Consider the following 144,179-nt stretch of genomic DNA (forward strand, 5'->3'; position numbering starts at 1 on the left):
AGAAACGTCCGGAACAGAGAAACTGGACTTTATTATATTGAACAAGGAGCCGGTTTCTGAGCAAGGCAGTGATGTCCAGATTTGTGTTTCAGAAAAGAATTTTAGTATTAGGAAAGGAAAAAGGTTGGAAGCCAAGAATGGAGGAAGGAGTCCCTTGAAAAATGGTTCTATGGCTTGTTCATTTTGCGTGTCGGTCTATTTCCTCCTGGGTCCCTGGTTCTCGGATGGCAGTCCCCCACCCCCAACCTCCTTCCTCACGAGGGATCCAGGGCTGGTACTCAGCAGGCTCCACCACGGATTGGTCGGACTAATGAATGAAAGGGTGAAACTGTGCTCCTCGGACTCGCTGTAGACTGAAAAGGGTTGGGTAGCCCTTCTCATCAGTTTACAGATGAGAAACACTGCGCATCCGGAGGCCCAGGGACTCACCTACCGCCCCACAGGAAAAGGGGCTATGGGACCAGGAGAGAGAGGCTCTGCTCTCTGTGCCGGAGGCTAGCGCGTCAGCTGGACGTGCTTGACTTCCATTAGACACCTCAGATCAAGAACAGAAAACAGATATCCTGAAAAAAAAATCTTAGGGCCAACAGGGGAAATAATACTAAATTCATTAATTAATTTCAATTCTAACTAAAAACTTAAAGTTCTACTGATGCACAGTAGAGGGCAGCATCTTGCATCTTTAAAAATTTTTTTTTGTTGTTTTTTTCTTTCTTTCTAAGCTGTGCCACAGAGCCTGTGGGAACCCTAGTTCCCCAACCAGGGATGGAACCCATGCCCCCTGCACTGGAAGCGCAGAGTCGCAGCCACTGGACCACCAGGGTAGTCCGTTGCATCACTTTTGAGGGCAGTAATAGCAGCAGTCAGTCCCCTCCTTGGTGGGTCTATAGAGACTGCGCCCTAAGCCAGGGCTTGATTTTTATTATTTCATTTACGCCTCATGACCACTCAGTTCTGCAGATTAAAACAGCCTAGCAGAAAGGATCAAATTTAGAAGCCTGAGGCCGCCAGCCTTCCTCTCGCCAGAGTGGACGTGCACAGAGGTTCCATGTGACTGCCTTGCCTTGTCACTGAAGATGACCCCCAGGGAAGCCTTGATTTCTAGAAGCATCTGAATTAGGGTCCTGCCATGGTGAGAAGGGGCAGTAGGGACAGAGGCATCCCTGGGCCTTAAGAATGAGCCGGCAGCACCTCCAGGGACCTCCCTTACTGGCTCCCTGACTTCTGCTGAGCCAGGCCAGCGGAGGGCACACTAACGACAGCCCACACCTGCCAGTGCCCAAGGTGCCTCTTTCTAGGCCCCGTCTTTCAATGGCAAGTATTTATTGAGCACCTATTGTGCCTGCAATGCAGGAGACCCGGGGTCGATTCCTGAGTCGGGAAGATCCCCTGGAGAAGGAAATGGCAATCCACTCCAGCACTCTTGCCTGGAAAATCCCATGGATGGAGGAGCCTGATAGGCTACAGTTCATGGGGTCGCAAAGAGTCGGACACGACTGAGCAACTTCACTTCACTTTCCTTTATTGTGCACCAGCAACATGCTCCAAATACCAGTCCCCAAGCCCCACATGCCTTTGCCTCTGCACCATCCATACCAGCCACCCTCCTGCTCCTGACTCCTCGGGGTTTCTGCTTAGCTTCCACAAGCCCTCGGCTCATGGCCTAGTCTGTCTCCTCTCTTCCCCAGCCCAAAAGGAACTGTCCTGTTCCTAGGACTTGAGGGTATATCAGGGTGTCTGTGCCACACACGAGAGGGTAACTATTCTCTCTCCCCGGGTGACAGCACATTGGAATTTTCACAGATTTAGACCGTGGTAGGAATTAAATCTATTTGCAGGGCAGGAATAGAGATGCAGATGTACAGAATAGACAGGTGGACACAGAGGACAGGGAAGGGAGGGCAGGATGGACTAAGAGAATAGGACTGACATATATACATGACCATGTGTAAAACAGATAGCTAGTGGGAAGCTGCCGTACAGCACAGGGAGCTCAGCTCGGTGCTCTGTGATGACCTAGACGGGTGGGAAGAGGGAGGGGTGGGAGGGAGGTCCAAGAGGGAGGGGATATATGTATACATATAGCTGATTCACTTCATCGTAGAGCAGAAACTAACACAACATTGTAAAGCAATTATACTCCAATAAAAAACAATAATAAAGAATACTATAGGCTTTTAGAAGAGTAACTCCGGGAGCAGGTGGATGTTATGGCTTTAAATCACACCATAAGGCAGAGTCTTGTACCGGGATCGCCTTGGCCCTGGGCGTTGATTCTGTAAGCAACACAGTCCTGAAGCCATCTGGCACAGGAGTCTCTGCTGACCAAGCCTGCACTTGTTCATAAACACAAGCTAGAGACCACAGACACAAAGAACATCACAGCCACCAATGTTTATTATGTGCTTCACATGTGCTGACTCCTGTGAAACTCACATGACTCAGTGACAGATCTGCTCATTATCCCCACTGTTCAGATGAGAAAACTGAGACCAGGTATTTTATTTACTCAGGATCGAGAAGCTAGAAAATGGAGGGGCTGAGATTCAAACAAGAGCCTGGGCTCCTAACCTTACTCTTGCTCACTCATGTTTCCCTCAAACACCAATCCAACATCCAATGTGAATCCCATCTCTCTTTCTCTCTCTTTCTCTCTCTCTCACACACACATAGCCCTTCTACTGAAGGTAGACATCCCCAAATACCTCCTGGTTCATGCTGTCAGCTGGAGAGAATGAATCGAAGTTAGTTTCAAGCTGGGGAAAGGAGGCTCAGGAGTTGACCATGGCTTTGGATCACTGCGTTTGACTCGTGTGTGAGCCTATAGGTGTGTTCCTATAGTGATGCAGACAAGACCATGGGATTTTCTTGTGACGCCTGGATTTGACTTTCCCTCATACTCTCTTAGAAAAACACATTGATTTTTTTGTGGTTCCTACAATACTTACTATATATATCCACATCTGTTAAGGTCAACACCCGGAAGGTTCCTTGCATGCTGAGGACACTTGTTTACTTGAAGGGCCTCCAAGGAGCATAAGCTCCAGAATGGGGACCTCTATCATACTCAGATTCAATCTTCATGCTGGCTAGCATACAGGAGGCACTCAATAAATGAATCCTTGAGAGAGGAGAGGGTGGACTCAGGAAAGAAGGGGTCTCTTCTGAATTTCTGGACTGGCCACCCCTCTACCTGAAGGCTCCCTCGCTGGGCTTCCCTGGATGCCTGTCTTCCATCAAAGAACAAGGACAGGTGTGACACTGCAGAGCCAGAGCCAAAAGCCACGACAGGTCCAGTAACACGGGAGGAAGACAATGCGGCAACTACAGAAAAGGCCAGCGCAGCTTGGATGGTCAGCTTCCCCGAGATCTTGAGTAAGATGCAGGCCATTCGCGGAAATACAGTAAAGTCATCCTCTCCAACACAGCAAGTTGATGAGAGCCTCACGGTTGCAGGTTTGTGAAGAAAAACTCACCTGACTGGATAAGGTTTGATCAACCTTTAAAATATCCTAGGGACTTCCCTGGCAGTCCAGTGGTTAAGACTCTACACTTATCCAGTGCAGGGGGCACGGGTTTTATCCCTGGTTGGAGAACTAAGATCCCACATGCTGTGCAGCACAGCCAAAAGAAAGAAAGAAAAACCAATATAAATACCTTTTCTGTTTCACTGTGTGAGAAGGAGGAGGGGGTGTAGTTAACGAGTTGTACTGAGGATGAGGGAGGAGGGGACTTATTTTTATGAACAGTTTATCAGTATGAGTAAACAGCCTACATTCGGAATCATCCAAGTCTCAGATTATAGGTTAATGTCCTTGGCTAAAGAATAAAATGTGGAAAAGAAAGGGTAATTACATGCATTCAATCTTGTTCTCCTCATCCTTGCCTTTGATCTTTCTGACCTTGGCCACCTGATGTGAAGGGCTAGCTCATTGGAAAAGACCCTGATGCTGGGAAAGATTGAAGGCAGGAGAAGAAGGGGGTGACTGAGGATGAGATGGTTGGATAGCAATACCGACTCAATGGACATGAGTTTGAGCAAATTCCAGGAGATAGTGGAGGACAAAGGAGCCTGGTGTGCTACAGTCCATGGGGTCACAAAGAATTGAATACGACTTAGCAGCTGAACAACAACAACAGTAGCTCCTAATTGGCTAGATTCGCTGATGTGTCTTGCCCTGTGGATTCACTGTTACTGCCTAGTCTCCTGATTGTTTGGGGCTGGGTGGGGGCGCGGGGGGGCAGTGATCACAGCACACACCCCAGCTGTCACATTGTCTGATTCTTTGGATAACATTTGGCTCCTTGTTAGATTTTAAGCTCCCAAACAACAGAGACTGAACACGATTTTGTAGCCCGTCGCTGAGCATTGTGGTTAAAAACAAAGAACCTGGACGTGAAATGCATGCTTCCTTGGAACCCTGTTCGTTCCTAAGTACCCACTCCAGGCACATGGAGAAAGCTTGCTGTTTACTTGATATTAATCATGCCACCGCAAACTGCACAGCTCTTCAGGGTTCATGCTAGGAAGCAAATCTAAACTCACCCACAGCCTAACCTTCAGTATCTCAGGAAGTTCTTTGGAAATAAACAATGTCATTCATCACCTGGCAATGCTACAAACTGTTGTGCATGGTGGGGCTGAGGGTTTACTTGCTATGCCCTCTTTGCCACACTCCACTCTCTTATCGCTGATATTCAGAAGAACCTGGGTTTTCAAACTGTCCAGTCTTTTTATTTTTTTCAAGAGACAGTGAAGCAAAGAGGAAGATCAAGGATAAATAAGATGCGCATTTCATTTAAAACTTTACTTGAACGGTTCCTTTCCACTGCTTTCTCTCCGAGAACATTTATGAGAGCATCTGTGTAGCAATAAAACCACTTAATTTAGTGTATTTCTTTTCTTAATTTGCTCCTATAGGCCTTATCTTCTCGGTATTCATGTGGTCTTTTATTTAATTTAATGCTTGTTATTATTTGTTTCATCCCATGCAATGTCTTATGGCTGAACAAGATTATAAATACCCTAGGGCTGGAACTGGCTTGTTGCAAAATATCTTGTAAATGTCTTCAGTAAGTACTTTTAGTTGATCGATCTAGGGGCTTATCTTTGAGAAACACTGAAATCACTGTGGAAGGAGAGAGAAATGGGGATAACCAGCTCATCAAATTAAAGCCAATTTATGAGTTTTAGCCAGAAAATTGCCTTTGCTTATTTGAGTTTACACCGTGAATTTTCTCCTTGTGAAAGTCCTAGGTTGAATTCCAGCTCTAAAGAGGCTACATATGAACCCGATTCTGGTTCACAGTTCACTGTGTAAGATTTTTGCCCAGTGGTTCAGTAGATGTTTTGATCATGGTGACCCCTCTTTGTTGGTACCTGACTGACATAGATGTGATGGTTTTCTGAACTCTTTTGAACACGTAAATGACCATGGAGAAATGACCAAGATGGTATGCATGTGATCACATCTCCCACTTCAACAGTGAAGTCAGGACAATTGGCACTGGTGTCTATTTTCTCCAGCATGAATTCTCTTCTAAGCCAGCGTCCATTCCAAGGCCTATTAGCCCTTTGGAAAGGGCCAGCATTTCTCCATTTCTTGGCTAACTCCTCTTCTAAGCTGAAATCTTTTGTTAAAAAATTTATTTACTTTTTTATTGAAGTATAGTTGTTGTGAAAAAATGTGTTAATTTCAGGTATACAGCAAAGTGATTCAGTTACATGTATACATTTATATATTAATAGTCTTTTTTTCCTATACTTTTCCATTATAGTTTACTACAACTTATTTAATATACCTCCCTGTGTACTACAGTAAATCTTTGTCGTTTCTCTGTTTTATATATAGTAGTATGCATCCGGTAATCCAATATCACAATTCATCCCTCCCCCCATTCCCCTTTGGTAACCAGATATGTTTTCCATGGCTGTTCATCTGTGCTAAGCTTTAGATTCCATATGGCAGTGATATCCCCTAATATTTGTTCTTCTCTAACTTCACTTAGGATGACAATCTCTAGGTCCATCCATGTTGCTGCAAATGGTAGGATTTCATTCTTTTTTATGGCTGAATCTGAGTTTAAATTTTAAGCCTTCATCCAGAAGAAGCAGAAAAAAAAAAAAATAAAAGGATTAGTAATAGAATGAAATCTCCACCTGGAAGCAAGGGAGAAGGTGAACAGAACTTTCACCATCATCCAAAAGAGAAGATGTGCCAAGAAGACTGCGACTGGTCAACCTAAAGCTCCCAAGGCCCTGCGTGCAGAGGGTACCAGTAATTCATTACCAAGCTACATGTCCCCAAGTTCCCAGTCTCCTTGATCTCAGCCAACAAAAACAAACATGGGAAAAACCAATACTATAGCCGCACTACCTTAAATTCCAACAGCAGAGGAAACATGTAAAGAGCAGAGTTGTTTTTAGGCTGAAGCCCGCAACTGGACCGCTTACAAGGAGCCCCAGCTTAGGTTTCTGGTTCATCATTGTGAGACAGGCTGGGACCTGGCACCTAGGACCCTTTGCTACAATGCCTATACCTGGAAAAACATCTCAACAAAATACAAACTATCGAGGACTAAAAATAACTGCATGCACAGTTGGGGCAAGTTATGAAGAATAAGATATAAAAAGACAAAAAAGCCCGATTAGCACTTCTGAAGAGCCGGGAGCAAAAACAGGGTTCAGTTCAGTTCAGTTCAGTCGCTCAGTCGTGTCCGACTCTTTGCGACCTCATGAATCACAGCATGCCAGGCCTCCCTGTCCATCACTGACTCCCGGAGTTCACTCAGATTCACGTCCATCGAGTCAGTGATGCCAGCCAGCCATCTCATCCTCTGTCATCCCCTTCTCCTCCTGCCCTCAATCCCTCCAAGCATCAAAGTCTTTTCCAGTGAGTCAACTCTTCGCATGAGGTGGCCAAAGTACTGGAGTTGCAGCTTCAGCATCATTCCTTCCAAAGAAATCCCAGGGCGGATCTCCTTCAGAACGGACTGGTTGGATCTCCTTGCAGTCCAAGGGACTCTCAAGAGTCTTCTCCAACACCACAGTTCAAAAGCATCGATTCTTCGGCGCTCAGCCTTCTTCACAGTCCAACTTACATCCATATATGACCACAGGAAAAACCATAGCCTTGACTAGACGGACCTTAGCCGGCAAAGTAATGTCTTTGCTTTTCAACATGCTATCTAGGTTGGTCATAACTTTTTTTCCAAGGAGTAAGCGTCTTTTAATTTCATGCCTGCAAAAACAGGGTACTGGGAACAAAAGCAGAGGACTGCACATGCCCCCTGCACTCAACAACAACAATGCAGTGGGCAAGCCACCCAAGCCACCCCTCTGGCTGGCTCCCGGGCCTGCCTCTGCACTAACCCCATATGACGAACCAGCTCACCACCTCAATTCAGGAAGCGACCAAGGGCAACTAACTGTTCTGATTCTTGCTGCCCCCTGCTGCAGCAGCGGCCCAAATAAAGCCTTCCTGAGTTTCTTGTCTGGCCTCTGATCAATTTCTATTGATTAAGGAGGCCAAGAACCCTGGGGGTCAACAAAGAATTGAAACATTCCTCACTGCCATTCTGGAGTCAATGCTTCCCTTTATTCCTTCCCTGGACCCTCTTTTCCTGTGACTCTACTTCAATTACAGGTCTGTGTGCTTAAAATAATTGGATTCTTGAGTTTCTTAAAAGTCACTTTTACCTTGCTGGTGAAAACACTGAAATCATTCCATTGTAATTTTTTACCACATACTCTATGTGCAAATAATTATGAAATGAGTATTATATAGTTCTGAAGATAATTTTGTGTGAAACACTTTTTCAAGATTTTTCTTTGCTTCCTATGACCTTTTAAATACTGGTGACTCAAGAACACCTATTAACTGTGAAAAATTAGTAAAAATCTACACAAATTAAACTAGGAAGCCCCCCCTTTATTTCTAACCCAAATTCCTTTCCCTCCCTCAGTAGTAACCACCACTGAGATGGTAAATAAATGTCCTGTCTTATTTGTAAGCATTTATATAGATGTGTACTGTTGCCTGGAAAATCCCATGGACAGAGGAGCCTGGTAGGCTGCAGTCCATGGGGTCCCTAAGAGTCAGACATGACTGAGCGACTTCCCTTTCACTTTTCACTTTCATGCATTGGAGAAGGAAATGGCAACCTACTCCAGTATTCTTACCTAGAGAATCCCAGGGATGGGGGAGCCTGGTGGGCTGCCGTCTATGGGGTCGCATAGGGTCGGACACGACTGAAGCAACTTAGCAGCAGCAGCATGGATAATAGACTTTTTTCATGTAAATGGGATTATATGACACGTATTGTTCTGTAATTTACTTTTTTATGTAACAGTATAGCTTCAAAGTCTTATTTCTGTATAAGTAAATAAAATATTAATAGCTTTCCTGGTGGCTCAGATGGTGAAGAATCTGCCGGCAATGTGGGATACCCGGGTTCGGTCCCTGGGTTGAGAAGATCCCCTGGAGGAAGGCATGGCAAGCCACTCCAGTATGCTTGCCTGGAGAATCCCCATGGACAGAGGAACCTGGTGGGTTATAGTCCATGGCGTCACTAACAGTCGGACACAACTGAGTGACTAAGCACACACACATTATTTTAAAAGACATGCATTATGGTACATAATAGGGAGTAGGGATGTATTATACTTAATCTAGCAAACTACTGCAATACAGTTGGGTTGTTTCCTAGAGAAGTTATGAGAAATGCTCCATTATCTTTGAACAACAATCTTTGTGCAGATAAATACTTCCGAAGAACTCCTAGAAATCTAACTGTGCGTTCAAAGGATATGTGCATTTTAAAAAGCTTGACTGAGGTATAACTCACACACCATAAAAGTTACCCATTTTAAGAGAGTATTAGTATATTTATATTTATAGTTACTAGTATAGGTGAAGAGTTGTATGACTGTCACAATGTTAAATAATTTCTATCACCCCATCCCCAAAATCTCATGTCCATTTGCAATCATTTCCCATTCCTACCACTGGAACCACTATTTTGCTTTCTGCCCCTATAGTTTTATATACTCTGAACATTGCATACAGATGTAAGTGTACACTATGTCATCTTTTCTGTCAGCCACCTTTCACTTAGCAGAATGTTTCTGAGGTTTGTTCATGTTGAAGCAGAGAAGGCAATGGTAACCCACTCCAGTACTCTTGCCTGGAAAATCCCATGGATGGAGGAGCCTGGTAGGCTGCAGTCCATGGGGTTGCTGAGAGTCAGACACAACTGAGCGAATTCACTTTCACTTTTCACTTTCATGCACTGGAGAAGGAAATGGCAACCCACTCCAGTGCTCTTGCCTGGAGAATCCAGGGGACGGGGGAGCCTGGTGGGCTGCCGTCTATGGGGTCGCACAGAGTAGGACACGACTGAAGCGACTTAGCAGCAGCATGTTGAAGCAGGTATAAGTACTTTGTTCCTTTTCGTGGCTGAATAATATTTCATCACATAGATATACTACCTTTGCTTATCCATTCACCAGCTGATAGACACCTGGATTTGCTGGTCCACCCTGGAAATCATAGCACAAGAAGAGTGATCCTCAGCAGTGGTCACACACAATAACCAAGCAGAAAAGCAGCCATAAGCATAGAAACAACAAATTTAGAAGGACCCAGTAGTACATCCAAGACAATACCTAGGCAAATTTCTCAGAGGAAGCACCACTTGATGACTTTAGGTAGACAAAAATCTCAATATGATTCTACTAATTATACAAGATATTGGTAAGGCATACCAGACTCTGGCATTACCATCTTTCTGGGAGAGTGGCAAGATGTTCCAAAACACCTCCAATTAATAATCAGACTGCATTTTTTCATGAGAAGAAAAAAAAGGAGAAATTATAATTGTGAGACTGTGAAGCTATAAAGATTTTATTTACCCTAAGACCTTGGAATAAAACACTTCATTTTTCATTGTATCAGTAAATGTAAGCCTGGTAGTAGTATTCTAATCCTTTTTTTTTTTTAGCTGTACTATAACATTTTAAATCTTATCAAACATATTCACACATTATCGACCAGGGGAGTTTTACAGAAGCTAAAGCCTGAGGTGTTAATATGTCTCCAGTCAATACTGTGTTAACTGACCTCTGTCTTCTTTCAAATCTATGACTATACTGTAAGAACCACACAATGGTCTAATGAAATGGACCAACGGCCTCAAAACTGTCACCTTGGAAAACTGCCTAGTTATTCCAAGGATGTGGTTATTCCTCAAATTATTTTTGTAGCCCTTCTGCATTGGCCTTTGGAGCTCATGGTATATTACTAGACACAGAAAATCTTCACTGCCCAGAGTAGATATAATTTTTTAAAACAGTCCAAAGATATTGGAGTTGGGTGAATGAGCTGAGTAGTAACTTGGTAGTAATGAAAAATAAGGGCATAATTATAAAGAAATTTGACTTTCCAAGGCTATTACAACCAATAGTATAATGTAATCATGTGTACAGCTTCCCAAAGTGACTTGAGGATGAAATTAATTTAGCTGAAAAAGCAAAATAATTCCATGGTCATACTTATGCCATACGTGCTCACAAGCACTAAAACGTGGCCCTTCCAAAAATATATATCCCACTGTTCTACCAAGCTACTTAAAATGCAGAATACTCTGATCTGAAGAACTAACAGCTGCTGCTAAAATACCACATATTCTAAGTGTAACATAATATCTTAGCATGAATTTGCTTGACAGAATAAACTGCCAGCCTTAAATGACATAAGGCAAGAGGACATAACTGATTTGGAGGGGGAAGACCATCAGAGGGAAACCCCAGAACCACCTTCTAATCCTTGAATTGAACACAGCAACCCCCTCACATCAGTTCCAGATATCCACCTTAAACAGATCAGACAAACACAGCTGTATGGTCCAAGCATGTGGTGATTTTTATTAAGAATAACTTTGGTTCTAAGAATTCCACCCTCAATTCTGTAATACTTTCCATTAAAAACAATTATACAAGAGCAAATACAAAAAATATTAAATTATGAAAACAAATCCATTAAGGCTCCCTTTATATATATTATATACACTCAGACAAGTGAACATTTTTCAGAGTAGAAGAATAAAGTCAACTGTGGTAGCTTAGAAAGCAACACTACCTTCCTACTTGGAGATTAGAAAACAATGAGCTATTTTAAGAAAACCTTAGAGTGGAAAAATGGAGCCATTTTTGTCAAAAAGTGGCTCAAAGCCCAAAACTGCTCAGATGTCCGTGAGTCCTAGAGGTTTGGACTCTAGAGTATTGAAGTGTGGGGCAGCAGGGAGGGAGAGAATGATGCCTTTTTAAACTCAAGCTTATGAGCAGAACTGACCTGGCAACTTCAAAGAGCTTTTCTATCTGTACATTCCACTGTTTAGCGAGGAAACATCACTTGACACTATTTACAAGTCTTCTTTCAGCCAGACCTCGGACTACCAACCACTACTAATTGTGCAGATTTGTGAGTGAGATTGAGAGGGAAATGCTTTTGGGGAATTTAGCTTTTCCCAGTGAAGCATGAATTCTAGGTAAGTTCTAGGAACAGAATTGGTCCTTCTAAAGAAGCCTGTCTGGGCCCTTGAAAATTTTATCAAGTGGCAGAATTTTGCTTCAAGGATACAGGATCTAAAGATCTTGCATATCCAGCTGGATTAAAGGCTATGAGCTAGTCTTGAATCTTCATTTTATAAATCGCATCACTATTTCGCATACACAGAGAAAGAACTCTAGTCAATGTGCAATCAGAAATGTACTTTCAAGATGCTTAGTTAACACACTTTCTTCTCGCAAAAAGAAGAAGGATGGGAAAAAATAGTTATCCTTCCATCCTTCCAAAGCAAATTACTATACAGCAACATTTTATCCTAAGCTCCTCGTATTTTATTCATATAATACTTGCTGATGAAAGAAATAATCTGTTTCAGGTGTAGTCCACGTGTTCTCTGACTAGCAGTATATTATCTATGCATTTACTTTTGTCTTGCTCACATTAGGGACGAATAGAAGCCTCATGGCCCACCATGAAAACTGCAGAATTCCCAGAGAAAGCTAATTTCTACTAGGCTGATTAAGGATTCAAAAGCTTAGGATCCAGCTTTCTTTGATTCTTGAATTATAAGAAGAGCCTTCAACGCCGAAATTACTGGATGAATCGTTTCTACAGAGAACATACTGGATCCACACAGATTCTTCTAAACCACCCCAGATAGAAATGTTTCCCCTGCCCATGCTGGTGACAGAGAATGCATTCTGCATTAAGAATCTGCTGTAAAGTTGGTAACTCGGGGTTCATGTGGAGGATAGTATGCCAGTTGGAGAGCACAGACTGAGTGTGCCCCATTCCCTCAGCTGTTCCGGAGAGATCAACAGTGGTCACAACATCATCCTTACCAAGAGTACCACCATCACAAAGGTAGGGATGAGACAGTCTTCCTTCACAAGGGAAAAGGGCAAAGAGCTGGTGATCATTAGAGAATTTCAAAGCTTGCATTCAAATAATATTCAAAATGCATAAATGCTATAATTCTTCCAGAGACCAGTTCATATTCGTTTCACATCAAAAAGCCCAAAGAACTCTTCCTTCCCAAGCTTCCGGTGGGAGCTTTCCCCATGCTGTTCTCAGAAGAAAGCAAAAGGCTTGAACCCACTCCTTCGACACTGAAGTTGGGTGATTTGGACTAGTTTTTATTCCTCAAAGGGCTGGGAGATTATTTCACATAAAAGGACTAAATGAGTAAGAAATTAAAAACAAAAATGAAACAAAAGCCCTAACAGTTATCAAAGCAATACACAGATTTGTAGGACATACCTTCCCTGAAATAGAAGGTCACTGTGACGCCTCAGAAAACCAGCAGGAATGAAAATAAGATCAAGATGGACATTTACAGAGTTTTGTTTCTAAATTTTTGTTTCTGTATTTTTACACCTCCTCATCCTATTTCTGAATCTAAATGTCAACAAAGGTAAGAGCTGTGCTCAATATGAATATTAACATTCTCCAGTGTGAAGCCTAAAGTGGGTGAAAGGGTAAATGAGACAAGAAAACGGAATTTACAAACGGTGGATGTAACAGATTCAACGAGTTTCTGTGCAGTCTAAATTACTGGATAGATAAGAAAGGAAGAATGAAAGGTGTTTTCTTTAGGTTTTAAAAGAGAAAAGGCTCTGTGCCCCACTAAACTTGGCCTGGAAGAAAAACCAAGAAGTGCAACTCTCAAGAATTTATTCCAGTGTCCTCTTCGTTTCTTGTTGTTGTCTTTTAAGTCTTTGAACACAGGTCCACTATCCCACCTTAAGTGCTGGTCAACATCCTTTGTTTGGCGAATAGGAACTGCAACAGTCACAGGTGACTCACCCACCCGGATGAGAGAAAAACCAAAATCAAACCCTTTTGAAAGTAACAGATCCCTGCTGGCTGGGATTCGCTCCAGGGGCTTTGGCCCTGAGCTTAAGCGCTGGGGAGGCCCCGGCACAGGCCTTCTGTGTGCTGGGCTGGGTGCGTGGTCTCTGCAGCCTGGACCTACGACTCCTGGGCTTGCGCCACTTCCTGGCCTGTTCTTCTGAGATTGCCTTTAACCTTCACAAACTCTGGGGCATTTTCTTGCTCTTCTTGCAATTTCTGTTTCTCAAGTTCAAGCTAAACAGAATTCAGAAATAGGAGAATTATTTACAAAGTATTCACAAAGGGAGAGGCTTTCCAAAACACTGTTTTCTCTTCGCAAAGGCCCTAATGACTTCGATTCCCAACAGAAGAAAAGTTTCTCCTGTCTCCACTTTGAATATATTTATATTTTCAGATATGCGGTAGGATCTAGGTCCTGGAGTAAGAACTCTGTACAGAAGCAGCAGCCCACTGGTTGTTGCTGAAACCCTGGGGGGTGACGAGAACATGAAGATCAAGGCTAAGGATGAAAACAAGAGCTGAGGGAAACACACACATGCTCTCCAGCTGTGAGTGAAGCTGAACTTCACTCATGTGCTTGAGCTCCAGCACGGGGCTGTGAATTCAGCGGTAGCCCCTGGCTTTGGCTGTGCCTCCCTGATCTCTTCTAGACCCTCAACAGAATCCTTCTCTTGATCTTGAATGTCTTTTAGTCCACCTGCAGACATCTGTCTCAGCTTTTCCTTTCACTGTACATAAACACTTACATCCGATGTGTCTGGGAAATTCTGGACAAGGGAAGTCAGGGAAAGACAAGTACTGTATGATCTCTCTTATATGTGGAATCGAAAAACAGAGGGTAAAATGGGGACTAGCAGGGACTTAGGCTAGAGGAATAGGAAAGCTGCATTTAAGGGTACACACTTGCAACTTTCAGAAAACTAAGATCATGGCATCTGGTTCCATCACTTCGTGGGAAATAGATGGGGAAACAATGGAAACAGTGACAGACTTTATTTTGGGGGGCTCCAAAATCACTGCGGATGGTGATTGCAGCCATGAAATTAAAAGACACTTGCTCTTTGGAAGGAAAGTTATGACCAACCTAGACAGCATATTAAAAAGCAGAGACACTACTTTGCCAACAAAGGTCCATCTAGTCAAGGCTATGGTTTTTCTAGTGGTTGTGTATGGATGTGAGAGTTGGACTGTGAAGAAAGCTGAGTGCCAAAGAATTGATGCTTTTGAACTGTGGTGTTGGAGAATGGTGTTGGAGAAGACTCTTGAGAGTCCCTTGGACTGTAAGGAGATCCAACCAGTCCATCCTAAAGGAGATCAGTCCTGGGTGTTCATTGGAGGGACTGATGTTGAAGCTGAAACTCCAATACTTTGGCCACCTCATGTGGAGAGCTGACTCATTGGAAAAGATCCTGATGCTGGGAAAGATTGAGGGCAGGAGGAAAGAGAAGGGGACGACAGAGAATGAGATGGTTGGATGGCATCACCGACACAATGGACATGGGTTTGGGTGGACTCTGGGAGTTGGTGATGGACAGGGAGGCCTGGCGTGCTGTGATTCATGGGGTCGCAAAGAGTCAGACATGACTGAGCGAGCGACTGAATTGAACTGAACTCGCAAGTAGAAGATAAGTCCTGGAGACCTAACACATAGTCCAGGGATTACAGGGAGCAAAGTGATTATAAACATGAACATGAAGAAACTAGAACGCTCCCCACCACTAGCTGCTGCTGCTGCTGCTAAATCACTTCAGTTGTGTCTGACTCTGTGCGACCCCATAGACAGCACCCCACCAGGCTCCCCCGTCCCTGGGATTCTCCAGGCAAGAACACTGGAGTGGGTTGCCATTTCCTTCTCCAGTGCATGAAAGTGAAAAGTGAAAGTGAAGTCGCTTAGTCGTGTCCGACTCTTAGCGACCCATGGACTGCAGCCTACCAGGCTCCTCCGTCCATGGGACCTTCCAGGCAAGAGTACTGGAGTGGGTTGCCATTGCCTTCTCCACCCCACCCCTAGAAGAAAGGGTAATTATACGACAGAGGTGTGCGCTAACACTACAATGACAATTGTGATACAAATGTATCAAGTCAATGTATTTTCCCTCAAACAATATTTTAAGTCAAATATCTCAATAAAAACCCCCACCTTTATCCGCAATCACCCTTACCTGCTCCAACTTCTGCTGCCGTTTTAATAGTTCTATTTCCAGGTCAGATTTCTTCTTTTGTGCTTCTTCTTCCTTCTGCTTTATTACTTGATCTCGTTTTCTCTTTTCCATCACTTTCTGCAGTTCTGGTTTATTCTGAGGGGCAAGACCCCTGCAAAAAAAGCATTAACAAATCACTTTGCTGAACACCTCAAACTAATGCAATACTGGACCTCAAAAAAAAATTTTTCAGTTGAAAAAAGTAAAAAAAAATTAAATCGAAAAAATTTTAAAGCATTAACAAAATTTAAAAGTTGTAATCTAACAGACGCATCTTTCATGATCAGAAATTTAGGCATCAACCACAGAAGGGTCTAGTAACTTAGCATGACTGTGACGCCTACTACCAGCTAACAGTCAGCACTGAGGAGCCTCAGAAATTCACAAGCATGAGAGAAAAGGGCAAGAACATCTTTTTAAGCGTAAGCAAAACCTGCCGCTCAATAAAATCTCTACTGCATGCCAGATACTAGGCCATGCAAGGGAGGCTGGTGTCTGTGGTCTGTGGGGGAAGTTGAGGAATAGCTCACTCATTCAGAGTGCGTGATGGTCACCTATACTGGAGAGGAAGTTGCCTCCACCCAGAATTCCCGGGGAAGTTTCCCAAGATGGAGCCCCTGACCCCAAGTATTAAATGCAGCCTGGAGAGAAGCTAGAAGAAAGCTCAACAACAAAATGGCTTGGAAACCTCCTCCAACCCTCCCTGTTTCAGACTTGGGAGAGGATTCTCACACATCCCAAGGCACACCCAAGGCTCCATCACTGCTGGGGTCATGGCCACAGAAAACCCAGATCCCGACTCCCAGCCCAACGCTCTGGAACCATTTCAGACACACAGTTCAACTGCTGACGACGCTTGGAAGTCAGGCTTCAGGCAGCGATGGATCAGGCTGCCAGCTCTTCAAATGGGGCAAAACAAAACCCAAACTCAGGCCATTCCCCGGCAACTCTCATCTGAAAGGTTTGAGCCAGGTCAGGGGAAGGACATTCACGGACACTTTCGTAGAAGGGATTTCTATGCTAAAGTCAGCTGGGATTTGCCCAGTCTCCATTTCTTCAGACAGGGCTGTTGGCCAGGTTGCTCCTCATGGTTTCTCCAGTCTGGACTCCCCCTCGTGCCCCGACCCTCGTGCTAGCTTAGCTGCCCACCTCCTCTTCACTGTCCTCCCTCCCTTGAGCCAGTCTCCACTGCCCCCTAAAGTATCTCAACTCAGTATTCACACTGATGACAAAAACACAGCAAGTTACAGAACAGGAAGAGCGTTATCAAGGTCAGACAGCCAAGGGTGTAAGGGACAGAGCTATCACACTCGCGCCCACGAGCACACACACAGCCACAACAGGAACTCGTGCTTTTCTGGAAACCAGCTCTGCTGGATCAGCCCAGGACCAAGGAGGCCTATGTGCCTCCCAACACACCGGCCGGCCTCAATGATGATGCCCGGGAGTCTGTGCACCAGGCCCATCAATCTCCGTGGCTGTTCTCCAAACTACTCCAATCAGCTAAGGCGACTAATCAACTAGGAGTCCTCTGAATAACTTAAAGAATTTCCAAAACATGTTCTGGTTTTAAGAATCTCAACAACACCCTTGCTTCAATCTCTTTCAAGTTCACTCTATCATATTTTGCAAACTAATCACACTTGCAAACATCACACTTCCTCATCTATCGGAATTTTTAAAATTCTGGCATCTCTGCTCTCTACCTACGTTTTAAATAAATGATTTTTTCAAAGCTGCTTTTTATAAAGTAAAGATGAGTATAATTCATCACTGAATATAAAGGACATAGACCTCAAAATAACATGTATGTCTTCCCTTTCCCCATTTTCATTAGCAGAACCCTTGGTTTAAAAAAAAAAGAAAAGAAAATATTAAATTCAGCCATATTTCCAGTGAAATAAAAGAGGCTATTTTGTGATTTAATTAACAGTTTGTTTCCTAGTTGTTCACATTGTATGAGGAGGAGAGAAGTATAGACAGACTAGTCCAGAAACCAAATCTTTACTCAGTGCAATAAATAAGTTGCTTACAGTACTCTTCTCCTATAGACTTAGGTGTCACTGAGCACTGGAAAATCTGTTTGTAAATAATCTGAGAAAGACCCACTGAGCTTCATGACTATTAAAAACTCTCACTATAACACTTACAGAGTTAAGGGATTTAAATTATAGAATTAAGAATTTAGCTACCTGCACAATTTAAATTTCAAACTATAATTCACTGGAGAAATTAACCTCAACTGTTATTAAGTGCTTCTGGATTATGCAAAAGCTGTTCAACAAACTGATGTATGATGCATTAAGCTGGCACTCTACAGAAACATGTGAATGGGTTTAACTAATACACGTACTCATTTTCTGTTCAAAGATTTTACCCAATAGTGCAGTAAGATAAAATATTTAGTAACACAAAACTCAGGAAAATGGCGCTAATATGATAAATGTCCTGCACTTATAATAGTCAAGAAGTCATACAAATTTAATTAATATTTTATTAAGCAGCTCACTTAACTTTGTGCCAAATGGAAAAAGGCAATCACTATCTGATTCTCTGAGTCTAAAACAGTATAAGCCTCTGTATGACAACATTGATTATCTTTAATCCATTCTAACATATACAATTAACAAGAACTTTCAATCACTTGATGACTGACAACTTGGCCTGGGGGCCATGGTACCACTCAAGACCAACAGTTATTCCTGAATTGCTTGCTGCTGCTGCTGCTAAGTCACTTCAGTCGTGTCCGACTCTGTGAGACCCCATAGACGGCAGCCCACCAGGCTCCCCCGTCCCTGGGACTCTCCAGGCAAGAACACTGGAGTGGGTTGCCATTTCCTTCTCCAGTGCATGAAAGTAAAACGTGAAAGTGAAGTCGCTCAGTCATGTCCAACTTTGCGACTCCTTGGACTGCAGCCTACCAGGCTCCTCCACCCATGGGATTTTCCAGGCAAGAGTACTGGAGTGGGTTGCCATTGCCTTCTCCGCCTGAATTGCTTACTGTGACTTTTATAGTGGACCAAATTGATTTTTCAAATTAGTAAGTCCTCTTTGAAAAAAAACAATGTTTTATAGGGCTTCCCTGGTGGCTCAGATGGTAAAGAATCTGCCTGCAATGTAGGAGACCTGGGTTCGATTCCTGGGTTGGGAAGACCCTCTGGAGAAGGAAATGGCAACCCACTCCAGTAATCTTGCCTGCAAATCCCACGAACAGAGGCTACAGTCCATGCGGTCACAAGGAGTTGGACATGACTTAGCGACTGACACTTTGAAAAAAGTTAGGTGACTTATACATATTAGCAAGACAAAAAGTGAAAGCACACCTCAACTCCCCCCGGTCGACATCTACTGGGCACACCACACGCACGGTGTTCTAGGTGAACGGTGGCTCTGAAAACTGTACAAGATAGAGGCCCTACACCCATGGACTGCTCCCCACTCCTGTGTGCATGCGTGCTCAGTTGGTCGACCGTGTCCGATTCTTTGTGACCTCTTGGACTGTAGTCCACCAGGATCCTCCGTCCATGGAATTTTCCAACCAAGAATACTGGAGTGTGTTGCCATTTCCTCCTCCAGGGGATCTTCCCAGCCCAGGGATGGAACCTGAGTCCCTTGCACTGGCATGTGGATTCTTTACCACTGAGCCACCTGGGAAGCCCTCCCCACACCACTGCATCCACAGATAACACCCCATCTCGTCTGTGCTCCCCTATACTAGCTATAGCTTTATCAGAGCACAGAAGTGCCAAAATTTTGTCACGCCTATAATGAGACATTTAGGTTGTTTCCAGTTGTCCCCGATGGAACACAAGGAGGCGAGAGACTTCCTTGACCATTTATATCTGTCCTATCCAAGTATTTCTGTCGGTGACATTCTCAGAAGCAGAACTGCTGGCTAAGCATCTGCATATTCTGGATTTGGATGTGGATGGCCAAATCACTTTCCAACTAGGCTGCAACAATTTATATTCCCACCGTCACTGATGAAAATGTACAGACAACTTTTAAAGGTCCCTTTCACTTTTCACAGAAACCACTGAACACATCTGGGGACCGACTGGACCGCCCCACCTCCACGGCAGCCACACTTAAACCTGTGACAGGGAAACCATCGTGCGGGTCAGCACCAGGCAGCGGAAGGTCTGGCACAAACTTTAACACAACACGCTCCTTTCCGCTGCCTACCCAGTCAAGCCTCTTGGCCTAATATTTTCCTTTATGGGGGAGGAGGAGGGTTGCCTTTGGTTCTCCAGCCCTTGATCTTGAATCTTGGAATCTTCTGGTTTGGTCGGCCCACCTCTACATGTTTAACTAAGCCCTTTCTACCTGCATTGATTCAAATGCAAATATTTCTACCTCAACTTCCGTTACTTTTTTTCATGTTGCACAGCAATAAGCATTTATTGAGGAACTAATTGTTTGTCTGGCAAAGCACGCCAACTGCAGAAAGTCCTGGAAACTGCTGCCTGAAAGGTACAAGCCAAAGATCCAGCGGTGGGGATGCAGGGTAGCTGGGGATTCTATATTTGTCCCAAAGGACTCTTTCTAGAAGGGCTTCCCTGATGGTTCAGTGGTAAAGAACCCACCTGCCAATGCAGGAGACATAAGAGATGCAGGTTCAATCCCTGGGTCGGGGAGATCCCCTGGAGGAGGGCATTGCCTGGAGTATTCTTGCCTGGAGTATCCCATGGACAGAGGAGCCTGGCAGGCTACAGTCCATAGGGTCGCCAAGAGTCAGACACAACTGAAGTGACTTAGCACAGATACTCTTTTTAGAGAAGGCAGATTCTCTCTAAATTATATCAGAAATAAGCACTCTTGAACACTGATCTTTCAAGTATCAAAAATAATGCCTCTTGCAATCTGCCATTTTATGGAAATAGCTAAAGACTCTGAGCACCCTAACACAAGGTCTTAATCATCAGACCAAGTGGAATAACCAGATCAAAATATAGACGTTTAGGGACTTTCCTGGTGGTCCAGTGGTTAAGATTTCTTCTTCCAATGCAGAGGATACGGGTTCAATCTCCAGTCAGGGAGCTATGATCCCACATGCCTCTCAGCCAAAAAAACCAAAACATAAAACAGAAGCAATATTGTAACAAATTCAATAAAGTCTTTAAACATGGTCCACATCAAAAACATCTTTTCAAAAAAAATTTAAAGACTTTTAACCTGAAACTTAGCTGGGTCCAGAAGCTGGCAAACAGAAGAGCAGAATACTTGAAGGAGTATGGGATGCGGAGTGAGAACACCTATGAGAATGTGCTCTCCTAAGCACGGACTCTGCTTTTGTCTTCTGATCTCTAGAAGGTGCTTCCAACAACTCTTTGAACTGCGACAGAGATTTGAGCCAAATACGCAGCCACAAAGAGCAAAGGTTCCACAAAGCTTGTTCTGTGATCTCAGTTCTGTCTTCCTCTCCTATTCCTACCCCTTCTTCTCATTTATATATTATTTTTAAAATTATTTATTTATTTATTGGGCTGTGCCAAGCCTTAGTTGTGGCACTTGGGATCCTCAATCTTTGCTTGGGGCTTGCAGGATCTTTAGTTGGGGCACACAGGATCTAGTTCCCTGACCAGGGATTGAACCCAGGACCCCTGCACTGGGAGCAAAGTTTTCACCACTGGAACACCAGGGAAGTCCCTCATTCATATTTTTATTAAATTTGATTCATATCTGTCTTTAAAGATATATATATAATTAAAGACATACATAATTCTATATTGATTTCAACCCTGTTTTTATTCCAAAAAGCTACTGTGTCACCTTGAGAAGACTCTTTAGCCTGGTACCCTGAAGAGTTTCCCTTCATTCACATATCAAATTAGAACAATTCCAAAACAACACACACTGGGTTTCTGAAAAAATCATTGGATAAAATATGGGAAAGCCCTTTACAAGTTGCAGAAAAGTCAACAGATTTTCATTACAGTACAAACTAGTCAGCAAGTATGACAATGCTTTAAATGAATATATACATACTATCAGGGTTTTCTGGAGAAGGCAATGGCAACCCACTCCAGTACTCTTGCCTGGAAAATCCCATGGACGGAGGAGCCTGGTAGGCTGCAGTCCATGGGGTTGTGAAGAGTCGGACACAACTGAGCAACTTCACTTTTACTTTTCACTTTCATGCCCTGGAGAAGGAAATGGCAACCCACTCCAGTGTTCTTGCCTGGAGAATCCCAGGGACGGGAGCCTGGTGGGCTGCTGTCTATGGGGTCACACAGAGTCGGACACGACTGAAGCGACGCAGCAGCAGCAGCAGCAGCAGCAGCAGCAGCAGCAGCAGAGTTTTCCTGCTGGTTCAGATGGTAAAGAATCTGCTTACAATGCATGAGACCCAGGTTTGATTCCTGGATTGGGAAGATCCCCTGGAGAAGGAAATGGCAACCCACTCCAGTATTCTTGCCTGAAGAATTCCATAGACAGAGAAGCCTGACAGCCTATGATATAGTCCATGGGGTCACTAAGAGTCGGACATGACTGAGCAACTTTTATTCATTCATTCATACATACTATTGATGTGATACTTTCTATTATTTGGTACTAAAACTTAGAAATGAAAAGCCAAAGTTGTGAAAAAGTTTATGTGCTAAAAGATAAATGTAAGAGAAGAAACTGCTTTAGAAGTCTTTACTCTAAAAGCAGGTGTATTATAAAGAGGATTCTACCAAACTAAGATCTTACCTTTGGAAAAAACCTAAAGAAGCAGGATAAGATATACTCACTTGATTTTGCAACTTCTATTTTATTTTTTTAAATACACTTCTACAACCAGATCAGAACTCTTCAGAGAAAAACAGGAAAAGGCAACAGGGATTTTTCAGATGCTGTGTCAGGGTAAGTGGAAAGATGGATGGTGCTAACTGAGCATGTCTTACATAGGTCAGGTATTTTAGTAGATGTTTATACACGTTCTCCTTCATTTTCATCTTTATAAGAAAGATTATTTTTATCCCTCACTTAACAGATAAAGAAACAGATCTCAGGAAAGAAGACCTTGTCCAAAATCATAAAAGGTTGGGAAGATCCCCTGGGGAAGGGAATGGCAACCCTCGCTAGTATTCTTGCACGGAGAATCCCATGGACAGAGGAACCTGGCAAGCTGTCCATGGGGTCACAAAGAGTCAGACATGATGTAGCAACCAAACAGCAAGTTAAATGTTGAACCGGATCCAAACCATTTCTCCCTGACCTCAAAGCCCATGTGCTCTCCTCACCTTGGTGCTCAAGGGAACATGAGCATTCTCTAAAATCCCTCTAAAAGCAGCTGAGCTGAGCCCAGCTGAGAGGTCAGCTGTGCAAACAAAGAGAGAAAAGCACAGGAGAAAGGCCAACAGGAGGATGATGCATCCTCACAGGATGTATCTACTCCAGGAAATCTGGAAACAGATTCACTGCACAAACCAAACCAGTAATGTTCTACCTGTACAGGTATGACCCAGGCTGCTACATACATTTCTGCAGAATAGTCTAGAGGCTCTAACTCAAACAACGACTATGCTGCCAATTTTGGTTTACTTTTGCCTCTATTTCTGACATGGAGGCTTTTTGTAGATGTTATAGAAAAAAACAAAAAAACCAACAACAGTTTGAACTAGAATGTTTCGCAGAGATCAACTAAGTGTCCTAGTGCTGTTTGACAGACAAGGAATCTAAGATCCAAGAGATAAAGACAGTCAGAAAACTTTTTGTTCAGAAAACCATTTAGCTACTCTCTTTTAGAGGATAGTAACCTTTCCATCTTCCCAGCAAAATGCAGGTGCGGTTTCTTGCAGGGACAACTTCCAAATTCTTTGGCCTACTGAGGAACTTACATAGTCCTGTTTCACTTTGGGCATGATGATACCCATTTGGTTTTGTTGTTATTTTAACTTTTATGTGATGAAGACAGGTAGAAGTTAAGCACTTATTCAAAAAGGATCAAACTCACATTCTGTTGAATAAGGGTTAACCCAGCAGCACACTGTCATGCTGGGGACAGAAAGCAAAACACATTACCACTTTTGGAGGGAGAGATGTAATCACAGAGAGTTCCTGGGACAGGAGTTAGGAGTTCTGGCCTAGGTGTACTCAGACAGAGAACTACCACAAAAATGCCCCCTCATATCCTGTTTGAAAGGTTTTATTTTTGATTAAGCCTTCCTTCCATAACATTACCCCAGTGCTTAGCTTTGTCTGCACATCTTTCAGTTCAGTGAGTAGTAGCTACCTTATCACCAAAGCAGAGCAAACAGTGAGTGGTTGAGTGATCCACAGTTTCACAATTCAGATCAACAATTTTAGTCTGAAGACCCAAAAATAGTTCTAAATGAAGCTTAACAGATCTTAGAGAAAATAATGTGTGTCTTACATCCTCAGCTCTCCTAGCCCAATGGTCTTGCTTAGAATCACTTAAAGAGCAGAGTACCAGGCACAAAAAAGAATGAAATAATGTCATGTGCTACAAAATGCATGGACCTAGAGACTATGATACAAGGCAAAGTCAGAAAGAGAAAGACAAGTACCATATGACATCACTTACTTGTGGAATCTAAAATATGACACAAATGAACTTATCTACGAAACAGGCTCATCGTTGCCAAGGCAGAGGAGAACAGGGGAGGGATGGACTGGGAGTTTGGGATTAGCAGATGCAAACTCTTATATACAGAATGGATGGACAACAGAGTCCTACCGTACAGCACAGGGAACTATATTCAGTGTCCTGTGATAAACCATCATGGAAAATAATATATATTTACATGTATAACTGAATCACTTTGCTGTTCACCAGAACAGCAAATGTAGTTGTAAATCAACTACATTTCAATAAAATAATTTTTTTAAAAAATTTAAAAAGCAGAGTACACCACACCCAACAATCAAAATTGGATTATTACACAGATGGAACCAACAAATGGTTTACAAGGAAGACAGAAGGCAAATGCTTTACTCCTCTCCAAAAAACAAATAGTAATAATAAGAATGACTGCAATCATCTAAAATGCCCCCCTAAAAACAAACAAATGAGAACACAAGAAAGGGGGTCCTTATCTATTGTTAAGTCTGATGTGGTTCTAGAGACTTCTCTCGGCCACTCTACAAATGCTAAGGTTGGCAGTATCTGGTTCTCACGTTTCCCCAAATATATGGGGAAACAACGTACTTCTCCTTGATGAAAGACAAGCTCTTTTATCCTTAATCCAGCCTCTTGTGTACACATTCTAAAATATGTGTCCATCTGAGAAGGGGACTCAGGACCACAGAACCCTCAGTGATCCTGGAGGCGGCAGCTGAGCCTATAGACGGCTCTACACCACGGATGTTCTGACTCAAGGATGCGTGAAGGAATAAGGAAGCTTTCCATATGGTCAAGAAACAAATCTAGCTACCTCAAAAGTCCCCTAAGGAAAACTTTGCTCAAAAAGCCATCGTACCTTTTCTGATTCATAAGAAGTTCTCTGTGAAGGTCTTGATGGTTCCGGGACGTCTTAACAGGATTGACTAGTTTCTGAGGCCTAATGAGTTCAGGATTGTCATCATCTATATAGTCTGGCTCGGCCATGATGTTACTTGGGATGAGATACGTGTCCTTGGGGTCAGGATCCTCCAGTGGGCTGTCTGAAACAGAACAATGAGAGTCATTGTGGCGTCGGTTCAGATGTCTGTCTGCCCAGAGCAGAGGCCTGGGATAGCCGAGCGCATCCTCCAGGGGGCCTCCGCCACTTCATTGGAAACCCTCTGAAGCTCTCTCTGTTTTAGCCACGGTGGGTGACAAGGAGCGGGAAGAGCCCACTTGGTTCTGGGAGCAGACAACTAAAGCACAGGAGAGGCCCACCCCCAGAAGGGTCCGCACCAGGCTCACCGTGAGCTTCAGGTCACACGGGTCCTGCCCACCACCATGTCTAAATACCCACTGAACCCACAATGAGCACCTGGACACCAGACCCAGGTCCTTCACACTCCCTTCAGCCTCCAAATTAAGACGTTCTAAAAACGTACAGATCCCAGAGCCCACATAAGAGGCCAGCAGCTCCCTGGGGGCAGATCAGCCTTCTTATCCTGCCAGGCTATTGGACCCTGTCTCCTTCCCACTCCTGTGAGCACCCTGGAGACTTCATTCCGTTCAGAGCCTTTTGCATCTTTCCTCAGATGGCACCTTCTCAGAGAGCCCTGACCTCCTAACAGCCCTGCTTAAACCTGCAATCCCACCCCAGCCCTTCTGTGCTTCCTCCAAACCACAGGTTGACTGACTAGTCACTGGCCACCTAAAGCAGATGCCCCTGAGGGCAAGGATTTCATCCGCGCACACACCCCACCCTCCAGCTGCCAGAACAGTGCCGGGCGCAGGGGGAGGGACCAGGCAGCAGAGCCCAGCTCTCCACACTTGTTGTCTAGAAGGAAGAGGAGGCTTCACTGGAGAACAGAACAGACCACCCAAGTGGCTTATTTCTGGGCTTGGACTCTGTTATCAGCACGTGACAGGAACACATGATGTGATGACCCCTGGGTCCTGTGTTCAATTTAAGTCCATGTGTGTAGAGGCCCCTGGAGAGTGGGGTACACGTCTCCTTCCTTCGTTCTCTGCAGCCTCGATACCCAGCGACAACTATATGAAAACGTGTCATATTTTGTGAGACGGAAGAGAAAAGGCATGGGGGCAAGAGCTGGGGGGATATGGCTGGCTGAGTGCAGGCTGAAACCCCTGTGATCCACCTGGCAGGTATCCGGTTGCTGCAGACCCCTGGGCCTGTCTCTCAGCGCTTACCCACCCCCTGCTCCCTCTCCCTAACACATAAACCTTTCAAGATAACCAACACGTCATTTTATGCCTCCCTGTCCTGCAGGATGACGAAATTTTCCAAACCAAAAGTCAGAGGCAGGGCCTCACTACAGCAGAACATCTGATAGTGGGACTTCCCTGGAAAGTCCAGAGTACATGCGTGTTAATTCTCTGGCAAGAGCCATGCCCCCGGATGGAACAGGGATCTGAGAAGAGGGCAAGGGCAGGAGGGAGGATCCCATCTGAGCAGGCTCACACCCAGCACTGCCCCCTGTCCCCACCTCTCCAGGTGAGTCAAGAGAGTGGTCCCCCTCCCCTGCATCCTCAGAGCCCCAGCAGCACCATGCAGATGTATTTCCGGTACAAGAAGCATCCGTACACCTGGGAGGGCTTCCCCAGTGGCTCAGTGGTAAAGAGCCTGCCTACCATCACAGGAGACACGGGTTTAATCCCTGACCTGGGAAGATCACCTGGAGAAGGAAATGGCAACTCACTCCAGCATTCTTGTCTGCAGAATCCCATGGACAGGGGAGCCTGGCAGACTGCGGTCCACAGGGCCACAAAAGAGTCAGACACGACTGAGCGAGTGAGCACTCGTGCACGCACACGCCGTAACCATACATGTCTGTCTAGTCTGTGAAAGGGCCAGAAACACTTTGTCTCCAGCTTTAAATCCGAGGGTCCAGCCAAGTGTCTGGCACATGGCAGAAGCTGAATAAACTTTGAACTTAATCAAATCTGTAATAAACAGAAAGAAGACAGAGCCCCTGTGAGCAAGCTCCTGGATGGAAGACAGACTCCATCTTTATTTCTGCCCATGAAATCAATGCCCCAAGCAAATACCCAAGTGAAAGAAAGAGAGAGAGAGAGAGAGAGAGAGAGAGAGAGAGAGTGTGTGTGTGTGTGTACACACGGGGCAGGGTTGCAGGCAGGAGAGACGTGGCTATGTGCTTCCATGGACTCTGGCATGGGGGTGGGGGAGTGGGGGTATAATCGAAAAGAATAAAGATGCAATCTCAAGTAGAATTTAGAAATAAGTAAAACGGGTCCAGAGGCCGGTAGCTACAAGTAGGAGTCTTGGGTCTCAAAGTCATCAGTGATGTTTCCTGAATCTCTGAACTGTCCTCAACAGCAGCCAACAATTTCCCAACACTTTAGATACAGCACCTGTGGGTACGTGATCACACCTGATCCCAGTGACAGTCCTATGAACAGAAGCACTAGAATCTTTATTTCACAGACAATAAACAGAGGAATAAAAGTTAAAATAACTTGCCTAAGCTAATTTTGCCAATAGTGTAAATCTCAGACTTGAAAAAAAAAAAGAAAATTAACACTCTCTGATCTGAAAACTCATGTTCTGTCTCCCAAATTACAATTTTTCCTATTTTTAATAGAAAGATCTTTTGAAAATTAACATGAAATAAAGAGGGAAAAAGAATAAATTAAATCAACTAAAACAGAAACACTGTGGCTGCATCATTTGTGTATTTTAGGTATAAATGCACGGCCAAGCAATAATACACACGTATCTAACAGACTGGGCTTCCCTAGTAGCTCAGTTAGTAAAGCGTCTGCCTGCAGTGCAGGAGACGCGGGTTCGATTCCTGGGTTGGGAAGATCCCCTGGAGAAGGAAATGGCAACCCACTCCAGTAGTCTTGCCTGGAGAATCCCATGGATAGAGGAGCCTGGCAGGCTACAGTCCATGGGGTTGCAAGAGTCAGAAACGACTTAGCAACTAAACCACCACCACCCCATCTAACAGATTAAACCAAATATTCCTTATATGCTACCTGCATTGATCTTTTAAAAGACAAGTATGTCTGCAGCCTCCCCCAAATGAAAACTCATGAATTGGGCCTGTCATAGGTCAGCGATCCCATCACATCAGCCTGACTATTTGAACTGGCCCCTCAGAGAATGCACTCCTTAGTGGAGACTGGAGAAGTGCCAGACAGACCTGCAGGCAGTCTTGATTTTGTTTAAAAGCCAACAGCAGTTTCATCTAGTTAATCAGTAGACAAGAAGGCAATGAGCTGCCATAAAAGGATTAGTCCCTCTGTCCTAAACCAAGGGTAATCTCCCCGACCTCACATCCAGATTCCTGCCTCCTGAGGTCAAGGTGTCAGCAGGGGAGGGGAGCCTGTAGACCTGGGGAGAAGAGTGTTCCAGACTCGGGGAATAAAGAGTCAGGAGCACGCCTGATGCATCTGAGGAAGGAGAGACATGAGTGAAGGTGGGGATGGAGGGGGACCAGTGGGGGCACCAGAGAGGGGTGGGATTCGATGTGGGGACTTGAAGGCCAGTGCCAGGGCTCTGGCTTTTGCCCTGAGTGACAGCAAAGAACCATTCAGGGCTCTGAGCAGGAAGTGACGAGCTCTGACTCATGTGTCTGGACGATTATTCTAGCCGAGTGTAGGACAGGCCCAGCACAGCCAAGGAAAGACTCCAGGAGGCAGCTGTCAGGGGACCCAGGTGAGAGATGGGTGCAGCAGACCAGATGTCATTTCATTTCAGCCCTTGGGACTTCCTGAAGGACTGTACACCAAGAGTGAGACACACAGAGGGGTCGAGGGTGCCTCCAAGGGCTCTGGCCTGAGCAACGAGGACAGAGCTGCTGTGGTGGGGGCCGTGAGCACAGCAGACGGGAGTGAGGTCAGGAGCTCCCTTTGGGACATGCTGGGTTGGAGATGTCCCTGGACACCCGGGTGACTGAGGGCAAGCAGCTGAGGCAGTGAGGGGCCAGACCCTGGGGGGCTCCTTCCTGGTCTTACTAAGTGACTGCCAGGGTCTCTCACTTCACCTCTCCCACAACCCCCCAACCCTCCACTCCCACTATTCCCATGACAGGAGGCCACACAGATGCCCACTGCCCCTGGTTCCCAGAGGTCAGGGCTGGGGTACATTGTCTTGGGCCTTGGTGGCAAGAGACAGATTGAGCTTCCTGTGTACACAGTGAACAGACTTCAGTTCTGAGCCTAGAGAACAAGTTCTAGCTTGGATTCTTCTTCACTTTCTCTTAAGACTGGGGGGGCCTGAGGAGCCTCTCTTTTTCTACTGGCCTGAGACAGGATCGGCCTGTCTCTGCTGGACAGAGGCAGACAGGCCACGGGTGGGCAGCGGCTGAGGGAGCTCTGCCCATAAACGAAGGCACAGACTTCTTCCTTCTTCTCTCTCCCTGGTTTGTCCTTCATCCAAGTGGAGACGGGAGAGGGGGCCCCAGCCTGAGTCAAGTGTACAGACCTCAAGCGAGACTGCAAACTAGTCTGAGGGGAAAGCTGTGGTCGCAGGGAGTGGACCACACTGGGGTCTGGGAAAGGTCATGTACGAGAAGGAAGGCGGCCCTGAAAACTGTACACGACAGAGGCCCTGCACCCATGAGCTGCTCCCCACTCCTGTGTGGGTGCCCGCTCAGTCGCACGGCTGCGTCTGAGTCTGCAACCCCATGGACGGTAGCCCACCAGTCTCAGGCTCTTGTCTGTGGAATTCTCCAGGCAAAAATACTGCAGTGAGTTGCCATTCTCTTCTCCAAGGGATCTTCCTGACCCAGGAATCGAACCCAGGTCTCCCGCACTGCGAGCAGATTCTTTACAGTCTGAGTTACCAGATACATTGCACTGAGTTGAAGACTTATCCTTAAATGAAGGAACAGAATCCAGGAAGGACCACCAGGAGAGGGAGCCCCGGAGCTGCCTGGAGTCTCAAGCAACGCGGCTTAAAGCCTGAGCAACCAGTAATCCACAGCCCAGAAGGAAAGAGGAGACAGAAAAATGTCTGGAAGTAAAGGCACTTTGAAATGGGTATCAGTATTGCTACATGAAACCTTCTTCCAGAAATTAACATGAAGACACTCTTATCAGATACACGCGCCTGGACCAGTAACTGATTCATAAAGGGATTTTTTAAAAACTATCAAGTCAGTGAAGGAAAATGAGGGTCAGCTCAGTAGAGAAGCCCCCTTCATGTTCTCTCTGGTAACTTTTTTCTTTTTTTAAAAGCTTTTTCTTCTTTTAAATGATGGAGCCCATTAAATCTCTTTGCTGTTTGCTGGTGTGTTTGCTTGTTTTAATGATAATAAAGCATTCTTTACAATCCCCTAACTCACTGGGAAGTCTTCCTAGGTTTACTCACCCCCTCCCCTCATGTAATCCACAGTCGATGGTAACTTTCAATGGTTCTAAGACCCATTCATGCTACCAACATTAAGACCTTTCTGCAAAATGTGAAGTCTATCACACGCACATGGAGTTCTGAATGGCTCTGGCTGCAGTGCAAGGCATGTACCAAGGAGACAGGGCTGATGTTGAGAAACTCTGATGCTGTTTTGAGGTCGAGGGGATTCAGTGAAAGATTTTAAGCTGAGGAATAAAAACACAGATTTGCATTTTAGACAGACACTAACACTGTACACTAAAAATGTAACCTGATGAGAATTCTGCCTTTGATTCCTGTGAATGAGCAAAATCATTACTAAACTCCACTGTCTCAGAAAAGAGAGGGGACTTCCAGCCTTATAGATGCCCTCTTGAGTCCTTCTTTGCATTTTTCCCCTTTTCAAAGGTTAACCGTGGGTCCAGGCCTCTGCTAGTCCCGGGTATTTTGTGTTGACTGCTTTTCAGAGGTGAATAACCATCCCCACAGAAAAATTCCACAACTGGATGAATAAACATTCACTGCATCTGGGTTTCCCATTAGACTGTTCCTGGCTCCAGGAGTTCATTTTCAAATTTCTACATCACAAAGATAATTTTATTATTTTTTTGGTAGGGCTTGAAGGAATCTTAGTTCCCTGACCAGGGACTGAACCCAGATATTATTAGTTCATAGTCCTAGCCCCTGGGCCACCAGGGAATTCCCACAACGATAAAAGTTAAAACTTAGTCCTCGGAGATATTGCAGGTTTGCTTCTAGACCACAATAAACTGAGTATTGAAATAAAACAAGTCACCCAAATTTTGGGGTCTTCCCTCATGGCTCAGCTGGTAAAGAATCCACCTGCAATCCAAGAGACTTGGATTCGATCCCTGGGTTGGAAAGATCCCCTGGAGAAGAGAAAAGCTACCCACTCCAGTATTCTGGCCTGGAGAATTCCACAGACTGTATAGCCCATGGGGTCACAAAGAGTCAGACGTGACTGAGCGACTTTCACTTCACTTCACCTCAGTACATATAAAAGTTATATTTATACTATAAAATAAAACAATCCTCTGAGAGGAAAAAAATCAAAATTTACAGATTATGCTAAGTTCCATGTCCACCTCAATATTTAAAATCTATCTAAAGCACTCATAAATGAATCCTTTAGAAAACAACACCTGAAACCTATCAGTGCATGCAGGTTACAGCTATACCAGAACCAAACCGAAGCTAAACAATTAAATGTTTGAAGTGCTGCAACTTCTGGAAAGTAATTCCCAGGAAGTTTTTAAGAGCATTTGTTTCCCAGGCTGTCTCTAAGAGATTTACTTGGAAAAATCCAAGTCACTTAAGTTTGCACGCCAGCCAAGGCCAGGCTCGGGTCAACCTGGAAGAGCAAGGACTGTCCCTGGAGCCACGGCAGTCTCCCTCAGCACCCACAGTTCCCAGAAGGGAGCCTGGTTGTGAGGAGGAAGGCCTTGAGAGAGCAGAAAGTGAGTTAAAATGGGAATTTCTCCCAAACACCCAAGGGCTTCACTTACAAAACTCCTGAGCCTGGGAACAACCTGAAGATTCAGTCTTGTTGACAGGAGACCATGGCACTATCTGGGACCCAAAGGCATCAGACAAGTGCCCAGATGACCTTCGTGGCCACAAACTCAACAAAGGCAGAAAAGTGACGCCGAACCAGAGCAATCCACGCGAGCTCAGAAATGTGGCTTTTCCAACTGTGCCGGGCCCACCGCTGCTGGAATTTCAGACTCGCAATAAACTGGCCACAGAGATGCTGCCACACGCTTGCCAAACAGTGACGCGCTTGGGAAAATACCAAACTCGTTTTCTCATCCCTGAAAAATGTATTTTTATATTAAAAAAATAAGGCACACATTTTATATTTAGAAGATGGGAACGAAGGCAAGAGAAACCTTGGGAAGACAGAACACGTGCCCATGTTTAAGATCTCAACTGGACCAAGTGAGACGGGACCAACCAGTAGGTGGCGATGGCTCCACAAATAACATGGTGTCCGTTTCCAGGATGACACCTGATGGAGCAGGGCCACCTCACCCAGACTCTCAGCACTGTTAGCAAAAGCATCAGAGACAAGCCACGAGAGGAATCCACTCTGGAGTCACTATGCATCATCTCTCGGTGTTCTGCATAAGTGTCTCCCCATCACTTAAGCCTCACAATGGCCCAGTGAGGCAGGAGTTTCTATTCCCTGTAAGTCTCCCCATTCCCTCTGAGCTCAGACAGCTTCAAGGATGTAGGCTCCTATCACACCAAATGGGTCTAAATTCCAGCTCTCATTTACTGTAAGTGTGATTTGGGGGTATGTTTCCTCACCAGTTAAAAAGAAGAAGAAGAAAGGAAAGGGAATAAGATGGAGAAGAGGAGGCGGAGGAGAAGTGGAAGAAGAGGAAGAAGGAAGAGGAAGAGGAAAGGCAGATCCTCTTCTACGGTTATGAAGAACAGACGAGACAGGCACACCCACCTCGGGGCCTGGAAACAGTAAGCCTTCTGTAAGTGTCACCTGTGACAAGTGCTGTTGCTGGCCACAGGTAACAACAACTAGGGCTTCTCTGGTAGCGCAGCTGGTAAAGACTCTGCCTGCAATGCAGGAGACCCCGGTTCGAATCTTGGGTGGGGAAGATCCCCAGGAGAAGGGATAGGCTACCCACTCCAGGCATCTCCTGATGCCTCAGTAGGTAAAAATCTACCCACAATGTGGGAGACCTGGGTTTGATCCCTGGGTTGGGAAGACCCTGTGGAGGAGAACATGGCAAGCTACTCTAGTATTCTTGCATGGAGAATCCCCATGGACAGAGGAGCCTGATGGGCTACAGTCCATGGGGTCACAAAGAGTTGGACAGGACTGAGCAACTAAGCACAGTAAACAGAAACCCTGTTATTTTGCCCCAGGTTACACAGCTCGGAAAGTACAGGACCAGGATTTGAACCTGGGTCTGATTCCAAAAGGGTGCTTTCACCCCTTTCAACATCATACTCTTCTGAGCTGGGAAAATGGAAGGGGGCAGGCAGGAGAGCAGAGAATGGGTTTCACTTTAAACAGGATGATTTTCTCAACAAGATTTTAGAAGCTAACATCATAGCTTTATAATCCCAACTAGAAAACACCTTGCAGAAAACCATACTGAAGTGGGGAAAGGTGGCAAGAGAGACACATTTTCTTTCAAACACATAAATGTTTTCATAAAGATGTTCAGAGTAGTACTATTCACAACAGCCCCGAATGGGAGGCAACCCCAATGTCCATTAACAGCTGCGTGGAGAAGCAGACTGTGGGGCGTGAGGATACCGTTGAACAGAGAGCAAGGAGAACGACAGCAACAGCCTGAGTCTCAGAAATACAATGTTCAGCCAAAGAAGCCAGACACACAAGCGTCCATCGCAGATCATTCCATCAGTCAGGTGTCCAAAACGAGCAAAACCACCTCTGATGTCAGATGCCAGCCTAACGGGAGGCACAGAGTGAGTGGATGGAAAGAAACAGGGCTCCTGGGGTGCTGGTAAGGTTCTGATTTCCGATACAGGTTCCAGTTACACAGGCATATTCACTCTGAAAATTTAACAAGCAGTTCATCTATTTTTTTTGGCTTATGCTCTTCTCTGTATGTGTATTATACCTCAATAAATAAAGCCCCTATTAAATACTAACAGCTATTAAAATTACAACCTAGAGATCACTCAGTTGCTGCTGTGTTATTACAGTTTTGTTATTTCATCCATTTTAAACCTTGTTGAGTCATGAGAAGTAATAAATACCAGCCAGCTTGAAGACCACCTCCATCCTGAATTAGAAGCCTATGATGCCACGTACCAATCATGTGACTTAACCTGAGTCTTGATTTCCTCATCTGTAAATCAGGGCGCTCATAGCCACACTTGCAGGATTGTTGTGAGCACTGAATAAAACTTAAGGAGAACATTCACTACACATGGTACCAGACCATGTGGCAGATGTTCAATAAACTGGACGGTTAAATAGTTAAAACAAATTAATGCATTAATCTAACTCTCCATGAATCAATGTTCTATCAAACTGAAAAATGGATGACCACGCAGTACGAGTATACTAGTTTAGACCGAGCTTAATGGTGAACCCCATATAGGCCTCTGCTCGTTTTTCCAATTTGTTCTTAGATGGGAGAGAGGGACAGAGTCTATGGGAGAAAACAGAATCCCTGATGGGCTTTTGTTTCACAGCCAGAGCAGAGAGAGGAGCCCACAGCCCAAGCCAGCCCGCACCATGAAAATGCTGATTATGTCCCAGTCTCTGGGCTTCGGTTTTCTTATCTGTACAGCTAAACTGCCACGTCACTCTGGTTCCTGTTGTAAATAACTCTTCTGCAGACAGAGCAATAATACAAATATGAGGGATCGATAAAAACATAATTTCAAACTGTGCTGGAGAAGACTCTTGAGAGTCCCTTGGGCTGCAAGGAGATCAAACTAATCAACCCTAAAGGAAATCAACCCTGAATCGTCAAGGACTTATACTGAAGCTGAAACTCCATCCAATACTTTGATGTGAAGAGCTGGCTCACTGGGAAAAAGACTCTGATGCTGGGAAAGATGAAGGCAAAAAGAGAAGGAGGTGGCAGAGGATGAGATGGTTAGATAGCATCACTGACTCAAGAGACATGAATCTGAGCAAACACTGGGAGATAGTGGAGGACAAAGGAGCCTGTCAGGCTATATACAGTCCATGGGGGTCACAAACAGTCGGACACCACTTGAGGACAGAACAATAACAACAAATAAAAACAGAAGCTAGTCCAATATAAATAGTTCAACTGTTCATAGGTAGCCCTGGTGGAATCTGACGTTTTGATTCATTGGACAACTCTACAAAAAAGTCAGAACAGAAAACAGGCAAGATCTTTTTAGAGGCATTTTTGCATAATGTTCAGTCAAACCCCATGGGAAAGCGATGGGCAGAAAAGCAGTGGGTGGAGGACAGACAAAAACGTCCAAAAACACAGCACTTTGTTCTTCTGCACGTCACTCCACTGGCTCTGTAGGTAAAGTGTACTGCTGCTGCACGTTTATAATCAAGCAGTGTATTAATACTCTAACACAGAACAGCTCAAACACATACAAGCGGTAACCAGAAAATACACGCCTGCATCAGGACCTCAGAAAATGCTCATACCTAAGCTGGGCACCCACAAGTCTGCAGGTGTCTGATCAGGGGGAAAAAAAAAAGTGATGCTGATAGTCAACAGATGCAAGTTTGGGTTGCTTTCCACAGAAACCAGCAAATTAACCCTATGATTGAATTCTTTCTGCCTTCTAGCTCCCCAAAGTCCAATGCTTTGGAAGAAAAAGGAGGTTGCTATGTCGCCAATGAGGTCATGCTCAAAGCCTAAGAAAAAGTTTAAAACGAAAAAATCAAAAAAGAAGTTCTTGAATAACCTCGTTTTGCTAGTAAGTTGGCCATTCAAGCTACCTTGGTGAAGCGTGAAGACAAAACACACAAAGAAAATGAAAACAAAAACACTATGGGGGTATGAGAAAAAAATGTTTCTAAGTAGAACTAAACTAATATAAAATTGATAAAGATTTACTAAGTTGCTCAGTTGAAGGAAGAAAAGAAATGAACAAAATCCCTCAAGGGCACCGAACCAACGATGCCGTTCACCGTCCGGGCAGGCAGCTCATCCAGGTGACGTCTTCTCTCCGATACCTAAACAAGTCCTAGAACCTCAGCTGAGACACAGACTCTGTACATGCCCTCTGTCTGCCTCCAGAGAAGAGTCTGGAACTCCCTGGTGGATGGCGGCGCTACCTCATTCTGCGAGCAGTGAGTGATAAGGGGTCAGCACACATCTGAGAGAAGGAGAGAGGGTGCCCAAGAAGGGGCTCACCGAGGGGGGGTCCCATCACCACAGGAGGACCACCAGCGCCGCACGGGGTATCACAGGGTCCACTGCACCGCTCATCCTTCTCAACCACGCACACGCACTAGGGCATTCCCCCAAGAAAACAGCTGGGCCGGAGTATAAATCAACATGTATTTCAACCTGGAAGGACAGTAGCATACCTCTTTCTGCCCAACTGCTAGCTGGGGGGCAAATGTTCCTTAAGATTCAAGCTCCTGTGCTCTGGCCCCCAGGTCTGTCCACAAGGGCTGCGACCTTCGAGGCCCCAGGGACAAAAAGCCACCAGCGAATCCCTAACAGAAAGAGATCACAGAAAACGTCCCATTCACGTCACAGTCCACATGCAGGGGACTCCTGGCTTCTTGGGGTACCTTCTCCCCAGCCTCTTGTGAGAATTCAAAGCCACTGTCCATCTCCTTGTCAACCTGAAAGCCAGCCATCTGGATGACCCTCTCTCCTGGTTCTCCCCACACCCGATGGCCCCGTGTCTCTTCCATCCTGACCTCTTGGTGCTGAGAGGTCTCAGGAACAGGCTCCAGACCTTTCTCTCAGCCTCGCCTTCCCAGCCCCCACACCCTTAGTCCTCCAGTTCTGTGAGTAATTTCTCCCTCCGGCCACTGACCCAGCCGTCTCCCTCCCATCTGCAGTGCTGAGTACAATGTTACCTGGTGTTCCCTCCGTCCATGAACCTGACACTCATCATCCATCAATTTTTCCTGCATCTCCAGGTGGTCCCTCCTGCAGGAGAGATGTGCATCCCTTCAGTGGGGAAAAGACCCCTGACCAACTGGAAAAGACCCCTGACCAATTTCAGTCACCCTGCCCCCCAGCACAATGCCTCAAACATATGCCATCCAAGGTGGAAGCAGCCCCACCATGACAAGTGGATGAAGAAGAACCAACAGGAAGGTGGGGCTACTGGCTCCGCGTGCCCACAGCTAAGCATCAGGGGAGCCAGCGGCACACCCAGCTTTATTCCCTCCCGCATTCCCAGGCTGGGAGTCACCCCACAGGCACCTGGAAGAACTGCACTGAATGAAGGGGGCAGACACTGAAGGAATGGAGAATTCAAACCAGGCAGCTCATCTCCTGAAGCCTCTGCCTCTCCTGATTCCTCTTGTGGTTTTCCTCCTTTCTGTTCCAACAGGACACTCACTGTGAGCCCCTCTCTAATGATGCTTATAGCTGCTGCTATGAAAATGACAATGACAGTTTCTCACTTTAAAGTCACAAAGGGAAGGCCTGACTTTTCCTCACTTCTTACCTGCAGAAACATTGCTATCTATACCTCCTGTGTATCGTTCAACTCAATTTGACTCACTGACAAGTGACGTGCAGAGCTCAGACCTACACAAGGGGTGGAAAGCAGGGGAGGGGGAAAGAGGACATCTCATGCTTTGAACAAACTCTGTCCTCATCTGATCTTGACAAAGCTTGGGGACTTCTCTGGTGGTCCCATGGTTAAGACTTCCCCTTCTAATGCAGAGGGAGCAGGTTCAATCCCTCCTTGGGGAACTAAGATCCCCCATGCCTTGTGGCCAAAAATCCAAAACACAAAACAGAAGCAATATTGTCACACATTCAATAAAAACTTTAAAAATTATCTACATCCAAAAAAAAAAAATCTTAAGAAAAAGCTCAGAATGAGTGAGAGACAAAGTTCCTAGTTCTTCTGGTACATATCAGTCCAGAGAACCAAATGCCCATTTTTTTCTAACCCAGCAGACGATGCTCCTTCTCGCCTAAGATGACCCCCAAAACCCTCACTCAAAGTCTGTAACATGAATTGCTATGTACGAGCCAGGTGTCTTTTGCCCCAGAAAGATAACTCAGATTGTCTGGTGGGAAATAAATCTGAGTGCACAGGCTTGCACCAATATTCCCATGAAGTAATTAGCACCTCATTAATATGCAGCCCATCAATCTGCACAAGCCTCTAAGCAACTGAAATGCTGTCCAATTAACAGATTTCCTCAATAATTGATTACCCTAAACCCGCTGGCCTCGAAATTGCCGTAGGCTGATAAATTACACTTACCAAATAACATCTGATAGATGGCCATTAAGGGGTTCAGAGCTTCTCTCTCTCCTAGGTAAAGTAGCCTGATGAGGTCTGAAGTTCAAAGACCCTTGATTTTACTCTCAAAGAGTGTTCTGTGCTCTAACAGTGTCACCCAGTGGCAGAAGGCGCCGTCTGTGTTCAGAGCAGCTGTCGCTTTTTAAAAGAAGTATTTGTCACATGTGTTTCTTTACTCAACGGAAAAGAAGACCATTTTTGAGGAATTGCTCTAAGAAAACTAGCATGTGTAAATTCAAGAAAAACATGCGGCTGTCACATGAGGAGAACTCCCCTAAGTCCAAAATTACTTTGAAGCCTTTGGGGGCCAGGCAGATGTGTGCCCCTCTGAAGCCAGACATGCGGGAGGCCCCTGTGACCAGGGGGAGGTGCAGGTTTGATGTGAAATCTATTCAGTGTTCCAGGGCTGAGCAATACGGTCCCTCATGCCATCTGCTTTCCCGTCCACCATTCAGCCCTTTCAATTCTCAAAAGTTCGGCTCTCCCACAACAAGGAAAGAAAGCCCATTCTGTTCCAAGGTTGACTATCTGATTTTAAAAACTTATGAGGTGAAGTTTAATTGAAAACAATAAATTATTTATCTTCCTTATCTGTAACGAGAGAAGGCTAGACCAGACGGCCCTGAACTCCCTTCTTGGTTCTAACATTCTGAGAATACAGAAGAGTTCAGCTTATCTGGTGCTCCCACCACGGGGCTTCTGACCCAAGGCTGCGAAACCGGCCCCATCATCAGGGCCTGACGGACCCCGGGAGGGCACCCTTCTCATGTTCCATGCACACCCCACCATGCCCTCCACTCCTCCTCATCCCTGTTCCCAGGGTCTGACATCTAGGCTTTCTGGTCCTGATGCGCCGTTACTCCACAGGCAGCCACCCTCACTCCTAGTCCCTCGAGAAGAGTCTCAGTGGCCTGGTCCAGGGCTAGAGATGTCCACACAGGAGGGGGCATGGACTAGGCTTTATTAAACCAGAACCCCAGTCCAGGGAGCCCCTAGATACTCCAGTCAAGAACCACACATATATCATATATGATCAACAAAAACGAAGCACTGTTTATTCTCCTTTGTGTGAAACCACCTATATAGCAAGTAAATTAAATTAATTCGTCTGAATCCTAAACTACCCTGAAATCAAGCCACAGTTCAGCCTTTTGCTCCTTCTTAGCTCTTCTTGACATATCTTGGCCTTCTCTATAAATCCACTTTCTTCCTGCCTACTCCCAACAAGCCCAAACACGTGAATTTCATACAGTCAACGACGGTTTTTTCTCCTCGCTGCCTTACATTTAGAAAATCACTATCTACTCTCACAGGCTATTCATAAGAAGATAAAATTTTGCTACTTCCTGTCTGAAGAATTGTGGGCAGTCTGTGACAAGAGGCTTTAACACGTACACATCTGTGAATCTGGTAATTCCACTCCCAGGAATTTACTCCAAAGAGATAATCAGACATGTACACAAAACATATGTATAAGAATATTTTATGTGTGGTTCATGAGAGTGAAAAAAGAAACCCCACTCAAATATCTAATAATGCAATACAATCCACCTTTAAAATCATATTATTAGAATAAGTAATGAAAGGGGAAATATTCATGATGGATCGAATGGGAGATAAACACCAGGTTCCAAAATAGTATGTCCTTTATTTTCTAATACGTGCATCTGCGTGAACAAAAGGTATTTGGAGTGTCCAAAGACCAGCTGTATTGGCATTGCCCAGGAACTCGCTCAGTGCACGTGCCCTGAGAAGCACAGGGGGAGTGCCCAGTGCAACCTTTTGAGGGAGATACTAAAATCTGCCCCATTGTACAGATGGGGAGATTGAGGCCCAGAGAAGCGAGGTAAATTCCCTAAAGCTGCAAAGCTCGCACAGCTAGCTCCAGAGTCCACACTCCACACTACTCTGCTCTAGCGCCTCTCTGGGATAGCTCTGCACCTCTAAATGTGCTCTGTGCTCCTTTCCCTCAGTCAACAACACGATGCGCCCCACTCTTCCTAAAGTTTCAGTGCTTCTGTCACAGAGCTATGGCTGGGGCGGGCAGGCGGGGGGCGTTACCCCAACACAGGCACCACCACTGACACACCTCATGGTGAAGATCTGCTTAACATCACTGAAATCTTTAAAAAGATGTTTTGACATAAGTGCACATTAAATACCACCCCCCATCAACAGAAATCCTAAAGCCCTTGAGTGGCAGCATGGAGCATGATATGGACTGAACATGCAAAGCTTTCCTGTCACCAGCAAGAGTGGGGCTGCCACTGACCATTCCATAAACACCCGGGACAAGCCACCTGGCCTACTGTCTTAGAAATCAGGCAACTTTTGATCAATTTCTTTTACTCTTTTGATTCCTGCATTCAACATTTGCATGCATCAAAGTACTTAAATTTTATATAATGCTATTTTATAGTCATCAAATTTGCAAACACACACCACCAGCCTTTACCCACAAACTGAAAATTCCTGAATAAAGGCGCCTCCCTTAGCACATTTACTGGATATGACTTTCTAAGGTGTTAACACCTCGGAGACTACAAAGGGGATGCCCTGGGAAGATGTGGGTTTAGGCCTGGTCCCCGCTGAGAGGAAGGAAACTACACAGACCAGAAAAAAAAAAAGCAAACTTCCTGCTGAACTAGCTTTCAAAGCCCTCAAGCATTCCTGCTTTTAGAAACGAATAGTAATTTCATAAAATGGATGACCTGGTCCATTTTACGGGAAACTGAACAAGTATTTTCCAAAGAGGGGAGTATCTTCAAAAAGGACTTAACAGAGAAACTTAGAGCAGAGACAATCTGTTCAACTTCCCCGGCACCAGAGAGGAGGAAACAGAGGCCCAGAGATTCAAAGAGAAGGTGGCCAAGCCCGGACCATAAAGTGCGTGTCTGCCCCGGCTCCCACTTGGCTGGACTACACCACCTCACTCACTTCTGACTCCTATACTGAACTGTATTGAGTTTTCTAAATTCATTTCCTACTGATCTGGGGGGGAGGGTGGCACCAGCACTACCACCACCATTAACAGTACCTCTTGATCAGTAACTGGATAGCATCTTTGGAGATAATAATATGCTTCAGTTATAAGTATCCACATTTCCACCTGCTTCCACATCCTGCCGAATTCCAGAAGACTACAAAGTCACTGTGACGATTAAAACAACAAAACAAACAAAAACACCTCTTGTTACTTCCCTGGTGGGTCCAGTGGTTGGGACTCTGCGCTTCCGAAGTAGGGGGCATGGGTTCAATCCCTGGTCAGGGAACTAAGATCCCACATACATGAAGCATGGCAAAAAAACAAAAACAAACAAACAAACAAAAAACCCATGCCTCTTAGGGTAGGAGAAAACAACTCATTTGCCTTTTTTTAAAAACCTGATATTAACATTGAGCAACTACAACACTGAAGAACAGTGACTGTTCAGACTCAGTGAGTGACTTCAGACATCCTCTTTGGACTCTCCACTCACCATCTCATTCTTCTCCTACTAAAGCCAACCATTCCTCAAGCATCATTATCCAGGATCAAACCAAATCAATTACCGGAAAAGTAAAAATCTGCCTTACCAACAATGGGACAAGGAAAGACAGGCCTTAACTAATAACCAACCCCAATATTCCATCAGGACATAAACTTTAGCATAGAACCCAGACACCAAGCCCATGCCTACCTCCACAAAAATGAATGACCGTCCCACTTTTCTCACTAACCTGTGACTGCTAATTATTTACCAAGTGGCAACTCTAACCCCACTTTAATCTCTTGCATCCTATATAAAAATTAAGATACCCAGTCACTGAAATGTACCTGCTTCCTTACCACATCCAAACCAGCTCTGGCCCCATTTCTCTAACCCCACCTTCAAGTCATCCAGCACAAGCGCACACCTAACTCTGCCTTTCCAAGAGAATTCCAGAATCCCAATGCTCTTCCAGGCCACACTCGCCCTGCTGCTAAATGAACTGAATCTCTACAATGACACGTGCATTCCTGGGGGCTGCTGGCTGGGGGGATTTGACACTCTTTTATCTTAATAAGTTACTAATAACATGAGGTACAGCAAGAGAAAACCTGAAAATTAAAGGTCCACTAACCTGAATCTTGACTTATTGCTTCTCTGGGTCTGTTTCCTTAATGGTAAAATGACAATTATTCTATACTTTTACAACTTTTCATCTCAAATACACTATGCTCTGACTTCCAAAAACTCAATTACTTCACGTGCGAAATACAGCAGAGTTGCAAAAACCTCATTTTTCACTCTAAAGAAAAGAGATCTTCATGTGAGAAACAGTGGTTACAATTATGCGCTTTTCTGGATGGTTAATATGTTTCATAATTATACACATGTAATATCTGATTTGATTTCTCCTTCCACAGTGACAAATTAGCATGAGGACTGGGGCACGTCTCCATCTGGGTCTTTGGAATACTGTCTGGCGCTAACTAAACCCCAGAGAGCAGCTGTGCGCACAGCCCAGGTACTTTTAATTAAAGTCTGTTTTCCCACTTACTCCTCTTCTGGTTACCCGGTAGACTTTCTGTGAACAACAAATAGCCAGTCTTGTGATGAGGACACCAAAACCAGCATAGGGTTATTAAGCCAAGGCCAGACTACGAGTGTCCACTCTTTTGTACGAGCCTTGAGTCAGCCCCTAAAGATCTTGGAGGAGTGAGATGTGGTCCCTGCTGTCCAGAGCTCAAGGCCTGGAGGAGACAGGCTCACAATCAATACTATGATATGTACACCTTGAGGGTGGGAAGACCAGGCCAGTGTCAGGGATAAGGTCTTCCCAAGACTGTACCTCCTCCCAGCTCCAAAAGGAGGAAGGTTCTCCCCTGTGACTCCATCAGTGAGGATGCCCTGGACCACACTCAAAACCTGCCTGAAAGGAGCGGCACCACAAGGGCTCGCTTTTACCTCTCACAAGGACGTGGCATTAGGCTGTGCAAGGCTGCCTCGCAGGTCAGTGGTGTCAGGGGGGCACTGGGATCTTCTCACTGCTCTGTTCTGCTCAGCAGCCCTGGCATCTCCAGGAGGAAAGGCCGACTAGGAAGGTGCCCCCCATCCGGCGTCCCTTTATCTGGGAGGGAGGCCGCTCCCAGAAGCCCTCTCACTGGCCAGAGCTGTGTCCTGTGATGACCATAGCAACAAAGGGCCCTGGGAAAATGGGGACACGGCATTCCAGCAGTGAAGGGGGGACATCTGTTAGGTACACAATCGACTCTGCCACACACAGACAGTTATGGGTGGAATGGGTCTCCCCCAAATTTGTATGTTGAGGCCCCAACCCCCAATGTGACAGTATGCAGAGGTGGGGTCTTTGTAAGATGATCAGGTCTAAATGAAATCACGAGGGTGAGGCTCCCATGATGGGACTGGTGTCCTCATAGGAAGATGAGATAACACAGCTGGCATCTCCCCCCACCCCATCTTGTAAAGACTCAGGTGAGAAGGCTGCCTGCCATCTGTAAGCCAGGCAGAGAGTCCTCACCAGGAATCCCATCTGCACCCTGATCTTGGACTTCCAGCCTCCAGAACCATGAGAAATAAATGTCTGTTGTTTAACCCACTCAAGTCGTGTCAGACTATTTGCAACCCATGGACAGTGGCCCACCAGGCTCCTGCGTCCACTCGGCCTATAGCAGCCGGAGCTGACTAGGACACAAACCCAATTCAATTGTCTTCAAAGGCACTCCGGCCTTCTGAGGAGGGGCTCACCGGGCCCCTCTGGGTGAAGTCAGCGGGCACCCTGGCTCTCCGCTCCAAAGCTGACGGGGAAACTAGAGTACCAGTCGTTTCTCAGACGTGTTCTGACATCAGAACATTCATAAGGAAAGCTACAGTGAGCAACAGAGACGGGGTCCTTTTAATGGAAACCCTTCCTTTTAATGGAAACCCTTTCAGCCTTCAGCTTCTCCTTCCACAAAAACCTCCCCTTTTCTAATGAAGGGGATTTTGGCAAAAGTTCAAACGTAAACACATTTGTCGTGGGAGGAGATGCCAGAACGAGGGAGTAAACCACACTGACGTGAACTTTCTCTGCTTGAACTCCACACATTAACTCAGCTCCCCCAGAGGTTTGTCATTCTAGGTTGCCAGGCCTTACCGTGTTCCCTCAGGTTGTCTTGCAGTCACAGCAAAACAAAAACAAGGTGCCCCAGCTCCAAGAGGCTGTCTCTGCAATCTAGACAGTGATTTCCACCCCCCTCCCCACCCCCGCCACCTAACAGGCCCACCCAACCTACAGACTAGATACAACCCCCCTTGGGCCTCCACTGGAGCTCTGACTTCCTCCATGTACAGGAACAGGCAGAGGAAAACTTTCAAAATAAGAACGGGGGGAAAATGACAGCAATCTACTTGGCAAGGAATACAGAAAAACAAAAGCCTGAAAACAAGGAGCCTGCATTTAAACCAGCAGGTCTCAGGTGCCACCATCTCTGAAAAGCCTAACATAACATAGCCTTTCTTCTTACTGGAAAGGAAGGGGGCTCGAGGTTAATTAGAAAATAGTCAAGATTTCAAAAATGTATCTATTCCGAGAGCATACAGAGGCCTCAGAGACATAGGCACTTAGCTTGACTGACAAGTAACAGGCACATCAATCATAACCCAGGTCCTACAGAAACTGGGTGATATTACTCATCTTTATTCCAACAAGATGGTTTAGGGATATTTATTTTCAAACATAAAATGTTTTATGTACAATTTATGACTACTTCAAAACTCTCATATTTATTTGGTAGCTTCCACCAAGGATATGCTCTCTTAAAATAAAGCCTTACCCATCGCCCCTTCTTCCCTCCATCCAAGTATGCACTTACCAGTGTCTACAGCCCCAGGTCCTCAGCCAAGAGGGATTAGGACAAGTTCCATGAGTACTAACACATCCTCCATCAGGCTACTCACTCTGGCATCTCAATCAAATCTGTTGCTTACCAACAATACTGTTATATTATACGTTTTCCCCAAGTCTTGATACATCCACAGCAGCAATACTGATTAAGAACAGGACAGGTGGTAACTAGCAAATGCTCTGCTCAACCCCAGTGGCATAGGAAATGGAGAACTCTGCTTCTCTCTCTCCCTGAAGTTACCCAATTTTGAGATGTTCTTATTTCTTTTGTTGCAACAGGACTCCTTACTCAAGAACTTTGCATCCAGAAACTTCCCATCAGCTTCTGACTTCTCTACAGCTCTTCTCCGGAAGTTCAGAACTTTGTATCTGTTTTAAAATCCACACACAACAGGAGCTACTGGTTAATCAAATGAAAAGGGCAAGGATAAAGGGCATATCAACACATTCATAATGAAAATTTCTCCTCTACTTAGAGCTGGTTATAAAGGAAATCATTCACAGCTTCCAGAAGAACAGCTATAAAATAACTTAACAAGAAACTACAGTTGTATCATGATAGCTAACTACTTCCCTGATGCCTTAAAAAAATAATAAAACAAAGAATCTAAAAAGCTTAATTAAGACAGGATAGTTTTACCTACTTAAATGAAATATTCAAAAGCAAAATATAGCCAAAGGCCATGAAAAATGTTTCATTTAAAAAGTTTTCAAGGTAATTCAAGGAACAAAAATCACTACCCTTTAGTTCATAATCTTACAAATGCCAAACTGAGTATGAACCCAAGTATTTAAGAATCAAATTTAAAAATTTTAAATTCAGTCTATAGTACAAAATCTACAAACACAACGGTACATGTGATATGATAATTAGGAAGGCACTATCAACTTTATTTGGTAATTTCATCCATGAACCACTGGCGTTAAAATCATAAACCTTACTTTCTATTTATAAAATATATGTTAGCTTTGGGGGAAAAAAAAATCTCTGAGTTACCACACTGTGTTTCTAAATTTCATTCTGTGAACCCTATACAAAAACCAATGTCAAGGACTCAGCTAAAGAACTTCCCTTCCATGCAACATTTAGACTTGCTCTCAAGCTGATAAACTTTCAAAAACACCTCAGATCAGTGCCTTTCAAACTTTTCTGTCTGTAATTGTCTTTATACACAGGGACCCAATAACAAGCCCACACTAAAACAAACTGAAGTAGAAGTTTCCAGAAGCAATACCAGCCTATATACACTCTGATAATTTTCACTATTTGGGGGGGGGGAGGTAGCAGGGGGTAATGCTTCTTGCTTAGTGGCTCAGTTGGGTCTGACTCTCTGCAATCCCATGAACTGTTGCCTTCCAGGCTCCTCTGTCCATGGAATTCTCCAGGCAGGAATACTGGAGTGGGTTGCCATTTCCTACTCCAGGTAATGCTTCTTGTGACCCACTAAATTGATTCTGTGATCCACTAATGGATGCAGCTTGGAAAATCTTATCCTAATTCATTTACTTAACTTTGCCACCAGCTGCTGCCAGCACTCAGGGTACTAGGGAAGACACCTGAAAATTTCCAACAGAAATGTAAACTGGAAGACAGCATGTATGCCAACTGTTACCATTCCCTCCAGATGGGAAACACTTAAGAACCACGACCTTTTAAAAGCTTATTTGGGCTTCTATTACTAATGCTGAAGCCATCATCTTCTCCTCTGTCTAATCTTTAAAATACCATTATTCCAATCGCTAAAGAATAACCTCAAATCCTTCTAGCTATGTGTGAATGAGAAAAGGAATACAAATTAGAGATTACTTGGAGAATTAAGTTTGTTCATAGTTCAGCAATAAGCCTTTTTCTCCATGATGACGAACATAGGGGATGGAGATCACCAAGGCGGTATTTTCTCCCCTTACTAAAGTGTTTTTTAAAAGCAGGTTCAACAGTTTCTCTATCCACAAATAAAATGATAGCCATAGTACAGCAATATTTAAAACCAACTTTATGGCATTTGCCTATTTGTTAAAAATTACAGTATAACTCAGCTTCTTAACACCAAAACAACAATTCTATTTACATATTTTTTAAGAAACAGGACAAAATCCACAGTTAACTGGAGTGAACGATGAGTAAGATGGGGCTTCCCCTGGTGGCTCAGTGGTAAAGAATCTGCCTGCCAAGGAAGGAGACACAGGTTCGATCCCTGATCGAGGAAGATCGTACATGCCGAGGAGCAACTAAGTCCGTGCACAAGTACTGAGGCAGTGCTCTGCAGCAAGAGAACCTACCGCAATGAGAAGCCTGCACACCACAACTAGAGAGTAGCCCCCACTCACTGCAACTGGAGAGCGCCTGCACATAGCATGGAGACCTAGCACAGCCAATAATAAATAACTAAATAAAATTATTTTAAAAAATAAAAAAAATTAAAAAAAAAAACAGTAAAAGGAAGTTCTCCAGTCCTGGGTACCTGCAACACAACTGTTCAAGGTCATTTACACCGACCACATGGGAACCGGGCCAGAAAATGGTAAGGGAGGCAACTAAGAATTGATCTGTTTTTCTTCCTGGTAAAAAGAGACGTGGCAGCAGTAGTGGTGGTTATGAAACAGGAGAAAGAGCTAAGCTTTAAAGTCTGAGGAGCCCAAAGCCAACTCTGCCACGTATTAGCTGGATGACCTTGGTTCAACAATATAAATACCTAAAATGATTATTCAATAAATATTAGCATGTGGGCTGAACAGTCCTAAATGTCCCCACATAGTGCATTTTCACAACACTGGAGGTAGATTCTGAGTGCCAGAGCGGCTGAGGCAGCAGTCCTCCACTTTTCTGGCTCCAGGAACCAGTTTCATGGAAGACAATTTTTCCGTAAACAGGGGGCAGGAGTGGTTTTGGGATGATTCAGGGACATTACATTTACTGTGCACTTTATTTCTATTATTATTACATCAGCTCCATCTCAGATCATCAGGCATCAGATCCTGACAGTTGGGGATCCCTGGGCCAAGGCACTTATCCAAATTCACACAACTAGTCATGGAAAGGCCAGAGTTCAAACATAAGTCAACTCATTTCAAGACGTGTGTGGGGGCTGCCTTCTGAGCCTGGTTCCTTATCTTCCCTTCTCAGGGTTGCTGTTTAGATTAACATCTGCTAATAAGGACTCATCACTCCCATGACCCAGCATCTCAGCTGCTACCTGCGCAGGTCACCAAATATCTCAGGTGAGTGGGCTTCACCTATTCAAACTCAGAAACTTATCTTTTGTTCAGCAATAGAAACCTTATCTTTGTTTTCCTCCTACCCTCTCACTGCTCCACCCTTCAAACACACCTCCCCTACAAATACCTTTTATTAACCTTAGGAAATATTTCACCAGCACTGCAGGCAAGGGTACACAACACCTACCATGAGTATGTTTACTAAAGGAAGGGAGGTGAGTGTCTAACGTTTGTTAGGCAGGGCTGAGTTGTCAGGCTTCATTCAGAGCCAAGACAATGACAGACAGACAGCACAAAGGCTGGACTCAGAAGGCACGGCAGGAGCACCCCAGAACAATCACGAGGGTTAAATTGTATTTACCCTGTGAGGTCCTGACCAGGGACAGAATGAAGGCAGGAGAGCGACTGAGCCAGTTGTGGCTTGGGGATCCGGCAGGAATTAGAGGGGCAGAGCCTCAAATATGCCAGGAATTCTGCTGAAGGCAATAAACAATCTCATAGTGGAGGGTAGGCTGGCATTAAAACAGTTTTGGAAACAGGAAGTACCGGGACTGAGTGGTTAATGAGTGTCGACAGAACTTTTCAAAATGGGGTTACATTTCTCCCTTGCTTTCCTGTCCACCTTAGTTGGCAAATGCTACCTCCTCCACTTCCTTACTCCTCAAAAAGTGGGTAAACAGAAGCACTGACAGGCTGGTTCCATGAACAGAACCAAAGCACATCAAACAAGTTAATTTCACCAAGTTGATCAAAGACATGTCAATAATACAACATCACCCAATCACTGAATCCAGTCTGTTTTAAAAACAAAGAAATTAACTGTGCATGTGCCCTCAAGGTGTAACAAGCTAGCTATATATGTTAGACTTAAACTATTAGTTTTCATAGAAACAGTAGACAGTAAATGCCTGCATAGATCAGTATTTGCCAGTTTAGCTCTTTGTTTTACACTATACATCCTATCACTAATTATATTATATACTTTCCAAGTATTAAGAATTCCCCAGTTTGGGTTTCCCTGGTGGCTCAGTGGTAAGGAATCCGCCTACCAATGCAGGGGACACAGGTTCAATCCCTGATTCGGGAAGATCCCACAGGCTTTGGGCCAACTAAGCCCATGCACCACAACTACTGAGCTTCTGCTCTGGAGCCCAAGAGCTCCAACTACTGGGCCCACGTGCCACACACTGAAGCCCATGAGCCCTAGAGCCTGGGCTCTGCAGCAAGAGAAGCTACCGTACCGACAAGCCCGTGCAGCAACAAAGACCCAACACAGCCAAAAATGGACAAATGCATATTAAAGAAAGGAATCACTATTTTGCCAAACCAAAAGGGAATACAACCCATAAGGCTGACTTGGAAAAATACACTCATAAATCTAAAGGACATACATTGAATTTATGAATGTTCAGAAAACAGGACACTGCTGATATATAGCTATTTAACAATCTGAAGAGATACAGTGGCTTTTTACCCTTAGGGAAAAAATTATGAAACAACCTACCTGATTAAATAATATTATCTAACAAAAGTAGATTTCCTAATACATTCATTATTTTAATTAAATTAAGTACTGATAACATTATGAGTTTACAATCATAAGTCATACAATCATATGATCGAAAGTCATTCCCACTGACATACTACTTTTTAAAAAATTGTATTAGAGTTGATTTACAATGTCAAGTCAGTTTCTGCTATACGGTTAAGTAAATCAGTTATACATATACATACAGCCACTTTTTCTTAGATTCTTTTCCCATACAGGTCATTACAGAGTATTAAGTAGAGGTCCCTGTGCTATACAGTAGGTTATTAGTTATTTATCTTATATATAGTAGTGGCATACTCACTGACATTTTTATTTAATGCCTGATTATAAAACAAAGATACAAAGTACCCTAGATGAACACCTTTGCATTTAATCTAGTTTTATTTTGCCTCTAATCTAGTTTTATTTTGCCTCTAATCTAGTTTTATTTTGCCTCATTCTCACTTTTTAAAATAAGCTGTTTCCACCTCACTAGCTAAAATCAAATTTTGTTTTCTCTTAAAATAGTTCACTGCCAGTTTTACAAGATCCAACTCAGTGGCTTGAAATGACGGGATGTTACTTATTTCCTCATTACATCTGCTACTGACCATTTTCTTTACAATTAATCCAAACAACACATTCTGTCAAAGGCCACAGGTCCAAGCACCAAAAATGCCAGGTCTTGGTCCCAGCTCAGCCACTGCCAGGCTCTGTGGTTCAGAAAAGGATCATGTCCCTAGTGGTCAGTTTCCTCACCTGTGAGCCCCAGACCAGGAGAGCAGTGATTCTCACCAATCAGGACAGACAGACAGACAGACAGACACACACACACACACACACACACACACGACACAGACTGAACACAGACACACACTGGACACACACACACACACACACATACACACACTGCACCAGGCAACACAGTCACGCCCCAACAGAGACAGGCCTTTCTAAGCCACTCCATCTAAGCCACTCCCTAACTCCGCAAAGGGGAAATGTGTGAACTATTTTTGCCCATCTTTAGGTATGCATGCTAAATCGTTTCAGTCTGACTTTTTGCATGGCCATGGACTGTATGTAGCTGGCCAGGCTCCTCTGTCCAGGCAAGAATATGGGAGTGGGTTGCCATGCCCTCCTCCAGGGGATCTTCCCCACCCAGGGATTGAACCCATGTCTCCTGCGTTCCTATACTGCAGGTGGATTCTTTACTGCTCAGCCACCAGGAAGTTCTATTTTTTTCAGTATAATAGAAAATAATAGGGTGACTCTTCAGGAGATCTGTGACCAGAAGAAATCCAGATTAAATTCTGTATCTGAAATGCAGCCCCTCACTGCTTGTACACCCAGACTCTCCATGCTTAGAGGCAACCAGGCAGAGTAAGAAAGCAAACCAGTAAGACAGCACAGCACTCCTCTCTCAGCATTCCCTACAATAAAGAACACTACTGAATTAATAACAATTAATAACAACTGCTCTAAAGAGGCCTTCCATCCAGTCCTCCTCTGTCATCTGAAACGATTGATTTCACCACCAGTAATTTGACATCAGAAATTTACAATAAACTAGTCCATGCCCATTCTTCCCCAAAGCACAGAATATCTCCAAGTGCTGATGGTGGTGTTTCTGGATTGTTCCTGGCTCAGCCAGGATGCTGTGATTGAAAAAGAAAATACATCAGTCAGCGCTTGGCTTGCCAGCCGTCAGCCAGGTCACAGTATTGTCATTGGTCACAGTCCCGATGAATGACGGTTCTGCTCTTGACACCACAAAGCTGTGCCAACCACTGGCTGGACTAGCCCCTTCCCAAGTGTTCTTCCTGCTGGGAACCTGTAGAATGTGACCCAGGCCGCCAGCCTGGCCCCACAGTTAAGCCACAATGTTAATTTGAGGGTGAAAATTTAGGAGGTCACCTTACCATTGTGTGTGCTTAGTCGCTCAGTCATGTCTGCCTCTTTTCGACCCAGTAAACTGTAGCCCACCAGGCTCCTCTGTTCATGGGATTTCCCAGGCAAGAATACTGCAGTGGGTTGCCATTTCCTTCTCAAGGGAATCTTCCCGACCCAGGGATCAAACTTGCGTCTCCTACTTTGCAGGCAGATTCTTTACCACTTGAGTCACTTCAGAAGCTCAACCTTGTTATTACTGCTTCTCAAACACACTCAGAAAGCAACAGTTTCATGGCTAAAAATGCTGTCCCAATGTTCTCTTCATTTTCAAAGAAAAAAAATGTTAAAGCAGGTAGCCTGCACTAAGGATTGATATTCCTCCCATGGGACTGTCTTAAAATGCAAATGAGGTAAGGTCAGGTCACTCATCACAAGCTTCTCTAAACCCCAACCATGGCTGTCACTCCCTCCCCAGGTGTACTTCTCACACCTCATCTCCTGCATATCTCTCCAGACCTTACTCCCCACCCTCCAGTCCCACTGGCCTCCTTTCATTTCTTACCTAGTTTGTGTTCATGCCAGTTCCCCCCACCACAGCTCATCCCCATTGCAAATCTCTCCCTACCAAAGGCTCACCCTTTAATCTCCACTCATACACCATCTGCCCAGATCACCCTATCTAACCTGGGTCCTTCCACCATTTGTCTCTGTCCTAAGTTTGCATGCTGCCCCCCAGCCTGCATCTGGAACTGTCCAATTTACTGCTGGGAACATGTTTTTTGATCATCTCCCATCTAGGTTCAGCTCCCCCTGATAGTTCAGCAGTAACAATCTGTCTGCAGTGCAGGAGACCCTGGTTTGAGTCCTGGCTTGAGAAGATCCCCTGGAGAAGGGATAGGCTACCCACTCCAGTATTCCTGGACTTCCCACGTGGCTCAGACAGTAAAGAATCTGCCTGCAATGTGGGAGACCTGGGTTTGACCCCTGGGTTGGGAAGATACCCTGGAGAAGGGAATGGCAACCCACTCCAGTAGTCTTGCCTAACAAATTCCATGGATAAAGGAGCCTGGTAGGCTACAGTCCTAAGGGTTGCAAAGAGTCGGACATAACTGAGCGACTAACACACCGTCACCCGTGTAGGTATTCAAGCTTCCCAGGCAGCCCAGCGGTAAAGACTCTGCCAGCCAATGCAGGAGATGCAGGAGACACAGTTTCAGTCCTTGGGCTGGGAAGACCCTCTGAAGTAGGAATGACAACCCACTCCAGTGTTCTTTTTTTTTCTCCTTCACTCCAGTATTCTTGACATAAAAATTCCATGCACAGAGGAGCCTGGTGGGCTACAGTCCATGGGTTGTAAAGAGTCAGACACGACGGAGAAACTGAGCATAAACGCACTGTTCTTTCTAAACAGCATGCAATTAGCAGGAACAGAATCAAAGTTCCTGCCTTCATCAAGTCTATCTTCTGTATTGTGGCAACGATTTCAGAGTATATCCTAAATGCTCCCACAGTTCATGATTATGGTGATGCAATAGGAACACTTCTTATGTCTTACTTAGAATCTGTGATACCGTCCAAGCCCAGTCTACCACATTAAGGACAATGACAGAGACAAGAAATAATTAAATTCAAAGATTCGTTTCAATTATAAAAGGAAGAAATCAGTAGGTATATTTGGAGTACATTTCTTAGCCTCCAAAATGTTCAACTCATAAAAGCTGACTAAAATTAAATTAGAATATTTCCAAATTTAATGATGAATGCTTTAAGGATGCCCCCAAGTAGAAGAGTCTCAATTGTTTTAAGCAGAGAATAGAACAGTCTTTTAATTTAGTAAAACAATATTAGGATAAGCAATTAAGTGATTTCCTATCACAGTTTATACTTCAGAGTCAGGTGTGCCTTTGTAAACAGTCTTGGGAGAGACTGCAAACATTAACAGTCACTAATTTATTAACTAAAGCCACAGAACTGTATGTTCAGTTGGAAGAGTCAAAGTAACAGTGTTCATATCTTTAAGATGATTAGTAGTGGATCCAAAATTGCTAATTTCCTGCTTTGTGGGTGCTTAGCTGCTTCTGTAGACATCTTAATGATCACTTAATTATATCACAAGGAACATAAAACAAAGAAATAACAGGATGGAGTCCTCCACTTTTAGGAAAACAGACCATCAGCATATTTGGATTCCTGTCCATAAAGGACAAAAGCCACCACCGTGTCAGTTACACAACAACCAGTAAACAGGCTTCCTAAATCCAGGTGTTAGCAGGGAGCTCATCCCCAGATGTGAACTGCCCTTTGCAGCTCTGTGTACACACTCCAACTTCCAGCCCTACAACTGTAAAGAGAAATATACAACACACCGCTGACAAAAGGACTTAGATAAAATAACTGACAGGTTAATGATATGCTAATTTCCAGGATATTTCTCAACTACTAAAGGAGCTGTACTATCACCATAGGACAAAATCCTTTCACCATTTTACTTAGATAAGAATCTGTGTTTGCTTGGGGTGTAGCAGAAATGAGGAAAAGTAAATTGTGTCCTTGCTATAAAGTTCCACCATCAATACTTTGCTTGAATAAGTCCTGAGTAAAGTTTCTCTAATAAATCAATTAACTGTTATCCAAAGAAAGAGGGAAAGTTCTGAGGTTGAAAACAGACATAGAAAAGTTATAGTAATCTGATAAGTAAATAAAAACTTAAAGGAGGGAAAGGGATGTTAGTTATCACTCCAACTATAAAAACTGGGATTTTTCACATACAAGGTAACCTGTGGATGAGGGAAAAGGCTTAACAGACTCACTTATTTCCCTATTAAAAAAAAAAAATTCCCCTCACCCAAGTTTTGGAAGCAATGTGATCCTAAAAAATTTGGAAAATCAGAATAGTATGTAGAAAATAAAATATCATCCATGAATGCATCACTAAACACATCCATATTTTGATATATTTTCCTTTCACTTAATACATATGTCTTTTCATTAATTTTTAGCAAAATGAAGGTTATACTAAGGAGACAATTTACTACATCTGTAAGCATTCCATCCGTGATAAAATACTTTTAAAATATGGTTGCATAATATGGCATTAAACTGGTTCACTTTTCCTTCTTCTTATTCAAAAAGAAAGGTAATTTGATGAATTTTAACATTAACAGAGTAAGAAAAAAACCATTGTCATGGTGTCAGAATCCACACTGTGCCATCCATAATTCCCTGTAAAGGTTATTTCAGTATTCCCACCTTAACCAGCTATGTATCTGCATGAGATTGGATTTTCCGCATATACTTCAACTGACACAACCTACAGCAGACTGAATGCAGAAGCAGACATGAGAACTGAGTTATTTTCTATTATAGCTGGTTATGAAATAGATTTGCAAAAAGGTAAAACAACGCCACTAGCCTCACTACTGTTTCAATTCAGCAGAACAGTTTTGCTCCATTTTTAAACATGATTGAAGAAATGTGCACAAAAGTAAAATCATGTTCATCTTTCTTTTTCTGTTTTGGAAACATTTTTCAATACAAATGATCTTTTCCTAAACTGGAATGGGTTTGTAGTTATTTTTGTCATTTTTAAGTGAGATTTTTCAACTTTCTCAGTTTTAATTCCTAACAATAAATAATCAATAGATATTACAACAGGCAAAGGTCTTTGAGGGGCCACAAGTAATGGGTTGGCCAAAAAGTTTGTTTGTGTTAATTTCATAAGATGGTACAGGAAAACATGGTCTTTTTGGCCAACCCACTGCTTTGTAACACTGTAAACAGGTCCTGAGATCCGAAAGTTTGACAGCCACTAAGCTGGAGAATAAAGGGTCTCCTTAAAACAAATAAACCTATCCATTATTTTGTTTGCTTGTAACAAACTTCTACTCAAAATGAGACTTCTCTAAGACCTTTGATAGATGAGGAGTGTCTTTGTTGAATGGAATCCTTCCTCTTCTGGCCCACATTTAGTTTCTAAATAATCAGGTCCCCAAATACTTAATGTATTTCAACACTTTGTTACCACTTTTTTAAAGCAGATATTGCAAGGAAAACAGGACACTGGGAAATCAGATATAGATCTCTGACCACAACTACCTCTCCACTTGTTTAAAGAACACAAAAATAATAAATTATCGAGACATCTGGGGTTAGAGCAGAGTGATTCAATGATGGTACCTGATACACGCTTATCTTCACAGCTACCATCATCCATTTTTACTTCCTCCTACCAAACTATACAAGCGATTCTGTCAACTCTGCAGTCAGTGATATATGCTGCCTCCCAACCACCAAGCCCAGAACTTGATGGAAATAAGAAAACACCCACTTAGTGCCTGTTACAACTTTACTTTCTAATCAACAACACTCCAGTCAAAAAGTCCAAAACTGTCATATCATTATAGACATTCCTAGCATCTCCAGAAGAGGAATTCTTCTCTACCTTTGTCCTGTTTTTCCAAAACATATGGTTTCTACAAAGGAACCAGTCACAGTTTAAAAAAAAAAAATCAGGTTGAAAATAAAAAACTCTTTCATTAAAATACATATTTACTGGGACTTCCCTGGCGGTCCAGTGGCTAACACTCTGTGCTTCCACTTCAGGAGGCATAGGTTCAACCCCTGGTTGGGGAAGATCCCACATGCCCATGGCATGGCGAAAATGTTAATTAATTTTAAAAAGTAATTAATTAAAAAAACACGTATTGCAGGTGTAGCAGGTGCCCAGCTCCCCAATACTGAGGACAAAGCAGTGAACAAAACCAAGTCCTGCTCTCATGAGGCTCTCGTTCTAAGACGGAAAGCAGACCTTTAACAGAGGAGAAGACATGACAGGCGCTGGGTTTGAACAAGCAAAGCCCAGGAGGCCCTGAGAACAGGAAGATCATCCCGATGAAATACAGCCCCAGGGAGGCCCCTTCACAGCCACGTGGAGGCACAGACCTCAAATACAAGATGCATCAGAAGAAGAGAGAGGGAGCTCAAGGCAGGAGCATAGCAAAACCAGAGATCCAAATTCACCTGGGGGCACAGTGGAGCCGTTCGCCACAATGGATGCTCTAAGATAAACAAGGTTGATGAGAAAGAACAGCGAGATCCCCATGAGACACACGGTGCTTAGAGGCCCGTAAAGCACACACGTGAACATACATAATCAAAGAAGCACTGGACACGGTACTTGAGCTCGGGAGTCAAGATAAGGGCTGGGTGTGTGGATCTGAGAGCCCCAAATCCACAAGCGACTGAGGCTAAGGAAACCGCTCATATTACTCATAGGGTGGCAAAGGTGCCCTCCAAAACCCCCAAATACCAAAGGGAGGACAAAGAAGAGGAGGCTGCAAAGGAGACCCAAGGGGAGGATACAGAAAGAGAAGAGAAGGCGGGAGAGAGCAAGCTCTCAGCGGTTCAGGGGTGTGAAAGTGTTTCAGAAAGCAGGATGTTCTTAGGGGTGGCCACTAATGTGGCTACCAAGACACACGAACTTCTAAACCACCTTCCTCAGTTACAGAAAGAGAATTCGTCCATGAATGAAAGCTTTCAAAAGCTAAGCCATTACTACTTAAGATGGCATGTATTGATTGCTATTGAAAATTTTCGGTTTTGTACATTTTTATTTTTATTTTTAAATGTATGATTAGCATTTTGGCCACACCATGTGGCCGGAAAGATCTTAGTTCCCTGACCGGGAATGGATCCCATGCCCCCATGCACTGGTGTTGGTGTGGTGTGTGTGTGTGATCTGTTTGTCTACATCAACATTACCCTGTCACCAAATATCTGTGCACATCTAGGCAAGACAGGAGTGTGAGGTAGTAGGTAGCAAAACAAGTCAAAAACACTGTGGAAATTATGACACCACAATGAAGGACGGCATTTAAATCCCCTTGGGTCATCAGACGGGTATGAACAGAGACTGAAAATCCTGTTTCCACGATGGACACCCAAGTAAAGCACCCCGACCAAGGAACAGGCAGCAAATTAAAACCAAGGCCTATCAGACTGTCTTGCTGCTGTTCTCACAAGTCTGTGCATCTTATAACCACAACCATCAGGGAGAAAGTCAAGATAAGAAGCGAAACAATTACAAAGGAAATGAAATTTTGCTAAAATGAAGCACTTCAACACACACATCAGTCCTGTAATTTTCACTGGAGAGTCACATTGTACCGGAAGTGGATATCTTCAAAGAAGAAACACAATTTAATCACCAGGAGCCCAGGCACTGAATGAAACATGGATAAAATAATGGAGACAAAACTTACTGAATGTTGAAAGATATTTTTAAAAGGTGAGCGAAGGGCAATTCATCCAGAGTTTGATAACAGATGCTTGGGCATTTGAAGAAATTGTTGGGGGAAAAAAATTAGTTTACAATTGCAAGATAGCCTCTTACAGAGCTCTCTCCCTGGCAAAGACATGACATCCCGAACTATAACAAGACGTGACTTTTTATTTAGTCTTGTATATGTCTGATGTTTTCTTAAACCCACTAGTTCAAGTTCACACATTTGAAGGACTATTCAATGACCCAGGGGAAGATCTCAAGGTTTACGATGACCTCAGATATTCACATATTTATGCTTTCATCATGAACATTCAACATTTTAACAGCCATCCTTCAGGAAGATAAAGTTTGCCCAGAAAATCACCCCACACATGTTACCTATTCAAGTCATAAGTGACCACACGTTAAAGAGGATATATGCTAATCTCTTCAGAATCATTCAGGCTCCTCGTTCAAGGCAACAGATGAAGAGACCACAGTAGGAATGCGCCTCCCAACAGTAATGCTTTTTTTTCTAGCGATAAAAGCAAGGCACCCAGAACAAGAATTTACCACCACCACCACCTCTCCCCCACCAAGGAGCTCTCCTGCTGGAAATTTTAAAAATAAGAACTAAAGTTCAAAGGGAGTCACTGCAGCAACTTCAAAAAGCAGGAAAGTTTGCATACCCATCTCTGTGTGCAACTGCATGACTTCATCTGGCATAGAAACGAGAGCAAACAATGAAAAACAAACCGTCCCACGCTGGACCCTGGTACCGGTTACCGACCTTCCAGATGGAACACACTGTCTCCAGCAGCACATGTGCAGAAAAACATGCACAGAGCTTACAAGTAAATACCCTCTATACAGGCGAATTGAAACCTATCGATGAAAGCAAACATTTCCCCCTAAGAATCAGCTCCCTCAATAAGTGGTATAAACACACACACACACCACAAATGCACGGGGATCGCACACACTCACACACTCCCCGCAAATGCACAGGGATCACACACACACATCCGCAAATGCACCAGGATCACATACACACATACACCCGCAAATGCACGAGGATCTCACACACACACACACCCCGCAAATGCACTGGGATCACCACACACACACACCCGCAAATGCACTGGGATCTCTCACACACACACACATAGACACTCCCTGCAAATGCACTGGGATCACACACACACACCCGCAAATGCACTGGGATCTCACACACTCACACACACACTCCCCACAAATGCATGGGGATCACACACACACACCGCAAATGCACCAGGATCACACACACACATACACCTGCAAATGCACGGGGATCTCACACACACACCCCGCAAATGCACGGGGATCTCACACACACACACCCCACAAATGCACTGGGATCTCACACACACCCTGTAAATGCACTGGGATCATACACACACACCTGCAAATGCACTGGGATCTCACACACACACACACACACACACACACACCCCGCAAATGCACAGGGATCACACACACCCGCAAATGCACCAGGATCTCACACACACACACCCCGCAAATGCACTGGGATCTCACACACACCCACAAATGCACCGGGATCACACACATATACAGCCGCAAATGCACCAGGATCACACACACACACACTCACACCCACAAATGCACTGTGATCTCCCCAGGTCTGCATGTGCACCATCCCCAGCCTGACATTCACACCCCTTGATCACCCTTGATTGACCTTTCCAACTACTTATAATCCCCTTCCCAACTAAAGGGGGATTCCCTGGTGGCTCAGTGGTGAAGAATCCACCTACCAATGCAGGAGACTCCTGTTTGACCCTTGGGTTGGGAAGATCCCCTGGAGAAGGAAATGGCAACCCACTCCAGTATTCTTGCCTTGCCTGGGAAATCCCACAGGGAGAGGAGGCTGGCGGGCTACAGTCCCGGAGGTCGCAGAGAGTCAGACACAACTTAGTGACTAAACAACAACACCCCAACTAAAGGAGGTGGAATTCTAATATTCTCTGTAACCCCCACAACCTCCCTAGCATCCAGGCTTTGAGATAATGCAAACGTATACTTTTAATGATCTTAATTCATGACATTACAGTCCACTCGTGAAATATGCTGGGATGTTTCTATTTTGGAGGGAAGCGTTTAATACAGTAGGGGAAAAAAGCATCAGGGGAGGAGGGTCTTGAGCACTAGTCCGCATTTCATACAAATACCTGAGTGACCTCTGGGCTGAAGGGTCTGTCCCTCTAAAACCAAGGAAGTTTCCTCCTAGGGCTAGATTACCGATACTAAATTAGTAGGAAATACCAAGTCCAGATCAAGACAAAGAGTGTGACACAACAACCGCAAAGGCGTGATCAAGACATAACATCCCATGAGCTGACCTCAGCTCTGATCCACGGTCCACGTCAACTCCTACACCAAGCCTGCCCCCCGGGAGCTGCAGACTCTCCCGGGCACACAGCCCCATCTCATTCCACGCCCTATTGCAGGGAAGGACCCCAGAGAGACAGGAGAGACAAGTTCCAGGGAAAACCCTGAAAACTATTTACAAACAAAGCTGTTTGACTCCCACTGGGCCCACCTGAATTCCTTCTAAGTATTATCACTCTGGACACGTGATGCTTAAAACAAACAAGGAGGCAGAGTTAGCCTGCTCTTCAAACTCCTACTTTCCTAGCCCATCCCTCCCAAAACACAGGAAGCACCGCAGAGTTCTCTATGTGATGAGTGCCACAGACCTGGGAGATGCCGAAGGGTTCTGCTCTACAATGTCCATACAAAAAAGAGTATGGTTTAGTACAACACACACACATACACACACACACATCACACACACATTTCACAAAACACTACTGATCCTTAATACAGGCAAACGTTTCCTACTATGTTTTAAAATGCTGACTATAACCCACAGTATAAAAGACAGATCTGTCAACAGACAGATGTGTTAACAAAATATAGCGGACACATACAATGGAATACTATTTAGCTTTAAAAAGGAATGAAATTCTGACTCATGCTACAACATGGATGAACCTTGAAAATGTTATGTTAAGTGAAGTAAAAACAAGCCACAAGATGACGAATACTGTGTGATCCCACGCAGTATACGAAATACCTAGAGTCATCATTTTCACGAGGACAGAAAAGAGAGGGCGGGTACCAAGGCAGGTGGAGGGGGAACAGGGAGTTAGTGTTTAATGAGGACAGGGTTTCCATTTGGGGAAGATGAAGACAGTTCTGGAGATGAATGACAGTGATGCTTGTACAACAATGTGAATGTGCTGAAGGCCACTGAACTAGTTATACACTCAAAAATGGTTAAAATGGTAAATTTCATATGTATATTTTCTCACAGTAAGAAACAGGAGTGGGTCACCTGGGGACCAATAATTCGAGATGGGCCTATGAAGACGGGAGGGGGTAGTCACCTGGGACTGAGCTCCAGGTACACAGTGTCAGAAAACAGTTAAAGGCCAAGGGCATAGGATTAGGCCTGGCCTTGAAGTCACTGGCCTTTCATTCATGTTAATTCACTAGAAGGAAACACTAACCTGAGCCTCCTATTTGGCCTCCCAAGATCCCGACTTCATGCCAAGTTGTTCTTCAGTCGCCCAGTCATGTCCAATTCTTTGCGACTCCATGGACTGCAGCACACCAGGCTTCCCTGTCCCTCACCATCTCCCAAAGTTTGCCCAAGTTCATGTCCATTGCTTCAGTGATGCCATCCAGCCATCTCAACCTCTGACGCCCTGTTCTCCTTCTTCCCTCAATCTTTCCCAGCATCAGGGACTTTCCTAATGAGTCAGTTGTTCTCATCAGATGACCAAAATACCGGAGCTTCAGCTTTAGCATCAGTCCTTCCAATGAGTATTCAGAGTTGACTTCCCATAAGACTGACTGGTTTGATCTTGCTGTCCAAGGGACTCTCAGGGGTCTCCTCCAGCACCACAGTTTCAACACATCAGTTCTTTGGTGCTCAGCCTTCTTTACATGCCAAGATGGAAGCTCAAATCATGTATTCTGCAGAACACGTTTCCCAAACATTTCTCTCTGCAGCTTACGGAGCAGACAGACCATTCGGTTATCCTTGGTAATTACTACCTAGCGCCCTCATCCCCTGCTGCTCTGCAAGTAGGAGAAGCCATCTCCCCTATCAGAAGGACACCTGGCAGCCCAGCAAAGGCCTGCATGTGAGAACAAAGCAGTGTCTCTGTGCTGGAAACCCTGGTTTCATGGACTTTCTGATCCAGTGGTGGGGCGAGGGCAGGAAGAAGACGAGCAAGAAACCAGTGACCAGACAAGGTATCTGCAACGTGCCTGGGAAGGAGGGCAAGTGGGCAGGTAAGAGGCTGCAGGTCAGGGGCTGGCTCTGGAAAGGGTGATGGAGAGGCTCAGGACCTGGGATGAGCTTTCCAGACGGCAGCCCTGGGGAGCCCGTCGAGCCCTGGGCAAGCGTGAGCTTGGCTTGTGTAGGAAAAACAGAAAAGAAGCCAGTGTGGCTGGAGCCCACAGAAGAGGAAAGTGGCTGAAACTAGGTCAGGGAGGCGGCAAGGCGAGGCCAGCTTCTGGTCGACTCTCTCACTTGTAGGAGCGGCTGATGCAGGTCTCAGAGTTCCACATCCCTGAATACGGTGGGACTCAACTGGCCTGGAAGATGCTAAAAGCCGCCTCCCCCTGCCCCCAGCCTGATAAAGTCATTAAGAGGTCCCAGAGGACATCTAACTTGGGCTTCATCCACAGGGGCCCACAGCCACGGGACTTTTGTTTGTCTCCTGTTTTATTTATTTTGGCTGTGCATGTCTTCATTGTGGCATGTGGCGTCTTTAGTTGCTGGATCTAGTTCCCTGACCAGGGACTGAACTCAGGCCCCCTGCATTGGGAGCACACAGACTTAGCCACTGGACCACCAGGGAAGTCCCACCACAGGAGTCTTTAAATCAAAGCCCAGGTAAGGAGACAGGCTGTGGGGAGTTGAGGCTGACTGATCAGGATTGTGCAGGATGCTTTCCAGGGCTGACAGCTTCAGTTCAGGCATTCTGCTGCTGTAGTCTTGGTGACAGCAGATAAAACTCTAGACACATTAAAATAAACCCATCTCCAACCAAAGAACCTATTTTCAACATCCTGTAACCCAAAAGATTCTGGTTTTCTAAGCCACTCCCGATTTTAAATATTCTTCTTTGTCAACCCCAGAAATGCATGCACAGTTCTCACACAACTCCCTCTGCTCATGATCAGAGGAAAGACGGTGACCATACCTCTAGGAGATGGATAACAGTTCCAAAACCAGCACCAGAGTCCTCAGGTTTATGTTATTATCAATGCCCACACTTTTTAACACTGAACTGAATGCTGACTGTACTATATGCAGGCACTCTGCAAGTGTACTCGCTGTATTCTTATAAAACTCCATGAAGTGTGTACTATTATTATCCTCATTTTACTGTTAAAGCTATTAAATAATAAACTGCAGGCCCAGAAGGTGGAACCAAGCAGCGTGATTGAGAGCCTCCGAACTCACACGACTTCTCTATTTAAAGAAACCGGACAGAGGAAAATATACATTAGCCGTCAGTCATCCAGGCAGAGAGACGAGGACACGTCCTTTTCCACTTAACTAATAAGACGATCTAGGTCTTATTTAAGATCCAGAGTTAGGACTCTTTGGAGAAATGTATGTAACCCAGAACCAAACAGACTATATAGAAAGGACCTGCTATTTATTAACCACAAGTGACATGAAATGCAGAACCATGGAATGCACCAGAGAGCTCAGACAACAGGAAGCAAGCTCACCTTCCTGGGCAAGCAACCACCCACCGGCCCATGGCCCTTTTCCATTTTAATAATCTTTCATCTAGGGGCGATCACAAGCCGGCAGCACAGCTCTCTGTTTATTTTTTTAAAAAGGGGTCACAGAATTTCGTGGCCTGACACGGCACCCCACCCAACTTGTAAAGATAGGGTGGGTGGAGATGCAGGAAGAAGACAAGGCCCCACCCAACCAACCGGCATATTTACTCGCCAACATCAGCTGTGGGAAGGATGGGGAGAAGTTCGTAGAGGAAGTAATTAACCAACAGAAGCCGAGGAAAGGAAAACACACAGACACACAAGACCCTTCCACTCACTGGAAGGGTATTTCCACACTGCAGTGGGACCCTCTGCAGTGTATCACAAGGCTGATTCTTCTCAGGTTCCAGGGCCTGGGGATACAAACTACAGTACAGGACAATACTTTCCCCTTAAAGGATCTGTTCTGTTGTTGCTGCTGTTGTTGCTGTTGTGTATGTGCATGTGTTTGTCTGTGTGTGTTTCAGGGCAAGTCCTTTGCAGAGAGGTTTCAAGCTCAGGAAATGTGGGACCAAGTAAACATTGCTTTTAAAAGAAACTCCAGGCTCCTCCTGCACATCTCCGATGCTCACCCACACTGAGTCTGAAACAAAGTCTGAAAGCAGAGGCCCAGCCTTCCTCCCGTGTCTTATGAACGTTATAAAGCTGGCCCAGCCACACTCAGGGTCTGAATTCAGCATCTGAGCCCAACCCAGAGCAGCAGTGGTTACTTAGGAAGAAGCCCTGACCCTGAGTAAGATGAGATTAGGATGACAAGGTCCTGCCCTGGGAGTTTCCAATCAGAGATGGAAAAACGCAGTCCACGATCAAGTGACCACAGAGAAACCCAAAGATGCAGAAGTCTCTCCCGCAGGGGTGAGGTGCAGTTGGGGTCTGCTCTCTCAGCCCAGGGCGGGGGCGGGGGGGGCACACAAGCCCTCTGAGCCTTGCTCCCAATTCATCCCAAACAATGCAAGACCCTATCAGATATTAATAGCTTGTCACCTCTCCTTCTGTGGAATACCGCTCTTATCAGAAGCACAGAGAACCCAGGGCAAAGGGAACAAGAAACATGCAGGGTGTGTTATCAACAGCCCCAGATGGCACCCTGGGCTCTGTTCCCCACCCCACCTACCTGCCCTCCCCCACACCCCAATGGCCAGACCTCAAACAAGACTTCCCAAAATCATTCTCATCAGGATGACCAGTAAAAGGACACAAAGCATCCTCCACCTTCTCTCCTCCTCCTTTCTTCACCAGTCCCTGCCACCAGGGTGCTACTGGGGGTGGGGCGCCAGCACCCAGGAAGCCCCAGGGAGACAGCAGGGTCTCCTGAGGAGCTCCAGGTGAAGAGGTGCAATTAGATATGCTGCTGGTGCAACCGAGTGACAGTTTACAGTATTAGTGGATTGCTGCTCAAACAGAAGGAAAACCAAGAGAAAAGAATGCTGAAAAACAAAACATAATGCTAACACAGAACATTCTTCAGAGTTCAAACAAGGAGCAAAGAGATAGCAGCCAAGCTCCCTCGATGAGGCAGGTAATAAACCTCAGGCTTACAGAGGAACCTCATGTCAGAAAAAATTCTGATGGGGATTTTTTTTATGCACACAGCAAATACTTACCTGCAACTGAGGAAATATACAAAGAATGATGACATGATCTATCAACCAGACCAGGTCACTTTGAGCGTGGATGAAGGCTCTACTTAAGTTACACTGCGCAAAGATGACGTGGATCAAGCTGCCTGCAGACAACCTAGGAGGTCCCAGATGGGCTGCTCTCTTGCCACTCACTGCTGACCCTGGGTCCCTCTTTACTTGTAAGGCTCCCCTCATTCAGCAATCAGTTCCTGTGCTTACAGGAGCCCACAAACCAACAAAGAAACAGAGTGAGAACCTTTATCCAGCATCCATGGACCCCTGGCGGCTGCTGCTATTGCTGCTGCTGTCACTTCAGTCATGTCCAACTCTGTGTGACCCCATAGACAGCAGCCCACCAGGCTCCCCCGTCCCTGGGATTCTCCAGCTATGGGTGACCTACTGACCCGATTCTCTGCTCTGCTGGCTGGCTCAGATTCCTGACCCAGAGCTTCACTCTCACTTCTCATCATATCCCCCCTACTTCACTTCCATCCTGAACCACTGAAAACCTTCCTTCTCTACAAAGCTCATCTTTGTTTCCAAGATGCTTGCCTACAGGTCCTAAACCTCAGCTCACACAGGCTGAATGTCTGCATCTCCCCAAGAATCACTGCTGAAACCTTAACTCCCAAAATGATGGTATTTGGAGATAGGGCCTTTGGAGGTCATGAGACCATGAGGGTGGAGCCCTCACAAATGAGATTAGTGCCCTTACAAGAAAAGACACAAAGGGGATCTCTGTTCACCATGTGGGGATACAGCAAGACAGCCATCTGCAAACTAGGAAAAGGGCCCTCAATGAGACATCAAATCTGCCAGCAACTTGATCCTGGACTTCCAGCCTCCAGAACTGTGAAATACATGTCTGCTGTTAAGCTGCCTGGTCTGTGGTGTTTGTTACCACACCCGAGCTGGCTCACAGCCACATCCATATCCTTGAGCCCAGTGGTCTCTCTGGCCCTTCATCCTTGGCTTCCAAACCCATCTTTCCAGCTACCTCTGCTTATACAACCAGCACAGCACTTCAGGTACAGAAGGTCCATGAGAGTGGTAGGGCTGATGCAGGCACTCTGAACCTGTGGCAAACTCGAACTGGGTCCTAATGGAACTAAACTGTTTTGTTCCATCAGGTGGGTGAAAATAACCAGGTGTGATGTCACATCCAGACCTCAGCGTAAGGGGAGCAGACACAGGGAGGATGCTGACGTTGGTTAGCACCTACCTGCAGGCACCATGCCAGGCGCTTTACCTGTAATACCTGCCTAAGACTCACCTTATAGAATCAAAGACACGGGGCTCACAAAGAGAAAAGAACTTACCTCCCAAGGTCTGTCTGACAGAAGGTTCATCTCTTTCTCTAATGACAATGTTAGAACCAATTGATGACAACCAACCCTTGAAAAAAAAGACTTGCAGGGAATGGTGATGTGAGAAGCACTCTTTCAAAATCATGGAAAGAACTCATATATTTACTCTTACATAGTCTCATTTATTTACATTGAAAGACATCATATGTTTATTCAACCCATAGGAAGTAGCTTAGCCCTAGAAGTCGAAATGTGGACACCAGACAACATTAGCAAAGACAGTTCTCAGGTATTTAAATAAACACCGTAGTTTCTGCTTATGGTATAAGTAACTTTTTTAATGTTGAACATTTTAAAGACTTCATATTAGAATGAATAAGAACATACGCATCAAAAAAAAGAAAAGAAAAGAAAAGAAAGAAAGACTAGGATGACAGAACCATGTGAGGTTTTTCTTTAAAACGTTCTGCCAGTGCAGGGGACACGGGTTTGATCGCTGGTCCTGGAAGACCCCGCATGCAGGGCAACTAAGCCTGTGTACCACAGCTACTAAGCCGGTGCTCTAGAGCCCGAGAACCACAACTACCGAAGCCCACACACCTAGAGTCCATGGCCCACAACAAGAGAAACCACTGCAATGAGAAAGCCCAGGCACCACAATGAAGAGTAGCTTCCACTTGCCACAACCAGAGAAAAGCCTGGGCAAAGCAATGAAGACTCAGCGCACACACAACACACATTACTCTTTTTCTGCAATAAAATCATTGCTAACATCCTAGGATGCCAGAAACTAGGATGTTTTCTCTTTTGTTTTTGCTTGTGCTCTTTTGTGGTGGCAAGTGCCAGTCCATGGGGCTGATGGGGGTAGGCAAGGATGTCAGAGCAAAGGAAGCTGTGTTGGATTAGCAATCAAGGGAAGAGAGGTCTGGTCCTAGGTCTGCATTAAGGAGACTTGTAAGATGTTGGGGTCCTAGCTTCTCTGAGCACCAGTTTTCCATACAGAACTCCATATTCCGGAAGGCCTCAACCCCCTTCAGAGCCTAAGGCTTACAGGGAACAGAGAGCGACACACTTGAGAGAAACGGTGGGATGTGTGTTTAAAGAGAGCTATGAAATGAGTCATCTGTGAGTAAAACGTAACTTATCTCCAATTAAAAAGTCATATTAATCTACATGGCGGTGGTAGAGAGAACATCTAACGTCTTACAATTACTGTGAAGAGGCTATAAAAAGGCAGCATTTGAAATGAGTCAGCGCTGTGCCACAGTCCACCGAGAAGCCCATGCTTCAGCATCTCCCAGGCTGTATCTGCAGGCGGCTTTGTTTCGAGCACAAATGGAGAGGGAGGAGAAAAACCAGTGTTGGCTGAGCCCATCATTGCAGATTCAGCTCTATGTCTGACACAGGAAGCTCACGAAGAACTGCAATTTAGAAAAAAAAAATTCTACTCTGGGCACCTACACAGATAGCTGCAAAGCCAACTGGGTGTTTGTTCTATCACAAACTGTTTCAAGTCACCATGGACCAGGATGCAAAACATTCCCAAGTGGAGATTTCCCTGGACGTTACCAGGGTCTCCACACTTCCCTCCTCCCTCATATACTGAGGACGACACAGACCATCTCGTCAAAACAACACACCTGCAGCACCCACACCGGGCTCTGCGAGGGCAACACGAACAGAAACATGGTGAGTCTTGCAGGCTTCAGAAAGGAGAAGCTCGCACTCAACACCAGCCACCCTCTCCCGTTTCCAGAAGCAACGTCTCCCCTCCACTGCTCCCTCTCCACCATCCTACACACCCTTGCTCCCAAAAGCAGACCTGCTCCTGATGAAATCTCTGCCACAGGACAGCCTGGAATGTGACAGGATGAGGAAGGGGAGAGAGAGCAGGAAGAGGAGGGGGAGAAGCAAGAGATGAGGAGGCTTTCAAGGAAGAAGCTTCTGCTTTCCAGGCCTGCTGCAAGGAAATGCCTTGGTGAGGTTTTCTAGAACTTAAAGCTTAGGTGATTGGTTGGTTTGCTTTTAAAAATGCTCAAAGGAACTTTTTCACCTTCCCAGACTCTTTTAAATGCTGAGTAGTCAAGTTACTTATTGTTTTCCATTGACCACATTTACACATTAGAGTTTACACATTAGGGTTTAATATAAATCTTGAGAGTAAATGGAAAGCCATGGATGGAAAGGCAATGTTTATGGGCTGTCAGGAATAATTCCTTTAATATGGAATAATAAAGTTAAAATAATAATAGTGATAAGGGGGAGGGGAAAGGAAGAAAGAAAAGAAGAAAGGGCTAAAGTAAAAGGCAGAACCAGAGGGTGAATAAACATACCTTTTCTCTAATAAATATACAGTCATCCCCCAGTATCAGCACAGAAGGGTTCTAGGACCACAACAGACACCAAAGTCTAGACAAGATGATCTCTTGATCTCTAAGGCTTCCTCAAGCTCAAACCCTTTGTGACAATGCGGGGTAGTTTCTAATTTCAAATTATTCTAGGTTTCCAGCTGTCACAAAGTTATGATATACTGGTCACAGCTACGATTTATTTGATACCAAGATGTGCAAGATCCTTAGATGAAATATTTGCATATAACCTAAGAGCATCCATCCTCCTATACACTGTAAAATCATCTCCAGATTACTTATAATACTTAGTACACTGCAAATACCGTGTAAATAGTTGTACACACAATATAGATGTTTTGCAAATAATTATCAGAATGCCACAAATTCAAGCATTTTGGAACCTTCTGGAATTTATCAAAAATTGGTTGAATCCACAGACACAGAACCTGCAGATACAGAGGGCCAACTCTATCTGAGTTCTGTGTGATCTTGGATAAATTATTGATGGTCTCTAAGCCTCAGTGTCCTCTGCAATAAAATACAGTCAATTAAAGTCCTCCATCCTGGGATGAGGATCCCATAAACGACACACAGAGAGCATTTATCACGTGCGTAAGAAACACCCACGTGTTAGTGACTGTTAGTGTGGGGTGAGTTCCAGTTCCAAGTCAACCACTAATGAGCTATGTGGTCTCAGGTAAGGTAGTTAACACATCTGAGTGTTGGTTTATACACCAAAGAAAACGAGTCTAAAAGAGATGATCTCTTGATCTCTAAGGCTTCCTCAAGCTCAAATCCTTTGTGACAACGCAGGGTAGTTTCTAATTTCAAATTCTTTTAGGTTTCTAATTGTCACACCTTTATGATATACTGATCACAGCTACAATTTATTTAATACCAAGTGTCAGGTCACAGGCACAGCTCCTAACCTTGACTGTGCCTATGGGGATCCTAGAACCTGCTTTATGAATATCTTTTTCATGCTATAGTTTCCAAGAACTATGGCTTTACCATATGGCTCATAGGGTAAAGAATTTGTCTGCAATGCAGGAGACCTAGGTTTGATCCCTGGGTTGGGAAGATCCCCCGGAAAAGGAAGTGGCAACCCACTTCAATATGCTTGCCTGGAGAATGCCATGGACAAAGAAGTTTTACAGGCTACAGTCCACGGGGTTGCAAAGAGTCAGACACAACTGACTAACACACTTACTTACTTACATGCTGGCAAAAGGCGAGCCTGCCTAGGGCAGGAGGAAACAATGTATTTCCATCCCAGGGGTCTTCAAATGTTGGGTATGTCCCCAGATCATACTGTTGTTGTTCCAGTGGCCCCTGGCAGTGACGGAGCACACATATATTAAATTCACTTGCTGTAACCACCCTCCTTTAAAAGGAACTCCCAATTACTTCCTGCTACACACGTTGCAATAATCCATCCTTTCCGATCTTAACAATGAAGTTGAAAGTTGCCAGCAGAGGTCCATTTTTCTTCCATCTAGGCAGAACAGAAACTCAACTATTTCAGACTTGTCATTTGCCTCCTGTATTTTTAAACTCATCAATGGCTTACACCTCTTATAAGGAAAGATGAGGCATAAATGTCCTTATGTGTCAGGAAATTTTAGATGATTATTGAAGAAGTTAACCTACCATGGTCTACACCATCATGTGGAATTCTAATTTATAAAACCATGTCATAATCTCTTAGTTTTTAGGTGATGGTCAAGCACCCAAGTTAGCTAATACAGACAGAATTTCTTATGTTGCTGCTAAACAAGACTTACAATAAAATCAACCTGGCACAGTAACATGGGCTTCCTTGGCAGCTCAACTGGTAAAGAATCTGCCTGCAATGCAGGAGACCCCAGTTTGACTCCTGGGTTGGGAAGACCCACTGGAGAAGGCATAGGCTACCCACTACAGTATTCTTGGGCTTCCCTGGTGGCTCAGCTGGTAAAGAATCCACCTGCAATGTGGGAGACCTGGGTTCAATCCCTGGGTTGGGAAGATCCTCTGGAGAAGGGAAGGGCTACACACTCCAGTATTCTGGCCTGGAGAATTCCACTGACTGTATAGTCCACGGGGTCACAGAGTCGGACACCACTGAGTGACTTTCACTTTCACTTTTTCACTTTCACAGTAACATTCATAAAAGATTGTGCAAATGGCAATTACCTCTAATGTCTGGAAGTATTTGCTATGCTTGGATAAAGCCAAGCCAATCACTGCTTCTCTACTGATTATCTAGCCATCCTCAAGTGGACACCCTGGCTAGTTTAAGTTTCATCTCACACTCACTGATATGTTCATTAAGACAAAAAGAATCAGCAACCTCTCATGAAATAATCAATTCAGGCAACAGTTCCCAGTGGATGCTAACAGACCTTTGGAGAAAGACTGATGAGAAAATTTACAATGAAAGGATCAAGCTGCCACTACATGAACCCAATGATTAACCTCAGCATCACTGCAAGGGAGAAAACCAGACATTGTCCTGAGATTATGGGACATAAAGTGTACAACACCGTCAACAAACTAATTTTGCCCTCCCCCACCAAAGCTGAACATGAGTCTATGAAAATTAATAAAAGGTCTGACGCAGGATACAGCATGCTGGGGGCTGGTGCATGGGGATGACCCAGAGAGATGTTATGGGGAGGGAGGTGGGAGGGGGATTCATGTTGGGGAACGCATGTAAGAATTAAAGATTTTAAAATTAAAAAAAATAAAATAAATTAAATTAAAAAAATAACTTTACAGAATATCAGCAAAAAAAAAAAAAAAAGAAAAGAAAATTAATAAAAGGAAACCTCATTTAAAATGGTATCTGGAGGCCAGAAGGGGAAGTTCTCAGGCCTCATCACTCTAGGTCAACTGCAGACCCAAAAGGAAAAGAGATACCTTTGTATCTCCAACAGAAAGAAGGTTATTACTGTATCACCCAGCCGGAGGAAGGAAGGATTTCTCTTTGCCCAGTAACAGCACAGCCAATGAGAGACTGTCACATGTCAGCCAATGAAAAGCCACAACACTTCGAACTCCCAGTTTCTGCCAATGGACTCTTTGTTTATAATGCTCCCCCACCCCAACTCTTCTCATCTACAAAAGAATGTTTCTCTCCTTTGTTCTCTGGACTTACCTATGGTTCACCGTAAGTTGCACATCCCAAATAGCAATTCTTTACTGTTCCCAAATAAACCCATTCTGCTGTAAAATTAAGTGGTTGTTTTATTGTTTTATATCAACAAACTAACTCAAGCTTTAGTGCTAATTTCCAGGTTACAGAAATACAGAGACTAGTGGAAAATGTTTAAAGAGAAAAGTCTCAGTCAAATCCAGAATGTGGGACATTCTATAAGACAACTGACTTGCTTCTTCAACAAAGCAATAACTTAGGGAGAACAGGATGGGGGGAAGAAGAGCTGTTCTAGAGTTGGAACTACACGAGGCATATCAAATGCAATGTGCGGGCTTTGTTCAGACCCTGGTGTGAGGAAATCAACTACTAAAAGGCATTCTTAAGCCAGAGGGGTGAAATCAATGTGGGGAAGATGGAGGGTCCTACAAATTCCTGGGCTGCCCCACCCCTTGCCTTCTAATTCTCTGAAACTGCAATTCAGCCACTCCCCAACTGAAAGGGCAGGGCCCATGAGCAGAAACTGAGCCACAGATGGCGGGGCCATACCCCACTCTGCACAGGAAAGGAAACTTTTGGTAAGAAGGCTCAGAAGATCTTGGTTGGTAGAACAAGAGGCAGTATGTATAGTAATCTAGAGAGAAATTTACAGGTTCCTGAGCACCATTTCTGCTGACAGGATTCTAGCAGTTGTGAGCTTCATTTGAAACCCATTCATGTGAAAAGGGTAAAATCAATGCTCTGAGCAGAGAGGTCAGCATTTGAAGCAAGCAGGGTACCTATGAAATGAGAGAGAAGGAAACAAGATGAACAGCCAAGTGGTAATGCAGATTTTGCATTCTTGAACAAGACTCCACCCTAGCAGTTAGTCCCTGGAGAGTTTTGGTTTTGTGTAGTTTGCAGGTCTTTTTTTTTTTTTTTTTTTTCCAAATAATTGAGATACATGGGACTTCCCTAGCGGTCCAGTGGTTAGGGCTCTGTGTTTCCACTGCAGAGGGCACAAGTTCAATCCTGGGTCAGCACACTAAGATTCTGCAAGCCACACTGTGTGGCCAAATAATAATTATTTTATTATTATTATTGAGGTGGAACGTACATAAACCGCTCCAACCATTTATACCTCCTGCAATCTAAATTTTATTTGGTTTGGCTGCCCAGTACCACATCCCCTCTCAAGGATACTGCCAGTCGGAAGCAGCCTGGAATGCAAACACAAACAAGTGGGAGCCTGTTTCCAGCTTCTGAGCTCTGTGTGCTGGTAGCCTGCACAGCTGAAGCAAGCTGTCTAGCCAGGGCAGAGTGAAGTTAAACAGTGTGATGGCAACTAAAGACCAGGCTTCTTCACTGCATTTTTTAAAGTCTCTCCCTCTGCTCCCGAATCCTAGCACTCTCTTCTAGCTGAAGTGAGAGTTTTTTTTAACTCCTTGGAATGGCCCAATGAGTCTGCAACAATGTCTGTCCCCATCTGCTAAGTTTTCAAGATCTGGCATTTCACTGGTTAATCGTCTTCAAAAAGAATACAGTCCCTCTGGTTTTAATGGCAGGAAGATATCAGAGTAACACAGATTCAAAGACAATCTTTTTAGATCAAAATTTAATCCTGTTGAATTTTTACTTAGATCAGGTTTTCTGAAATAAAAAGTCACCTTTGTTTGCTATTTTGAGCTAGTAAACTGGAACTATAACTTAAAATCCCTAAAAATGAAAGCTATACTATACTTACAGAGTTAGTTTAAAGATGCTATAATTCCATTTTAAAAAGTTAGTAAGCTGTGACACCAGTAAAAAGTGCCTTACCAGAAACCAAGGGCAGAATCTCATGCAAAGTTGGTCCTTAGTCCAATGAGGTTATCACTTATCATGATAAATTATATAACTAGCTCTTAACAAGCAACTTGATAACCTTTTAAAAAATAAGTACAGACAAAAAGATATGAAGTGTTTAAAACTCTTCTCAAAACTTTCAGCCATCTGTGATGTACAAAGAACTCCTCTGCAATGGGGAAGACAAAATCCTCCAGTATGAACTATATGTGAATTGGAGAAAATACTGTTTAAATACAGAATTGTTACCCCGAGGGGAAAATACATCAATATAAACATATAATGATATAAACATTTTGAAAAATGCATGATGCCTAATTAAATTACACTCATTAATACGAAGGTAACAGCCTTGGGAAACTTCATACCCAAAAAATTGCCCTTCTGGTAAACATAATATTGAAGACACAACTCAAACATACAAACTCTGCCTAATGACATGATTATGTGTTTTTAATTTGGTGCCATCCTCACATCATACCTAAGAAAGTTCCTTCAAAAATGGATCAATTTAAGACATCATCATTTCCATGCAAGGATGCCCAAATTAAAATGCAGAATAAATGTCCTCCTTAAAACTACAGTTTTAGATTGACCTGGCAAATGCATTATTCCCCCTGGGATTCCAAGCCCTTCCTAAGGCTGAGAAGTCAGAAGTTTTATCAACACAGCTAAGTGACTGTGGAGTCGTGGCCAACAGGAGGCAAGGCCGAAGTCTGATCCCAGCTCTTAGAACCTGGGGCGAGTTTTTTCATCTCTCTAGGCTTACTTCTCCTCCTTTGTAAAACACCAACACTAATGGTACCTCCCTCGTGGCATTTCTTGGAAGACCACAGAATATAATGAACAAAACCACACCTGGCACAATCAGAAAGGCGTGCCATTATTACGTTTCTCATCTGAAGGCCCATCTCCACGGAAATCATTCTCATTAGCACTGAGCACCTCTTTCTAACCAAGGCAAAGAATGTTCCTTAAGACCAGATGTGTTGTGCCACGATGGATGAGCCTCAGAAACTCTTGGCTAAATGAACAAAACTGGACACAAAAGGCCACGTTGTATTATGATTCTCTGTGTAGGAAATTTCTAGAAAAGGCATAACGTTACAGACAGAAGATCAATGGTCGCCTGAAACTAGGGGTGGAAACAGGAAGTGACTACAAAGTCAAAAACTGGATGGAGTGATGGCTGCTCAATTGTACAAACTTACTAAATTACAGAACTGTACACTTATCATGAGGGAACTGAATGGTATATAAGTGACAGCTCAGTAAGGCTGTAATGAAAAAAAAAGAGAAAGACACGTTTTCAATGTTTGCACAGCTCCTCTCTCACCAATCTACTCTGATAGTAAATTCAGATACTTTGCTGAGCACAGCAAAACAGCTGAGAATACAAGGCTGGGGCAAGGACCAGACCTGGATCCTAATCCTGACTCGGCTTCATCTTACAGCCAACTTGTTACTTCTCTAACCCTCAGTTTCCACATCTGTGAAATGGGAAGCCTAGAATGGCATTCATTTCAGAGGCTGTTTGTGCACATTGATAATCCTCTTCCAGGTCTCCCAGATCAATAAACAGTATCAACTTTCACCCAGGGGCTGAGGCCAAACACATACATGTCACTCATGACTTCTCTCCTGTCCTGTTATCAGCTCCAAACCATGATCAAGTCCTGATGGCTCCATCTTCAAAATATTTCAGGATCCATCCAACCACTTTTCACCAGCTCTATCCCAGTCCCCAGGGCTCACAGAAACCTCCCATGGGTCCTCCTGCCTCCACTCTGGCCTCTGCAATCATGGCTACAGGCATATATTTACAAAACACAAGGCTGATCTCCACCACTTCCTGCTCAGGACCCTCCTTTAGTCCCCAGTGGCCTGCAGGTCCACATGATGACTGCCTCTGGCCCCTGGGTTGTTATCTGTACTTGCTTTTGCACAGACAGATGCAGGCCTACCTCTGCTCCTACCCCTTGACCTGATTTCTTTACAGCACCAACAGGGCTCTGAAGGACATCATTTCTGTGTCTGCCTTACACTCTGTCTTCCCGCTAGAAGAGAAGCCCCATGCAGGCAGAATTTTGCCCCTCCCATCCACACTCTCCAGAGTCTGGCACAGGGTCTGGCATGGAGAAAAATTCACTAAGCATTTGCTGAAGGAATAAAGAGCTCTCATAAAGCACTTAGCACAACACCTGCCAGGAAGGAAGTGTTCAAGAACTGTTAGTTGGTAATAATGAAAATATTTATTATAATTACATTTCACAGATGAGAATATGGAAGCCCTCCTAGGTTAACTGTCTCGGCCAGTCGGATGCTAAGTCTGACAGGGTAGTACACGCCCATGGTAACTCCCGCCACAAGCACAGAGTAACTGATGCTCCCTCACTCCCATCCCACAGCAGGAAAACAAAGGGTGATTCGGCCAGTCCTGCTCTCCCTTCTGTGCCCTGCCCCCCTCACCTTCAAAGAGTCACCTGATCCTAGGGGGTGGCCAGCACGATACTGAACCCCAGAGCAGCCCCAGGAATGACGACTGATCATCCTGCATGTACCCGTAGGGAAACTGAAGACAGGCTTCCACCTCTCCCTCAAGACCACTCTAAGTAGTAGGTAAGGCTGATTATCTTCATATAGATAAGGAAGTAGAAAAAAGACAAATAAATGACCTGCTAGGAAACCATTAATGGTGAACATGGGCCCAGGATTCCAAACGTTTTAAGACACTAGGCCTCTCTCTTTCCAACACACTGCACTACTCTGGGCATCTGGGAAAAAATGAAAGGAAGACAAAGAACCTTGACCACAGCTTTACCTATTTTAAATGACATGACAATGTATGGGAACAGAACATTCAAAAGAAAGTGCTTCTATACATGTGTGTGTGTGTCTGACTCTTTGTGACCCCATGGACTATAGCCCACCAGGCTCTTCTGTCTATGGGGTTCTGGAGGCAAGAACACTTGAGTGGGTTGCCATTTCCTTCTCCAGGGAATCTTGCTGACTCAAGGATCCAACTCGCGTCTCCTGGATCTCCTGCATTGACAGGCAGATTCTTTACCACTGAGACACCTAGAAAGCCTCCTTCTATACATATCCACAATGGCATTAACTTCCTCCAGCACAAGGACATGTTCATACCTCTCTATGAGACACTCCAAAACAACTGATGACTTATACTGCAGGAGTTCATAACGTGACTGCATGGTTTTGTAAACTGATGAGCATGGATCACGCCCAGATGCCTGAAAAACCAGGATGAAATGTGAGTTTAACTTGAATGTTCACCGAGTGCACTCTGTGTTACATATACTAACAATGACACAGAAAAGCTGACAGCATGGGATCACAGCCTCTCTCCTAGATATGTGAATATGACACTTTACAAAGGGTGCCAGAATCTGCGTCCAAGAATAGAATAAAACACACCGTTTCTAATAGCAAAGCCAGGTTATCTTTAAAACACTCCTGAAGGCATGTGAAGGCATCCTGAAAGGTCAGATGAAAAGTGATAAAGTCTTTCACGCATCACCTCCTCTCACTGGCGTCCCTCATCAGCATCTTGGCGCCACTGCTATCACCAAATATCTGTGCGCGATGACACAAGAGCCTAAACACCCATGGCCAGCCATGTCTCACGGACTGCGTTTTAAGGCTTCAGGCCCTTGAGGTAGATCTTACCAAGTGCATCTCACAGACAAGAGCACTAGAGCTCCCAGGGGCTCCGTGACTTGTGGAGCTCATGAAGCTCTGTGTGCGTGTGTGTGAAGCTGTGTGTGTGTGTGTGTGTATTTAGTTGCTTAGTCATGTTGGACTCTTTGCAACCCTATGGACTGTGTGTGTGTGTGTGTGTGTGTGTGTGTGTGTGTATTTAGTTGCTCGGTCATGTCGGACTCTTTGCAACCCTATGGACTGTCCAGGCAAGAATACTGGAGTGGGTTGCCATGCCCTCCTCCAGGGGATCTTCCTAACTCAGGGTCTCCTGCATTGAGGGCAGATTCTTTACCATCTGAACCATCAGGGAAGCCCAGAATTCTGGAGTGGGTAGCCTATCCTTTCCCCTGCTTTTCTTCCTGACCCAGGAATTGAACCAGGGTCTCCTGCATTGCAGGTGAATTCTTTAGCAGCTGGTTCTAACTCAGATGTGTCTGACTTCAAAGCTCCAAACCATTCCCCTACAGCACATTCATTAACAGGCCCCGTTCCCCAATTTCACTCCTCTTGCCCAGGACTGGTACCAAGCAGGGCTGTACCCCATAGATGCTTCACTATAATACCCTTGGCATTGACAACAGAAAAGAGAACAGAGAACAAGGTGCGAAAATCCTCCAAACAATGCATACCTACAACCCACCAGGATTTGGACAGCTGGTCTACCTGCACTTTTTTTCCCTATGTCTTGCCTAGGCTCTACAATCCTTCATTTAAGACTTCTTCATGAAACTATTGCTAAGGGTTTATAATTCAGTAGCATATCCAGGAATAGAACTGCAGACAGCCCATACACAGGTCATGCTGTTTTCAAGGCTCTGAGGGTTGAGGGAGCTTTTTTTTCACACTGAAGAACTCCAAGATTGTGCTGTCTATATGAAACATCACTGTCACCAAACTATGCCTCCTTCCCATCTCCCCAAGCACGCGAGGCACAGACTACAGCTACTGCTTTACAGTTGCTCTGATCAGCTGCTGGACCTTAAATGCAACCCTTGGTAGAACAGCAGAGTTCACAGAGTTCACTCATGTCAAAGCAACGGTCCTTCTTTTTCTGCATCGCTCCCCATTTTCCTTCCTACAGTTCACCCGAGTCTGAAAGGTCTTCTTAAGTAAGTCTTCCCACAATTTCCGCACAAACCCCTCTCTTATGTTTTCAATAGTAACAGAACCTGGGGTGGGCACAGATGTAGTTGGTCCTGCCTCCCCCCACCACGTAACACTAGCCCTCAGGTCCTGGGAATCCCTCGGACCTGCTGGGACACCTTGTCCCCAACTGGCCTGCAGGTTCACCTTCAGCGAGAACATTAAGAACAAGACCTTGGTTTCCCAGTCCCTCCTCAATTTTATACCAGAAAAGTGTCCGAAACCCTCAGCCAAATTCTAGACACAATTGAACAGTCTTCCAAATCTATTCCACCAAGCTCCTATCACCAAGCTCTCAGCCTAGGGTAAATCACACTCAGTTCCCACCAGGCCTCTCACCCCAAACACTTCACCCACAGTTCAGAAACTCAATCCCACAGTCTGAGCTGAGATTTACACCATTCTTTCTGAGACACCTTAATTCACAAAGCTTCCCTTCCCTTCTCTTAACATCATGGTCATTAAAGTCAATGTTTGCGTGATTTTACGCAATTCTTTAAATATTTCCCTCTCCTACCCTGCCAGGTGGACAGGGGCGCAATGGGACTTGTCAACTGCAGTATGCCCAATGCAAGGGCAGTGCCAGCACATGGGAAGAGCAAAGAAAATGTTTGTTCAATGAAGGAATGAATAGAAAACAAAGCATCCCCAAATCAGCCTTAGAAATAGCCTCTCGTCCATTCACTAGGACAAAGTGGCAGCGGACCAATGATTTTCTCTCTTTTACTGATAGGGTCCTGGAATCAGTAGCATCAGATGCGATAAAAGCGTGAATCCTTTTCAGCAGAGTTCCCTGGGTACATTGCATAAGGAAAGGTTTACAGTTCAGATGGATGGGGCCCAGCACTTCTTGCACGAGAAGGAGAAAGGGAGAAAGTGGTTTGCTTCGCAAACGAAGAGCAAAACTAGGCCAAGCTTGGACAAGGAAATTGTGTGAGGAAATGCAATGAAGTCTCCTCAGGCCATTCCAGCACTAAGTGGCCCCAGGCTGTGCACACAGACTCCTCTGTTGCACAGTTCTCTCCCTGCACAACGGGAGCCCAAAGTGAGATGCAAAAACGGGTCAGTGCTCACAGCTACTTTCTCCAGACTTAAAAAAGGCTGACAAGTTCCTATCTCTCAAGATATTCGGGGACTTCAAAAATGCCTCAAATCTAGACCTCACCCAACCAAACCTCCTGGCCCCTCTTCTCCAAACATTTTCACAGAGAATTCTGGAAGGAAAGGGCAGACAGGACATTAAGAAGATGAAGCCCTATGAGACTTCCCTGGCAGTCCAATGGTTAAGACTTTGCCTTCCAATGCAAGGGGTACAGACTGGGTTCCTGGCCAGAGAACTAAGATCCAACATGCCTCATGGCCAAAAAACCAAAACATAAACAGAAGCAATACTATAACAAATTCAACAAAGACTTTAAAAATGGTCCACATTAAAAAAAAATCTTAAAAAAAATATGAAGCCATATTATTAACTTACTATGTTCCCTCTTTTTAAAGAAGTCTTCCACACCTTAACTACTCCCCTCTAAATCAGTAAAAACTCTTTTCCATCTCTGTGAGATTTTAAACAATGAAGAAATCAAAGGAATGAATGAACAAATGACCACATGCATCCTACCACATACAGCTCAGGAACCAGACTTCTCAGAGCACTTCTCTCAAACTCAAACCAAGCCTACTTTTAAACACGTCAGGAATGGAATCTCCAGGCCACAGGGACAGACCACCACAAACAGCCATACAAGTCTGTAACCCTGGACCACTTCCAAACTTTTCTCTCCTCCCTGTGAGGCAAAAGAACTTTTCAGAGCAAAACGACTCAACTCTGATCTCACGTCCAGCTTGGCTGTGCTGCTCAGACTGTTCCAGGTCACAGGAGGGTTGAAAAATAAGACTGAGAGATTCTGATAGTCCCTATTTTAGTTTCTTTTGACTTCTGGATGGAGAAAGGTACCGTTATCACAACAGGTCACAAACTTGACACTCACAGGTCACTGTTGTTGACCTTGTGTCTATGGGTATTGGTTGTAGGACCCCTGAGGACACGAAAATCCACAGATGCTCACGTCCCTATATAAAACAGTGCAGTATGATGAATACAGTTGGCCCTCTGCATCTTGGGGTTTGGCACCTGCAGATTCAATACTTGATTGGTTGACCATGGGGATGTGAAACTCAGGGGTTTGGAGAGTCAACTGTACTGCATTGTAAACCCCCCAAACACATATGCAGAGTAACGAGCCCCATGTTAGAAACAGGAACACAGACTGCACCTGACAGCACGTAACCACAACTTCCTTCTCGTAAATTTTTCTAACTTCAAAAAACATTGCATCATCCTAATCATCAATCAAGCACTTCTGAACAGTCAATTCCAAGACCTCTTTTAAAATTTTCATACTGGAGAAATTAAATGTGGGAAAATTTTACAAGTGGAAAATAAAAGTATATAATGACAAAAACATTCAGCGGCCAAATGTGTGGTTGAACGCGTTTTTTGTTTGTTTTTTCCCAGAACACAGGCACTTAAAAACTACTCTCTACACTCACAGGAAAATCCTTCTTGTTTTACTTTCCCAATGTAAGGTCTTTTAGAAGCAAGCATGTCACCAGCTACAAAACCATAACTATTCCTGATTCTACAACGAGTTCTTTTCTGTTACAATTTTTCATGGATCTTAGAACACAATTTTATTTTTTTAACATTTTTTAAAATGAAAGGTTGCTTTTATTTTTTAAAAAAGTCAACCCAAAGCTACTCCTGAAATCCAAGGAACAGAGTACATTAAACACTTTCATCAGTCCATTCTTTCCTATTTCAGTGGAACTTGCATTGTTTTTTCCTACTTCTTCCCTCCCTCTTCTGCACAGGTGGTTATTTGCAAGGCTATAAGGAAATATATTTCAAACAATTTGTTGGCAAAACACTATTGTAGACTAAGGTTATTAGAGATCATATTTTAGACCAATGGCAGTGGTCAAGATTAATAATCAGTAACTCCTTCATTCATTCACATTCATCTCCCCACACACACACACACACACACACACTTCACACCAGGGCTGCCAAGCCATAAATGAAGCAAACAAGCCTTTATTCTAGGGTATGTCTGGGTGGTTGGGTACGAGTGACTCTTTTTTCCCTATGTTTCTTTTCAATTTGTTAATAAACATATATAATTTTACACCTAAAAGCTTTAAACTGGAAACTACTAGCATTAAGAAATCTCTAGACATGCACCTCAGATACTATCTCAACTTAAAGCAATTTGTACAGCTGAAATCTCCAACGTGATGAAAGGGGGACACGGTCCGAACAGAAACTAAGTACCTGTTGGCAAGTTAAAAATATAAAGCCTAACAGGCCTTATTCCAATTTTCTATATTCGTCTTGAATATCACACTCATTCTCATCAAAGAACTTTGCTCTACTGTCACTGACTCAAGTCTTCCCGCAAAAGGCAGGCTATGGTATCTTACTACAGAGAAGATCTGCCATTTATCCTCTATGGGATTCCTCTTCATATTTCAGAAGGACTGACTGTTACCATTCCCTATAAAGCTCGTCAAAACTTGGCCAGAGGCATCCACGCTATCCCAGAGAGGACCCGAAGATGCTCGGGGAAGGAGTTATGAGAATCAAAATTTTAGGACTCCTTGGGTACAGACGCCACCCACCATACTGGGTTCACTGGAGCAGTAGGAGCGGAGCGGAGAGGAGACAGAAATGGAAAAGTTACTTGCAGGCTGTTTGGGAAACAGTGCCCCGATCACCTTTCAACCAGCGGCGCAACACCCCCCCTCACCCCCCGCGGCCCCTCCTTTGTTTGTCCAGGCAGAGGCTCCGCGGCGGCCAGGGCTGCGAGGGGCGAGCCGGGCGCCCCGGGCTCGGCATCTGGCCGCGCGCGGCGCAGCCGGTGGGCAGCGCATCCCTCCAAGCAGGGTCTCTCCATTTTCAGGGCCGAGGAAGCAACAATAAGCCGAGCGGAGCGGCCGCCCAGGCTCGCCTCCCTGGCGGCGCCCCCCGTATCCCCTGCACCCCCGGGCACTGGGGACTCCTCGCACGCGGGCCCTGCCACGCCCCGACCCCGCACCCCGGACCTGTCCCCTGCACCGCGCGGGGTGGCCGGGGCTCCCCGCAAGCCCACCGCCCTGCGCACCGTAACCCCCCAACCCCCGCACGCCAGGACCCCCACCCCAGCGCCAGCCGCCGGGAGGGGAAGCCTGGCGGCCCTTCCCACCCCGGGAAAGCCTCGCGCCGGGGGTCAGAGCAAGGTGGGCGGCCGCGCCGTAGCCCTGGCGGGCACCCCGCCTCCCCTCAGCTCCCAGTCTTTGTGTGCAAAGTAAGTGCTGGAGGCGAACCCACCTCGGCGCGCGCACAAAGGCGCGCGGCTCCCTCCCCGGCGCTCGCTCCGGGCGGCCGCGGCGGCACCCAGCGGCCCAACAGCTGAGAGCGGCCCGGGCGGCGGTTCTGACGGCGGCTGCTACCCGTCCGGCGCTGGGCGGCTCTTTCACACCCCGCGGCCCGGAGCGTCCGAATTAAGCGGCGGGGCGGGGCGGGGGCGGGGCGAGGTTGCCGAGGCCACGCCCTCGGACACGCCCCGCCGCGCTGGCTGGAGCTCCGCGCTCCGGACCGGGGCCCACTAGGGCTATACCGGGAAAAAGTCAGCGGGTTTGGTTCCGGAGGTTTTCCTTCTGTGGTTTTAGTTTGGTTCGCTTTGGGAACTCTCGAAGGAGAGAGAATACTGTATTGGAACAAAAAACTGAGTATCACCAGATGAGGGAAATGGGAAATTAAATTACACACACACAGCCCGCCACCACTACCACCACCCCCGCAAGCACAAGCACTGTGGAGTGTTTGGCTGCTGCTGTCTGGATTCAAGCTTCCCCGTTAAAGTCCTGCCAACACGTCTCCAGAGAAAATTCAAAGGGACAGGGAATCAGATTTGTTTTGTAACTGTACAAATTTACTGGCCAACCAGGGCCTGAAATCCAGAGACCGGGTAATTTGTTCAGACTCCTCCTCCTCATTCATGAAAGGGTATTTAAATTTATAGGAAAGGAGAAAAAGGTTTGTTTTGCCTCTTTTCTTTTTTCCTCTCAAGTTTTCATTTTTCTCAGCTCTCTTAGAGCGAATTGCTTTTCTGACCAACCCTAAGACTCTTAGATTACAATCTACCTGAATCACAGCAGGTTAAAAAAAATAAAAAGTTGGGGGAGGTATCTGTTTCAGGGTAACAAACAATAAAGACAACAGGTAATGGCTTTTAGATCAAAAGATTTTAATTTTCTTGGCCGCAGATGAATAAGCACTTATTTATGGGCAAACCTTTCTGACCAAAACAGCTTGGGTCATGATCACACAAAAAAGTCATATCAATTATGGGTTTTGGTAAACCAGTTGGGACTTCCCCGGTGGCTCAGGGGTAAAGAATTTACCTGCCAGTGCAGGAGACTCTGCTTCCATCCCTGGGTTGGGAAGATCTCCTGGAGAAGGAAATGGCAACCCCCTCCAGTATTCTTCGTTGGGATAATCCCGTGGACAGAGGAGCCTGGCAGGCTACAGTCCATGGGGTTGCAAAGAGTCTCGTACATAATTTAGCAACTGAGCACACGAACCAATAACTTCCTCCAAAGATGCTCTGAAGTCACAACACTTTAGAGTTTGGTCATCCCTAGGCTCTGAAGCCGGCTGGGGGCGGGAGGGGGGGGGGCGGCGGGGGATCACCTGCCACAGGATTTAGAGAGACAGTGTCTTCCAAGCCCAAAAATTCACCTGTGTGAACTTTATCCACTCTATTCCCCACAAGTCTTCCTTCTCTCCCGTTCTTAGGTTGTGTTGGCTCTGCTCTTGACAATGGATCCACCAGTCACGAAACCAGAATCTGGGATCTGGCCTAGATTTTCCCCATGCCCACATGGGACTCAGTTCTCCATGATGCCTTGATGGCTCTCCCTGCCCCCATCCCACCGGTTCTGCCACAGCTGGCCTTTGGGCTCTGTCACCACCCTGTAGCAGTAGCCTCCCAATATCCCCAGCCTCCCATCTCACACATGCATTTCCTCCAGATTGCTTCCCCAGTGAACTTTCAAAGTTCCAATCTGCTCTTAAAACCCTTAGCTAGTGGGAAGCTACTATATAGCACAGGGGGCTCAGCTCCGTGCTCTGTGATGACCTAGAGGGGAGAGATGGGGAGGGCAGGAGCAAGGCTCAAGAGGGAGGGGGTATATGTATATATATATATACACACACACACATAGCTGATTCACCTCAATGTACTGTAGAAACAAACATATCGTAATACAATTACATTCCAATTAAAAATAAATAAAATAAAAAGTCCTTTAAAGGATGTCCAATTCCTACTACATGACCCAGTTCAAGTTCCTTCACACAGTACCCCATAGAGCAACACATTTTTTGATGTCACCTTGATGACCTTCCTGGGGTCTTTCTACTTCCTCCAAACACATACCCATGGCTCCACTCAGCCAGAGTGCTATATTTGCTAAATGGCCCTATTTTGTGACTATGAGGACTGCATGAAAGAATCAGTCACCTGCTGGCTTTTCTACATGCCTCCCCTCTGCCTAGCACACCTCCCCACCCCAACCCCCAAGAGCTCCTCTCCTCTCTGAAACCCAGGTTCCTCTGAGAAGACTTCCTAACTTGTTCAAACTGAATGGACTTTTTCTGCATCCCCCATACCTAGTATGATCTTATAATTAGTGCACGAATTATAAATATGTGCCCTCCTTGAGCAGAGTTTATACTTGATAGATATACATATCTTCACAGATATACATAGCCTCCTGCTTAACCTAGTGTCTGGCATATAAGAAATGTTAGGGACTGAATTATGTCTTCCCCAAATTCGTATGTTGAAACCCAAACCCTAATGTGACTATGTCTGGAGATAGGGCCTTTAGGAAGGTTAAACGAGGTCATGAGAGTGGGGACCTAATCCAGTAAGACTGGTGACCTTTTAAGAAAAGGAAGAGATACCCGAGGTCTCTCTGTCTCTGTCTTTGTGTGTGTGTGTGTGTGTGTGAGGCCATGAGAGAACACAGCCAGAAGACAGTCATCCGCAAGCCAGAAAGAGCTTCAGCAGAGACCAACTCTGCCAGCACCTTGATCTTGGACTTTCAGACTCCAGAACAGTGAGAAATGTGTCTGTGGTTTAAACCATTGTTACGGCAGCCTGAGCAGAAGGATGCCTTAAATTTTAGACTCTAACCCTGGAAAAGCACTGACCCACCAGTGAGTCTATAACGTCCCCTCAAAGCAGCCTGGACAAACGTTGATGATGCCAGGACAATGGACAGAGTGTCTAGATGTGATAAGTGACCGTACAGTCTCTTCCCTGCCCTGGAGAGAAACAGAAACATGCAGCTTATTCCCTAGACTGGGGTATTAACGTCCAGAAGCTCTCAGCCTCTTCCTTACCTTTGTATCAAGAACCATTACTTCTTCTAAACCAAAAACAATAAGAGGAGATCAAATATTTACTTTGCACTTCTTGAGTCAAAGCTTTATTAAAAGATAGGACGTCAATACTCATTCATTAAGTCTACGGTTTGGGGCTTCTATTATATTTCGCATTCCTGAGAATCTTAAGGAGATCTTAATTCAGATAGGATCAAATATCCAATTTGGCTTGGGACCCCTGAAGGCACTGTGGGTGGAACCCGGAAATAAGAACTTAAAGGTTATGGACTAGGACTTCCCTGGTGGTACAGTGGATGAGAATCCACCTGTCAGTGCAAGGGACACGGGTTGCATCCCTAGTCGGGAAAGATTTCACATGCCTCAGAGTAACTAAGCCTTCATGCCACAACTACTGCACCTAAAGTCCATGCTCCACAGCAAGAGAAGCCTCCACAGTGAAAAGCCCACACACCAGAAAGAAGAGTAGCCCCCACTCACTGCAACTAGGGAAAGCTGGTACCCAGCAACAAAGACCCAGAGCAACCAAAAAGAAATGACTTTTTTTAATTTTAAAAAGGTTATGGACTAGAGTGTTGGGGGCTTCCCGGGTGGCAATCACCTGCAAGAGTGTTGGGGCTTCCCAGGTGGCAATCACCTGCAAGTAAGACAAAGGTTTAATCCCTGGGTTGGGAAGATCCCCTGGAGAAGGAAATGGCAGCCCACTCCAGTATTCTTATCTGGGAAACCCCATGGACAGAGGAGCCTGGCGGGCTACAGTCCATGTGATCGTACAGATTCAGACACGACAGAGTAACTTGGCATGCACACACACGGAGTATGATATTTATGCTTGAATCCACCGCCTTTATCAACAGCACTTGGACCATATTCAGGGCATGACAGGTGTTTGTCCAGTAAATAAGCCTGGACTTTGAGGGCACAGCTAGACTTCCTAGGGGTTACATCAGGTGACACATAACTCTCAGCCTGAGTCTGATGTCCTGGTAGATTCCATATTCTGGATTTGAACAGAACCTCAGGAAGGTCAGGTGAGCTGGCAGCACCTCCCTGGGTCTCTAGTCCTGGGCTGGCATAGTTCACCAGGTGTACAGGGAACCTTTCTTTCTCCAAATATAAAACAAAGAAAATGTTCCTCTGAGTGGTTTTTTAGTCTGTTAACCAATCATTAGTGATAGAGTCTCTACTGCAGAGTACACATAATAGTCTTCCATCTTATAACACTCACCCAAAAGACCACCCATACTCTCAGCTTTAACCTCATCCTTCTGCTTTGACATCTGGGACTTTTTATATTCTTTCCTAAAGAAAACTGAGAAGAGCAGAGACGAACATGTGGAGGGAACATAAAATAGAACAAACCAAATCAATTCAGAATTAGATATGCTGTGTTTTAATCTCCCACTTGGTTATTTTCCCTATGTATGATCTTGAAATAGTTGCTTTTTTCCCGGAACCATCATCCTGCAGAGCTCCAAACAGATGAGAAAGGTTTAATAGTGCCCCAGAGGAGAAGGCCATGGCACCCCACTCCAGTACTCTTGCCTGGATAATCCCATGGACAGAGGAGCCTGGTAGGCTGCAGTCCATGGGGTCGCTAAGGGTCAGACACGACTGAGCGACTTCACTTTCACTTTTCAGTTTCATGCATTGGAGAAGGAAATGGCAACCCACTCCAGTGTTCTTGCCTGGAGAATCCCAGGGACGGGGGAGCCTGGTGGGCTGCCATCTATGGGGTCGCACAGAGTCGGACATGACTGAAGTGACTTAGTGGTAGTAGTAGTAGAGGAGGGAAATTTTTTTATATATCTATACTCTTTTGTGTCTTAAATTTTGCACTGTGTACATGGCCATTTGAATAGATAAGAGTTCATTCAAATAGAAATAGAATCTTAATTTTTAGCTCACATTTTAAAAGACATATTCTTCAATATCTGTGTCAGTTGTCTATTAATGAATAACCCAGCATGGCAAAACATAGTGGCCTAAAATAATGAATGATTTGCTCACTATGCTGTGGGTTGGCAATTTGGAGGAGGCTCAGCTGGGATACCTTGCTTCTGCTCTGTTTGGTTTCTGTTCCCTTTCACTCTATCATGCATTCGCTGTCACCTGGGAGGTTGGCTATGGACCAGCTTGTCCTGAGTGGCCTCAAAGTCCAGATGTTGACTAGAGCCATCTGCTTGGGTACCTCAAGTGCAGGCTCACAGGGACTTCCTCCCATGGCAGCTGGTCCCAGAGGGTGAAAGAGGAAGCCATAAGGCCTACTGAGATCTAACCTCATCCTGCTACATTCTGTGGTTTGAAAATCACAGACATAGCCCAAATCCAAGGTTTAGGGGCTCCACCCCTTGGAGCACGAGCATTTGTGAGTATGGGAATGGAATCACTTCATTAAATATGCTAACAGCACCAGTAAGAAAAAGGAACCCTCTTCCCTTTAATAGTTAATGGTTAATCTGCTACAAAGCATTTGGCAAACTTTACAACACAGCCCTGCTTCATAATGTACTGGACACTTTGCCATTTCTGGAGTCTAAAATTCAGCAGAGTTTTCATTTCAAAACCTTTAATAATATGTGTTGCCTAAAATGCTTGATTTTGATTTTGTTTTTATAAAACACTTGTCTTTATTACTCATAATTTTAAAATCAAAGGGACTCTATAAGATGGTGATTCAACTTTGCAACTAAACATCCCCTAAGAATCCAAAGAAACAGCTGTTAGTCACATAAACAACTAGGGCATGATGCAAAGGTGTGACTTTTACATCTTTTTCTTCACATAAATCTAAAACCAGAATAAAAGAAGGATTTCCTGAGTGTCTTCCTGTACATTAAAACAAAAATCTTTAAAAGCAAAGACGGGGGGAAAAGCACTAAACCCTCATCCTGTCAAAAATATTAAGATGTCTTAGTAGTAGGTATATATTAATGAGTAAACAAACCATCTCTGTACATAAGCATAGTAAAGACGATCCCTCTTAAATGTTTCCTAATTCTAAAACCAACATAGGAAACGAGTGGCCAGTTCACTGAGAACACTCTGCATTTGCTCCAGCTTTTTTTCCTTCTTGCTCTACATTCCAGATACATTTCTATTAGCAGGAAGTATCCCTTTAAATGTCCATAATGGTAATAACTGGTTGAATGCTATTTATACACATTCACCTACCTTTTAAACAATGCAATAAAGTAAGTTCATGAAGTTATAGAGTAAAGACCAGGCTAGGGCAGAAGAGATCTAAACCATGGCTCTGCTACCAACTAGCTTTGTGATTTTGGACAAGATATTTAACTTCAGTTCAGTTCAATTCAGTTGCTCAGTCGTGTCCGACTCTTTGCGACCCCATGAATCGCAGCACGCCAGGCCTCCCTGTCCATCACCAACTCCCGGAGTTCACTCAGACTCATGTCCATCGAGTCAGTGATGCCATCCAGCCATCTCATCCTCTGTCGTCCCCTTCTCCTCCTGCCCCCAAGCCCTCCCAGCATCAGAGTCTTTTCCAATGAGTCAACACTTCGCATGAGGTGGCCAAAGTACTGGAGTTTCAGCCTCAGCATTCCCTCCAAAGAAATCCCAGGGCTGATCTCCTTTAGAATGGACTGGTTGGATCTCCTTGCAGTCCAAGGGACTCTTAAGAGTCTTACTGCAAGCTATTGCCTCTTGATTTAGTGGTTAGTGATTCAATTAAAATATATATCTAGATAAATGCATGTTCTGTGTAAAAAATACAGCACTATCCCCCCCCCACATATATATATATACATATATATAAATAAGTGTGTGTATACATATATGTTCTATCTAAAAATTACAGTATTAATAGTTTTTCTGTTGCTATCCCATCTTAGCTGGAAGTTGGGGGCTGCTTAATCCACTTTGGGCTTGCAACTAAAGTCCAAACTGCAAGCTAATGTTAAATCTTGCCACAGAAAGTTTGCTTATTAACTCTGCCTAGAGAATTGCCACATAGTTGAAGTGCTAATGATTCCTGGGCTTTAAAAAATGCTCTCTGAGTGATAACATTCTTTTATGTGTTCCACCAAAATTCAACATGTACTAAAATGCTATAGCTATAGCTGGATAATATTAATATTAATAACTATTAGAACTTGATAAGAAAAAGTTCCCACGTGGCACAGTGCTAAAAAATTCACCTGCCAGTGCAGGAGATACAGGAGACACTGGTTCAGTCCCTGGGTTGGGAGGATCCCCCGGAGAAAGAAATGGCCATCCACTCCAGTATTCTTGCCTGGAAAATTCCATGGATGGAAGAACCTGGCAGGCTACAGTCCATGGGATCGCAAAGAGTCGCTCAGTTGAAGCACACACCCTTGGAGGAAAATTAGAGAGAAAGACTGAGTGATACAACGGGCAGAGTCCTGTGGGGTGGCTGAAGGCTAGTTCCTGGCAATGTTTGTAATCCTCCTGGGCACCTCTCAGTCACTGTCACTGAGCAAAACAACCTGCGTTGTTCTGATTGCAGCTTGACCTGATGACTGCCCCTTTGCAAGTGACAGCTGAGACACATTGCAAGAAATCGGACTTTGACACGCACCTGCTTTTCCCAAATCATTTCTCCCTACAACAACTGCTTACACCATCTGCTCTCATCTACATGAGTGCATAAACAACTAGTGGGTTGCCCAAAAAGTTTACTCAGGTTTTTCTGTAACAGCTTATGGAAAAACGTGAACAAACGTTTTGGCCTCCCCAATAGTTAAATGGATAAATGAAGAAATGCAAAGATAGAGTAGAAGCTATTTCTTTTTCTTTAAAAGCTCAATAAAATTGAAACGCTTCTGTCCAAAATGATGAGAGACAGAGAGATAAAATTTAAAGAATATTAGGAATTAATGTGGAGACATAACTATTGATACTCAAGACACTCAAAAGAGAATATAGAAATACTAGGAACAACTTTATCTGAAAATTTAAATGAAAGGGAAAAATTCCTAGAAAAAATCAACTTGCTTTAAGTGATTCAGAATGAAATAGGAAACTGGGAGAGTCCCACACACTTTTGATGAGTCAGATCAGCAGTTAAAATTTTCTCACAGGATAGGAGGAACCTAGTAGTATGGAAATCGATTTTCAGAGTGATTAATGATATTCATGGCTTAGTTAAATATATGTCTCATCTTTTTGAGAGACAGTTTATCAATGTGACCAATCAAAAGCAGAACTTCTCTTTTTTCCTCTCAACTCCCCTCAGTTCAGTTCAGTCGCTCAACCATGTCCAACTGTTTGCAACCCCATGGACTGCAGCACCCCAGGCCTCCTTGTCCATCACCAGCTCCTGGAGTTTACTCAAACTCATGCCCATTAAGTCGGTGATGCCAACCAACCATCTCATCCTCTGTCGTCCCCTTCTTCTCCCGCCTTCAGTCTTTCCCAGCATCAGGGTTCTTTTCCAGTGAGTCAGTTCTTCTCATTAGGTGACCAAAGTATTGGAGTTTCAGCTTCAGCATCAATCCTTCCAATGAATATTCAGGACTGATCTCCTTTAGAATGGACTGGTTGGATCTCCTTGCAGTCCAAGGGACTCTGAAGAGTCTTCTCCAACACCACAATTCAAAAGCATCCATTCTTTGGTGTTCAGCTTTCTTTACAGTCCAACTTTCACATCCACACATGACTACTGGAAAAACTTTACTTACCCTCTTATCAAGAGGACCCCTGACAGTCTCCATCCTACAACTTTAGGGTAATCATCATTTCCTCTCTAAAGCCCCACATCTGCTTGGGTCACAAAGCCAGTCCATTGCTTTCACAGTTTTTCTCTCTTATCTGCATGTTCCTCTCCTTCTCCATCAAATTCTGCCTGAACCACAGATACATAATCTTCATTGAAAGGACATCTATGAGCACTCCTTCCCTCCCATCCACCCCACATAGCAAACACTATCACACAAGCCATAGCACCTGTAGAGCATGTCCCACATAGCTAGTTACATAAGGCTTCCTTCCTCAGGTTGACACCTTTAGTTGCCTTTTAATTAAAATTAAAAATTATCTCTTTCTTTAAGAAATTATTTTCTGAAAAGTGGAAAGTTCCCCCCATACACACAATGGTAACTATGTAAGGTAGCATGTTAATTAGTTTGACTGTAGTAATCATTCCACTACGTGTGTGTATCAAATCAGCATGTTACATACTGTAAATATATACAACTATTTTTTCAAATGGCTTTCTTTTCCATCAAACAGCCAATGTTAATGAATTCAGTTGAGCTGAAAATTAAGAACGCATATAGAGATAGGGGATGTTTACTCCTATAGAACAATGCATTTTCTCATGAATTATAGTTACTCATCAGATTTATTACTTTACAAGAACTGTACACATTTCCAGAAATAGTAGCTTCTGGGACTTCCCTGGTGGTCCAGCAGATAAGACCCTGTACTTCCAATGCAGGAGGTGTGGGTTCGATCCCTGGTTGGGGAACTAAGATCCCACACACCACATCCAAAAACAAAACAAAAAAGAAATAGTAGCTTCTTAAGGATTTAGAAAGACCTGGATCTTAAATAATATTGCTTATGAACAATTATCAAAACATAAGCCTAGATAATTTTTCCTAATTAGCTATGTTCTTTGTATAATTAGGATGAAAATAGGTAAGCAAAACTGTGAATAATTCTGAATATTTATTCTTTCATGAAACTGATATATTTTCTGATATATTGTACTACTTTGGATAATAAATTTAATTAATTTCCTGATTTTTCTTATCTTCTCAAAATAGAAGTAAATTCCCAAATAATCCTTTTAGTAATTTACAGTGATGTGTATGTTTAGAATTAGCATGTTCTTTTATCATCATTTATTTTTGAGCAAGTTATAACTCCCAGCAATGGGAGGGAAATCAAATATTTTCACTGTTTGGAGGTTATAAAATAATATAACTAAAAATGCCTGGAGAACAGTGCCATGTCTTGTGTAAGATTTAAAAAAATGCTCGCTTTGCCCACCAGGGGACCGAATATAGTGATCGAGTCCCCAGACCAGCTGATGGAAATTTTTGTCTTATATCCCCTGCTGAGCAGCTGAGTAACCTTGGCCAACTTATTCAGCTTCCCTAAGCTTCAGTTTTGCCATCAGTTAAATGGGGATTTACTCATTTAACAAACAATTCTCAGATACATTTTTTTTTTTGTTCCAGGCCCTGTTCATTCTAGTCCCTGGGAATACAACAGTGAACACAAGGGGAAAAAAATCCCTGCCTTTATCTGATACACATGCTAGACGAGGAAGTCGAACAAGAAAGGAAGGAATGAAAAAAGAAGGACAGAAAGAAAGAGAAGAAAAATAGAGAGGCATATAATATGTCCAATAGCATTAGTTATTCCTACGCTATAGAAAAAACCAAGTTGGACAGTAAACTAATAGGGACCTACTGCACAGCACAGGAAACTGTACTCAATACTCTGTAATGGCTATATGGGAAAAGAATCTTAAAGAGAGTGGATATATGTGTATGTAAAACAGATACACTTTGCTGTACACCTGAAACTAACACAACATTGTAAATCTCAACTATAGTCCAATAAAACTTTAAAAAATAAAACAAACTGGAAGGGGATAAAAAGTGGTGATGGGAATGTATAATTTTAAACAGGGTGGCAAGGGAAGGTTTCTCCCAGAAAGTGCCATTTGGGCAAACACCTGGAGGATTTGAAGGCACTCCTTGTGCGGGCATTGGGAGGAAACTCTTTGCAGGCAGCTAGAATAGCAGTGCAGAGGGCATGAGGCTGACACACACACTAAATTCGAGAAACAGCAAGAAGGCAAACAGTTGAAGGGCCGGTCCAGAGGAAATTATGGATGATGAAGTCAGATCACAGAAGGCCCCATAGACTGTTGAAGGGCGTCTGGCTTTAACTCCAAGCAAGCTGGGAAGCCACCAGCAGAAGATTTCGAACAGAGGAGAGACCAGTTTGATGTACATTTTTATGGGATCACCCAGTTGCAGGGTTGAAGACAGACTCCAAGGGAACAAAAGTGGAAGCAGAAAGAATATTTGGAAGGCTGCATTCTTCTGGGAGAGAGAAGGTGGTGGCTGGAACCTGAGTGATGAGAAAGAGTCACATGACGGAAATTGTGAAGGTAAAACCAGTTGGATTTGCTGACGGATTATGAGATGGTGAGTGGGAGAGAAAAAGTCAAGGATGACTTCAAAGTTTGGGGCTTGACTTGGACCTGGAAGAATGGCATTTCCTTTTTATGAGAAAGGGGAAGAGTTCAGCTTTGGGTATGTTTAGTTTGAACCGCCCTCCGTAATCCAAGTGAAAAGATCAAGTAAGTAGAGCTAACCTTGAGCCACATGAGTGTGAACTGCAAGGGCCATTTAAACCAGGATCTTTTCACTAAATATGCACTACAGTCTTGAATGGCTGAATCTGCCCATGAGGAACTGTGGATATGGAGGGCTGATTATCAGTTATACCTGGGTTTTTCGACTCCCGGAAGGGTCCATGCCTATAATATCTGCATTGTTCAAGGATATTGAACAGTGTACTCGGATATGAGTTTGGAATTAACAGGAGAGGTCCAGTCTGGAGCGATACATTTAGAGATCATCAGTGGGTATATGATACTGAAAGCTGGGAGACTGCATATGTCACCAAGGAAATGACTGAGGTCTCTGCCCTGGGCCACTTGGCATTTAAAGATTAGGGAGGTGACTGGAAAGTAGCAAAAGACACTGAGAATGAATGGCCAGTGAAAGAGAATGAAAACCAAGAGACCAGGGTCCTAGAGTTCAAGTGAAGCCAATGTTTCAAGAAAGGGAGACCGGTCAGCTGTCTCAAACACTGCTGGAGGCCCAGTGAGATGGGGGCCAAGAGCTGACCATTGGATTTACACACTCCATGTCACTGGTGGAGCAGAAGGGATGGAGACCTGGATGGGGCAACTCAAGATAGAATGGGAAGCAGTGTTCATGGTGACACTTTTTTTTTGTCCACATCATGCTGCTTGTGGGCTTATATTTCCCTGAACAAGAATTGAAACCGGGCCCTTGGCAGTGAAAGTACAGAGTCCTAACTACTGGACCGCTAGGGAATTCCTGCAGCACTATTTGCAATAGCCAAGCCACGGAAGCAACCTAAGTTGCCATCAACAGACAAACAGACAAAAAAGATGTGGTACACACACACACACACACACACACACACAAACACACATATAAACACAATGGAATATTCAGTTCAGTTCAGTTCAGTCGCTCAGTCGTGTCCGACTCTTTGCAACCCCATGAATTGCAGCATGCCAGGCCTCCCTGTCCATCACCAACCCCCGGAGCTCACTCAGATTCTCGTCCATCTAGTCAGTGATGCCAAGCCATCTCATCCTCTGTCGTCCCATTCTCCTCCTGCCCCCAATCCCTCCCAGCATCAAAGTCTTTTCCAATGAGTCAACTCTTCACATGAGGTGGTCAAAGTACTGGAGTTTCAGCTTCAGCATCATTCCTTCCAAAGAAATGCCAGGGCTGATCTCCTTCAGAATGGACTGGTTGGATCTCTTTGCAGTCCAAGGGACTCTCAAGAGTCTTCTCCAACACCACAGTTCAGTTCAAAAGCATCAATTCTTCGGCGCTCAGCCTTCTTCACAGTCCAACTCTCACATCCATACATGACTACTGGAAAAACAATAGCCTTGACTAGTCAGACCTTAGTCAGCAAAGTAATGTCTCTACTTTTGAATATGCTATCTAGGTTGGTCATAACTTTCCTTCCAAGGAGTAAGCATCTTTTAATTTCATGGCTGCAGTCACCATCTGCAGTGATTTTGGAGCCCAAAAAAAGAAAGTCTGACACTGTTTCCACTGTTTCCCCATCTATTTCCCATGAAGTGATGGGACCAGATGCCATGATCTTCGTTTTCTGAATGTTGAGCTTTAAGCCTACTTTTTCACTCTCCTCTTTCACTTTCATCAAGAGGCTTTTTAGTTCCTCTTCACTTTCTGCCATAAGGGTGGAGTCATCTGTATATCTTACGTTATTGATATTTCTCCTGGCAATCTTGATTCCAGCTTGTGTTTCTTCCAGTCCAGCGTTTCTCATGATGTACTCTGCATAGAAGTTGAATAAGCAGAGTGACAATATACAGCCTTGATGTACTCCTTTTCCTATTTGGAACCAGTCTGTTGTTCCCTGTCCAGTTCTAACTGTTGCTTCTTGACCTGCATATAGGTTTCTCAAGAGGCAGGTCAGGTGGTCTGGTATTCCCATCTCTCTCAGAATTTTCCACAGTTTCTTGTGATCCATGCAGTCAAAGGCTTTGGCATATTCAATAAAGGAGAAATAGATGTTTTTCTGGAACTCTCTTGCTTTTTCCATGATCCAGATGATGTTGGCAGTTTGATCTCTGGTTCCTCTGCCTTTTCTAAAACCAGCTTGAACATCAGGAAGTTCACGGTTCACATATTGCTGAAGCCTGGCTTGGAGAATTTTGAGCATTACTTTACTAGCATGTGAGATGAGTGCAATTGTGTGGTAGTTTGAGCATTCTACTCAACCATAAAAATGAATGAAATCTTGCCATTTGCTGGAACATGGATGGACCTAGAGGTTATCATACTAAGTGAAGTAAGCCAGACAGAGACAGACAAATATTATATGATATCACTTATATATGAAATCTAAAAAGTAATATGAGTGAATCTATTTACAAAACAGAAACAGACTCACAGACACAGAAAACAAACTTATGGTTACCAAAGGGGAAGGGTGAGGGATAAATTAGGAGCTTAGGATTAACAAGTACATACAACTACATATAAAACAGATAAGCAACAAGGGTGTACTGTATAACACAGGGAACTATATTCAATATGTTGAAATAATGTAAATGGAAAATTTTACAACATATATAAATATATAAAATATATTATACTTCTATGTTCTATATATTATTTATAATATAAATTTATTATAATCATAAATTATCATATATATTATAATCACATATAAAATATATATCTGAATCACTTTACTGTACATCTGAAACTAACACAATGTTATAAATCAACTACATTTCAATTACAAAAAAGAAAGAATAGGAGGGGAGGAACTGGAGGCAGCTGATATAGGCAACTTTTTCTAGGGAGGTAGGCGACGGTAAATACTGAGCTAAGAAAGGTTCTATTAATATTCATGTTTTTAAATTGGAAGAACTTGATGGCATGATGAGGCCTAGGTGTAATTCTTGTTACTTTCTTTGTAAGCTGATAGGGATGATCCTGTATGGAGAGAATTAGTGATTATCCTTATGGCCTTTTGAATATTAAACCCTAACCTTGCTAAAGGGGATGCTTTGCTCCAGCCAGTTTCCCTCCCATTGGCATGAACATACTTGCTCCCACCTCTGAACCTTGTTCATACAGTTCCCTCAGGCAGGAATGCTATTCCTTCCCCTTTCAACAGATCCAAATTCTACTCATGTTGTTGTTGTATTGTTTTCCTTTTTCACTGAGAGGTAAATGGGATCCTAATTTCCTGACAAGGAATCAAACCTGAGCCCCCTGCTTTGGAAGTTGGGAGTCCCAACCGCTGGAACACCTGGGAAGTCCCTCTACCCATGTGTTAAATTTCAGCTCAAGCCCTACTTTCCCCATGAGGCCATCCCTAATTTTTATCATCTGGATTCATTGCTTCTTTTATTTTCTTTATAACACCCAGTATTCTTCAAACACTTATTAAATATCTCTGTCTGCAAAGAAGTGAGCTAGGTATGAGACAAGAACACGCTGAATGGAAAGCACAATATCTACACTCTAGAAGGCAACAAACTTGTTATCTGTCACGTATTATAATTTTTTTGTACCTTTTTTTCCCCTAGTTACCTTGAAATCTTGAAGGCGGGCAGCAATCAATATTTTCATCCTCTTGGTATTTTTAGCACAATGAGAAAGCCATGAGGCAAATGAGATAGATATTGTTTGAATTATATTAAAAATTCAGTATGATGGAATTATTAACAGGACCATTATGTTACTTCCTGATTGTAGAAATAATCACCCAAAAACTCAGCTTCCAGTTTATTCTCTCAAACATTTTATGACAATTATTTTTAATCTTTCCAAAAGATGTTAGATATTTCCCTGCTGTGTCACAAAAAGTTTCTTAATTATTTCAAAAAAGGATTCTGATTTCCTTGTAGCAGGCAGAGCTGTGTCTTCATTGGGAATTTTGATAAAGGCACATTGCACATTTGCTGGAGTGGCTGTTTTTTTAAGACTCAGTTTTCTATACAGGAAGAGAATCTGATTAGCAGTTCTATGGAGCAATTGGAAACTTGTGTTTTAATATAGATCAAGGCCAATGAAAAGACAAGGGACATTGTTTAAACTGAGATTTCCACAACAGTCTGTGCTCTCCGGATGACACAGAGTCAGTTCAGGGGACTACTGATGAGGTTGAAACATGAATATGCATGAGCTTGAATCACACCCAGAGGCTGATATAGGGTATTGTCCCTCGCCTGGGTCTGCCTGGTATTAAAAAAGTGGAGGCACTTGGAGAGTATACAGCTGGCAAGTCTGTGGCAGATTTTCTTCTAGGCTTCTGAGAACACAACACTTGATTGAATAAGAACAGCAATCATGTAGCAGATGCAAACTGGGATGAATAAACAACAAAGTTCTACTATCTAGCACAGGGAACTAGTCAATATCCTGTAATGAACCATAATGGAAAAGAATGTGAAAAATAATGTATACACACACATATATATGTGTACAACTGAGTCACTTTGCTGTACAGCAGAAATTAGCACAACATTGTCATTCAATTATACTTCAGTAAAAAATATTTAAGAAAAGATACATTTGAGTCTCTTGTAGTAGTCAAAGAGCACTTTAATTGGGATTGACATATACACACTATTATATATATAAAACAGATAACTAATGAGAATCTACTGTTTAATACAGGGGACCCTACTCAGTGCTCTGTGGGGACCTAAATGGGAAGGAAATCCAAAGGAAAGCAATATATGTATACATATAGCTGAATCACTTTGCTGTACAGCAGAAACTAACACAATATTGTAAAGCAACTATACACCAATAAAAATTATTTTTTAAAACATGAAAGAGTAGCGAAAGTGAAAAAAAAAAAGTAAGAATAATAAGGGCAGGTGAGCAGATAAGAGCAGACGAGGAAGAGAAGGGGAGAGGGGACAGGAAGGCCTTACCAGGGAGGGGACAGGGGTGGGGTAGGAGGGGAGGCTGGAAAGGAAAAGGAAATTAGTGGGGAGAAAGACATGGGATATTTTAAGAGTTTTTTTGAAGGTCATGGCCTGGTTTTCACTGTGAATTCAAGACTCAGGAAAGAAACCTTCCTGTTGAGGGCTGTGTGGGACTCTTGCTAAGCTCCCTGTAAATGGTGGTTGTGTACAAAGAAAAGTATACAGCTGGCAAGTCTGTGGCAGATTTGGGGTTGCACCTGAATTCTGGGGCCCTTTTCCTGGGGAAGACAGATGTAAACTTGAAATGGGCAAGTTCACTTGAGAGAGCCCTGGTCTTGCCCAAGAAGGCTGAAGCCATGCAGGAGACATAGCTAAAAGAACAAAACTGGCATATGTCAAATACAATTTAATATAAATGTGTATTAATACATCCTGTCATTGAAACTTAATACAAGTATCCTTGAAAGATTGCTTTACACCGCTTTACTTTTATGAAAGACATATTGGTACCTGTTTTTGCTAACTGAAATCTGAAAGCGATTTTTGTTTTTACAAAAAAAAAAGGGGGGCGGGCAGAAAGCAAAAATAGTGTTCAGTGTTTGTTTTCCAGCAAGTTGTTGTAGAGGCAGTGAGCATTCATGCAGGGAGAGGGGTCCTACCAAGCTCCTTCCCTGGGAACCACGCTCAGCATCTCAGCATCAAGTCGTTACAGCTTTGAACTGTATCTGTGAGCATCTCTGCTTTATCTCCATTTATTTTGTGCATCCATTAGCAAGATGTGACCTAAGGTATAATTCTTTCTTCGCTTTACATCACTTTGGCTTACAAAAGGTTTCAAAGAGCTGCATCCTAACCACTGGACTGCCAGGGAAATTCCCAGTCCCATTTTTAAAAATATCATTTTTTTATCAATTGAATTACCATGGTAACTTTGTTGGAAACCGACTGACTATATAAATGTGGGTCTATTTCTGGACTTTCCATTCTGTTCCATGTATCTCTCGATCTCTCGTTTTACCAAGACCACACTGTGCTATTTGTTTTGCTTTAAGTCTTAAAGTCAGGCAGTGTGAGTCAACCAACTCTGGTTTTCTTTTAAATTCCTTTGGTTATATTAAGTCCTTTGTTTCTCCATACACACCTTCGAATCAATATGTAATTTAAAAAAAAAGAAACAAAACCTTCCTGAGACTGTAATTTAGATGATATTAAATCTGTAATTCCATCTGAGGAGAGCTGACATTTTAACAATATTTAGTCTTCTAATCCATAAACATGATATATGTTTACATCTAGTTAGATCTTTTAAGATTTCTCCCATTAAAGTTTTGTACTTTTCAGCATACAGATCTTGCACATATTTTGTTAACGTTGAAGTGAAAAGTGAAGCTGCTCAGTCGTGTCCGACTCTTTGCGACCCCATGGACTGTAGCCTATCAGGCTCCTCCGTCCATGGGATTTTCCCAGGCAAGAGTGCTGGAGTGGATTGCCATTTCCTTCTCCAGGGGATCTTCCCGACCCAGGAATCGAACCCGGGTCTCCTGCATTGCAGGCAGACGCTTTAAAAATGTGTTATTTTGTATTGTGATATAGCTGATTAACAATGTTGTGATAGTTTCAGGTGAACAGTGAAAAGACTCAGTCATACATATACATGTAAATGATACATTTTTAAAATGTCAACTTCTAATTATTTATTGCTACTATATAGAAATACAATTGATTTCCATATATTGACCTTGTATCCTGTGAAGTTGATAAATTCTCATATTACTACTTGATAAACTCTCTTACTTCTTTAGGATTTTTAATGTAGATAATCATTCATTTGCAATAGAGTTTTATTTCTCAGGTTCTTTGTTTTTCAAATTTGGACATCCTCTCAGGGGACTTCAGGGGAAGGGGCATGCCTACAGCAAATAAGAATGAGATTCAGCTCCATATTTATATGTTTTCAAAGTACCCATTAAATTGCTGCTTATATTAAATGAATTCATTTAAAATTTTTCCTGTTGAACTGCGCCTGTGGCATCCATGTTCTGTGACTGACTCCTGCAGCTCTTTGGTTCTAAGCTTTTAAGCGTTCAAACTACACAATTCACTTTTGAATGAACTATTTCTTCTTGCAAACCACTTTTTAAAATGTATACAAAATGGAGCATTTTGTGGCTAGACATAAGCCAAATGCCACAGGGCAAGGGAACATTAAAACAAGACTTTTGATTAAAGAGTTAAGACCAAGGAATTAAAGAATGTAAAAGACGGGGGTGGGGGGCGGTGGGAGATAATTCTTGGCTCAGTTAGGCTGCAAGTCTATTAAAGGAAACAGGATACACGGCCTTGAAACGTCCCCTAGACTCCTAGACTAGACGCATATGTTGATTTGAGGTTAGGGAAGAGAGGAAGGAGAATAAACAAGATTTGAAACTGAAGGATTCAGATGCCTTGAGGCTGTCCCAGTTGCTGTGGGGTGGCCCCAACCCTGTTTCACAGCTTGCTTGCTAGCTGCTGGAAACAGAATACAGCACATGAAGGGCAAAAAAGAAAAGGGAATAAGAATTCTGCAAGTGAAAAAGACATACATGAATATCTTGCAGTTAGACAAAGTGTCCAGACAATGCACACTAACAATAAAATCTATTGACATTGCTCTATGTTTCCCAGGTATTTGGTCTTTAATCTCATCACAAAACACGTCTCAAGTCCAGAGAAATGACTTATTTATACTAACAAAGTTTTTCCACAATCTTTCCATAAAGTGATACACCTTTTTTTTTATTTTTTAAATTTTGGTTATTTCATCAACACATTTAATGAAGTCTGTTTCTCAGTCTTCAATCAATAACCCCTCATGCATCTGCACTGGGGCCAGACAGTGTTTCAAGACCTAAGAATTTGGAGATTAAAAATGACTTCGCTGATAGCAGACTCACAGCCCAGTGGAGGATAGAGACAACTAAGCAAACAGTTGTGTAATAAAATGTTGTGATGGACAAATAGCTAGGAGCCAGGATGAAGGAGGCTTCGATCAGGGAAAGCTTCCTGGAGGAGACTGCACCCAAGATGTCCGATAAAGGATTGGTACCCAGGAAGTCTTCTTATTGGCTCAGTTTCAGGTAGATGAGCAGTTAACCAAAGCAGGCAATTATATAAAAATAATCTATGCCTTGAACACTTAATTCAACATAAACTCATATTGGGTTTTTATTTACCAGTTTACCTGGTGTAGGATCAATGTTTTCTCTTAAGCCTTCTAACTGGAGTTACCCTGTCTTGTTTCCTGCATAAATCACACCCATAACACACTAACTACACAATATCCAATTTGTTAGGGTTTTATTCTTTTTTGAATTATAAGAATTTTATTTTTAATTGGAGTATAATTGCTCTACAGTGTTGTGTTTCTGCTGTACAATGAAGTGAACCAACTATATGTGTGCTCAGTTGTATCTGATTCTTTGGGACCCCATGAACTGTAGTGATCCAGGCTCCTCTATCCATGGAATTTTCCAGGCAAGAAACACTGCAGTGGGTGACCATTCTCTTCTCCAGGGGATCTTCCCCACCTAGGGATCAAACCCGTATCTCTTGCATCTCCTGCAATGGCCACTTGCACCATCTGGGAGTCAGCTACATGTATGCATATATCCCCTCCCTCATGAGCCTCCCTCCCACTCCAGCCCCTTATCCCACCCCTCTAGGCCATCACAGAGTACTGACCTCAGCTCCTTGTGCTATACAGCAGCTTCCCAATAGCGGTGTATATACGTCAGTGCTACCCTCTCAATTTGTTCCACCCTGTCCTTCCCACCCTGCCCCGCCTTGTTTGGGAACAAGAATGGGGAGAGAATTGCAAAGCAATCTGTGTGAAGAGCCCTTCTTGATTTTCACTCATCTTATATTAATGTAATTCTCTTGAGTGTAAAAGTCGCTCAGTCGTGTCCGACTCTTTGCGACCCCATGGCCTATACAATCCACGGAATTCTCCAGGCCAAAATACTGGAGTGGGTAGCCTTTCCCTTCTCCAGGAGATCTTCCCAATCCAGGGATTGAACCCAGGTCTCCCCCATTGCAGGGGGAATTCTTAACCAGCTGAGCCACAGGGGAAGCCCAATTGCCCACACCTAATCTGACAGCAATTTGTCTTCTGAAGCTCATCCTCCTTCTTTTCCAGGCATTTGATTTGCTTTTCATAATCACTACTCCCTTTCTTTTGGCACTCATATTTTGTTGACTTATTTCATGTCTCATTACATTAGGGTATTAAAATAACAACAGGTGTAAAGAAGTTTGAAGCAAACACATCTTTTTCTCAGTAAAACAAGCAGTAGGTACAGATAGGTATAGACTATCAGCTGCCAGAGTCTAGGAAGCTATGGATGTAACACCCTGTATACCCTACCCAGAGCATTTAAAGTCACCCTTAATCCAGCAGGTGGCTACGTGGAGATCTGTTTAAAGGACGTCAACAGTGGACAAGGCACAAATATCCAAGGAGAGTGAGCAGCACAGAGGTACAGGGACATGGGCACAAAAGTATCACAAACATGTACAGAGGATTTGATAAGTTCAGACTTCAAGCTAAATATCCCAGAGTTGGGCTTTGCATTCTAAAAGCATTTAAAACTGTCCATTTTTCCTTAACTTTTACACTATTTATAAAAAATGTCAGACTTATCTTTCTCAACAGTAATATTCAACATTGCTAAGGACACTAGTTTTTAATGTGAAAAATAGATAAAAGCCTTTATTTACTATGATAAAATAGCATAGGATAATTGCACCCAAATGTTCATAGCAGCACTATGTAGTGTAGCCAGGACATGGAAGCAACCCAAATGTCCATCGACAGAGGCATGGATAGAGAAGATGAGGCATGTGTACACAATGAAATATTACTCAGCCATTAAAAAGAATGAAATAATGCCATTTGCAGCAACATGGATGGACCCAGATATTGTCATACTGAGTGAAGCAAGTCAGAGAACAAGAAACATCAAATGGCATTCCTTATATGCAGAATCTAAAAGTAAATGATACAAATGAACTTATTTACAAACCAGAAACAGACTCACAGACTTAGAAAACAAACTTATGGTTACGAGGGGGAAAGGATGAGGGGAAGGGATCGTTAATGAGTTTGGAACTGACATGTCCACACTGTTATATTTAAAATGGATAACCAAACAAGGACCTACTGTATAGCACAGGGAACTCTGCTCAATATGGCAGCCTGGATGGGAGGGGAGTTTAGGGGAGAATGGATACATGCTGCTGTCCACCTGAAACTATCACACCATCGTTAATTGGCTATACTCCAATATAAAATAAAATGTTTAAAAAAATAGCATAAGGTTGAAAAATTATTCTATTCATTGACAGTCTTTCTAGTGATTATATGATGTTGGTAGGTCTAGCAGGTTAGAACATGAGATAATATTTTGGATTTTTTCTGTGAATAGAACTGCCATACAACCCAGCAATCCCACTACTGGGCATACACCCTGATGAAACCAGAATTGAAAGAGACACATATACCCCAATGTTCACTGAAGCACCATTTAATAGCTAGGACATGGAAACAACCAAGATGTCCATTGGCCAATGAATGGATAAGAAAGATATGGTACATATACACAGTGGAATATTACTCAGCTATAATGGAATATTACTCAGCTATAAAAAGGAACACATTTGCGTCAGTTCTAATGAGGTGGATGAACCTGGAGCTTATCATACAGAGTGAAGTAAGTCAGAAAGAGGAAGACAAATATCGTATATTAACACATATATATGGAATTTAGGAAGATGGTACCAATGATCCTACATTCAGGGCAGAAAAGGAGACATAAATGCAAAGAACAGACTTTTGGACTCACTGGGAGAAGCTGGGAGTGGGATGATTTGGCAGAACACCACTGAAACCTACACATTACCATATGTAAGACAGATGACCAATGCAAGTTCAATGCATGAAGCAGGGCACCCAAAGCTGGTGCTCTGGGACAACCCAGAGGGATAGGGTGGGGAGGGTGGTGGAAGGGGGGTCAGGATAGAGGGGATACATGTGTACCTGCAGCGGATCCATGTTGATGTATGGCAAAAACCATCACAGTATTATAAAGCAATTATTCTCCAATTAAAATAAATTAAAGTAAAAATAGAAAAGAAGATAAATATTTGGGGTTTTTTAAGAAAAATTAATGTATAATTTTACACACTTTAGTTTTAATTATGAAACTTTATCTGGCTCATAGCTAAATAATGAGTGTTTGTTAAATATCTTATATTCAGTCAGTGGACCCCTAAGGCTAGGAAAGCCCAAAAGCCCGATGATCAATAAAACCCAATGTTTTTTTCAAAGGAACTAAGGCTAGATTCATCCATTTCACCAAATTACGTTAGAGGTCCTTTCCAGTTTTCAAATTTTATTAATATTTTTAATTGACATATAATTGATTTATAATGTATTAATTTATGCTGTACAGCAAAGTGATGGAGTTATACACATATATTCTTCTTTAAACTATCCTTTTCCATTATGGTTTATCAAGAGATATTGAATATAGTTCCCTGTGCTATACAGCAGGACCTTATTGCTTATCCATTCTGTGTATAATAGAATATATCTGCTAACTCCAATCTCCCACTCCATCCCTCCCCCAAATCCCTACCCCTGGACAACCACTAGTCTGTTTTCTGGTGCTGAGCACATCACATTTTCATGAACTTGCCAACATCAGTTACAAAGCATTCTTCTGAGTGATGAAGGATTGTAAAATGTCAGCTGCCTGTATCATCAACTACCATTGTCCCCAAAGGGTTCCTAGCAAACAGGAAACAAAGTAGAGGCCGCTGAGGCTGGTGGCCAGTTCAGAAAGCACGTGGAGGATCATTCCATAACCACTGGAAAACACTGAAGAGACCCAGAACAATGCAAACAACCTGGTGATAGTAAGAGCAGTCCATGAAACCACGAAGCCCCCCGGGAGAGGAGAGAAACGTGGAAACAATTCCAAACTAGGCTGGAAAGGCTGAAGGAGAAATGACAGAGCTCCCACTGGGTCCAGGATTGGTTTGGCCTGTTTCATCTCAAAGTAAAAAGAACTTGGGGGTCAGCTTCCAGGGAGTTTGAAGGTCCCTGAGTAGAACTCCATCTTTGAGCACAAAATGTGGTGAAACAACTCAAGCAACTGATACATGTAGGGAGAAAAGAACACGGTGAGTGAAACAGTTAAATGAATAATGCAGAGGTCTTGGGTGGGGAGGGGCAATACAGGGGTGGGAGAGGGGGACGTACAAACTATTGGGTGTAAGACAGGCTCAAGGATGTATTGTACAACATGGGGAATACAGCCAATGTTTTGTAATCACAATCAATGGAAAGTAACCTTTAAAACTGCATTTAATTTTTGGCCCTCCCCTGGAGGCCCAGTGGTTAAGACTCTGTGCTTCCAAGGCAGGGGTCACATGTTCGATCCCTGGTCGGGGAACTAAGATACCACATGCCACATGACCAAAGAAAAAAATTACATTTGACACATATGGAATCTAGAAAAATGATACTGATGAATCTATCTGAAGGGAAGGGAAGGAAATGCAAATGTAGAGAATGGACTTGTGGACACAGTGGGGGAAGGAGAGAGTGAGATGAATGGAGAAAGTAGCATCAACATATATACACTATTTATTGAGTGTAAGATGGATAGCTGGTGAGAAGTTGCTGTGTAGCACAGGAAGCCCAGTCTAGTGCTCTGTAATGACCTGGGGGGTAGAGGGGAGGGAGGGGATGTATGTATAATTATGGCTGATTTGCATTGGTGAATGGCAGAAACCAATACAACATTGAAAAAAAATTAAATTAAAAAAGCTGAAAAATTGCATTTGATTTTTAAAAACAAATAAAATATTGCAAAAAAATAATAATGCAGAGGTCTTGTCAACCAAAAGCACATACATAACAAAGTTTATCTTGATCAGTAAATATTTAAGAGTGAGAAACCCTTGTGCTCCTGGTGGTCCATTGAACGAAATACATGACAATAATTCTGTTGATCAGAATGCCACTTCTTTGTGTGTGCGTATGTGGGAATCCCTTCCAGCCCTGCAAGTTCTCCAACTTGGCACCAAATTTCTGCCCCATGCCCGGGTCATCCTTCATTCCTGCTTCTTTGATCCCCTGACAAAGTCTCATGTAACCACACACACCTTCTCAGGACAGTAAGCAGAACTTGGCCTCTGCTCTGAAACACAGACTTCGTATTTCCAGCCAGACCCTGACAGTCATGAATATGACCATTCCGGTAGCGCTGCAGGGAGCTCATCAGAACAGGCCAACAGGAGGGCCCAGCCCTGCTTTGCAGCTGTGACAAGATGTGCCAAGATTGGCATTAATGTCGCGTGGAAGAGGAACAGGAGGGTTGGACCCAGAGGACTTGTCTCCTATTGGAACCAAGCTGCGGTTTTACAAATCCAGATCAAATTTCTTGGCCATTTTTATGGTGAAATTCTAGCAACTTCAGAATCTGGGGCTATTGTACAGAAAAAGGAAAAAAAAAATGGCATAGAAGAATAACTGAATTAAATAAATATTCAGTAGTGCCTTCTCCCAGCCCTAGTCAGTTTCACACTACAAGCAAAAGCGACCAACCCTGCGTGCAGCTGCTCATAGATAAATGAACAGCTAATTTCAACAGGGCTGCTGAATAATCACAGCTTAAAAGGAAATGTCCTAATGGAATTTGATCTCTTGCCTCCCTCATTAAAAAACCTACAGCTGTACATCAAAGCAAAGCACATCCTCCTCCTTCATTATGGCCAGAGGGAGGCTGGGGACGCAAGGTCCCCTCGCAGTACACTTGGGACTCTTCCGATTCTTTTAAGACAGTGGTTGCTTTGCAGCTGGCAAAGCAAGAAGAGAAGAGAAAAGCCATCTCCTGTTACGGTGATGATTTTATTTAGTTTTTTTGAGGGTTGACCACTGCTAGCCACTGCCAGTCCCTGGGTGGTCCTGGATTTACACAAGACTCTTCTTATAGCTTGAATTAACTCACACCCCTCTGCTCTCCTCTGCCTTCAATATACAATTCATCAGGAGAACAATGAAAACAACACTGTTTTATATTTGAGTGGCAATTTAGAATTTTCTGCTGTCCCGGACAATTGCCCAGGAGCTGGAGATCTTGGGGTGTAGATGCTAAAGAGTGCAGTCTCCCCCAGCGCTTCTGCTCTTTGGCTTCTCATCCGAAGTCCCAGTTATAGCAGGGCCAGACTTTCATGGAAACAGACTATAGATGTGAGATGAGATGGCTCATTTCATAGCTTCAGGAGTCTTGTAAGTCTCCATGTATCTCGGCAAAGCTCTTTTTGGGCCACGCATAAAAGCACCACGGGGGACATGATCAGTGACCTCTGAATTCACTTCTGATCTGTCCCCACATGAGTTGTTTGTGCCTTGCTCCATCTCTTGGCTGTCACACTCTAAACCCTCATCTATAATTCTGATTTTCGTCCGCATCAATTGGTTATGCTCTCTGTTCTCATCAACATCTCTCCCCTCCCAGGACACTCCTAATTAGATACGACCATGGCCTGAAGGTGATCTTCAGAAAGGACATTTACAAGGCAGGCACTGCCTAGTTCCTATTGGTGAACTACCTAGTTCCCCTACAGGCACCAATTTACCATCCGGGCAATTTAGGTAAATTGTCATTGCTTGAACGCTGTGGTCTCAGTCAAGGTTATTTGATTCAAAAGGAAAATTTCCTAAATGAATGGTTATTAATTCTTAAAGTACAGTAATCTGATTCTGCCAAAGCATACTTCGGTCACAGTCTGAAATTTCCAACCTCTCAATATATTTAATGTTATACTTAGAATATTATCATTGGAATGAATTTAGAGGGACTTCCCTGGTGGTCCAGTGGTTAAGACTGTGCACTTCCACTGCAGGGAGCACAGGTTTTGATCCCTGGTCAGAGAACTAAGATCGTGCATGCCAGGTGGAAGGGCAAAAAAACAAAAAGAATGACTTGAGAAATTGACCATGCAGTTAAACAGGCAGGAGAGGTGAGCGGAAGCTAAAGGATGTCACACAAATAGTTATCTAAGATAACAGCTCTGCCAGAGAGAATGTGAAAAGAATCTAGAGTAGAAATAACTTTTACACAGATTGGTTGAATCCAATTAGGTTGCGAAGCAAAGAGGACAAATGGAATTGGGGTTTGGTAGGAAAGTCACATTGGAGAAGGCAGCGGCACCCCACTCCAATACTCTTGCCTGGAAAATCTCATGGATGGAGGAGCCTGGTAGGCTGCAGTCCATGGGATTGCTAAGAGTTGGACATGACTGAGCGACTTCACTTTCACTTTTCACTTTCATACTTTGGAGAAAGAAATGGCAACCCACTCCAGCGTTCTTGCCTGGAGAATCCTAGGGACGGGGAGCCTGGTGGGCTGCCATCTACGAGGTCGCACAGAGTCAGACACGACTGAAGTGACTTAGCAGCAGCAGGAAGGTCACATAATATAATTTGCCCTAATCTAGGACGCAATTGAGAGTAGTTACAAAAGAATAAGCATGAATCCAAAGGACCTACAGTGTAGGACATTGACTTGATGCCTCCCTCCCCATTGGTAGAAGCCATTAAGAAAAAAAGGCTCAAGCATGATTAGTCACTCAAGAAATGAAAATCAAAACCATAAGAAGATAGCACTTCATAGGCACTAAGATGGCCATAGTTCTTTTTTAATGGCAAGTAACAAGTGTTGAGTAGGATGTCAAGAAGTTGGAACCCTCACACATTGCTGGGTGGAGTGGTGTAAAATGGTTCAGCTGCTGTGGAAAACAGTTTGGCAGTTCCTCAAAAAGCTAAGTGTAGAATTACCACACACATGACCCAGTAATTGTACTCCTAGGTAAATACTCCAAAGAATTGAAGACAGGTGTTCACAAAAATACATGTACAAGCACATTCATAGCAGCATTATTCACAAGAGTCAAAGGTGGAAACAACCCAAATGTCCATCAGTGGATAAACGGATACGCAAATTGTAGTGTATCCATACAAGGGAATATTATTTAGCCACAGAAGGGAATAAAGTAGTGATACATGCTGCAACGTGGGCTTCCCTGGTGGCGCAGTGGTGAAGAATCTAACTGCCAGGAGATGTGGGTTCAGTCTCTGGGTCAGGAAGATCCCCTGGAGAAGGAAATGGCAACCCACTCCAGTATTCTTGCCTGGGAAATTCCATGGACAGAGGAGCCTGGCGAGCTATAGTCCATGGGGTGGCAAGAGAGCCTGACACGACTTAGTGACTAAACAACATGCTATGATATGGATGAACCTAAAGTCATGCTAAATGAAAGAACCCTGACATAAAAATCCACATGTTGCATGACTCCATTTATATGAAATACCCAGAACAGGTAAAACCATAGAAATTAAAAGCACATTGGTGGTTCCTGGAGCAGAGGTAGTGAGCAACAGAGAGTAACTCCTCAGTGGGAACAGGGCTTTATTTGGAGTTATGGAAATGTTTCAAAACTAAATAAAGGCGGTGGTTTCACACATTGTGGATGTACCCAATTCTGATGAATTTTTTATTTTGAAGTGGTTAATTTTATGCTACATGAATTTCACCTCAATTTCCTATAAAAGGGTCAATATGCTGTTATACACAGTGAAGTAAGTCAGAAAGAGAAAAACAAGTATTGTAGATTGATGCATATACATGAAATCTAGAAAGATGGTATTGGTTAGCCTATTTGCAGGGCAGGAATAGAGATGCAGACATAGAGAACAGACTTGTGTGAACAGTGGGGAAGGAGCGGGTGGGATGAGTTGAGAGAGTAACGCTGAAACATATGCACTGCTGCTCCTGCTGCTAAGTCGCTTCAGTCGTGTCTGACTCTTCGCGACCCCATGGACTGCAGCCTACCAGGCTCCTCTGTCCATGGGATTTGCTGGGCAAGAGTGCTGGAGTGGGTGCCATTGCCTTCTCACATATACACTACGATGTGTAAAACAGATGGTTGTTGTTCAGTTGCTGAATCATGTCCAACTCTTTGTGACCCCGTGGACTGCAGCACTCCAGGCCTCCCGGTCCTTCGCTATCTCCCCGAGTTTGCTCAAACTCATGTCCATTGAGTAGTGATGCCATATGACCATCTCATCCTCTGTCACCCCCTTCTCCTCCTGCCCTCAATCTTTCCTAGCATCAGGTCTTTTCCAGTGAGTTGGCTTTTTGCATCAGATGGTCAAAGTATTTGAACTTCAACTTCAGCATCAGTCCTTCTAACAAATATTCAGGGTTTACTTTCTTTAGGATTGACTGGTTTGATCTCCTTGTAGTTCAAGGGGCTCTTAAGAATCTTCTCCAGCACCACAATTAGAAGGCATCGATTCTTCAGCTCTCAGGCTTCTTTATGGTCCAACTCTCACATCCATACATGATTAGTAGAAAAACCCCATAGCTTTGACTATATGGATCTTTATTGACAAAATGATATATCTGCTTTTTAATATGCTATCTAGGCTTGTCATAGTAAAATAGATAGTGAGAATTTGCTACATAACACAGAAAGCTCAATCCAGTGCTCTGTGAAAACCTAGAGGGGTGGGAGAGGGTGGAGGTGGGAGAGAAGTTCAAGAGGGAAAATATGTATACTTATGGCCAATTTATGTTGTATGGCAGAAATCAACACAGCATTGTAAAGTAATTATCTTCCAATTAAAAAGAAAAAGAAGACTCAATATGACAGTCTATTGGTGAAAAAAATTATGTTGGATGTCTCTAACTCTTCATCTTATGCTCAGTTCAGTTCAGTTCAGTCACTGAGTCATGTCCAACTCTTTGCAACCCCATGAATTGCAGCACGCCAGGCCTCCCTGTCCATCACCATCTCCTGAAGTTCACTCAAACTTACATCCATCGAGTCGGTGATGCCATCCAGCCATCTCATCCTCTGTCATCCCCTTTTCCTCCTGCCCTCAATCCCTCCCAGCATCAGTCTTTTCCAATGAGTCAACTCTTTGCATGAGGTGGCCAAAGTACTGGAGATTCAGCTTTAGCATCATTCCTTCCAAAGAACACCCAAGCCAATCTAATTTTTATGCACTAAGGTCACCTCAGTGCACTTGGAATGGGAATCCCACTTCCTTGGAATAGTATTCCGAAAAAATACTTGGAAAGAAAAATGAAACGAATGTGAGAAAGTATAATTGGTTCCTTGTGGGTGTGATTAACACCAGATCAGCTTAGAGCTAAGTCTAAAGATAATTGAGTAAGTGCAATTCATAATATTTATATTTTGGGGTTAAATTGTATATAAAATTTTGTGTACCTTGCATTTGAAATGTTTGTATAAATTGTCTAAAGAATAACTGGCATGGATTAACTGATTCAGACTCTTGATTTTTAAGCTGACCACGTAAAACCCAGTTTGTAAACAGTACTGAAAGATTTTAGAGAATTTAAGATTATGGGCTGCCCTGGTGGCTCAGACGGTAAAAAATCCGCCTGCAGTGTGGGAGACTTGGGTTTGACTGGGTTTGATCTTTCCCTGGGTTGGGAAGATCCCCTGGAGGAGGGTATGACAACCCACTCCAGTATTCTTACCTGGAGAATCCTATGGATAGAGGAGCCAGGTGGGCTACAGTCCATGAGGTCACAAATAGTCAGACACAGCTGAGCAACTAAGCACAGCGCAGCAAGATTATATGTAAGTAGGTAAGTATAATGCATGTATTATCATATTACATACATTGTAGTTATATTTCTTAAGTAAGTTTTGGGAAATTTTGGTGTTCCAGAGACAATTGAAGGACTTAGAAATAAAGCTATATAAATAAATCATGTATTTAAAAATAACATTTTAAATGTTAAATAAATTTTAACATTTAAAGATATTTAAATAAATTTTAAATGTTTAAAGGAGCTTAGGTTTTAAATGGAACCCAAAGATGAATCAAAGAGCCTTTAAAGTGAATTTTAGAAATCCACTGCATATAATTTAAAGGAAGGTAAGATTTATAAACTTAAGGAAAAATCGTGACCTCAATTTTTTTAATTGAGTATTAACATTAAAAAACACATAAGTCATGGAAGTGAAAACAATCTTTTCATCTAAGATACATGAAAATATATATGTGTATGTATTTGTATATATATATATATATATATATGTTCTTTGAGGTTTCACAGTAAATGAACAATCTGTATCATGGTAAAACTTGGATGGAGCTTTATCTTCTGCAGGATGTTATGTACAGATAATGTTTCTTGGCTGCAGAATTTCCTGTCGTCCATACTTCAGGGTCAGTGCAATAGTCAGGACTTTGAAGAAAACACCAAAATGTACTTCCCTTGCTCACTTCAGCAGTTTGCATTAAGGGAAGCACTTACCGCCCTGAATGCAATGTTTAAACTTGGTTGTTGAGTTCAATATGCCATTGCTACTGCTTCTGTATTGAAAGACACAATGGAAATAGACTTGCAGAAAAATAGTTGACTTCGTAGATTGACCATAGTGACCATTAGCAAAAGGATTGCCTACAAATGCCCACTGCTCCCAAGTAATCCCAACACATAAGAAATAAAACAGTGCACCTCAGCAGAGCTAAATTTTACATGTATATGTTTTGAAAGTTATAGTGATAGTCACTCAGTCACTTCCAACACTTTGCAACCCCAAGGAATAGTCCATGGAATTCTCCAGGCCTGAATACTGGAGAAGGTAGCTGTTCCCTTCTCCAGGGGATCTTCCCAACCCAGGGATCGAAACCAGGACTTCTGCATTATAGGCAGATCCTTTACCAGCTGAGCCGCCAGGGAAACCCAAGGATACTGGAGTGGGTAGCCTATCCCTTCTCCAGCGGATCTTCCCAATCCTGGAATCAAACTGGGGTTTCTTGCATTGCAGGAGGATTCTTTGCCAGCTGCGCTACCAGGGTATATGTTTTACTCAGCTCCCATTTTCAAAACCATACTCTGAAATGAACTTGCTTCAAGAGCAGTCAATTATTAAATGAAAGAACTTCAGCAAGAGCCTTCAAATGCTATTGTTTAGAATTCTAATGGAATCTAGGCTGTTTGAAATGGTTTATCCCGTGGACTTTTAATACTATTTTACACTTATTGAGAGCCAACAAAAGAATGATTACAAAGCAAACAGGCAGGAATTTGCAATCTCAACTCTGCCTTTCTGTTGTCCAGATCATCACAGAGACCTTTCTATTTGGATTGACATAGATAATCCTTTTTTCCAGGACAGTCTGAAATTATCTCATGTGTTTTCCTTTGTTTTCTTCTCACATATGAATCTCTTTGTTTTCCCTCAGGTTCTGCCTAGGCAGCATGTTATCACCTCTCGAAAAGGTCAACATCACAATTCTCTTTCTAATTTACTCTCCCAGGACTTCTGTCCTGAACCAACACATTATAACATCCCTTTACAGTCAACATCTGTGAAGCACCTTACTGCCACTTCTTATCTTTACAGGACAAGATTTTGCTCCTGGCTTTCCTGGGATAAACTTGTCTATCTTTTAATTAGTTTACTTGTTAGACGAAAGAGATGAGCCAGTGTGTAAATTCCACAGCAGGGTTTTTTAAACCAATCTATTTTTAGAGATAGATTCCTTTTGTAGAATTTGGCAGGGATTCCCCAAGAGTAGATCAGAATTGACTATGATCATTTGAACAGTTCCTTGGAGGCTCCCCTGGTGGCTCAGACAGTAAAGAATTTGCCTCTAATGGGGGAGACCTGGGTTCAATCCCTGGGTTGGGGAGATCCTCTTGAGAAGGGAATGGATACCTACTCCAGTATTCTTGCCTGGAAAATTCCATGGACAGAGGAGCCTGGTGGGCTACAATCCATGGGGTTGCAAAATCAGACATGACTGAACAACTAACATGTTGATTGATCACCAAGATGTCTACCACTATGGCTTCTAACTCTGGTCCAGCGTTTTAAGGAGATTCCCAAGGGAAAAGAGAGCACTGCTGAAAGATGATCCTATTTTCCCTCCTTTTCTAACTTCCTGGTCCCCTCCTACCCCTCAGTTGTGTCATAAATAGCCCTGATTGCTCCTTTCCCCTCCCCCAGTGAATTGCACAACTCTTGACCCACTGAGCACCTCTCCTGAATTCAGACTGCTTGCATAGCTGTGGGGGCCAGCACAGAATAAAAACATTTCAAAATGCATCTTGTTAAAAATAATAATTTAAGCAATTTAAGATGGTGACAGCAGAGCAGTAAGCTAAGTACAAGGCTCTTCTAGGTTCAAGTCCCTGTAGGACAATGCAGGCTGTAGTATGCCCATGAAGAAAAGTGCAGATTCCTGGCCATCAGAATTAGAATCCCCTCCAAGAGAATTCAGAAGTCTGCATATAAAAATTAGCACATAAAGGAAATCCAAAAGTAACTTTGTTCTTGGGGAAAGGATAAGGACGAAGACAGGTGGGGGATGGAAGGTATGTACAGTATGAGATAGGGAAAGAGAGGCTTGGGACATTACCCAGGGACTGAGAGGCTGACCAGCTTATGATAGAGACTAGGAGGTACAAGACAAGAAGTGCCAGAGAAGGGCCAGAGAGGAGAGGGGTTCCAAAATGAGCTGGAGGTCCATATGCTGGAATAATTGATTTAAAATCATATGGCTAGTCAAAAACACCTCCTTGACAGGACTTCCTTTGTAATCCCGTGGCTAAGACTCCGCACTCCCAGTGCAGGGGACCTGGGTTCCATCCCTGGTCAGGGCAATAGATCTCACATGCTGCAGTTAAGAGTTCACACGTTGCAACCAAAAAAAAAAAAAAATCTCATGAGCTTCAGTGAAGATCAAAGATCCCCCAAGCTGCAACTAAGACTCAGCCCAGGCAAATAAATAAATTAAAAAAAAAAAAACCACCTTATTGAATGATGCCTCCCTTCAAGAGATCATGGGAAATTTACATGGGCCTTTGATTATGAAACTGATGACCAGAAAAGTGAAACTTTACCTAATACTTGAGAAAATTGATACAGGTACTATGCATGACTCCTGGTTTTCCAGTAATGCAAGAAGGTATCCATTCAGTTTCACTTCAGTCACTTAGTCGTGTCCCACTCTTTGCGACCCCATGAATTGCAGCACGCCAGGCCTCCCTGTCCATCACCAATTCCTGGAGTTCACCCAAACTCACATCCATCGAGTCGGTGATGCCATCTAGCCATCTCATCCTCTGGCGTCCCCTTCTCCTCCTGCCCCCAATCCCTCCCAGCATCAGGGTCTTTTCCAATGAGTCAACTCTTCACGTCAGGTGGCCAAAGTACTGGAGTTTCAGCTTCAGCATCACTCCTTCCAATGAACACCCAGGACTGATCTCCTTTAGGATGCACTGGTTGGATCTCCTTGCAGTCCAAGGGACTCTCAACACCAACAGTTCAAACACCAACACCACAGTTCAAAAGCATCAATTCTTCAGTGCTCAGCTTTCTTCATAGTCCAACTCTTACATCCATACATGACCACTGGAAAAACCATAGCCTTGACTAGACGGACATTAGTTGGCAAAGTAATGTCTCTGCTTTTCAATACGCTATCTAGGTTGGTCATAACTGGAGTAAGCATCTTTTAATTTCATGGCTGCAATCACCATCTGCAGTGATTTTGGAGCCCCCCAAAATAAAGTCTGACACTGCTTCCACTGTTTCCCTATCTATTCCCTATCTATTTCCCATGAAGTGATGGGACCGGATGCCATGATCTTCGTTTTCTGAATGTTGAACTTTAAGCCAACTTTTTCACTCTCCACTTTCACTTTCATCAAGAGGCTTTTGAGTTCCTCTTCACTTTCTGCCATAAGGGTGGTATCATCTGAATATCTGAGGTTATTGATATTTCTCCCGGCAATCTTGATTTCATCCTGTGCTTCTTCCAGCCCAGCGTTTCTCATGATGTACTCTGCATAGAAGTTAAATAAGCAGGGTGACAATATACAGCCTTGACGTACTCCTTTTCTTATTTGGAACCAGTCTGTTGTTCCATGTCCAGTTTTAACTATTGCTTCCTGACCTGCATATAGGTTTCTCAAGAGGCAGGTCAGGTGGTCTGGTATTCCCATCTCTTGAAGAATTTTCCACCGTTTATTGTGATCCACACAGTCAAAGGCTTTGGCATTGTCAATAAAGCAGATGTTTTTCTGGAACTCTCTTGCTTTTTCCATGATCCAGCGGATGTTGGCAATTATATATAATTGATGCTAAAACTATACTGAACAAAACTAATTAACTTGATATTTCAGAAAGCATTTCAGGATCTTGCAGGGCCTTGGAATAAGGATTAGACATTTATTGAAGAATTAAATTATTGCATTGATTCATTCACAAATTAACTAAATTAAATTCATGAAATAAATTAATTTATTGACGAAGAAAAGTGTGACCACACCAGCTAATCACTAATCCACAAATGACTAAACTAGTTTTCATTAAACAAGCTAATGAATAGGTAATGCGAATCTAACACATATTTGTTGAGCGAATGGACTACTGAAGAAAGGCAGACAAATCCCTTATTAACCCCCAGATCTCAGAATTATCTTTTTCCAATCTGAAACCTGTTAGCTTTTTTTCACAAGGCACCCAGAAAAAAATACGAATCTAATGGGTGCTTGCTTTGCAAGATTAACCTTGTATTTCTCCTGCGTCCCACATAGTGAGAAACTTAGAACTTTTCTGGTTAAATGTTGAGCCACTTTGTGGAGCATAAACACAATTTAGGGAAGAGATTAAATGAGTCAACTAAGCCTCAGCTCGTGTGCCTGGAAGCAAAAGAATGTGAAGCCATTGCAGGGTTTCCCATTAGCGCCCTGAAGGGGGTTGTGATGTTTTTTCTGTAATTGAGTTATGAGTTTAAGATGTTTTATTATAGCTTTTTAAAAAATCATAAAAATATTAACAGCTCTTAAGATTTCAAAAGATATGCTCAGCGTCCAAAATTTGGAAAATAATGGGACTTCCCTGCTGGTGCAGTAGTTAAGACTCCACACATTGGATCCCTGGTTGGGAACTAAGATCCTGCAAGCTGCTCAGCAAAAACCAACACCAACATCAATATCAAAAAAGGGAGAAGAAGCCTGGGTTTGTTCACACGGCAGCATCAGCTTTTGAAGATGAGAATGGATGGTTAGAAAGGGGATAAGGGTCTGCTTCCAGCAGCTCAGAGGTTAAAGCGTCTGCCTCCAATGCGGGAGACCTGGGTTTGATCCCTGGGTCGGAAAGATCCCCTTGAGAAGGAAATGGTAACCTACTCCAGTAATCTTGCTTGGAGAATCCCATGGACGGAGAAGCCTGGTAGGCTTCTGAGAGACACTACTGAGCGACTTCGCTTCAATTCACTCCACTCCGGTAAAGATGGACTCAACGCTCCCACAGAAGACAACTGTCAACTGTAAATAAAATCCCAAAACAACTCCTGAAGTTCTGGTGAGTGATTAAAAAGCAGGCAGAACCTGGAGAGGAATCCATATTCGGGGCAGTAGTGGCACCAGCTGACTTTCCTACTTGTGTGGCCTTTGGCCTGAAGTCAGGTGGTATCTTTAGGATGAGGGTGAGGATAGAAGAGCGGCGAAAACTTGGATAGAAACCTGCAGTCTTTCTGGGCTAAAAAACCACAGAACAGAAGCGGGGAAACCACAGCAGATGGAAAGTGAGGGGCAGAAATTGAGAAAGGAGAACAGGAGAGAAGAGCAGCCCCAAATTTTCTGCATAAACTTTGCCCACATCTCTGGACTGACCCTTAAACTCCGCCTGCATGGTTAAACTTCAGGCAGCCCCGAGGAGGCTGAAGAAACTCAACAGAGAATTTAACTGTTGCTCACTACTTACGAAAACAATCATATTCTCTGCCAGAGGATCTCCAGTGAGAGCTGGAGGCACCTCCTGCCACGGAAGAGACAACAAATTACCATTTGACTCAAAATGTGAGTTTCTACTTTCCACCCATGAGGATGGCTCTCATAAGAAAAACAGAAAATAACAAGTGTTGGTGAGAATGTGGAGAAAATGGAAACTTTGCACACTGCTGAGAATGTAAAATGGTTCAGCTGCTATGGAAAATTAGTGGTTCCCAGGGACTTCCCCGATGGTCCAATGATTAACGCTCAGGAGGTGCAGGTTTGATCCCTTGTCAGGGAACTAAGATCCTACAAGCCTTGCAGTGTGACCAAAAAATTAAAAAAGAAGAAGAAGAAGAAGAAGAAGAAGAAGAAGAAATAAAAGAAAATTAGAGGTTCCTAAAAATTAGACATAGATTTAATGTGCAATCCAGAAATTTCACTTCTGGGAATGAAAGCAAGGATCCAACAGATACTTGTACATTTATGCCAGGTGGCACTAGTGGTAAAGAACCCAGCTGCCAATGCAGGAGACATGAGATTCAGATTCTATCCGTGGATGGGAAAGATCCCCTGGAAGAGGGCATGGCAACCCACTCCAGTATTCTTGCCTGGAGAATCCCATGAATAGAGAAGCCTGCGGGCTGCAGTTCATAGGCTCACAATGAGTGAGACACAACTGAAACGGCTTAGCAAGCACATGTTCATAGCAGCATTATTTACAGTAGTCAAAAGGTGGAAATAACCTAAGTGTCCATTGGCAGATGAATGGATAAACAAAATTTATTGTAGATATATACAATAGGATATTATTCAGCCTTTGAAAGGAAGGAAACTATGACACATGCTACAACGTGTGTGAGCATCGCATCTTGGTTTTGTTTCCCATTTGCCATGTGACCTTAAGCAAGCTGCTTACTTTTTCTGTGACTCAGTTTCTTTACCTAGAAAGTAAAATTTTTATCTGTCTGACTTTATCCCAAGTCATTTTAATGACAAATTGAATAAATGGTTGTGAAAGCATTATGAAGAACATTGAACATAGGTGCGCTTTGGTATGTTGTATTTACTACGAAATTCGGAAATGTTTCTCCACCTCCTCCTCCCGCTTCCTCCTCCCACCCCTTCACCTCCTCTCCCTCTTTCTCCTCCCTCTTCTTTCCAGTTTCATTGAGATATAATTGACATCTAGCACTGCACATCTTTAAGGTATACAGCATAATGATTTGACTTACATACATCATGAAATGATTATCAAGCTTATCCATCATCTCTTACAGAAATAAAAGAAAAGAAAAAGAAAAACTATTTTTCCTTGCAATGAGAATGCTAAAGATTTATTTCTGTAACAACTTTCATATATAATGTAAGTAGTGTCAATTATGTTAATCACAGTGTACATAACTTTGTTAGTACTTATCTTATAATTAGAAGTTTGCACCTTTTGACCATCTTCATTCAATTCCCCTTTCCCTCACCACTCGCCTCTGGTAACCATCAATCTGATCGCTGTTGTATAAGTCTGTCTTTTGAAGTAGAAGTCTGTTTTTTAAAGGAATTTTTCTTCTTACTTGACAGATAGGAGAGATCTTTCTTAAATATAAATCCTCTATCTTCTCATCTTCATGTCAAGCTTTATAAATTAGGCAGTAAATTATCCCCTATTTATAAGAAGAGATAAACATAGAGTGTTTGATCTAGTAGGAATTCAATAAATATTAATCTCCTTACTTTGTTTGAATGGGCATAGAAGGCAAAGCCTGCCAGAGATTAATTATGTGTTAATTGACTGAGCCGTAAGTTGCCCAGATATTTGGCCAAAACTCTATTCTGGGTGTTTCTGTGAAGGTTTTTAGATGAGATTTGCATTTCATTCAGTAGGGTGAAAAAAGCAGATTGTCCTCTTGGATGTGGGTGGGCCTTGTCTAATCAGCTGAAGTTGTAAACAGAAAAAAAGACTGATCTTCCCTGGAGTAAAAAAGAATTTCTCTTGCCTCTGAATCAAACTAAGATATCAGCTCTTCCTGGATCTCAAGCTTGCTGGCCTTTGGCATTATGTCCTTGCCTTTCCTCTATCTGCAGATCTGCAGATCTTGGGTCTTGACCACCTCCAAAATTACCCAAGCCAATGAAATATATATATATATATATATATATATATATATATATATATGTATATATGTATATATATATGTATGTATGTATAAGTGAATCATTTTGCTGTATACCTGAACCGTTGTAAATCTACAGTACTTCAATTTTTAAAGCTAATAAATAAAAATTTAAAAATTAAATATATGTATATATACACACACATTCTATTAATTATGTTTCTCTGGAGAACTCTGATTAATACAATCTGGTACTTACTCATCTAAAGTTATGGGGAATGTGTTTCCAACATCCTAAAAGCAATAGCTATAATCTTCTTATGAGCAATTTGTTTCAAAATTGAAAATCCTGAGTGTGGTAGGGAAAGGGAACTCTGCCTTAGGAATCAAGTGGTTTCAGGAGATCCCCAGCCTCAGGACACATCCTCTTTTACACCTTAAGCCATAAGGTGCAAATTATTTTGATGTTGTTCAGCCATGTCCAACTCTTTGTGACCCCATGGACTGCAGCACACCAGGCTTCCCTGCCCTTCACCATCTCCTGGAGCTTGCTCAAACTCATGTCCATTGAGTCAGTGATGCCATCCAATCATCTTATCCTCTGTCACCCTCCTCTCCTCCTGCCCTCAATCTTTCCCATCATCAGGGCAAATCACTTATTTGGTTACAAAATCTCCCTTATGGTTTATCTCGCCTTCTCCACGTCAGACGTCCTTCCCCACATTATATGTCTTTAATGTGTCAGTTGCACAGAAGGCAATGACTATTTTTTTAAAAGTCAGAAATGATCCACAATGGCTTGTCACCTGGCTCTATTGAGAATGGCATTTAGGTGTCTGCTCCCCTTTATTCTCAGCCAGCCCGAGAAAGAACATACCGTGGTTGTCTGGCTTTGGGTGGTGCTTCCTTTCTCACATCTCCAGTGATGTACAGCCTCGCTTTTAGGTTAACCATGGCCATGGCCGTGACCATGCACACAGTCTACCCTGGATAGACTCAGCTTGTGGGGGATACGGCTATTAACGAGAGAGAGCCTGACTCCCAGAGGGTTTGGCTACTGAGATGCATTTTCCTTCCTCTCTCACTTACTAGTGGAAAATACTGGCTGGGAGGAAAAGAAGATAAACAGTGGCCTTTCAATTTTCCCCTAAGCTAGGGTTTATGTTTTACTTTTCCCAGATCCCAGATAAATTATCTTCCCTCTTTCTGTTTTATGCCACTTTAGAGGACATATGTCAAGCTCTTAACACTGATTAAAAAATAGACCATTTGGACGGAAACAGAATACCATAACATAGGGGGATTTTGCTCTTCAGCTTTGTTGTTTTAATAAATGTAAGGTTAATCAAAAGAGCTGATGAATCATCTTGGAGCCCAAGTCCTCTGTTGTCTACAGAACAGATGGAACTTCTCAGCTCTCTTCCCTCACAATCATTCTACTTGATCACCCAGAAAGGTGAGTTTGCCCTGTCTCCACCACTACCCTCTCACGGGAAGACTCAATTAAAGACAATATCTATAATTGTATTGTTTTATCTCTGTTTAGGCTATGAGCTTGCTCGATAGTTATTGGGGTACATATCTTACTTCTTCTTTTAAATTGACAACCCCCACTAACCAAGGTTACAGACATGGTTTTCCCACAAGACACACCATGATCTGTAGACACGTGTGTGTGCGCGTGCTAAGTTGCTTCAGTCGTGTCCGACTGTTTGCAACCCTATGAACTAGTCCACCGGGCTCCCCTGTCATTAGGATTCTCCAGGTAAGAATCTTGGAATGGGCTGCCATGCCCTCCTCCAGGGGATCGTCTCAACCCAGAGATCAAACCTCATCTCTTAGGTTTCCTGCATTGCCGAGTGGGTGCTTTACTTCTAGTGTCAGCTGGGAAGCCTGCAGACACACGTAGGAGCCCTCAGTTAGAAACAGTTATTGTCTAAACAAATGAGTGAATAAAAACATTTTAAAAGCTATAGATGACAAGGATTCCAGGCATTGTTAGACTCAATTATAATTAGTCACATGTTGCCAGCAGTTTGGGTCAGATAGTCAACATTATCAACAGATACCAGCCAGTTGGTAGGTAAAGATGTAGAACCACCTCCTTTAAGATCACTGTTCTCACAGAGAACACTATTCAAAGTAAGGAATTTCCAGTCAGCAATTCTGAACTCACACTCTGCTGATATGCTGAGGTCCGGAAAGATTTACCCTCTTTCTAAAATAGGGCTCCGGGGTCGCAACAGGAAGTGGATCAATGCTCCTAGTGAGAATGACTGTTTCTAGAACCTCAGAGTTTTCTAGACTGACGCAACATCATAAAAAGATGTTCGTTAATCTCCTTGTGCATTCGACTTCATATCGACATGCTGACCTATATAAGAAAAGAAGAATTTGGCTTCTGTGGAAAAACAAAGTTAGAAGGGAGTGAAAATGAACTCTTCGGTGGTAGGGAAGGTCTACTAAACGTTTTCTTAAGAAAATTAGGTCATTTGAAATAATGTGCAAAAACTAGTATTTTTTTTAACTCAAAATTTTCCTCAGGCACCTCAGAATTTTCCATTTCTGGTCAACATCTGAAAGACAGAAAAGGAAGTATGGTGTGAGGTAATGACGGCCTGACCAGGAGCAGAGCAAGGCCCCAGACCTCATAAGGAAGCTCCACCAAAAGAGGAACAGAAAACAAACTCAGAAAACAAACGGCTGGGGTTGAACGGCCTCCCTATAATTCAGAGCAGGTGCAGTTGTTCTGGCCATTTGCTGACGGCGAGACGGAGGAGAGAAAAGAAAAGGCAGGGGGAACACAGAGATGCAGAGGCTTCAGAGATTCCTGTTGCTAGGGAACCACTTCCTCTGCACACACACAGCTATTCAGATATCACTAGAATAATCCTTCTTAGGCTTCGAAGGAAAGGAAACAGCTCTCAATGCTCAGATGTCACGGTAATGCTGGGCCAGGCCTGGCTCTTCCAGCAGGCACTGAAGAGCTGAGGGTGTCAGGAGAGAGCAAGACATGAATGGGCATCTTGTTCCCAGTCAAAGAGACAGTGGGCTGACCCCCGTCCCACCTTTATCTTCCCAGACATGTCAGGTGCGCTCTGTAGCACCACACACAACACACACAATTCTACCATCAGTTCCCTGAGAGCAGAGACAACATTTCATTCATCTTCAGGTGCCCGCATTCTCCCACACAGCGTGACATGCTGTATGATTCCAACTCTATGACATTCTGAAAGAGGCAAAACTATGGAGACAGTAAAAGATCAATGGTCACTAGGGGTTGGGGGAGTGTGGAGAAGTGAAGAGATGGAGCACAGAGGATTTTCAGGGCAGTGAAAAATACTCTATGTGATATTTTAATGATGGATACATGCCATTATACAGTTGTCCAAACCCATTGAGTGTAGAATACCAAGAAGGAACCCTCATGTAAACTATGGATGACTATGATATTGGACTATAGGTTTATCAATGGCAGCAAGTGTTCCATTTTGGTGAGTGATGCTGATAATGAGGAAAGGTATGCAGGTGTTGGGGCAGGGGGCTTGTGGGAAATCTCTGTACCCCACACTCAATGTTGCTGTCAACCTAAAACTATTCTAAAAAAATGAAGTCTATTAAGAATAAAGGAAATAAAGCTGAAAATTCATTGGAAAGACTGATACTGAAGTGGATGCTCCAATACTTCGGCCACCAGCTGCGAAGAACTGACTCACTGGAAAAGATTCTGATGTGGGGAAAGATTGAAGGCAGGAGAAGGGGACAACAGAGGATGCGATGGTTGGATGGCATCACCAACTCAATGGACATGAGTTTGAGCAGGCTCCAGGAAACAGTGAAGGACAGGGAAAGCTGGCCTGCTGCAGTCCATGGGGTCACAAAGAGTTGGACATGGCTTAGCAACTGAATAACAACAACAAAAATAAAACTCAGCCGCATTCCCTTACTCTTAGCATCTTCAGCACATACTGGCCCCAGCTTGAAACTGCCAGCCCCTAATGTGCATCCCACTGTTCCCTTCAGGATGAAACTCCAGCCATCAACAACAGTGACTATTTTTTTTCAACAACCAACCCTTGCTTTCCCACCTGCCCTGCTTTTTTGCTTCCTCTCTCCACTACCTGGGCTTCCTAAGATCTTCTCCAAACAATCCGTGCTAGAATCCTTGTCTAAGAATCTACTTCTGGAAGAGCCAAAGTAAGGCATCTCCTGACAGCTTATATATCACTGTCCAGCCCTATCTGTAAGAGAGGCTGGGGAATATAGTTCCAGAACTAGTGCAGTCGTTCTGGCCATTTGCTGATGGCGAGATGGAGAAGAGGAAAGAAAAGGCAAGGAGAACACAGAGACTAAAATTGCATTCAACGATTTAAGCCTAAAATTGTATTCAACAATATCAGATCCCGTGGCTAGAGAAGAGAATGTGAATATTGCAGAAACTCGCAGGGATAAGACATGTCCATATGTGATTGTAAATAATGGCCCATAAGGGAGGTATTGGTGAGATTGCTTCTTGGTAGGTCCTCCATTATTTAATTGAGACTATAGAATTGGACTTGGACCTTCAAGCCTAGGTGTGATTTTAATAGATGAATAGATACTCTGTCAGTGATACATAAGATGTATAAGAGCGGGTAAAATCTGGATGCACAAAGACCTGTTAGAAAACTATTAAAATAGTTTAGACATGAGGGAATAATGACCCCAAAATTATGTATAATAGCAGAACTGGAAATGTTGGCATATATACAAGAAATACAGTAAAGGAATTCAAAAATTGATACAGAAGTTAAGGAGAAAGAAGGAATCAAACACGAGCTTGAAGCCAAGATAGACCATGACACCATAAATAGCAATTACACAATTGGAAAAAAAAATCAAATCTGATGGAAATTTATTATTATTATTGGCTCTATGAGATTCAAATATAATGTCTTATTAGAGCGAAGTAGATTTAAAACAGATATCCAACTTCACTAAAGCTTAAAAAAAAAAAAGAGAGAAAGATAAAGGCTCTCATTTCTTTACTTCATCTCCATGACATCTCCAAAGCATGACTTTATATGCCCAGAGCAAATTCCAAGAACCCCTCTACTCACCTCTCCCTCCTTATAAGAAACCAGGAAGGTTAGGCCTTTCTAAAGGGCACTCAAGCCAAGATCCCTGCTGACAAACTTGCTCAAATCAGAAGGATATAAAATCAACCCTCTCATATGGTGCGTGCGTGTGTGCTAAGTCGCTTCAGTTGTACCTGACTCTTTGTGACCTTATGGACTGTAGCCTGCCAGGCTCCTCTTTCCATGGCTTTTCCAGGTAAGGGATTCTTTCCAGGCAAGAATACTGGAGTGGGTTGTCATGCCCTCCTCCAGGGATCTTTCTCACCCAGGAATCAAACCCAGGGCTCCTACAGCTCCTGCCTTGCAGGCAGATTCTTTACAACTGAGCCACCAGGGAAGCCTCTCGTACGGTTCAGTTCAGTTCAGTTCAGTTCAGTTCAGTCGCTCAGTTGAGTCTGACTCTTTGCGACCCCATGGACTGCAGCACACCAGGCTTCCCTGTCCATCACCACCTCCCGGAGCTTGCTCAAACTCATGTCCAGCGAGTTGGTGATACCATCCAACCTTCTCATCCTCTGTTGTTCCTGTCTTCTGTCTTCAATCTTTCCCAGCATCAGGATCTTTTCCAGTGAGTTAGTTCTTCACATCAGGTGGCCAAAGTATTGGAGCTTCAGCTTCAGCATCAGTCCTTTCAATGAATATTCAGGACTGATGTCCTTTAGGATTGACCGGTTTGACCGCCTTGCAGTACATGGTACTGCTCAGAAATTCTTAACTCTGTCCATAAGGCATTTGGTATTTGCAGAGTCACTGAAATGGCTAAGACAGTAGGATTTGGACTGACTCAACCAGACTTGTTGGGATAAATTGATTTTTTAAACTGAGTTCCCTTATCTGCATGGTGGAAATAATATAGTACCTACTCCATAGGACTGTTAAGAGGATTAAATAGGAAATCCATGTAAAGCACTTAGCAAGGTCCCTAGTGCATTGCAAGTACTTAATAAATGTTAACTGTATTACTGTTAAGTATCGGACTGGCATGGTTACCAGATGTTTTATGTTCAGGTATTAGAAAAGAACAATTCAGATGATATGATCCTGAATATGTGAAAATCAAAAATGGCAGCTTTACTGGAATAATTCAGGATAAAATCAGTGGATTGTAAGAGGTAAGGGGCAGAGAAAGTTGCGGTCACCTGAAGGAAGTGACACAAGTATCAATTTTCCTTCCATCTTTTCAAATAGTTTGAAGGATCTACATACCCTCTTGGAGGATGGCAGCCATGAGAAGAATCCAGGCACAGAAATAAATGGCAAAGCATGAACTTCCAGAAACATGGCTATTAGGGTGAGGGCAGCAACTGGCTCCAGGTGAACAAAAAAGCAAGACTGCAAGACTTCAGACCCTGTCTTAGCATCCAGCATAACAGCAGGCTTCATAAACCTGTTCAACAAACAGACAAATGAAGCCTGTGATCAAATACACGGATGTCCTGGTGTTTACAGTTACCACCAAATACTAGAATTGACTCTGCGAATGTGGTCTTTCTCAGTCCTCGATCTGTTCTACTTCTGTAGCTTGAAATTAGCCAAGGGCACTTTGTCCCTTTTGTCAGCTTCTCCTTGGATAAGAAAGGTAAAGATTTCTATGACTGCAATGCACACAGGAGTCATGCTTGATCAAAATCCATCTAAAAGGTGCCAGGCACATAGCCAGATGGGCAAATGCTTGCAAAGGGATATGACATCAGGCTTGCTGAGCAAGTGCAGAAACAGAAGACCTTGGTTGTAGACTTCTTGGTGGGCTACACAGTGGGAATACACTGACCTCTCAGTTCCCATGAAAAGATGACCCAGAGGAGAAGTTTGTGGCCTCTTAGGTGACCCCAAGTTCCCCAGCATCACACGTCATCAAGATGCGAGATGGAATATATTAATACTTCTAGCTGTTGGGCCACACCATCCATTAAGTGGTTTGGTCTTCTCGTGGTACCCTGCAGAGATGCAAATTGAGTAATCCTCCATCACTGAGATCATGAGAATCCTCTGAAGAGGACAGCATTAGCCCCTTACAAAGAAGAAACCATCCCAGGGGAGCTTCAGAGACTTGTGTAAAGATTGCTGGCCGTGGTAAGCACTCGTCAGCTTGATGCTAGCACGTCTTCCTATTTCCATAGCAACAGCCCCCGCATCATCTTACCTGCTCCTCAGACCATAGGCAGGATGGAGAGGGGACACCTAGAGGATGCAACCGCAGCTATTTTTTTTTTTTTTAACCACTTAAAGATGTAGGCCTGGTTTGGCCAATTCTTACAATTTCTAGAGAGAAATAAGAACTTAGATTTTTAAATGAAAGTTCCTGCTTTTCAAACTTTGTGCTTGTGTCTGTGTGTGTGTGTGCTCAGTTGAGTCCAACTCTTTGCAACTCCATGGACTATAGCCTGCCAGGCTCCTCTGTCCATGGAATTCTCCAGGCAAGAAAGCTGGAGTGGGCAGCCATTTCCTCCTCCAGGGGATCTTTCTGACCCAGGGATCGAACCCAGGTCTCCTGCATTGCAGGCAGAGTCTTTACCATCTGAGCACCCAGGGAGGCCCTCTAGCCCCTTCTGTCTATGCCCAAATCAAAATCCACATTCTAGCAAGGCCTATGGACAGCATCTGTGAGCAGTCTAATTTCAAAGCAGTTATTATGCATTTAGATTTTTTAAAACATTTTTGAAAGGTTTTTTGAGATTTCAACCAGGCTTGTTGATGTTTTTAAATATGTTATGATGAGTGTTTGATGCATGACTGTGTCAAGGAATCTTCTTTTAGTTCAGGTTCCCCCAGTTTATGTGGGTGGTGGAGGATATAGGAGGGCAGTGGGGTGCAGAGATGGGAGGGAGTAGCTGGCACAGGGCTTATTTCAGCCAGCAACTCCTGGGGTAACTGGGGCTTGACCCTGTGGGGACCATGCTCCCCAGCTGTGCTTTTCATGAGGCCAGAGAGCAGAGGTGTTGACTCACTAAGGCCCATAAGTGATTGCTCAGGGCTACCTCTGAAGGGCCTTAGAGCAGCCTCAGGCCAAGCTGGACCCCATGCCCCTTCTAGATGTTAATACAAATTTGGGGTCAGTGGCTGCTGCACCAGGAATCACTGAAGCATGTGGTGAAGTACAGATGCCACGAAGCCAAGTTGAACTGGAGCGCGTGGGGCGTGCTGGAAACAAAGCAGCTGACTTCAGGGGCCCCGGGACCAAAAGTGCCACTTCACTGAAATGTTTGCAGAGAGACATGGGCAAGCAGCAACAACAATGACAATAACAATCTCTGAGATGTAAAAACCCTCACATTTTCTCTCCTCAAGCTTTGGTGACAATACTCAGCTGGAATTTCTAGCTGGTGACCCCTACTTTGTACATCCTGAGAACAAGAGGGAAGGTGGACTCCAAGGAGAGAGCTAGGTGAGTATCCACATGCACTGCATACAACACAAGTGCCATCTTCTTATTCATGTGCGGGAGGCGGGGGGGATGTGGGGGGGAAGGAAGTAAGAAGCAGGGAGGGGGCAGAGAGATTCCCCCGGGATGGAAATCTTTAAAGACCATTGCTGGCAGTTTGATTTATTTAATGCACATGCTATTCTAATAATAACATCACCATCCCTGTTCTGTGTTCCCTAAGGGATTCTTCAGTTCAGTTCAGTTAGTTGCTCAGTTGTGTCCGACTCTGCGACCCCATGGACTGCAGCATTCCAGGCCTCCCTGTCCATCACCAACTCCCAGAGACTGCTCAAACTCACGTCCAATCAAGATGGTGATGCCATCCAACCATCTCATCCTCTGTTGTCCCCTTCTCCTCCTACCTTCAATCTTTCCCAGCATCAGGATCTTTTCTAATCAGTCAGTTCTTCTCATTCAGTGGCCAAACTATTGGAGTTTCAGCTTCAACATCAGTCCTTCCAATGAATATTCAGCTGATTTCCTTTAGGATTCACTGGTTTGATCTCTTTGCAGTCCAAGGGATTCTCAAGAATCTTCTCCACACCACAGTTCAAAAGCATCAATTCTTCAGCACTCAGCTTTCTTTATAGTCCAACTCTCACATCCATACATGATTACTGGAAAAATCATAGCTTTGACTAGACAGACTTTGGTTGGCAAAGTAATGTCTCTGGTTTTTAATATGCTGGATAGGTTGGTCATAAACTTTTCTTCCAAGCAGCAAGCATCTCTTAATTTCATGGCTGCAGTCACCATCTGCAATGATTTTGGAGCCCACCAAAAATAGTCTGTCACTGTTTCCACTGTTTCTCCATCTATTTGCCATGAAGTGATGGGACCAGATGCCACGATCCTAGTTTTCTGAATGTTGAGTTTTAAGCCAACTTTTTCACTCTCCTCTTTCACTTTCATCAACAGGCTCTTTAGTTCTTTATTTTGTGCCATAAGGGTGGTATCATCTGCATATCTGAGGCTACTGATACTTCTCCCAGCAATCTTGATTCCAGCCTGTGCTTCTTCCAGCCCAGTATTTCACATGATGTACTCTGCATAGAGGTTAAATAAGCAGGGTGACAATATGCAGCCTTGATGTACTCCTTTTCCTGTTTGGAACCAGTCTGTTTTTTCATGTCCAGTTCTAACTGTTGCTTCCTGACCTACACACAGATTCCCCAAGAAGCAGATAAGGTGGTCTGGTACTCCCATCTCTTGAAGAGTTTTCCACGGTTTGTTGTGTACCACAGAGTCAAAGCCTTTGGCATAGTCAATAAAGCAGAAATAGATGTTTTTCTGGAACTCTCTCACTTTTTTGATGATCCAATGGATGTTGGAAATTTGATCTCTGGTTCCTCTGCCTTTTCTAAACCCAGCTTGAACATCTGGAAGTTCATGGTTCACATACTGCTGAAGCCTGGATTGGAGAATTTTGAGCATTACTTTGCTAGCGTGTGAGATGAGTGCAATTGTGTGGTAGTTTGAGCATTCTTTGGCATTGCCTTTCTTAGGGATTGGAATGAAAACTAACCTTTTCCAGTCCTGTGGCCACTGCTGAGTTTTCCAGATTTGCTGGTATATTGAGTGCAGCACTTTCACAGCATCATCTTTTAGGATTTGAAAGAGCTCCACTGGAATTCCATCACCTCCACTAGCTTTGTTTGTAGTGATGCTTCCTAAGGCCCACTTGACTTGGCATTCCAGGATGCTCTCTAGGTGAGTGATCACACCATTGTGATTATCTGGGTCATGAAGGTCTTTTTTGTATAGTTCTGTGTATTCTTGCCACCTCTTTTGAATATCTTCTGCTTCTGTTAGGTCCATACCATTTCAGTCCTTTATCGAGCCCATCTTTGCATGAAATGTTCCCTTAGTATCTCTGATTTTCTTGAAGAGATCTCTAGTCTTTCCCATTCTATTGTTTTCCTTTATTTCTTTGCATTGATCACTGAGGAAGGCTTTCTTATCTCTCATTACTATTCTTTGAAACTCTGCATTCAGATGGATATATCTTTGCTTTTCTCCTTTGTCTTTAGCTTACAGAGGGGGTTCTTACAAAGACCGAATAATAAATGTCAAACAAACAAGAAAATAATAATTTTTAAAAAGTGAAATTAGATAGAAACATATCTTGTCTCTCTCACACACAGAGATTAGGGTATTCTGCTTTAAGTATTTGTTCATGTTCAGTCACGAAGTGGTATCCAACTCTTCGCAACCCCACGGACTGCAGCTTGCCAGTCCTCCCTGTCCTTCACTATCTCCCAGAGTTTGCTCAAACTCATGTCCCCCTGAGTCAAAGTTGCCATCCAACCATCTCATCATCTGTCACCCCTTTCTCCTGCCCTCTATCTTTCCCCAGCATCAGGGTCATTTCCAATGAATCAGTTCTTCACATCAGGTGGCCCAACTATTGGAACTTCAGCATCAGTCCTTTGAATGAATATTCAGGGTTGATTTCCCACACTGAAAATTTCATCCCTGGGAACTGATTCACTTTTCCTGGTTGACCTTCTGGAAAGCTCTCAGCCTCCATCCCCACTGAGCTAAGGGGCAGGACAAAGCAGAGGAGGTGTCTCCTGGCACACATGTACACAGAGTCAAAACCTAACATCAGGGACTTCCCTGGTTGCCTAGTGGTTAAGACTCCAAGCTCCCAATGAAGGGGGTATGGGTTTGATCCCTGGTCAGGGAATGAAGATCCCGCATGGTGTGATCTTAAAAACAAAAAATACACACATTAAAAAAAAAAAACCCAAACAAACGAACACCCAGACATCAGCTGTGGAGGTGAATTTCTGCTTCTCCTCAAGGCACAGGTGCCTGTCAATCAACAACATAGCAGATATACTGTGAACACACAGGACTAAAGCAGACCCTCACTTTCTTTATATTTCTGCTTTCCCATTTATGAACAATTGGTGGTCTGTTGAATTCCTCCCCCCGCCAAAAAAAATATCTGGAAATGATTAGCTCTGTGCCTATGGAGAGAGGAGAAAAGGCCAGGACTGCTCTCTGGGCCGTGCTGAGGAGGATGGATGCAGTGGGTTCAGAGCAGTGGGTGGACCATCACTTAAGAAATTTCACCTAGGAAAGCCCTGAGAACTTGGGAACCTGATTTCCTTTCTCTAATGCCTTCTGGAATATGGCACCGAGCTGGGGCTGACTGGCACCTTTCAATAGGCAGACCAAGAGGTCTCCCATCACTGCAGACAGGAAGACTTCCCAGGCTGACCACTCTCTCCTGCAAACACAATCATTTCCCCCACTGCCACATCCTCCCAACCCCAGTCACCAGAGGAACATCTCTTCAGATTTTAGGACAAGTCCTACTGACTTCACAGGTGAAGAAAATCTAAGCCAAAAAAAAAAAAAAAAAAAGGCTCTTTCCTACTGACACTGACAATGCAGAAACTGTAAGTAAATTCTGGAAACATCTTCCTTTCTGTGAATGTATGTTGGAGCCCATGGCCTCCTGTCCAGTGGTGTTTTAGTTCTTGGAATAGGAAATGTTATCACCTTCAAAGGAATGTGTTCCTCTGACAAACCTCCAGCAACAAGCATAGCACTGCTTTCGTTTCTTCGGAAGAATCTATGTGATTGTGAACATCTAAACACTGTTATCTGAAGCAGAGACAAACAATGGTAGTGAGATTCCTTAGGTTAAACAAAAGTATGGGACTTCCCTCATGGCACAGTGGGTGAGAATCTGCCTGCCAGTGCAGGGGACATGGATTCAATCCCTGGTCCAGGAAGATCCCACTTGCCACAGAGCCGCTAAGTCCATCGGCCACCACTACTGCACCCATGCTCTAGAACCTGTGAACTGCAATTACTGAGCCCACGTGCCACTACTACTGAAACCCGCAGGCGGCAACAGATCTCTGAAACTAGAGGGCAAAGTAACAAAGACCCAGCGCAGCCAAACATAGATAAATAAGTTTAAAATATATATACTGTAGGAAAGTCCCATAAAAGAATTTAAGCATCAGGACTTTGCTGAAATTCACCTACCGCCTCCAGTAGCATTTTCTCTAATAAACAGCCTCCCAGGAATCCTCAGGTTATCTGTTCCAAGTTTAAGGGAGTAGAAACAATGTAAATTCAGAATAAAGGAAGTACAGCACCCTTTTGTTTCCTAATTTCCCTACCTGAACAATTTTCTGGTCATTCTTTGGCTGGGGCCTCAGACAAATCAGTAAGGAAGACAAATAACTTTCTTGCACAATCAGAAGACAGTCTACTGAAATACAGTTGGCTGGAGTGGAAACCTCACTTTGACTGTTCTCCCTATGATGTGAAAACAAAAGCAGACATTTTGTCTGGTTATCAGAGACTAGGTCTTATTTCTGACCTCTCACAGGGATCTCAGTCAGAAAGTCTGACTTCTGAGTCTCCTAGGGGGCTTAGCCTCACATACACAGTAACATCATGTCACTTAAGAAGCTGCAGAGTAGAACTCTGGTCTCAATCCCCAGAAAGGTTACAAAAATACATATATTTTCCCCCTCATCACATCCATTTTTAGTAGAAGAATTTTAACCATTTGGTGCTTGTTACTTTACGCTCGAATAACCTACAAACCACAGGAAATGAAAATTTGACTAAGTGCAGATGACACAGACAGCCACCTCTGAAGGGGGTTGGGCCCCACTCAGCCCTGGGTGACCTTTAGCCAAAGGAGAACACTCAGATGAAATCCTCTGATGGGAATAAAATGGCTTCCCGCCTCCAATGAATAAAATGTTGCAATTTTGCAGCCCTACCAGCACATGGTGAGTGCAGACCAAAAGACAATAAGGATTCCACAAAGTCTTCTTGGATTTTAAACACATTTAAAGTTGTTGCAGCATTCAAAAGTACTTGGCTTGCTTCTAAAGCCATGCATGGCAAGAAACATGGCAAGATCAAGCCAATATTTTAAAAACACATTTTCCTTTTTTTTCCCCTTGAAAATATAGCCATCAGAAAGGATGCAATTCTTTTTTAAAAAGAATTCTCTCAAGAAACCATAGTTGGCCCATTCATTGGTCTTACCACCAATAGAGGAGCAAAAAGGAAAGAGATAATCCAGGGAAAGAATGACCTGAGAGAGGTTGGGGGTCTGAGTCATGCAGACCAAAAATCTGACTACTATACAACAGCTACTTTTTCACTGAGGCACATGCCCAGGTGAGAATGTGTAGACTAGTTCTTCCCCTTAGGTCCTTCAGTTCAGTTCAATTCAGTAGTTCAGTCACTCAGTCGTGTCTGACTCTTTGCAACCCCATGGATTGCAGCACCCCAGGCTTCCATGTCCATCACCAACTCTCAGAGATTGCTCAAAATCAAGTCCAATCAAGATGATGATGCCATCCAACCATCTCATCCTGTCATCCCCTTCTCCTCTCACCTTCAATCTTCAACATCATCAGGGTCTTTTCAAATAAGTCAGTTGTTCGCATCAGGTGGCCAAATACTGGAGTTTCAGCTTCAACTTCAGTCCTTCCAATGAACACCCAGGACTGATCTCCTTTAGGATGGACTGGTTGGATATCCTTGCAGTCCAAGGGACTCTCAAGAGTCTTCTCCAACACCACAGTTCAAAAGCATCAATTCTTTGGCTCTCAGCTTTCTTTATAGTCCAACTCTCACATTCATACATGACTACTGGAAAAACCATAGCTTTAACTAGACAGACCTTTGTTGAAAAAGTAATGTCTCTGATTTTTAATATGCTGTCAGGGTTGGTCATAACTTTTCTTCTAAGGAGCAAGTATCTTTTAATTTCATGGTTGCAATCACCATCTGCAGTGATTTTGGAGCCCCCCACAATAAAGTCTGCCACTGTTTCCACTGTTTCCCCATCTATTTGCCATGAAGTGATGGGACCAGATGCCATGATCTTAGTTTTCTGAATGTTGAGCTTTCAGCCAACTTTTTCACTCTCCTCTTTCACTTTCATCAAGAGGCTCTTTAGTTCCTCTTCAGTTTCTGCCATATGGGTGGTGCCATCTGCATGATGATGCAGGTCCTTAGCACCTTCCAAAAACTGGTGAGAAATGGAATGTCTCCTGCCATATCAGTAACCAAAGGATATCACAGTCATCAGCAACTGTGGCCCTCCAACGCGAGCTGCTGAGCCCTGAAGGAACTCAGGAAGGAAAGAACTTCTGCCATCTAGCAGCCATCAGTCTGTGTGCACTCCCTACAGTAAGCCTTGAGAAAACTCAGAATCTGATAACACAGGATACTGACCCCAGATAGCTGAGATGCATATCAAAAACTGATTTCAGTGAGTGGAGACTCTCGCATCTTCCCTCACATAGAAAGCACTAAATTCCTTAACTTGATGTATCTGGTTTCTTAAGCAGTAATTTTTTGATGTTCCCGACTACCTGCCCTACCTGCCCTTTGTTGCAAAACTCTTATATGTCCTAGCTCCTTCCCTCACCTTCTCAGAGCATTTTCTCAGAGCTATCTGGAATGCTATCTCCCGGGCTGCAGTTCCTATTTTGCCCTCAAATAAAATCTAACACACAACTCTCACACTATGTAAATATTTTTTTCAAACCTGGCTAATCGGGTGACTTTGCTTCTATCACCAGTCACATCCACAACTGGGTGTTGTTTTGCATTGGCTCCGTCCCTTCATTCTTTCTGGAGTTATTTCTCCACTGATCTCCAGTAGCATATTGGGCACCTATTGACCTGGGAAGTTCATCTTTACAGTGTCCTGTCTTTTTGCCTTTTCATACTGTTCATGGAGTTCTCAAGGCAAGAATACTGAAATGGTTTTCCATTCCCTTCTCCAGTGGATCACATTTTGTCAGACTCTCCACCACGACCCACTCATCTTGGGTAGCCCTACACGGCATGGCTCATAGTATCATTGAGTTAGACAAGGCTGTGGTCTACGTGATCAGATTGGTTAGTTTTCAGTGATTGTGGTTTTCAGTCTGTCTGCCCTCTGATGGAGAAGGATAAGAGGCTTATGGAAGCTTCCTGAAGGGAAAGACTGACTGAGGGGGAAACTGGGTCTTGTTCTGATAGATGAGCCATGCTCAGTAAATTTTTAATCCAATTTTCTGTTGATGAGTGGGGCTCTGTTCCCTCCCTGTTATTTACCTGGGGCCAAAATATGGTGGAGTTAGTGAAGACTAAAAGGTCCCATGCATGGGAAACTGGAATGTTAGGTCCATGAATCAAGGCAAATTGAAAACGGTCAAACAGGAGATGGCAAGAGTGAACATTGACATTTTAGGAATCAATGAACTAAATGGACTGGAACGGGTGAATTTAACTCAGATGACCATTATATCTACTACTGCAGACAAGAATCCCTTAGAAGAAATGGAGTAGCTATCATAGTCAACAAGAGTCTGAAATGCAGTACTACAAGGAAAACCATTCAGTACCACAGTAGTCCAAGTCTATGTCCCAACCAATAATGCTGAAGAAGCTGAAGTTGAATGTTTCTATGAAGACCTACAAGACCTTCTAGAACTAACACCCAAAAAAAGATGTTCTTTTCATTATAGGGGACTTGAATGTAAAAGTAGGAAGTCAAGAAATACTTGGAGTATCAGGAAAATTTGGCCTTGGAGTGCAGAATGAAGCAGGGCAAAGGTTAATAGAATTTTGCCAAGAGAACACACTGCTCATAGCAAACACCCTCTTCCAACAACACAAGAGAAGACTACACATGGACATCACAAGATGGCCAACACCAAAATCAGATTGATTATATTCTTTGCAGCCAAAGATGGAGAAGCTTTATACAGTCAGCAAAAACAAGACCGGGAGCTGCCTATGGCTCAGATCATGAACTTCTTATTGCCAAATTCAGACTGAAATTGAAGAAAGTAGGGAAAACCACTAGACCATTCAGGTATGACCTAAATCAAATCCCTTACAATTATACAGTGGAGGTGAGAAATAGATTTAAGGGATTAGATCTGATAGACAGAGTGCCTGGAGAACTATGGATGGAAGTTTGTGACATTGTACAGGAGACAGGGATCAAGACCATCCCCAAGAAAAGAAGTGCAAAAAGGCAAAATGATTGTCTGAAGAGGCCTTACAAATAGCTGTGAAAAGAAGAGAAGTGAAAAGCAAAAGAGAAAAGGAAAGATATATCTATTTGAATGCAGAGTTCCAAAGAATAGCAAGGAGAGATAAGAAAGCCTTCCTCAGTGATCAATGCAAAGGAAATAGAGGAAAACAATAGAATGGGAAAGACTAGAGATCTCTTAAGGAAATTAGAGATACTAAGGGAACATTTCATGTAAAGATGAGCACAATAAAGGACTGAAATCGTATGGACCTAACAGAAGCAGAAGATATTCAAAAGAGGTGGCAAGAATACACAGAAGAACTGTACAAAAAAGACCTTCATGACCCAGATAATCACGATGGTGTGATCACTCACCTAGAGAGCATCCTGGAATGCCAAGTCAAGTGGGCCTTAGAAAGCATCACTATGAACAAAGCTAGTGGAGGTGATGGAATTCCAGTTGAGCTATTTCAAATCCTAAAAGATGATGCTGTGAAAGTGCTGCACTCAATATACCAGCAAATCTGGAAAACTCAGCAGTGGCCACAGGACTGGAAAAGGTTAGTTTTCATTCCAATCCCTAAGAAAGGCAATGCCAAAGAATGCTCAGACTACCACACAATTGCACTCATCTCACACGCTAGCAAAGTAATGCTCAAAATTCTCCAATCCAGGCTTCAGCAGTATGTGAACCATGAACTTCCAGATGTTCAAGCTGGGTTTAGAAAAGGCAGAGGAACCAGAGATCAAATTTCCAACATCCATTGGATCATCAAAACAGTGAGAGAGTTCCAGAAAAACATCTATTTCTGCTTTATTGACTATGCCAAAGCCTTTGACTCTGTGGTACACAACAAACCGTGGAAAACTCTTCAAGAGATGGGAGTACCAGCCACCTTATCTGCTTCTTGGGAAATCTGTATGCAGGTCAGGAAGCAACAGTTAGAAATGGACATGGAACAACAGACTGGTTTCAAATAGGGAAAGGAGTACGTCAAGGCTGCATATTGTCGCCCTGCTTATTTAATTTATATGCAGAATACATCATGTGAAATACTGGGCTGGATGAAGCACAAGCTGGAATCAAGATTGCTGGGAGAAATATCAATAACCTCAGATATGCAGATGACACCACCCTTATGGCAGAAAATGAAGAACTAAAGAGCCTCTTGATGAAAGTGAAAGAGGAGAGTGAAAAAGTTGGCTTAAAACTCAACATTGAGAAAACTAAGATCATGGCATCTGGTCCCATTATTTTATGACAAATAGATGGGGAAACAATGGAAACAGTGTCAGACTTTATTTTCCTGGGCTCCAAAATCACTGCAGGTTCTTACTGCAGCCACGAAATTAAAGGACGCTAACTCCTTGGAAGAAAAGTTATGACCAACCCTGACAGCATATTAAAAATCAGAGACATTACTTTGTCAACAAAGGTCTGTCTAGTTAAAGCTATGATTTTCCCAGTAGTCATGTGTGGATGTTGGACTATAAAAGGAAGCTGAGTACCAAAGAATTGATGCTTTTGAACTGTGGTGTCAAAGAAAACTCTTGAGAGTCCCTTGGACTGCAAGGAGATCCAACCAGTCCATCCTAAAGGAAATCAGTCCTGAAAATTCATTGGAAGAACTGATGTTGAAGCTGAAACTCCATTACTTTGGCCACCTGATGGGAAGAAATGACTCATTTGAAAATACCCTGACGCTGGAAAGGATTGAGGCAGCGAGGAGAAGGGGACAACAGAGGATGAGATAGTTGGATGGCATCACCAACTCAATGGACATGAGTTTGAGTAAACTCCGGGAGTTGGTGATGGACAGGGAGGCCTGGTGTGCTGTGATTCATGGGGTCACAAAGTGTCAGACATGACTGAGTGACTGAACTAAACCAAACTGAATTGGGTGATACTGTCAGCCGTTTTGCTGATGTAGAGTTCTCCCTCGCAGAAATTACGCCTTCTTCCTTGTCACTATCAGTAAAGCATATTTATTTTTTCTCAATTATAGAAGTGATGTCATGGTCATATCACAGGGGCTCTTAAGTTTATGGAAATTCTTCTCCATGATACCTCCATCTCATGGGTCTATCACCCATTCTTCCTTTTCCCTGTGCAGGGTGATAAATTTCACTTCAGTTCAGCTTTCCATCCTTTATTTTTGCCTTGAACATTATACCAGAAAGAAGTTATGTCTTGAAAATGGTGTCTTTCAATAAAGGATTTAACCTCACTTGTAAATGTGCTTCCCAGGTGGCTCAGTGGTAAAGAATCCACCTGCCAATGCAGGAGGTGTGGGTTAGGAAGATCTCCTGGAGGGGGAAATGCCAACTCACTCTAGTACCCTTGCCAGGATAATCCCAAGGATAAAGGAGCCTGTCTGGCTATTGTCCAAAGGGTCACAGAAGCCAGACACAACTTAGTGTTGGAGCACTCACTTGTGAAGAGACACAATTCCTGCTCTGAAGAAACACTCTCTAATGGAATCTTTGCTGAGTGTTCCATGACTCAGGGCCATTCAATGCTCAGCTTGAGAAAGTGGTTCCACAGGCATTGTGATTGTATCCAGAAATGTCCCTTTTTCTTTATCTGCTGATCCCTTTAACAACTACCACATTTTTTCATTCCACAGGTAGCTCTGTGGCATAAATAGCAATTGGCTGAAGAAGAAGCAACACAATGATGTGAATTAACATGGACTAAGGTTTATGTGCCTGACTGCACAGTCTTCTGAAGGTAGAGAAATCAGGGGGTGAGGTAGTGAGGAGGAACCTCACTAGGAGGTGCAGGGCACCAGAAGGCAAAGGTAAACCTCATTCACCGAATGAACCTTCCCAATGCTGGTCTTGCTGAAACAGAGCACCAGCTGACAGCAACCCATGCTGTATCACATTAGGAGGGACTTAAGTGAGCTACTCCATCCATTCAGCTATTGTATCCATAAAGTCAAGGGAGGATGCTACCTGATTCTGAGCAGGCATTAGGGTTCTATCTATTACAGGCAGGTCACTTATTAAGAAAAACTTCAATCATATATAGATGCTGAATCATTAGAGTGCAAAGCTGGTGATATTTAAACACACTCCCAATTAACCTGTCACTGTACCCTGGGTTGCCCCTGCAAATAGAAATCATAGACCTCAGGATAAGGTGACAGATACCAAAGGATCAGATCATCAGCCAAAAAACAGGGCGGGGGGCAGAGTTTCAAATAGATATCCCTTTGGAGTCAATTTACAGTATTTTGTTTTCACTTTATAAACACCCCAGCTAATGCACTTCTTTTCACAAATAGGTTTTCATATCTGTCCTTCCAGACTCAACTCCTATGCTACAATATCTTGAGGGAACAATAAGAAAGGAAACCAATCCATAGAAAGATGATTTGGGATCGTAATAAGTATTATGGGAAAAAAAATATTGGGTTAGCTCAAAAGTTTGTTTGTTTTTTTCCCATAAGATCTTGTAGCAAAACCCAGTTGAACTTTTGGGCCAACCCAATAAAAGCAGACAGTGAGATGAAGAGTGATCTCAAGGAACAACAAAGTAGCCTCTGGGACTGGATGTTTCAGCTGAGAGCTACTTGAAGAAAAGGAACCAGTCATGCAAGAATCTGCAAGGGGTGCAAGTCAGAAGAAACATGAACCTAAAACAGTGTCTGTTTCTGACGGGGCAGACACTTGGGAGGGGCATAGAGGGAGATGCCAGAGCTGGTTAATCGCCAATTCTCTCTCCTCCATGGAAATCTGAACAGGGTGCCAGTTCCCCTCTACCCCCTACACACACCCACCTTGCATATTCTTCTCATTACCATTTCAATTTTCTTAATTATTCTCCCTGATTTTCATTAACTTACAAGAACATGAGCCTCTGCCAGTGGCAAACATATCTGGAGCCCTCTTCTAACCCCTCCTCATAGTCATTGGGAACTAGAAGCAGAGAGTATTAAGATTTAGCTCTCATTATTATGAGGTCCATTCAACTGTTTATTTTTATGACTATTACATCTCATTATCATTACCAATCATAGGAAGAAACTAAAGTATAGGCTCATTTGCTCCTTCGCATTTTATCTCATATGAAGTCCTATGATGGGGTAAATATCTTTAGCAAAGCTGCATATTTAACTATACACATTTTTTTAAAAAGCAACTGCATCTAGATAGCATTTTCCAAGGTAATCATAAATACTTCAGAAAAAAATGCACTACTTATTTTAGTATGACTAAATTTGAAATTTCTTCATCATTATCATCATCTACTTCATTGCAAGTATTTGTTCAGCAAGCACTGAAATCATTAGAAGAAAGAAAAAAAAAAAGAAAAGAGAGAAGAAGCTATTTTTTGCACCATGACCAGACTGTCCAGATGTTGTGCCTGGCATACATCACAAGTGACATTCCTAGTCATGTTTCCAATCAATGGGAACACACAAATTTTCTTTTGTGATCTGCAAACTTTTGGATTCTTCGAGCCCTGCTGTCAACAACAGCAGCCCAGGAAAGGAGGCGTTGCCGTGAATGGACTCTACCTGCTGCCATCTTCGGTTCCACCCCGAGGCACTGTGGTTCTCTTGGGGATCCCTCTTCTTCCTGAATTCCAGTCCCACAAATCAGAAAAAAAAAAAACAGGGAGAAAAGAAAAACAATGCATTAATTGACAGCAATAGCTTTTTGCAAATTGACTAGTTAAAATGAGATCGAGATCTGAAAAAAACTAGACCATGCCCTTATGAACTGAGGCCCTGGATAAGGAACAAACTCAACCACAGATGTTGAGTAGAATAACTATGGGGGTGCTGGGTTACAGACTCCAGGGTGCCATTCACGTTGAAGCAACTCAGGCATCGTCTGTGACTGATCCATTAGGGGACATCAGTTAATTAAACACAGTAGTGGCAAGTTTCTTCATAAGATGGAAAGTCAGCCAGTATGGTGCAACAAAAAGAACTATGTTTTATTTTTCACAATTTAAAAAGCTGATTTCACCTTAGAAAATTCTATTCCAGCTCAGTTATGTTTATCTCTGGGAAAGTGAGCAGACACATTCTTCTCTGAACTCTGGTATGACGCGCTTTAATGACAATTGTGACTCCCATATGTAGCACTCATCAAAGTTGGTCCAGCTAGAAGTGGAGGTAAATTAAAAGGAACATCTCCATGGGGCTTTTCTAATTTTGTCTGATTCCTTTATTTTTTTCCTTCATTGAATAAATATCTGTTGAGTGCCTGTAATGTGCTAAATCTATGGGATCTTAATCTTTAGGAAAGATTCCTTCTCCAGTCTCTCGAATTATATTGTAGGTAGTTCCCTTCTCACTTCCTCCCTAGGCTGACAAACTGTCTTCATACACTTTGTTTCTCCTAAAAATTTAGCCCAGTAGAAGATGTTCTGGACCTTAATAAAGCTTAAGGGTGTCAGTCAGTCAGTTCAGTCGCTCAGTCATGTCCGACTCTTTGTGATCCCATGAATCACAGCACACCAGGCCTCCCTGTCCATCACCAACTCCCAGAGTTCACCCAAACTCATGTGCATCGAGTCAGTGATGGCAATCCAACCATCTCCTCCTCTGTCGTCCCCTTCTCCTCCTGCCCCCAATCCCTCCCAGCATCAGAGTCTTTTCCAATGAGTCAACTCTTCGCATGAGGTGGCCAAAGTATTGGAGTTTCAGCTTCAGCATCAGTCCTTCCAATGAACACTCAGGACTGA

General features: G+C 43.5%; 1 protein-coding gene across 9 annotated transcripts; it reads right to left on the minus strand.

Annotated features, from left to right (window-relative positions):
- Window positions 1–690: 690 nt before the first annotated feature.
- FAM107B (family with sequence similarity 107 member B) lies at window positions 691–83,993 on the minus strand. 9 transcript variants are annotated; one of them, XM_069547520.1, is made up of 5 exons: window positions 83,630–83,778; window positions 45,356–45,756; window positions 25,051–25,234; window positions 15,584–15,734; window positions 10,900–13,655 (listed from the first exon to the last, which is right to left on the minus strand). In XM_069547520.1, the coding sequence occupies exons 3-5, from the start codon at window positions 25,176–25,178 to the stop codon at window positions 13,539–13,541; spliced, it is 396 nt and encodes a 131-aa protein (XP_069403621.1). In that variant the 5' UTR covers window positions 25,179–25,234; window positions 45,356–45,756; window positions 83,630–83,778; the 3' UTR covers window positions 10,900–13,538. The 9 variants fall into 9 exon arrangements, 8 of the variants coding, with proteins under 8 accessions (XP_069403621.1, XP_069403624.1, XP_069403625.1 ...); XM_069547523.1 differs by having other exon boundaries at window positions 45,677–45,756; window positions 83,630–83,777; XM_069547524.1 differs by lacking the exon at window positions 83,630–83,778 and adding an exon at window positions 50,894–51,065 and having other exon boundaries at window positions 45,677–45,756.
- Between the last annotated feature and the right edge of the window lie 60,186 nt (window positions 83,994–144,179).

The sequence above is a fragment of the Ovis canadensis genome, chromosome 13 (genome assembly GCF_042477335.2).
Source record: "Ovis canadensis isolate MfBH-ARS-UI-01 breed Bighorn chromosome 13, ARS-UI_OviCan_v2, whole genome shotgun sequence".
Taxonomy (NCBI): Eukaryota; Metazoa; Chordata; class Mammalia; order Artiodactyla; family Bovidae; genus Ovis; species Ovis canadensis.

Coding starts and splice junctions, on each gene's coding strand:
- FAM107B (XM_069547519.1), bottom strand. CDS start 25,178: ATGGCCGAGCCAGACTATATAGATGATGACAATCCTGAACTCATTAGG. Junction 15,735..25,050: donor CTTCTTATGAATCAGAAAAG/GTACGATGGCTT, acceptor CTTTTTTTGCAG/GGGTCTTGCCCCTCAGAATA. Junction 13,656..15,583: donor GGCAGCAGAAGTTGGAGCAG/GTAAGGGTGATT, acceptor AATTCTGTTTAG/CTTGAACTTGAGAAACAGAA.